This window comes from Elaeis guineensis, chromosome 10 (genome assembly GCF_000442705.2).
Source record: "Elaeis guineensis isolate ETL-2024a chromosome 10, EG11, whole genome shotgun sequence".
Taxonomy (NCBI): domain Eukaryota; kingdom Viridiplantae; phylum Streptophyta; class Magnoliopsida; order Arecales; family Arecaceae; genus Elaeis; species Elaeis guineensis.
In genome coordinates, this window is record NC_026002.2 from 29262738 (window position 1) to 29392355 (window position 129618).

Below are 129618 nucleotides of genomic sequence, written 5' to 3' on the forward strand. Positions count from 1 at the left end.
CATTGCAGCAAATGAAGAGGGAGATTTCTGCAGAAAAAGAAAGTTAGGGTTCCTTCATTGAAGGAAAGAAAAATTGTTTCTCTTCGGATGACCCAGGTTGCATCTAAAAATTTTTTTATTAATCTACATGAATAAAGATTAAATTCTTACCTGATTAGCAATAAAATCAGAGATCAAATCTCAAATATTTTGAACTAAACCTTCACAGAGGTCTGAAAGTGCAAATCCTCTACTTCGTATGCACGTCAGACGTCGTAAAAAAGTAGGATGAACTCCAATCTTCGCAATCCAATCAAACGAAGAAGGAGATATGTTGGTACGATACCTCACACCAGCAGGTGGGATGCCTAGGGAGGGCCCACGCCCAAGAGAGGAGGGGCGGCACCAAAGGGGAGAGGCTAAAGAGAAGGACTTCTCTCTTTACATGCCTCTCTCTCTCTCTCTTTCTTTCTTCTCTCAATCTAATTTGTTTGCTATTTTTGCTATGTATCCATAAGTAAAGATCCTCTCTATTTATACATGATTTCTATGACCCAATAAGTATAGAAGTACTAACTCAAATCTGATTTAAATCAATCCAATACTCATGAAAGAAGAATTCTTACATGAGATAGAATTGCCATCACATATGACAACCAAATTGCATCCAATCTCTTGCCCACATAGGATGCCCCAAACCAGCATCACTTCAGGTGTTGGTTGGTCTATATGAGAGGAGAATCTTAGTGTAAGAAGAATTTCTATATCTCATCCAAAACAGATCCGATTCGAATCCAATTCGAAGCTGGTTCGAAATAATTTCGAAAGACTGTCAATCCCAAACTCTTTAGGACTTTTGTACCAAGTCTAACTTAAAATTTTAGACTTAATTAAACTTAATTAATTTAGATATAATATAAAATTAATTAATATTTAAATTCAATCTTCCAAATGCTCTATGCATCATAGATCAGAAACTGTTCATCTCCGAGATCGAACCTGAATCTCATATGTAGTGCTAGCTAGATATAGTCAACTCTTCAATCCCGTTTGATCCATAATTTAATTTTCAATCAAGTTAGCTTATATGTTCAATCAAATCAAGTACTTTCAAATTGGACATACAAACATAGGCCAATTCCTTCCTATTTTGTCTGACTTGTGTGCATGACTCTATAGGTTCAAATATTAAGTCGGTAGCATAGGAATCAATTCTTGTACTAATCGAGATACCATCTAACAATAATTTTTGATGTTCAGATAGATCAAATTATTATAAAAAAATATTTTAAAATTTATACATATGGTTACCACATAATTCATCTTTTTGACTCTCAATACTTTAGAATGATCCCAGGTTAACTGTCAACTGAGATTGCTTCATCCACATTGTATTTCAACCTTTCAAATCATCTCATAGATTATCCTGATCAAGACTTTACTAAATTAAAATACAGCAATACATTAACTCCAATAATCTAGAGGGGTCAATCCCATCTTGATCCACACACAGACTTTATAAGTACTTGACTGTACCCAGTAGCCTTCTGTCACTGTATTAGAAATTCAGATAGTCTGACACCAAAGCATAGTGAGTTGCTTACAAGTCAATATGGTGATCTCAAGTCTGAAAGATACTTATATCCATATGTTTCGCGAGCAGCTCTTAACAGCAGAATGCTTAGCAGGTGAGTCACTTATTCAATGACGATGTACTCCTACTCTCACATATATGCCATACCAGTGTTACCACACTCTTTGATTAAGAGGACAACCAACCCATATGGCACACAATGACCTCCACTCGATAAACGTCATTGTCCTGTAATGACATATCATTTGATCGCGAACATGTTTAAGAACTATACGATAAATCTTTTCTTTATCGCACACTAATATAGTTCTAAGGACTTCATCACAGCACAAGAGTTTAAGAAATATGTAACTTTATGATGAAAAATGCTAGAATAACTATTATTCATTAATCAATAACTCATATACAAAGAAGAACTCAATCATCATACGATTGATTTTAGGACATAATTTTCAACAACTCTCACTTAGACTAAAGTCAATCGGGACAGTATCTTATACTCATCTTCTATTTAAAGTCATTAAACTCTTTGATCCCAAGAACTTTAATGAAGGGATCGACTAAGGTCTCCTTTCCGTCGATCTTCTGAAGCTCGACGTCATTTCGATTCACGATCTCTCACACTAGGTGATAGTGGCGCAGAATATGTTACAGCATCCGATGCAGCATTATATTTCGCTTCACATACAGAATCGGCCACAGTATGTTGCTTGAAATTCTTTCAGCAAATAGCTCCTCCATTCAAGGTAAATACTTAGCCCGACACGCTTCTGCTATCTTCACAATCTGACTGAAAATTAGAATCAGTATATCTCACAAGTTTCAAGTTAGTGTCTCCATAGATAAGCCATTAATCTTTAGTATTTTTCAAATACTTAAGAATTACTTTCGTAATCTTTCAATGCTTCTCATCCGAATCAGACTGGTACCTACTCACTATCCTTAGTGAATAGGCCACATCCGGTCTCGTACACATCATAGCATACATGATAAATTTCACTGCTAAGGCATATGGTATTCTAATCATACGCTCTCTCTCCTCAGGAGTTATCGGATAATCCTTCTTGAAAAGAGTAATTTCATGACTTATCGGAAGATAGTCTTTCTTGAAATTATCTATATTGAACCACTTCAACAAAGTATTGTTGTACGTGGATTGGGACAATCCAAGCAACCTTCTAGATCTATCCCTATAGATCTTTCTCCCTATGATGTAGGATATTTCTTCCAAATTCTTCATAGAGAATCGTGATGATAACCACAGCTTCACACTCTGCAAAGCTGAAACATCATTTTCTAGTAACAGTATGTCATCCACATACAGCACAAGGAAGATGACTACAAAATCAGAAGTCCACTTGTAAATGAAAGGCTCTTCTCTGTTCCTAACGAAGTTATACATTTTGATCATCTTATCAAAATACATATTCCAACTCCTAGACGCCTGCTTAAGTCCATAAATAGACCTTTTCAGCTTGCACACCATCGACTCATCTGTGGATGTGAACCCTTCAGATTGTATAATATACATCTCTTCTTCAAACTCCTCATTAAGAAAAGCGATTTTGACATCTATCTGTTAGATCTCATAATCTAAATGTGCAGCGATAGTAAGCATAATTTGGATGGACTTGAACATTGCCACAGGAGAGAACGTCTCGTCATACTCAATACCATAATACTAACGAAAATCTTTGGCAATTAGACGGGCTTTATAGATCTCTATATTTTCATCCACTCCTCTTTTTCTCTTGAAAATCTATTTACACCTTATGAATTTTATCCCTTCAGTCAAATCAACTAGTATTCATACACCATTGATCTTCATGGACTCTATCTCGGATTTCATGATCTCAAGCTATTTCTGAGAGTCGGACCTTTGCATGACCTCCATATAGGTGATAGGATCCTCATTGTTCTCATCAAGTTCGATGGCGTCACCATTTTGGATCAAGAAATTGTAGTATATGTCCAACTAATACAGTATTCTATCGGATCTCTTTAATGGCACCTCTACTGGCTCCAGATTCGATTCTCCAATCAAATTCAATTCTGTATGTGTCGGTACTTCCACCTCATAAACTTCATCAAGTTCAATTTTACAGGCATTAGCTCCTTCATCAAGAAATTCTTTTTTCAAAAAGACTGTCCAGCTGCTGACAAACACCTTTTGCTCTGCAGTGAGATAGAAGTAATATCCTTTAGTTTTTTTTGGATACCCTATAAACAAGTATCTATCAGACTTCGATCCAAGTTTATCTGTCTTTAAATGCTTGACATAAGCTGAACACCCCAGATCCTAAGGTGTGAGAGCATCGGCTTACGTCCAGTCTATATCTCATATAAAGTTTTATCGACGGATTTGCTGGACACCTTATTCAAAATGTAGTAAGTAGTTTCTAAAGCACGTCTTCAAAAAGAAATTGACAGACTCGCAAAGCCCATCATGGATTGGACCATATCTAACAAAGTTAGATTCTCCCTCTCCAACACCCCTTTATGTTGTGGTATTCCAGAAGGGGTCCACTATGAGAGAATCTCATTCTCTTCTAGATATGTCAGAAACTCACTAGTGAGGTATTCACCTCTTCGATTTGACCGAAAAATCTTAATACTCTTTTGAGTCTATTTCTCTACTTCAACATGGAATCGTTTGAACATTTCAAATAATTTTGACTAATGCTTCATAAGATAGGCATACCCATACCTCGATAGGTCGTCTGTAGATATAATAAAGTAGAAGTATCCTTCTCTGGCACTTATGTTCATAGGCCCGCATACATCAGTATGTATTAGACCTAGGACATCGCTGGCTCTTTCATCTTTTCTCTTAAAAGGTGACTTAGTCATCTTACCAAGTAGACAGGATTCACAGATTGGTAATGATTCACAATCATCTATCTCAAGGATATGTTCTTTGATCAATCTGTCAATCCTATTCTTGTTCACATGACCAAACCTACAATGCCAAAGGTAGGATTCACTGATATTATCTAATCTAGGACGTTTGCTGGCTGTGTACATTACACTAACAGACCGTGATATTATGTATATGCCTTGTTTTACTTATTCACGTATAATTGCAGTATCATTCATAATGATATCACAAAAATCATCTTTTATTATAAACTTGTAACCAAATTTGGCCAAAAAGCCTACTGAGATGACATTCATCAAAAAAGAGGGACAATAATGACAATCATCTAACATGACACTACTAGACTTGAAGACAAGCTGCAAACTTCTCAAGATCAGAATCGAAACAAGACTTCCATCTCTAATATTAAGGAACCGCTCGTCCTCTCAAAACTTTCTACTTACCTGTAGTTCCTACAATGAATTGCATATATTAATAGGACTCCCAGTATTCAATATCAGGTAGTAGTACCACAAACAAAAAAATTATAAAAAATTATCATATAAGTATATTGTGAAGCAATCATTTGCTTCTTTTTCTTATTTTTAAGCCTATTTGAGTCAAGAGTAGCTATATAAGCAGGACAATTTTTTTTTCAATGACTCAGCTTCTTGCAGAAGAAGTACTCTGTCTGGCTTTTGTCAACTTTTAACGATTTGCTTTGCTTAGGATCGGTGGCACTGGATTTCTGCACATTCTTCTTCTTTTCTCTCCTAGAAGATCGACATCCTGTAGATGTACCTCCTACTAAATTCACTGGCTCCTTTTGGAGCTGGTGATCCTTCTCAAAAGTCTGCAGTAACCCTAGCAAACTATGATAGTTCATCGCAGACTTCGTCATTCTATAATGACTGAAAAAGAGGAGGTAGGATTTCGGTAGCTAATTGAAGATAGCATCTTTGTCTAACTATCCATCCAACGAAAAGTCAAATTTGCTAAGGCATTCATCTGCTCAATCATGTACAGTATATGATCGATGATTGAAGCCTCTTCTCGCATATGGGTATTGAACATTACGCAGGAGATTTTATGTCTCTCCACATTCTCAGGGGTGCCGAAGGACTCATTCAATATTTGAATGATCTCCTCTGACTGTGCATCTTCGAACTTACAGCTAAGCTCGTCGTTTATAACTGCCCTCATCACACAATGCATAGTCGTGCAGTCATTGAGCCACTTCACGTAAGTGTCTCTCACGGCACGAGGAGCATTGACTGTAGGTTCTTCAAGTGCCTCACCATAAGGATATATAAAATTCTCTCGTGCTCTAAGACGATCTTTAACTTTCGATACCAGCTATCGAAGTTGGGTCTGATGAGCTTATCGCTATCCAATAGCGTATGGAAGGATAGTGTGTTGGTCATAACTAAAAGAAAAAATATTAGTCTATTAGTATATGAATTACTTTTAATCCTGAAAATATGAACTTTAGTCTAAAGGTCCTTTCACTATTTTTATGAATTGGTAGCCTCTACCTCTAATTTGAGAAATTACACTAATTCCTTAATGGGTACTAGAATCCACACGGACTATATTTGGATCTGAGTGTGGCTCGGCCAATCTTAATACATTCATGGATAGGTTCATAACCAATTGTTTCTCTAAATAATTTCTAGTAATTAGGTTTTGCCCCAGATATTCCTTCCGCAGACGTGTGGTGCCTCCACTGAAAATCCCGATTAGGTCCAACCATTAACATGACACACCAAGTGCATCCAACAAATGGATGTCCAGATCCGAGTGTGGCTCGATCAACCTGAGCATTGATCTGAAGATACATCATGATGGTCATATAATGAATGATAATTTCAATACGTAATAGACATCAGGCGTGTGACGCCTCCAATACCTATTTGGAATATTAGACTCATTATCATATACCTTAATGGGAGGCTATGACCAAGTTATCTCATAACTTTATCATTTATGGACCTAATAATTTAGAGAATTTGATTTCACTGATCTGAGAATAAGAGAAGAAGTCGACCTGCAAGCTGCCAATCCTCCCACTGACTTGATCAAGTCATATAGAGGATTAGACATGAGCTAGTCTAAAGATACCTAAATCAGTTACACTAATTCACCTTAATGGTATGGGTCTACTTGAATCGATTAGTGACCTAATCAAAATATAATCTACCATGTTGATCAGGTAAGTGAGATCAGTGAGAAGGATGTGCTCTTAATTCACTGTAGACGCATCTAGATGAATAGCTCTCAATTAAAAATCACTTGATCGAATCTGCCAAACTTTTCTTAGACACCAACTGATTAATTAGTTTTGATTTGGTCTATCAAAAGATTCAGGCTTAACCATGGAGCTATAATCATGGTCCATTTATTAAGATCAAACATATGAACTTGATCAAACTTCAACTATTGAGATTGATTGAGAAAAATCCTAACCTAATCCAATTCAATACTTGATTAGATTTAACCAATTTTTTTACTTAGTCCATATGTATTTCTAACCCTAGGTCTAACTCATTAGAAGGATCTGATTTAAGCTAATCCATTGCCCATCGATTTATGTGGTGTCTTAATAATTTTCAATTCTCAAATCTAGATTATTCAAAGCTTAATTCAAAATTAAGTGTGTGAAATGTGTGTTTCAGTCTGTAAAACTATTCTACAAAAGTTTCAGGTGAAGCATACCATATATTTTAATTCATAAAAATAAATTTTTATAATATATTTAATAATTAAACATACATAGGTATGATCTAAACTTCATACATACATCTCATGCATTATGACAACTTTTAGATCAATATTGATTACATCTTATGTAACATATAATTCAGATCTAAAATAATTTTATATCTAGATTTTATCCTATTGTAATAAATTATAAATTATTTTAGATTTAATCTAAATATATTTATGATTAAAATAATATATAAAAATTTATTCATTTTTCTTCTTTATGAAATCAAATCACAACGACACCCCTACACGTCATAAGAGAACCCATCGAATAGGCTAAAAAAAGATTAATCTCTTCAATCTTCTATAACCAGACGGTCTGATGATCTTATCAATCCAAGTACTAGGCTACTAAGATCTGAAATCTAATTTCATATATAATCACATCAACTTGCAATTATTGATAAAATAATTTTATGTTATGAACATATCCTTAATATTATCAATTATATTCTTCATCTAATCTAATTAGATTTGATGCATCATATACATCTTATCAGATTTGAAACACATCTTATACTGATCATAAAAAATCAATTTTAGATTTGATATCATATAAAAAATTAATTAGATACAAACATGAATGCATAAAGAATAAATTTTTGGTAAAATCTATTTTCGCACAGTGCTGAATTTCGATAAGATTCAGATCTAAATATCCATCAAAATGGATCCAATTCAGATCTGAAATAAATTTTACTTCATTATAAAAATAATAATATCAAAATTTTATTAAAATAAATTTAAAATAGATTTTAATTTATGTTGTTATTCTATCAAAAATTCAACAACGGTAGAATTCTGTTATAACAAACTTATAACAATTTTAATCAACAATTGATTAGGCTCATCTAATCCAATCAAAATTAGATAAAAAAATTTATATACATAAATTTAAATCAAATATAATATCTTATAAAAAATTTTAATTATATTTTATATAATTAATCTCAAAAAATTTAGTTATGCATGCATGTATTTCAAACCTACTCTGATACCAATTGAAGGGAAGGAAAACTGTTTCTCTTCGGATGACCCAGGTTGCATCTAAAATTTTTTTTATTAATCTACATGAATAAGAATAAAATTTTTATCTAATTAGCAGTAGAACTAGAGATCAAATCTCAAATAATCTGAATTAAACATTTGCAGAGGCCTGAAAGTGCAGACCCTCTACTTCGCATGCACACCAGACGCTGCATGAAAGCAAGATGAACTCCGATCTTCGCAATCCAATCAAATAAGAGAGGAGATGTGCTAGTATGACATCTCACACTAGTAAATGAGATGCTCAAGGAGGGCCCATGCCCAAGGGAGGAGGGGCGGCACCAAAGGGGAGAGGCTAAGGAGAATAAGGACTTCTCTCTTCACACACCTCTCTCTCTTTCTTTTTTTTTCTCAATCTGATTTATTTGCTATTTTTGCTATGCATCCATAGGTAGAGATCCTCTTTATTTATAGATGATTCTCATAACTTAATAAGTATAGGAGTCCTAACTCAAATCTGATTTGAATCAGTCCAATACTCATGAAAGAAGAATTTCTACATGAGATAGAATTGCCATCATATATGACAATCAAATTGCACCCAATCTCTCACCCACATGAGATGCCCCAAACTAGCACTATTCTAGGTTTTGGTCGGTCCATATAAGAGGAGAATCTTAGTGTAAGAAGAATTTCTCATATCTCATCCAAAACGGATCCGATTCGAATCCAATTCAAAGCTGGTTCGAAATAATTTTGAAAGACTATCAATCCCAAATTTTTTAGAACTTTTGTACCAAGTTTAACTTGAAATTTTAGATCCAATTAAGCCTAATTAATTCAGATCTAATCTAAAATTAATTAGTATTTAAATTCAAACTTTCATATGCTCCATGGATCATAGATCAGAAACTATTCATCTCTAGGATCGAACTTGAACCTCATGTATAGTGCTAGCTAGACATAGTCAACTCTTCAATCCTATTTGATCCATAACTTAATTCTCAATCAACTTAGCTTATATGTTCAATCAAGTTAAGTACTTTCAAATTGAACATATAAATATATGTCAATTCCTTCCTACTTTATCTGACTTATATACATGGCTCCATAAGTTTAAACACTAAGCTGGTAGCACAGAAATCAATTTCTACACTAATCGAGATACTATCTAGCAATAGTCTCCGATATCCAGATAGATCGAATTATCGTAAAAGAATATTTCAAAATTCATACACATGGTTACCGCATAATTCATCTTTTTGATCCTGAATGCTCTAGGATGGTCTCTGATTAACTGTCAACAGAGATTGCTTCATCCATATTGTATTTCAATCTTTCAAATCTATCTCATAGATTATTCTGATCAAGACTTTACTAAATTAAAATACAGTGATACATCAATTTCAATAATCCAGAGAGATCAATCCCATCTTGATCCATACACAGACTTCGTAAATACTTGACTGTACCCAGTAGCCTTCGATCACTGCATTAGAAATTCAGATAGTCCGACATCAAAGCATAGTGAGTTACTTGCAAATCTCTATAGTGATCTCAGGTCTGAAGGATACTTATATCTATGTTTTTGCGAGCAGCTCTTGACAGCAAAATACTCAACAGGTGAGTCACTTGTTCAGTGACGATATACTCCTATATCTCATCTGTATGCCATACCAGTGTCACCACACTCTTTGATTAAGAGGATAACCAACCCATATGGCATACAATAATTTTCACTCGATAAATATCATCATCCTGTAATGACGTATCATTTGGTCGCAAATATGTTTAAGAACTATACAATAAATCTTTTCTTTATCGTACACTAATATAGTTCTAAGGACTTCATCACAGTACAAGAGTTCAAAGAAGATATAACTTTATGATGAAAAATATCAGAATAACTATTATTTATTAATCAATAACTCATATACAAAGAGAAACTCAATTATCACACGATTGATTTTAGGACACAATTTTCAACACCTTCGCCCTTGGTTCCCTATTTATAGACACCAATGTCTGCATCAATCGCCAATCGATGGTCGAAAAAGGCATGGCTATCCATCAAGCAATTAAGTACTTTTCTACTATTAGAAATAAACCTTGATGACACTTCGCGAACCGGGGCATGGCCACGTGGCATGCCTTTACACCTCCCGTACTCTCTCCTAGGCATAATCTTATCAGAAAAGTCAGTGGCTATCATTCTCCATGATTGTCTGCATTAAAAGAGCAGAATGAAGTTATCGCTCGGCTAATCACCTCAGAGCGATATTATTAACTAAGTGCTCCAAAGCAGCATTAACAAATGATCACCACGGATCGGCATGCACAAGTAAAAAGGGGCAAGGCATGATTAAAATAAATTTTATTTATTTCTCTTAAGTTTTTACAATGGCCATGAAGGGTCCTACTACAAAAAAAAACAAGAAGGCTACAAAGCGGCTTCTGGAGCTGAGGCACCTGTCACGGAGACATCCGCTACGGTAGGATCCCAGATTTCATCTAAGAAGTTCAGATCCAATTTCGAATACTTAACGATGACTCTATCCTTGATTGACTACTTTCCAGCATCATGACATCAGCAGAATATTCAGCTTTTTCATCCTCATACTCCTCTGAGGTTCGAAAGTCTTTAACAGCCTTGAAAGCAGCCTCCACTGCCTTCTTCTCCGCTGTCTTCAGTTGGGCCTCGAGCTCCTTTATTCTCTCCAACAATCGAGAGTTCTCCTCGACAGCTCTCTTTAATGCAGCTTCAGCATCCTCGACTCTCCTATCAGCGATGTCAGCTCTCATGGAGGCCTCTCCAGCTTTCCTTTTAGCCTTCTTCTTTATACTTTTGAGTATCCTGATCTCGAGCTCGAACTTCTTTTTTTCCTTATGAGCTCATGGGAACTCTCTATGTACCCATTTAAATAATGGATGAGCTGGTAAAAAAAAATGACCTTTGTGAGTAAACACTAGACAAATATACAAAGTAAATGAAATTGCAGGAGCTCCAGTATATCCGGATGAGGCAGTTCACAGCTGCTTTTCTCATCTCCTTCCGAGGGATGTTTAGCAGCTCATTTGCATTAGCAGGAAGGAGCATCCCAAAGAGCAACTCACTCGCCAACCTGAGGTCCATCAAGGCTGAAGCCTGGAACCTCAGAGTGGCCGACGCAGCTCCAAATGCATCGACTGCCTCAGCTATCACCTCTCTTGAGAAGGGATCAACAATGGGGGATACTGGTTGAGCCGACAAACTTGAAGGAGTGGGCAAACTCAGAATTACCTCCTCCAAACCTTGGTCTGTCTGGCCCTCCCGATTGTTCGGGATAGCCGAGGCAATAGGCAAGCCATCGTTTACCCGCACGATTCCAGAGTCGCCAATGCGAGGAGGCCCGAATTCTTCTGACTCTAGAGTTGGCTGGTAGGACTCCCAACTCTAACACGGGTGCTCCGCTTACCTGTGGGCTTGACTATCCTTTTTCGTGGAATCTTCTTCTCCATTTTTTTTGGTGGACTTAGGCTCTTCCCAGCAACCACCTCTACAATCAAGATGATCAGATTATCAAGGGAGGAGTAACGAAAATTAAAAGAATTCAAGGCCTAAGCAAGTGACCCACATATATCTTAGGGAGCAGCCTGGCTGATGTCGATATTGAATAGTGTCTAGGCCGATAACAGCTCTTTCAGATCTGGAACTTGGAAGCCATGCAGAATTGCCAAATCCTGCTCCAAGTGCCCGTTCGTCGGGGCCTCCTTTAACGCATCCTCTTATAGTTCGCCCTAGGTGACAAAGCCCCAATCTTCGCCTGACGTCTGAGAGATGAAGATGAACTATGGTTTTTAATTGTGGATGGCAAAAAGCATGCCCAGAAATGATAAATGAAAGCCATCCTTCCTCTTCTGTGGCATCATGTACCACCATCTGCACGAGTCTGAGTGCCATCTAAGGCTGAAAAGGAAGTGAAAGAATGCAATGCTGGGATCGATCCCAGCCAAGACACATTGTAGTGAAGCCGTAAATATGCCGTCGTGTATTTGACACAATCGTGCACGGCAATATCTCGAAGAATCGGAGGAGTGTCACAAAGAAGGGGTGGAAAAGAAGTTGCAACCCTACCTAGAACACTCCTCATAAAGGCTTATCCGTCCCGGAGGTGGTTGGCAGACTTGGTCGTCCGAATCCGAAACTTCTAGCTAGAACATCGGAGGGATCTGGTACTATTCATGAAGCACTATTATGTTCCTCTCAAAAAGCTCGAATCAGAATCCTAGTGGCATAAAGTCAGAATCTCTAGAGGTCATTTCTCTCACCTAGGAAGAAAAATATAAAGGATATGGTGGAAGAAAGAAGAAGCGCCTACGCCAAAAGAGAAGGAGAAAAATGATCAGAAACTCTGCAGAGCCTATGTCTGATCTTGTCTGAGGCTTTAAATAGTTCTTGGATCAGCGAAATCTTTAAAGGCTGTCTTCCATTAGCGTATTAATTACAAGAGATGTGAATTGATGGAAGACGAACGCACGCACGACGTGTGACGACCACTGACGGATATAATTTCTACCATCGATTTGATAGTTAAAGCTAGTGGTAGGCAAATTATACTTTACGCCACTTTCGAGGGGACGTGCAGAGACGTGCGCCAATACCTTCCACATGGACACGATTCGAATTTTAATCTTTTCAAAATCTGTATGACAAGTATGAGATATCTAGCCCGGATTGAAATTTGAATTATAATTCATATTGCATTTTATGGTTCTAACCTTAGCTAAATTTAATTTAGCTCGATTTTCAACTCAGATTATGGCTCGGCCCATGCTTTGCTCGAAACATATCCCGGATTATACACTTGCTTAAATTATAACCCTAATCAAGTTTTATGATTTCAAGTTGTAGCCAGGTGCCTAGTATGTATTTATACTCGATTAGTATGCTTTAGAGCATGACTCGTATCCATCCATACATGGAACCAAAAATAAATGCATTTATATGTTCCTATGAAAATTCTGTTACAAGACTGGAAGGCTCAGATTACAAAAGATAAAAAAAAAGAGAGGAGATGCGAATCACTGGTTGAAAGCATCACCAGGACAGCTATCTCCGGAACAATCTTCCTCGGCACCAACATCTCCCTCGGTCTGGATGGCTGCATTGATTATACTCGTCTCTGCAAGAAAGTGGGATGCCCTCGCAAATCTCTCCGCACTATCTGCCGTCACAACCAACAAACTCTCATCCAGATAGTTAGTTTGCAGGGCTCGACATGGACTGAGGAGAAATACGCTCAGGTAATGGTTCTACACTTCTTGAAGCCTACGAAGAATGCCATCTTACAAGTTTGGATTATGATTTTGGCTTCATTCTTAAACAACCGACTTTTTCTATTTTCAATATTTTTTAGTAAAAGCCCCTGCTCTATGAATTTGCCCCAGAGGAGTTTGTGGTTTACCTTCTTTTCCTCCAACTTCTTCAAATGCTCCACCTCCGACAGGGTCTCTTGAATTTCAACAGGTATCTCTGGAGACGCCTTAACCCCTTTAGGAGCAGAACGCCCATCTCCCTGAGGCGTTCTTTCTCCGCGGCTCGTCCCTTCTGAAGTTCTGGCCCTCTTGGATGGGCCCTTGCTGGGACTCCTTCGAGAATGAGTTTGGAGGAGGGAAGGATCTCGGCTTCTTCTTCCCCCGAGTGTCCTCCTTAGCCACTCCAAATCATCACGGATCCAGTGATAGTCTCTCTCAACCTCTAACCTCTATCTATCGAGACCTTCAATCTGTCTCTCAAGACCTTCGACCTTCCTTTCGACTCTAGATCTCTGCTTCTTGAGAGCCTCAATCCACTTTTCAACCTACCTCAATTTCTGATCTCGACAACTAATTGTCTCCCGGGCTTCATGGAGGACCTCTTCAGAAGAGTCGAGCTCCTTTGCCAGCTCACCATTCTTGCTCTCCATTTGCTCCAATTGATATCTCAACAAGTCAATCTCCTCCCTCGCCGCTGTAAGTTCCAAGGATGGATCATCAGGGGTGGAGCCGATAAAATTAGCAAGGTAATGTCCTACCTGTGCAAAATTTTATAAATGAACATCAAACATGTTGCAGATGGTAAAAGATTGAAAGAAAAGTGTTTGGAGATCTTATACCTGAATGAGAGATGTAAGGGCATCCAACATTTACTGCTGCGCTCCTCGTCCATCCAAAGGGTGCCCCTTGAACGGAGGAAGAAAATCTCTTGGGAGTCTTGCCATGATATGGAGATCCTCTATCGCTGAGGGAGCAGAAGATGCCGGCTATGAGAGATCCGCGTAGAGGACAGCCATAGGGGTATATCGGGCAGCCATCACCAGCTCTTCGGACTCTCCGATCTCCATGCCTGCTTCTAGCATTCCTTCGAAAAGACCGACCGTGCCCTCCGCTCATATCTCCTCCATCGAAACTCCTGACGGATAGTTGCTCGCATCCTCTCCCTGTGCTTGCTCCACCAATATCTTCTCTGAGGGGGTTTCCTCGAGTGTGACTGCCGCGACCATTGGCAAATAAATCGCAAGCTCGATGATCGAAGCGAAATTCTCATTTCTTCTAACCACAGATTTCGATTCGACAGTCGAAACCTGAATATCACCCATCATCGGAGCCGATGGACCAGCGGGCAGAACCCTGATTTGCCTCTTATGAGCCGATATCAACTCAAGCCTCTTCATGCCCTGAGGATCCATCTCGCTTTCAGAAATCACAATAGACAATCAGAGCAGGAGAAGATTACTATCACCTTTCGACATCCTTGAAGTACAAATTTAAAGGAAGGGAAGGAAATGAAAAGCCACAGCTGGATATTTAAATTTGCAAAAGGACCGTCGTCTAAATGATTCCATCGGTCACAGCCGTCCGCATCAATTGCACTAAAATGACGTCACTCGTTTTAAATATTGAAGACAGGTATGAATACGGAGGCGCGTATGCCCCTGGACTCGAGGTACTTTTAGGATGCTCCTTTCACCTGACTCTCAAAATCAGAAATAGGGGGGTAATATTACGATGATTATCATGAGTACCTCAGATCGACCATCATCGTGAGTGGCTCAGATCGATATATACTTCATTCCGAGCTGTTGCCACGGCCACCAACTATTATGCAGAGCTGAGGTGTCCGTACGGTTCGTTTAGCAAACAAGCCACCCCTATTACCTCGATCGACTTATTTCCTCGACATGCGCAATAGCTATTCATCCCCAATGAATAGGTTCTGGTGTAACTGACTCCCCTGATCTGCAGAAACGATTAAAAGCTGGATTATCTCGCCCACAATGACATATCCAACGACCTTACAATCTCGAGATCGCACGATGTCACAGCTATGCAACCAGCTATTCGACAGCCTTCTATATAAACAATTGGAGCCCCGAGGACCGAAAGTAAGCCAATCAATCCTTTTCAGAGAATCCGTTGCTGCTTCTTTATTCTCTACCTTTCTGACTTAAGCATCGGAGGATTCTCGTCAGAGCCACAACCTCCAGTTTGGACTTATTTTGCAGATCACTCTAGTACCAGCAACCCTATGCGAGGCTCAGTCGTCCTCTCTCTGATCTCGATCGATTTCAGTAGCAACACATATTATTGCAATCCATCATTATTCCTAGAGGTCCCAACATAGTTGTTCTAATAGTATATTTGCAGTTAAATTACAAACTTGAGATCAGTGGACATGAACTTGCTCCTCTGCAGTGAACTAATAGTGGAATTTTGGCGTGGAAAAATACAAGATGTGCTTGGAGGTGCACAAAGATTGAGCTTTAATATGAAAAGTTATGTGAAACAGTTAGTAGATCATTCTTTCATTTGGTAATAATAATCAAAAATAATAATCCAGATGTTTGGCTAAGCCTGGAGAAGGAACTAAATGTAAGCATGTCGATTGAAGCACGCACAGGCTATCGCCTAGTCATCTTCAATTCTTCTTCCCTTTTTGCCAAACAATTGTTTATATATACAAATAATTTAAGGAATATGCTTACAACCATGGGTTGTCACCAAATTCGATTCAATTTTCTATCAGGGCTCAAGTATCCCAAGACTCCACAGATCCAGTTCAGGGTGGAATTTTATAATGCTGGAACTAAAAAACAAGCTAGAAGGTTGCTAGAATATGAGCATAGAAGCTCATGAAATAATGATAATGGTTTCCAAGCTCTCTTTTCCAAATGAAAAGGATGATGATTTCCTAATTCCGTGCATGAGTCATGGAGACTAATTCTCTCAATAGAATGCCAGATCCTTCACTCGGAAACTAGTGCTAATTTTTCTGGGAAAACAAATCGCATTAATAACCCTAAAATATGTTTTTTTAAAAAAAATAGAAGGAAGTAATCTTTGCTTTTTTTTTTTAATTCCATATTCATTCCATTCTTTAGATTGACTCCAACCAGAAATTGAACCTTCCCCCTGTTGCCCAATTGGCAGGAGAACATGTCCAGCTTGGAATGAGACAAATCAGCTCAGAATGGAAGTCGATCACCGACTCTACAGACACATATAAAGCACGACTGTACTTTGTAGCAGATCGAAATTGAAAGATCTCTTATATGAGTAGGATCAAATCTATGCTGTAGATTTTGTTGCTCCACTAAAACTAAAGGCAAGCCACATGGTGGAATCCATCTAAGATCTTCCAAAGCACATGACAACATGACTACTTTTACAATGAAATTATAACCAAAATGATGATGTGATGTGCTTTTCACATGGTCGCAGAATGGGTTGGGAACACTGAATCCGTACTTCGAACCATACCAAATCTCTTTCGCAGAAAAAACTTGAAACTGATGGGGACGCATGAGAATTCAGAATTAGAGACATCTCATAAAAATTTAAACAGTATTAGTCTGATTTTATGAGTTCATTGCCATTTTAATCCAAGTAAACATATTATGTTTCCAACCCCAACCTCTCCTTCATCAGCACATTTGCCTTCCATGGTGATGTTCATTAATTATATCCATCTCAAATGGATGGATCTAACTTTATGTTCCCATGACTAAGCTCCTACCAGACCCGACCAAACGATTCTAATTGGAACAAACAAGAACCTGGAATCTCCTAGGATTGATTCTTGGGGTAGTCTATTCAAGTGCCTTGAACCATTCAACCTCATTCCACCGACAACAATAATAGAATTCAAGAAAAAAAGCATTTCAAATAGCATGTGTTGTTATAATTCTAGCGTTCCTGTTCATATAAATGTTGATTCCAGATTTCTTTAAGATGTCAACAACAACCATATTCATCTACCAATACTTCAAATTCAACTCTACTAAGCTAATCAACTTATAATATTAATAGAGTTGTTATCATTCTCAAAGCCTGTTATATATAGACTTCTTATATATACACCCTGTTTTAGTATTGTATACAAACAATTGTTACATCAATCAGAATTACAGAGATATTCTCCTTCTCTTGTTTTAACAAGCTCAATTCAATAATAGTCAGAATACCCTCATTATCAACTGTAGAAATTCTCCAAATACATTGGAGATCGACCACCATGGACACAAACTATAATTGCATTCCAAAATGATCAAAGTCTCACACCAATGACACAAGAACATCAAATAAAAGCTGATCTCTTACATTCACATTAAACAGAAACATTTACACATACTACACTATAACACCCAGAACTAAGAACAATACTATTTAAGATTGGCAAGTAACAAAGGATCATGCAGCAAACACCTGAACTAACAGCTCATGGAACTACCACAGCTCTGACAAGATCAACTGAAGCTTCACCACTGGAACATCTCGGCCGAGGCCACGATCGGCTGGGCTGGGCAAGGGACCTGCCATGGCTTGAGGAAGGGGTCCGGTATCTCGGGTATATCCATCGACATCCCACTGAGCTCCTCGACAAGGTGGAGGAGCGAATTCAGCGACCGAAGCCGGTCGGTCAATTCCATCAGCTGGGTCCTCAGAACTGTGTTCTCAGACTCCAGCCTCACATATTGCTGCGTGAAAAGATTGATCTGCATTGAAATTTGGCTGTTCTCCTCCTTGAGCAGAGCCACTTGGCTCATCAAATCATCAAGGTGCTGCTGCTTCCTCATCCGGGACCTCCTCGCCGACTCCCGGTTTGAGAGCATCCTCTTCCTCTTCCTCTCATCCATCATGAGCTGCGCATCTTCCTCGGAACCCGAAGTCTGGGGAGCTGGCGCCGACGACATCTTAGCCTTCCAATCACAAGGTATCCAGGAATCGAATTGATTGAGAATTCACAGTCTATATCGATTCGAAGTAACCAAGGTGAGAGATTTAGCTCATGAGATCACATAGAAATGGTAGAGGAACACCACAGAGAAGGAGTGGAGGAAGCAGCTGCGGCGGATGTGAGTGGCGCAGTTCATAAAGGCTAAAGAGGCGCTTTTAATGGAATTCGGAACGAGAACATGGATATCATGAACAGGGATCTCCAGGGCAATCGGTGGGAGCAGAAAGGAGGGTTTTGATGGAAGACAACTGGAGCTGAACCGATTGATGCAACGCCGGATTCGAGCCAACGCGAGGTGAAATTTGATCAAAACAGCAAGAAAGTTGATATCTTGAAGGCAATATTGTCTGAGAGAATGCGGAATTCGTCCGGAGGACCCCAGAAGGAGAGATTTTGGAACAGGGTTTTGCGTCAACCGAAAGAACTAATGAAAGAAACCAAAACACAGAACAAACCCACCTTCAAAAAGATTGGATTTTGGAACAGGGCTTCGTTTCCCAAAAGAGATACCAACCCAACGATGCAATAATCCAGAAATCGGCACAAACAACAATAGCAAACAAAAAAAAAAAAAATCCAACCTCACACTCAGAAAGATCGGATTTTGGAACAGGGATCCATTTCCAGGACAAGATAACAACCGTAAGATGCCGTAGAAATCCCAGAACACCCAGAAATCAAAGAGAAATCAGGCGAATCAGGACGCAGAAAATCAATTTTTTTTAATGGATTTCTCTCCAGAACAAGACATCTACCGCAAAAAAATCAACCAAAATAACGAGAATCCCTCTAATCACCCAAAAAAGAGAAGGCAGAGAAAAAGAGAGCAAATACTCAGCTTTGAAGAGGAATGGAAACGGCCAAAAGGGAAAGAAGAACGCCAAGAGCGCAAGCAATGGAAAAGAGAGAAGGGATGGGAAACGAAGTAAACTTGACCATTTATAGATGAACATAGGGATATTTTAGGATGAAAACTGCTAAATTTAATTATTTTTATTATGGTCTCAATGGATTCACACTTTTTCTGGAAGTAGGAAGGAATCTTCCAGATGAGTTTGTGGGAAAGCACGTGGGATGGCCAGCCATCTCAGAGCCAGAAATCTTTCTTCTGTTTCGTTCCCATTGTGGAATCTTTCATGGATCTGTTTCTTAAAATAGCCTTATCACCGGATCACAAGGAATGATACACGGACTAATTTTAAGAACGTGTCAGGTAAACGCCCATGGAATTGTAACGGCACTTAGGTTATTGCTGGGGGCTGGTAACTCCGTTATGTTTAAAAGTAACGGCGCTTGTTTCTTATCCACCCTGGCTGCCTAACATCATCGATTTATGCTTTATTGATATATAATTATATCTGCAAATACTGCATAAAATAAATATAATATTGTTATAATACAAGAAGTGAAGATAAAAAAATTAGTTATTTTTAGTATTGTCTTTCTATCTATTTGATTTATTCATTTTTGAACCTTTAATTGATCACTTGCAGCTAATGAGTCCTAGGATGTATATACTTGATTCAAGCAAATAAATCGGCTAATTTTTTAGCTTAAATATTTTACTTGGCTTCAAATTAAAAGCAAGTCAAATAGAAATAAATTTTTTATTGAAATAAATATGGTACAAATTATTATTATTATTATTATTATTATTATTATTATTATTATTATTATTATTTAACTGAAAGTTTTGAAATAATCTTTGGTGGTTAATTTTTTTAAAAAATAATGAGATAATAATAAAAGAGAGCTTTTATCTGGGAATAAGGTTATTCTAACTTTTCATTAAAATAGCAAATACATTTTAACAAAATAATCGTGGCTTTGTTAATTTTATTTATGCAATCAATGTGATTAAAATAAAATTATTTTCAATGCCATTAAAGATAGAGTAAGGCAAGAACAAAAATATATATTTTAAAAAAATAAAATTTAAAATTAGAAGAATCCAAGCTATCCATCCTTCTTTTGAAATGCAAGATTAATATTAATTAGTATTTAGACCGGTTGACTAGGTGTCTATTATTTTATTTAAAAAAAAATTAAAATAATACAGATTCTCTATAATACTCTATAATACTCGTGATGTACTGTACAATGTATTATGCATACCGTCTATCATGCAGTACTATGCGCAATATGCATCTCATGATCCATATCGATACGTAGCTATCCATCATGCAGTGGATGGTACGCACAATGCACTGGATCTTACGGTGCATCATAAGAAATTCATATTTATTTTAAAAAATAATTATAATAGCACTATAATAATGTAAGAGAGAGAATTCTAAAAATATCCTTCAACATCCTATCCATCAATTCTAGCTCCGCGGCGGGACAGAAGATGGCTTGGGAACCCACAAAGAAGAGCCCAATTCTCACCCAAGGTCAGGAATTAACGGCATCAACCATAAGCTGAATTTTTCAAATTCCAAGCCAGTTCAGTGTCCATTTTTTATTTTTTCATCTATTTTTTTTCCTTTTCTAGAGGATTTTTCTTGGACAGCAATAGCCAATAGATGGTTGCCCAATGCCCAGGGTGGATAAAAATATTTTATATGTGGAAACACTAAATAGCTTTCTATGTACAAGACCTATAAATGCATTTGGAGCACATTGCTATCCCACATCTATGGGCAACTCATATTTTCCAGGTTTTTACCGAGTGGTCGTTGGGCAAGCAAATCAAGGAGCATCAATCAAAAGGCAGAAAGGATGGTGGGTCTATTCCTCAGAAGAAGATCCCTTTCCACATGTTACCGAGGGAAAGATGACTCAAACTACACTCTTACTTTGTCTCACCTGCCCCTAGAGTTGCATTAAGTTCCTCATGCCAAATGGCAAATAAATTTCACAAGATACCACAGTTGAGCCTGCAGCATTGCATCTTAGTTGATCTTTCTGTGCTTAACTAGGAAGTTTATTAGCCAATTTCTTTCCACGTATGTGTCTAATCTTTCATCTTATTGATAGGTTCCTTAAATCATCCATCTCATGGGGGCACTGGGTTGTATCTATAGTGTGAAGGATCGATTCACCTTCCTTCGCATTAATCCATCATTGGATCACATGATGACTGCTTCAAGATCTGTGTAGACAAATGCATAAAGAAGTTCGAAATGCTTTGAGATCTACACAAAGCTCGTCTCAAGATCGATGTCATAAAAAAAGATCAGTCATTCTTTCATGCAAAAGGTACAAACCGAACCCTGCGCGGAGAGCCCTTTTTTCGTTGGAGTCAAAAATTTGATCATCCAGTTCCTAGGATCTCTTTACTAGTAAAAATAATTTGTCTTCTGTGGCAGCTCAAATAGCCAACTCATTTCTTTTCTCAAATTTGATCATCCACAAGTTTATTAGCCAATTTGTTTGATGTGACATGAAAACTTGTGGAGCTAATTTAGATTAAACCTATTATTATTAAAAAAAAAAAAACCCTAGGGTCCTCAAGCTTATGTTAGGAAAATGGCTTTTTTATCTTGTGTTTTGCTTCGATGATTAGAAAAATAAGGCATTGCATTATTTTTTATCACTTAAAAGATGACCGCGAGAACCTACGGCGTCAATTTTTATTTTTTATGTGATGCTGATGTAACTTGACATATGTCCCTATCAAATATGTTTACATAGCTTTGATGTGCCCACCAACAACTTATGTGATAAGAACTCAATACCTAATCTGATTCACATTGCTTGATCAAAGCTACTTGGTCTATTAGCTACATGCTGGGGACTCTGCTAGACTAGGTTGCTTGAGGCTATTAGAATCCTATGGGTCCACCTAGTTGGTAGTAAATTTAATCCACCAGCATCTGGCAAGAAAAGATAATGATCACTCATCACTAAAGGAGGAGCTCTCAAAGCAAACCCTTCTGTTGTCTTCTTTTAATATTTTTAGTTGAAATAGTTCTCCTTATTCTTCTCAGTTGGTCAACTAAATTCAGCTAAAGCATGAAAGAACAAGATCATGCATGTATGCGCACAAACGCAAGGGAATCAAAGGCAACTAGTGGTGATGGCCAGATGGTATTTTAAAACTCGATCAATTCCGGGGTCATTTAAGAAAAGATGCTCATGAGAACATTTTTTTAAGGCAGACCTTTTGTGATATACTGCATGTGTTCAAAACTTAGCATGATAGCCATTAATATATATGCGGGAAAGCATAAGGACACGCGGTGGAGTTGTGAGTGGATCCCATAGAATACAAAATGAGCGAAGAAAGAACCTTAAATCAAGGATCAGTGGTGATGATAACTGGATCTGTATTTTATATCAAAGGCTTTCTAAGTTGATTTGAGAAGGAACACAACGTGGTCTAATTGCTTATCATATTATACTTGCTATATCTTTGCTTTTAATAGTATAAAGCTTTCTAACCTTTAAATCTATTCGTACCAACACTATGGCATTGTGCCATAGTAATACTAGTAATCAAGAAGGGAAGTTTGAGAAATAGAGGTGGAATATTTTTAATAATATATGAATTAATGATTTGAATATATGAAGAATTGTAGAAATAAGAATGTTAAGATGGATGCGTGATAAAATTACAAAAGGTAATATAAGAAATGAATACATTAAAGGAGCTGTAGAAGTTGCATAAAATAAGAATGAAGTATGAGAATCCTTGCAGGTATGTGTTTAGTCTTATCTCGATCATACATTAGATAGATTTTGCATACTTAGAGTCAAAGAGCGCAAAAAAATATCTTCTAGCTAGTTTTTTTTTTGAAGAGGTCCTCAATCACAACAAATGATTTTTTTTTTTGATGAAAAAATTATCACAAATAATGCTAGAGTACATCCAACCAATACTTCATATAAACTAAGAGACATTGCAACATGGGTCTGTTTAGATGAACCACAGGCTAATCATAGCATTTATAATTGAATTTGAATGGCCTGGAACACTATGGTATCTGTAATTCAATTGGAATGGATATAGACTTTTGGCTTGGTGAGGTCATCATAACTAAAAATGGGGGAATTATGAGGAGCATACATATGTATAGTTACGTATTAGCTTTATATTAAATAGACCTTAAATATTTATACAAAATCAAAGAATCATAAAATACCTTTTGGCTGGTCTTCTTAGATGATGTTCTGGGTTGTAATATAAAGTCATGGAAAAATAATTAAGATACCATAAATATATACAACAAAAATTTTAAAGAATCTGTACCGAGGGGAGATACTTTGTAGTTTGTATTAAAGGTGGTAAAAAAAGGAGGCAAAGATCTAAGATTACATGGATGGCGATTATCCCAAAGGATATGAAAAAACTTGAAATTACACCGGAGATGATCTTACATAATGATACTCAGTGAATGTGGATTCATAAAATTGATCCCAAATACTTGATAAAGTGCTATATGATTATAATAATGGTTAATTAGTTTGAATATATAATAATTTTTTTTAACTACAATAATCATATATAGCAATGCGTTACATAAAAACACAAAGCTACATTAAACATGCATCATCCATTTGTTGGCGACAAAAATATGAGCAAATAAAAACACATATCTACCATCGGAAATTTCTTTGCTGAGGCTTGTCTAATAGATAATATAACAGCTATAGCATCCAATATAACTTTTGGAAATCATCAAGGTCCTGAATACCGGTGTGCAAAATTATATGCTACATTGGTGCAATTATTCTCCTATTGTTTTCAAATGATCAGAGCTGCCGAACTTAGAAATCAAATCTATTACAGGAATCGTTAATTACTTGCTAACTAAGAGCTTGATGGGGCCTACGTGTTAGTCCATAACCATGTTCTTTAAGCTCTAACGAATAAATTAAATAATAATAATAATAATAATAATAAAGCCAGCCTTGGTATGACGATGGGGTTCACAAAGCATCACTTTTGCACATAAAAAGCCAAAATAAGTATGACTTCATCTTTTGTGGATATTATATGAAAACTAAACTCCACTATTATATGTCAAAAAGCCTACAAAATACGGTGGCCTTGGCCTTGCATCTCCTGTCAAAAAGGCACAAAACAAACGTGGGCAGTCTGGTGTCCTCTCGCATGTCTTTGATTCTTGTGTTAATTGTTATTTTAAACATTATTTAACTAAGAAAAACTTAACACAACCTACCACCTTGTTTTTGTCTATCTTCTCCATCTGCAACACGGAACATCGAAATCGTTGCTTAGGAACGTTTCTCTGATTATAGAAATATTTTTTTCAATTCAATTTGATGTTAGTTTAAAAGTAATTATTCATACCATGCCAATTGTTGCTTAATTAAGTAATATCGTTGTTTATATTTTTATAATGTCTGCCATTATTTTCCATTCAAGGAGATTGAATTCAACTTAAATATGGGCAAATAATTGTCATTATTTTTTTTAAAAGTGAAAAAAATGGCTTCAAGTAAAATTTATTATTAATATTAAAATAAATTACAATGACATCTTTTGAAGTTTAAGATAATTATAGATTTTCCATCTATAAATATACATTCTACTATGTAATTTTTACTATATATGACACATAATTCCTATTAATATTTTTTTATTAAATAAACTAATAATTTTCTTAACATCATCACTATCTAATCTATTTGAATCTTAAAATATTTTTTATTTTTTATTTTGATATTTTTTTTTATTTTTTAAATTTTAAATTTTTATATTTAATTAAAAATTATATATATATTTTTGAAATATTGGATGAGGTCATGTAATTATACCAAATCTTGAGAAGGGCCGGAGTAATACAATATCAATATTAATAGATGCCGGCGTGATTGGAAATTCTTGTGGGACATTTGTTGGACACGTGCTAAGCAGGGAATGATTGTTTTTGATGTTGCATGTGTTGGTCGGTACAGTAAATTCATATTGGCCATAGCCATCCACGTGTCACCTTCCCGTCAAAGCCGTGGCGTAGACCAAATGGAAGCACGTCGAGTCTGAAGTAGAATACCAGATAAGGTTGGAGACCAAATGGTTGTGCTTTTTCCACAAAAGAAAAGGCATGGCCGCAGACTTTACAAAAGATGGCCGCCATGGCTGCTTCCTGGATGATACTGGTGATGGTGACGGATGAGCTCAAGAACATTAACCAATTTGATATGAATGAATGCTCATCAATCATGGTGGAATTAAGAGCCTAACCCAAGTTTTCTTTGTCTTAAGAAGATTGGTGAAACTTAGATATCACACAAAAATTAATCTCTACTATTTAAGTAGGAAAGGTATGTTTTTGCCAGTCTTCCTATGAGATTGAGTTCTGTTAGATGGACTATCTATATGGTCTCATGTACCATGACATAGGAATTGCTGACCTCATCTCTACTTCAAAACATGTAAATGAATTACAGTTAAAATATAAAGAAATTTATATGAATTAAAGCAAGTGCTTTAACTTTTTTTTTTTTTTTTGCTACCAAAAGCTTTAAAGATTTTAGAGATAATTTCGAAAGGTTTCATCATGCATGTCCAGTCTAGTTCATTTTCCTCAGGTTTTTGAAAACAGAAACAGAAACAGAAAACAAAGGCATTGCCATATAATGCCCTTAGTTATGGTCGTTTATTTCAATGCTTGAGTAGAGGTAAAATAATCCAACAGGTTTAAGGCCAAAGATTGCTCAACTTATTGAATCTGTGAGAAAAGAGAAAGTAGTAGATTTATCAATAAATGGATCATTTAATGTAAAAATTCAGTAGTTCTAATATTGTAAAAAAGGTGCACCGAGTTTACTCAGTTTAAGAAATCAGTTCTATCTACTGTAGTAAAACTCTTCCTGAAAAGTTTACAAGAGAAACATTTAATTGATCAGATTCGGTTAGATATTTAATTCCTGAAGAATCCCTCACAAGGATTTGTTGATGATGAGGTAGCCATAGAATTCCTACTAATAGAGGTAAGATGACTCCTTTTTTTGTGCTGCAATGTTTGAATTCACCATCTTTCTTGCTCAAACCTGCTTCTATGGAAGCCACGAATTCAGGTTACTAGAAAATGGATTAACCTACATTTTCCTTGGTTTAGTCAAGTTACATGCATGACTTGTTCATCCTTTCAACCACAAAACATTTGATAAAAGTCTGACTTTTATGAGCTCATTGCTCGAGGCTTAACTTCGTCTTGGAAATTGCTTTCCTAAGTCAATTGGTCACAATATTGTTTCAAATAGTCAAGTCGTTAAAACTTTGACGAAGCACAAGCTAACTTACTATGTTTAATAGTTATGTTTTACTCCATGATGAATGATATGAGCTTACTACCTTTATGGCATTCTCAAAGATATGGTGACGATTTCTACTATGTTATTAATGCCATTTCTCGAATCGCTGCAACTTGCCTGGAATTCTCTGGCCTTGAGCTTCTACTGACATCTGCTTCACAACTTATTTGCATTAAGATTGGTGCTTTTCTTCTCACAAGAATCAACATGTTCTTCCATTGCTTCACTATACTAAGCAAATCTGAAAATATCCTGCACTGAGTTAAAGGCTTTGGTATTCTGCTGCAGGTGATCAATGCTTCTCATGAGAGGTGCCTTGACCTGATTCCCCTGGAGCCACCGAAATCAGACAAGCTCATAAATGCAAAGTTGGCCAGAAATATGGAGCAGAGCGCAAATTCCCATACATTGAACATGGAAAAATAGGTAGGAAAGTTGACCATTCTATTGAAGTTTGTTTTCAATTTATGCTCTTGACTTCATTCTACCTATTCTAGCTTAGATTGCAAACAGCTGGGAATTAACTGAATGTTACCCTGATTCTGGGCTTAAATTGACCTATCTACTGAAAACAGTAGGTTATCATCATAAGTTTGGTGTAATCTGATTAGTTCATATTAGAAAAACTGGCAAAATGGTAGCTCAATCCAATTGAATCTGAGCTGCAAATGCATACTAATTTTCCGTCTGACAGAGCCTTCCATCACCAGGTGATGCCGTGTCCATAAATATAAAGTAAACTAATTATGATTGTGAAATATGCTTGCAATTGACCCAAAAGAACCTTGCTGCTATACTGTTATCTGAAAATAAAAATACTTTGGCAGCCAGAGAATTTTTTTTACCTAATGACAACATGAGCACTGTAAACTGTTTTCTTGTAATACAAACAAAGTCTATATTTGAGTACTCTTTACATAACTTTTATGGATGACACAAGTTCTCACCAGTTAAATCATTAGTAGTGCCAATGGCTAGAAGATTATATTTTAATCAGTGGTACAACATATTAATTTTCATCAGCCGGTCGTTGGATGGTGACTGAACTGTAATTAAGCTTATATCAATATGCAGTATGCTTCTTTTCCTATTGATCTGGAGATAAATCAGGCAGAACTCTGTTGCATTCGTTTGATAACAGACTCAAACTTCAGGTGCAGATACTAATGGCTTCCTACTGATTTTCTCCACATAATGCTAGAATGTTATCAAGGCCAAAGGGATTTTGGTTTCAATGTAAAGCTTCCGCTGATGACGTTGGATATGCAATCATAGGAAACATGCTAACCTTATTGTTTCTTAGCATATATTGATTTTGTCACAATCTTTAGAACAGCCAACTGGCAAGCTTGTTGAAGAATTCTCAGGAGGATAACTTGAACTAGTGGAAGGCTGCTTTCTTCTTAAGTGGAAATGCAGTCATCGAATCAGCTATCCAAACTTGTAAACTGCATATAAACAGATAACTGGAAACTTTTTTCTAGTTTAATGCAGACATTGTAACATTTTCTTATTTCAGTTGAACTCAATTAGATGGACAACCTTTTTGGAAATAGTTTTGCTACATAAATCATTCTTTCTTGTCCTCCATTACAGAATTCTCTCTGGACGGCACATTATACTGTTCATGGCAACTGATGTAGCTTTTGATGAATATTATGGTAAAAACCGGCCATGGTTTATATTGTTTGAACGCAGGTCTATGCTATTTCACGAGGAAGTTGTATCAAGGAAGAAGGACTAGGGTGACATGGGATCCCTCAGCTTGCAACATTGGTGTGAGAAGAAATTTAGGGGCCTGAAACTTGTATAACTGAACCAAGGGATTAGATTGACTGCTTGAAAGATGGTAATGGAACAGCCCTTTTTTGGGTGTGGCAACAAACATCGGTTTTAAATATTGTAGGAACTGCAAATGTCTGATTAAAAGCCGTGCTTAAAAATCCTTCAGCTTTTGGGGCTTTCAAGTATTGAGTGTGTAGTTTTGGGAGGAACATGACTACCACACATATAATAGAGGATCTAGTGTATTAAGAAGGTGCCTCTTATTGGACATCAATCCACTGCCATTTCACAGTGGCTTGTATTGATTCAGCTAAGAAGTGTTGCCATAAATGATTGATCAAAGTGAATAATGATTCTTTTTTTGGGGATTTAACATTCATTAGTATCACAGGTAATGCTGTGAATTAATTAGACCATTTTGGGTAGGCTTGGATTAGATTCTGGTATATGATTTACTATGACTTATCAAATAAACAATCTTGGACTTCTCTGTCCCATTGCCACATAAACCTAACTAATTATATGAACATTTAACAGCAATATGCATATCTCTTTTTTCTATCAATTCAGAGCTTGTTTGAATTTTCCTATATGATGGGGCTGAAAATTCAGTAGGATTCATAGATTGGACCAACGCAACCAGCAAATTTATACTCTATGATTACTGGCCCAATCCACAAATCATATAGGATTTTCGGCCCAAACAGTTGCTCATGCTTTATTATTTATATTACTTGCAAATGGTAATGCTCAATTATCAAAATTTTGTATCATCTCAAACAATAAAAGTTTTATAGAAGCCTTCTGCCCATTTAGGGTATTAATATGGTTTTGTAAAAATGAAGAGAACATTATTCCTTTTTTTTTTCTTTTTTTTCTTTTTTTCAGTTGACCAAGGAAACTTACTTCAAGTACAATTACGTGCATATTTGTTTGTTCTTTGTTTTTAGCAAGATGTTAGCAGTATTCTTCTTTTTAGAGCTCCCGTAGCATTTTAGAGTTGGTGTCTAAAAATATACTAATTTCGTGTTGGTAGCAAATCATGTATCAGAATCTAATCCAACCAGGTAAAAATCCAAAATAATTGGTTCTAACATTTTTTTTTTGTACTTCCTATGCTCAAACCCAAACAAGCGCAGCTCCGTTCTTTTTGGTGACTTGGTCACACCTTAACCTCATCATGCACAACTGAGTGCACACCCTTAGATAGGGTTTGGTAATCCAAATGAGATCACCATAGTGATCTCATATCACTGGTGATCTGAATCTTATTGTGATATGATCATCAGTAATTTAAGATTACGATATTTGATAGATCATGGTCCAGTGATTAAAGATCCTCGAGTATCCACGAATAATCTATCTAGTATTTTATGAAAATCTAAAATTATTAATTATATAATACCAAAACTATCCATAATATATTCTATAAAATTATATTTATTAATCATATATAATATATTATAAATAAAATATTATTATATTTATTAATATTTTAATAATTAATATATTCCATAAAATATATTTATCAGTCCTATAAATTATTAATTCTATAAAAATATATTAATTATTATTATAGAATTAAATTTTTATTTATACTTATAATATATTATTTATTAATATGAATATTTATTTTAATTAGAAAAATAAAAATTGAAGTAATATATTAAATATTTTATTATATAAATATAAAATATAATAAGATATTTTTATTCTAATTTAAAATTATCATTAAATCATAATATAATAATAATACGATTAATTAAAAAATTATCATAATATATATATATATATCATATATATAATATATAATATCAAATATAATATAATATTATATATATAATATTGATATAATATACTAATGGTATATTAATATACTAATTTTTTTATTAATTTGAAAGATATTTTTATTTTTATATTTCAGTTTAAAATTACTATCCGAGGATGATCTTAGATTTCTGATCTTGAGGATAAATATTCCATCATTCAATTGAATGATAATTTAAAAAATAAAAATAATTTAATATTATTATAATTATATAAGGTCACTATAATATAATCAAATATTATAACACCATTGTTTTCACCCATGTCACCCTTCTTCACCTTTGGTGGATCGCGGCATTCCAAACGCCCCTTTACATGTTTAAATTGGCGTTTACACGCATAAAAAACAATCGCAGCGTCCGCTGACCCATCGTCTTCTTCCCGCCAAAGCCAGCTCGTACGCCCACCTCCCGCCCTCCATTTCCCGCCAAAAAACCGAGTCCCCTTTCTCTCCCTTTCTTCGTCTAATCCCATCCCCATCCTCCGCCCGCCTCTCTCTCTCTCTCTCTCTCTATCAACGGTTCTCAGCCATGAAGAATCTAGACTTCAATGCCGACAAAGGTACGCCCTTTTCCGATCTCCACCATGTCTCCTTTCCATGTCGATGTCGATCTTACTCCTCTTCTTCGCTTCCTTTCCGATTTCCAGCCCTCGCCAAGGATTTCCTCACCAACTTCGCCGACGCCTACGGCGAGCCCAAATACCTCAAGCTCCTCGTAAGCTCCCTACTTTCCCCATCTCTGCCACCTCCAACCCCTCCTTTTCTTCTAACCCAAATCCTAACGCGCATTTCTCCCCTTCTCAGCAAGATGTCTCCAATCGCAAGCTCCGTTCCATCCAGATCGAACTGGATGACCTCGTCAATGTAAGTCTCCAACTTTTTTCTTTTGTTTGTTGGATTTGTGTGGGAAACCCTACATTTAATTGTGGCGTTGGTTTTGGGTGGCAGTACAAGGATTTGGATGAGGAGTTCTTGCAGAGGGTCACGGAGAACACGCGGCGCTATATTAGCATCTTTGCGGAGGCTATTGACGAGCTCATGCCGGAGCCGACGGAGGTGTTTCCTGTGGATGAGGATCGTGACATATTGATGACGCAGAGGGTGGATGATGGGGCGGATGGTGCGGATAACTCTGATCCGCTCCAAAAGATGCCTTCAGAGATCAAACGGTTCTTGTAAGTGTAATGGAAAATATAAAAGACTCAATTTTTGTTTTTGATGCGTTGTTTTGATTGTTGTTTCCTAAATGCTTCTCATGATCCGTGTGAAGATCATCCATTATTTACACGAGGGAGGACATGGAAGCCATGCATTCAGAGAGGATGGCTTTGGTCCATTTCTTTGAAGTAAATTTAGACAAAATCTTAGTTTTCCTATCAGAACGTGTCTGGAACAAAATTAAACTGGCTTTATTCAAGTAGATGAACATTTTGTGCAAACTGCTTCTGCGTTGGGAAAAGAAACAAATCAAAATCATGGTGAAAATCAGAAAATCCTGGGTCAGAAATCTGGTAGATGTCGCACCTTAAAGCATTTATGATTCAAAATTCCGTTCTGTAGAATTATCAAGATTAGAAGAGAATTTGGAACAATCTTCTTAGGTGTGCGTTAAGATCATTCTAATCTAACAAAACGTTTTTCAGGTGTATGTCAAGAGATAGTTGAAGGGAGCCACTTAAACCTAATGTAACATTTCTACAATGAAACTGATCTTAGTGGAGATTTATTCTTTTAAAACCCCTTCAAGTAGGTTGTACAGTTCAGACACATGTGATAGATATCTTGGTTATAATTGTGGAATCTTCCTTAAATTTTTCCTTTATTGTTTGACAGCTATAATAATTGTTTATTTCTTGTCGGTTGCCATTATTATTGGTAATTACATAATTATGCCATTGATAATCAACTTTCTTTTGTGTTGAAAAAAAAATTGGTCTCCTTTTTTCCCGATCTGTTCCCTTTATTTCCTTTCTGTTTTGTTTCCTCCATTTTTAACAAGAGACTTTTTGGCTTTTAGTGAGGTCTACATCAAGGCTTTCTCCAAGGGGACCCCACTTACCATAAGACAAGTTAAAGCATCTAACATTGGCCAACTTGTAAAGATTTCTGGCATTATAACACGCTGTTCAGATGTTAAGCCCTTGATGCAAGTTGCTGTTTATACATGTGAAGACTGTGGTTTTGAAATTTATCAGGTATCATAAATTTGTTAAATATACTTTTATACCATGTTACTGCTTGATGTGAGGCTGACTACTTAATGAATAAGTCTGTGATTGTTTCTACTTTTCATTTTTCTCAAATACATGTTGTAGCGACTGATATGCATCTTAGGAATAGCACCTGTGGCACTATGGAGGCACTAAGATTAAAATTTACAGCAACCTAAACATTTTGTCCAATCATTAAGGAAATGCAACAGCAACAAATATTACTATCGAGTTTGTCAAGATGTAGTTTATTATGTTTGTTTGGATTTCCCTGTGGAACTTGATCCGTTTGGTGATCTCAATGTTCGCATTGATCTTGTTAGCATCCCTCTGGATAGTCTATAGCCAATTAATTTGAAATTTTATCTTTCTTCAAGTGTTGCTCAAATACAATCTAGTTTAAACTGTAAGAATGCTCTATGGACATAACAATGTATCAACTCCTTTTTCATTCTGCCCAATGTTTGCCATGCCTGAAACCCATATATTTTGGTCCTATATGCAAAGCCATTATTTGTGTCAATCACATCATTATGTACCAAATGGTTAGTTAAATAAAACCGAGGGCTCATGTTCTTTAATTTCAGTTAAGACTCTGCTGTGTATATTCTAGTCTGAACTTCTAGACTTTTATTGTTCGTTAAAACTGCATGCATTTGGTATAAGATTGGTCAGTGATCTTTATTTCTACTGCTGTAATTGTTTGGCATCAATGTGTAATGTGCCAATCAATATTATATATGCTTAAATTCTTGGTTCATTGCAACAAAATCAGGAAGTGACTGCTCGAGTTTTTATGCCCCTATTTGAGTGCCCTTCAAGCCGCTGCAAAATAAACAAGGCAAAGGGGAACCTCATCCTTCAGCTTAGAGCTTCAAAGTTTTTAAAATTTCAAGAGGTAACTTCAGCATCTTATTTTCATGTCTTTATATTGGAAAGAAAGTCTTTCTTGGATAGAGTAAATAATCTGTTATTGATTAGTAACTGATTTAAGGTATTTTGGGGGCCAGAGGTATGACCTCTATAATTCTATTCCTCTAAAAGCAAATTTGATGTGCAGTATCAGTACAAGGAACACATTTTTTTGGGAAAACACATAGTTACATCAATGATTGGTATTGAGATGCACTGTGTAGGTTCATTTTGGGGTCAGAGGTGGCTATATTGAGGTGCTAGTCTTGTATTCAGAAGAATCAACAATGGAGAGAAGGGTAGTCAATGTAGACTTTGAGAGAGTAGTGAAGATCATAGTGGGACTTAATCATCTTATTCAGACTTTCTCTAAGTATTCTTATTAACCAGAAAGGTTCTGTGATTTGCTTTTCATTTGTTTTCTTTGCATCTATACATACTCCTTGTTTCAGCTCACAGCTTTTATGACATCAAAACATCAAATTGGTAGCAGCACAATCTCATAATATGGGAAGAACTTAGTATATTAAAATGTTAAGCATAAAATTTGGTTGTGAAGAACTGTGGCTTTGAGTTGTCAATTGAATAGTTGAAAGATGATTGTTTTTTTGGAAAATTTGTGTTGGTCTGCCTCCTCTTTTCCCTCTATAATTCTCCCGACCTTTCTTGTCCAGAAGTTTCAATACATGTTTCTCTTCTCTACTTCCGGTTCTATAACTTCATTTTACATAAAATTGGTAGCAGTGCAAACTCATATTGTAGAGGAGCAGCTTGCCATATGAAAATGATGTATGAGTAAAATTTAGTTGTGAAGAGTATGGCCTTGAATTTTCAATAGAGTAGTTGCTTATTGGTTGAAACATGATTGTTTTTTAAACAACTTACATTGTTCTACCTCCTCTTATCTCTTTATCATTCTCCTCCTTATCTTTCTTCTTCAAACTCTTCAATTGCATGTTTCTCTTATCTCTTCCTGCTTTCTAAACCATCAACATTTCTTTCTCCATTTTCATCTCTTGACTCAGATATGAACCCAGAGGTGATAGGTTTGCATCTAATGAGATTCCACAATAGCCTTTATTTTCGTTTTGGAATGCAGATTCTGACACCTTACTGTTGTTTTCCTTATGGTGAGTTTTGATATACTTAAACACATAGTAATTCTGTTTTATCTGTAGGGTTTGGATGGTTTGGCACACATCAGTATTGTTATTGTTAATATGGTTCCTTTCATATGGTGGAAGAAGTAAAATTTCCACAGCTTCATGGCATCTTTTCTGATGTCCCTGGAGGATTTGACTTGGACAAGGATGTCTGTATTACACTAGGAATCACTGCTCCCTTCAAATTTGATTTTATGATGTGGTTGCTCTGGAAAAAAACTATGAGAGATTACAATTTCAAACAATGTTAAACATTTCTCTTGAATTCATTCTCTTTTTTATTCTTGTTCAATGCTTTGTCTTTTATTCTAAGCCATATATTGATTGTTTTTCTGTTAGTTGTGGTTTACATATAGGCGAGGATCCAAGAGTTAGCAGAACATGTTCCAAAGGGCCATATTCCACGGTCTTTAACTGTTCATCTCAGAGGAGAGCTTACTAGAAAGGTTAGTATGTTTTTTTTTTTTTCCTTTTTTTCTTCATTCTATTCTTGGATGGGCAACCAGACAAAGTTGATCCCTAATTGGATGTATAACAAATTGTTGAGAGAAAATCATCTAATATCTCCTCCGTTTGTAGTAATGTGACATCAAATGATGGGTAAATATGCTCTGCCTCCGCTAAAAGCCAGAAGCTGATCATCCCGTGTCCCTTTGCCTTATACCATATATTGATCTTCCTTTTTTGATGCTTCTATTTTTACAAGAGGGACATGCAACCATTCCTTCACTTGGTTGCATCAAGAGATAGGCTACTGGACTGCATTGTTTTCTGTCTTTTGAACATAATCTCATCTCCCTTTCTCTTGTGCAAAAGAGCAGATGTTGGATTGTGAATTGAATTTTTCTAGGGCAGTTAATTCTTAGAAGTCAATCAGAATCAGGTGCAAGAAATATGGATATCACATAATCTCTATCTGAATTAAAAATGGCCTTCAATTGGTGGAGGCACTTTCTGCTACATTGCAGCTTTTTAGCTTTATATATTTTTATCACTAATAAGGCTAGAAGATGTAATCTTTGGTTTATCAGGTTGCCCCAGGTGATGTGGTTGAGTTGTCAGGGATTTTCCTTCCAATTCCTTACACTGGATTCAGAGCAATGCGTGCAGGCTTGGTTGCAGATACATATTTGGAAGCCATGTCCATTATCCATTTCAAGAAAAAATATGAAGAGTAATTCATTTAGTCCACCAGATTTCTTTCTTGATCTCAGTGCTTTGGATTCATGTAATCATAACCATAACAGAACTATATTAAATCCGTTTTTCAATGTTGGTAATTAGACATATTTATATCGAGCTTTTGAAATAACTGATTGAATATATCTGTTCCTTAAAAGTGTTCCATCCAATCAGACAAATGGAAAATTGTTTGAGTTTTTTGTTTAAAAAAATAGAGCAAGCAATATATTGATAGTAGCATGATTTTTTAATAATAATTTTCTAAATCTTAGTTATTTAGATTGTATGAAGTAGCTGGAATTTTACATCAACTAAGATATCCTTGGTTAGAAACTTTATTTCTTCCATTTGTAGTCTTGATGCAGCAAATGAGGCTGCAATTTTGTTAGCCTGGGATATAATGTGAACAATTCTTCAGGTGTTTTATGTTTGTGATTCTCCTTCAATTACTTTTGGTCTATCAATTTGTGCGTCAACAGAAACAAGTGAATTCTTTCATTGTTTATGATATTCTTTGTAGTTTGTAGTTGAGGGAGTACGTGCCTGTCAAATATGGACTATAGCATTTTTTACACTCATTACAAACTTTCTTGCGGCCATGATAACAGATTGTGCATTCTTTTAGAAGGTTGGCCAACTACATTTCCCTGCAACACCTATAGTTGTCACAGCAGTATTCCTTAAAATGTAGTAAAACCCACTCAGAATTACTGGGGGCTTGGTTGTACAAATTTGATTTGCTTATCTAGATATTATGGCCTTTCATTAGGCGTTATCCTTCTTGATTTACTCCATCTAAATTTCATTTTGTACATATTGTACACGGTTCATCAATCATTATTTTCCTAATGTAGCTGTGCAAGTCGTTTACCTGTAATCCAGGACTGAGTACATTGTCCGTGATGATATGAAATTCATCATACTATGTATGGAACTGTAAACATTAAGGAATAAATAAGAAATATATATATCTATATATATATATCTATATCTATGTATGTCTGTGTGTGTGTTTAAGGAATAAATAAGAAATATATATATATATATATGTATGTATGCCTCTGTGTGTGTGTGTGTGTGTGTGTGAATTTTCAGATTCTAATTTGGATTGAGACATCCTTGACGCGTTCGGTGAAAAATCCAAATTTAGAGTTAAACCTGCTTGAAGGATGCAAATTTATTTTTAAATTATGATCCTTCTGCAAATTTATTTTTAAATTATGATCCTTCTCTATGAAAATTTGATGTCAAGTATCAAAGATCATGTGAAGACCTAAACATTCGTCCACCAGGAGTTAGTGAAGCTTCATTTGTGGATCATTAAGGAGTTAATCAATTCACCACTTGCATGTAAAGCTACTGTCTTTGATGCAGATATGAACTTAAAGATGATGAGCAGGAGAAAATTGAGCGTCTTGCTGAGGATGGTGATATATATAATAAGTTGGCGAGGTCAATAGCACCTGAAATATTTGGCCATGAAGATGTTAAAAAAGCTCTTCTACTTCTACTTGTGGGTGCTCCTCATCGAAAACTCTCAGATGGCATGAAGGTAAATTTTAAGTGACATTGCTAACCTATTAGTGTTATTATGATGAAATCATCCAGAATGACTATGGTTTTGGCTTGACACAATATTTTATTATATTATCTAATGCATAATTGCAGAATACCTGTATCTCGCCTTACTCCTTCAGTGTAAATCTTAAATATGTACAAGCATTTGCAATGAAAAATGGTAACATATATTTTCCTTCTTTTCCTTACAATGAAAGAAACATGCTTTCATCTTTTAAACTCATTTCCATAAAGAAGATTCTGAGACATGGTCTGCTGAGATAAAACCAATATAACTTGCCATGTTTTAGAAAATGTTCCTGATATTTGGGAATGAAAAGTTGATTCATTAAGCACTGTCAGTAGCTAACTGGCATTAACCAACCTTACATGAAATCCAATTTGGATGTGCAGATCAGAGGGGACCTGCACATTTGTTTAATGGGAGATCCTGGTGTTGCAAAAAGTCAGCTACTCAAACACATTATTAATGTAGCACCAAGGGGAGTGTATACTACAGGCCGAGGAAGCAGTGGAGTTGGTCTAACAGCAGCAGTTCAGAAAGATCCTGTCACAAATGAGATGGTCCTTGAAGGAGGAGCACTGGTGAGACTGATCTTCTTTCCTTTTTTTTTTTGTATTTATTTTTTACTTTTCCAAGTATATGTGGTACATAAATACATAGAAAATGTGAAAATTCATATGATAATGGAGTACCATCATCTGCTTGATCCTTCTATGGAGCCTTCTTGACATTTCGTTCACCATAACCAACCCCATTTCGGTGAAAAGATGCTTAGATGATGATGATGAGATACCCGCCCGTAAATTTAAACCTTTCTTTGTGCATCTGAGAACTTGATATCTGCAGGTGCTAATTGAGTCTAAACATAAATGGCAGTGCTTAAAGTTCATAGCTTCACAGTATTTTACAACATGCCCAGTCAAAACTCCTGCATTCTTTGGTATGAGCATGTGTGGTATGCTCTTGCAAGTATATCTTGGTAATTGACTTTCCTTGCTTGCATTCTGGGAAATACATGAAACAAAACGAAATCACCTAAAAGTGGGATTTTTTTTCTTTCGAGAATTCCTTAGATTTTCCATTATGTTCCATGTTCTGTGCATGTTATTTTGTAACTTTTACAAATGACTATGGAATATTAGTCACTTGATATTTTAAAATTGCAGGTACTGGCAGATATGGGAATATGTGCAATTGACGAGTTTGACAAGATGGAAGAATCAGATAGAACTGCAATCCATGAAGTGATGGAGCAGCAAACTGTTAGCATAGCAAAAGCTGGCATCACTACCTCCCTCAATGCAAGAACAGCTGTTCTTGCTGCTGCCAATCCTGCCTGGTACAAATTGAATCTGCATTTTCTTTATTTTGTACCGAAGGCCTAGTTATTTAAACAATCTAAGATCTCTTTTTCCTTTTTAGGGGAAGATATGATCTTCGGAGAACTCCAGCTGAAAATATTAATCTTCCTCCTGCCCTCTTATCACGTTTTGATCTCCTATGGCTTATTCTGGATCGTGCAGACATGGATAGTGACCTTGAAATGGCAAGACATGTGGTCCATGTGCATCAAAATCTTGAATCACCTTCATTTGGATTCACACCACTTGAACCATCTGTTCTCAGGTAATTCTTCATAAATTTGTTCTTATCTGCTAACAAACCTTGTCATGCATTTTATTCTTGGTTTAGAAAAATGCTTCGTTGATGAAAATATTTCTTCTCTTACACAGAGCATATATTTCAGCTGCACGAAGAGTAGTTCCTTCTGTCCCCAGGGAACTTGAGGAGTACATTGCCACTGCATATGCCAGCATCCGCCAAGATGAAGCTAAATCAAATGCACCACACTCTTATACAACTGTCAGAACACTTCTTAGCATCTTGCGGATATCTATTGTAAGCCCTATCTTTAATTCTGAGTGCTTTTTCTTTTTGCTGATTAAACAGTGATTCTTAGCTTTAGCTTATAGCTTGGGTTGGATGACTAGGGCTTGAATACCCAACACAGTTGTTCAATCTTTTACCATGACAAGAAAATCATCTGTAATTGCAGGCATTAGCAAGGCTTCGATTTTCAGAAATTGTTGCTCAGAGTGATGTGGATGAAGCATTGCGCTTGATGCAGATGTCAAAGTTTTCGTTATACGCAGATGATCGCCAGAGATCTGGTTTAGATGCCATCTCTGATATTTATTCAATCTTACGAGATGAAGCTGCCAGGACAAACAGCATGGATGTAAGCTATGCTCATGCTCTCAATTGGATCTCTAGAAAGGTTAGCTCATATTGCTTAAGCCTTCACAGATTTATTATCTTATATGTTTTAAAGAATTGATAAATTTTAAGAAACTCTTGGAACCAGTTAGAGCAGCACTTTATAGTAATCTTATCTTCAGTAGCCAACTGTTCTACCATCCTAGTTGAACGATGGTCTGCAATGTTGCTTGATGTATTGTCATGGTGATACTACATTCCTATGTGCTAAATCTGGATTCTATATTTTTTTTCCTCTTTCTGTGCTCTATTTGTGGATGTATGACACTTTTCTCCTATATAAATGCCAAGTTTCTGAAATATAGAAACTAAACCACGGCAAAATCCAGTAATCTGCTATCTACTTCAAGTCATAAAACAAAATTGGCTGTTGCATGATGAGCCATGTGTAGAGGAGACTCCTAAATCATGATTGACGGAAATGACTTTTTCACTGTTGGATTTTTCTAGTATTATTGGATAATGAAGACGAAAATCATTTTTTCCATGACTAAAAAAAAGTTCTTTTTTGTTAAACTGACTTAAAATAAATGCTTATGAGAAATTAACTCTAAAATACTTGATTCTAAAAATAGTTGCATGCTTGTCTTTATTTGTTGTCAACAAGAGGGAAATTATCTGAAAAAACACTACATGGCATACTAGTTAAAAAGGCTTAGTTTTCTAAGGTCTTGATTTCTGGTTTAGTTGAGATGGATGTTGGATCATGGTGATTTCTTTGATCTTGATATTCTTGTGAGCATGTCTTAGTGCCTGCAGACAGGTAATACCTCGGAATGCCAACGTTTTTATTACATGTCTGAACATATTTTCACCTCACAGTTCCCTTTCTCACCTCTGCTTCACCCTTTCATTCATGATATTACATTTTACCTCTATTACCACCGCATGGTACTGTTTTCTACAACACCCTTCATCCTTGATGTGTATATCATAATGCTTGAAGGTAGTTTTTTATGATGTTACATTCATGAACTAACCACCATGTTCTTTTCCATCGTCTACATTGTTTGTGGAAACAGTGATGTTCTCATTTTATTAGCAAGTACCACCCTTTTCAGATATTTGTCTTCTCATTTCTTCTTGTTAATGAGATCGGCCTTTTGAGATTATTTGAGCAGGGTTATAGTGAAGCTCAGTTAAAGGAATGCTTAGAAGAGTATGCTGCCTTGAACGTGTGGCAGATCCATCCCAACACCTTTGACATCCATTTTATTGATGTATGATTTTTGGTACACCTTGTACAACACGGCATCTGCCTCATATATCAAGAGTCACAGGACGGAAGTCCAGAAATTTTAATCCAGGGAACCTGTTTGGATTTCCAATCTTCTGGCCCTTCAGTCAGTTTGGAGATATCACGGAAGCCAAACATGTTTGAAACTAATTTCCTGGGAGCTGTACTGGGCCCATTTCAGCTGATGCTGGAATCATTCAATTATGTTGTTAACCTTTTGACTGATGCAGCATTAGATTTATTCATAAGTGACGGTGGTTTTTGATATTTATGATTTTTGACCTGGTGCTGATATGATGAGGATGGTAATTTGTCAAATTTGGTTATGGTTTTTTTGTAAGAGAATAACATTGGCAAGATAAATGCTTTTACCAGTAGAAATCATGTTTCTGTTTTTGAGCCAATGCGCATGTTTACAAACATTCCTTTCCATCTCCATCAAGATTTCATATCAGGATGGATTCATATCAAGATTTTAGGATCTGATCTCAGCTGTAACTGTAGTATATTGATAATTTATAGCCCCTAATTGAGATCACAAGGGAGAGGGTTCTCATATCATCTTGGCCTCTTAAACAAGAGTTTGAAGCTAAAACCGGTCAAGCTTAAGATAATAATTTAGCAAACAAAAGGATACTTGTTTCATTTTGGTGTTGTTGTTTGATCGTTAGATTAACAGAAAACGGTAATAGAACTTGTGTAAAAGTGGTAGCAAGTGCTGCTTATAGTTTGATCATACAAGTTACAAATGAAAGTGTAGTGGTTATTTGTACAGAGAAGTTTCAAACAGAATCATTTGTTCAGAGAAGTAAATATCAGTCAAAATAGCAACTACCATAAAATAAATTATCTTTATGATTTCCATTAAATTGAGCAAAACTCCTGTGAGAGGATGGTTGATAATTTTCCAAAGAGAGGTGAAATTGCTTCCAAACCCTCCAAAAACACTTGGGTGCATGCAAATGCAAAGGGGGAAAAGCACAAGCCTCTTCCTGATCTGGAATCAGATGACACACTTCAGCAACCTACCCTGCGACCTTGAGATACCTGCTTGCACCTACTTACAATCGCAATAGATTCGGAAACAAATTTTACATCACAGCTTTCTCAAGTCAGCATCCTGTGTTATAATTCCATTCAAAGGTCTAATGGTTTCAGCTAGTAGAGAAACACTGGGCTGAATTGCTATTTTATGGTGTCTTTGGGTTGGTCGACACTAATTTCTGCATTTACTTCTTCTCCTTGCATGCTCATCTGAGTGAAGTTCCTCTTAGAACTCTCTATCTCCATGGCCTTCTCCCCCTCCCCTTTGTCTTTAGTTTCTCTCCTTCTCTGCCTGGACATCACTGGCTGAAGGTGGTGGAGGAGGCGGTGGTGCTGGTGGCAGTTCACGGCCGCTCAGCCAGCCGTAAACTCTCTCAACAGTTTCACCGATCTCCTTCCTCAAACCACTGTAGCAGAAAAACAGCTCCCATACTGCTTTCAGGCCTCCTGAAGCACTGGAGTTTATACCAAGCAATGGCTGCTATGGCTATGGTCACGTCTTTTGAGTCTGAAGTGAAACAGAATCATAGTCCAAGAGAAGGGAATTAAAAGGAGTAGAAGTGATGACATTGAAGACCTATGAGATCTTGGTAAGAGCAGCGAACGCATCAGATTCGCCTGCACTTCCGGTGTCTTGGAATGCCAATAAAAGGTGACATGAAGTATGGTGGGGTTCATGAATGGAATGGGATATCATGAGATGCTCATGCACTTCATGTGGAAAGCCCATCTTTTCAACGCCCTGTGACTGGTCCATACCGTCCGGTTTCAGGCCCCTCTGCTTCTATGGGCAAGTGAGATAAGTGGAGCAATGTTACTAAGATTCATGCAGTGAGCTTCTAGCAGGTTTGAACAGATAATTAAAACATTGTTTTCCAGAAAGGACAACTATTCATATGTTCGTGTGTGTGTGCGTGTGTGTACATATACACTTCTGATTTTAGTAGTAAAGATTCATCGTGCAAAGGTTCGGTAACAGAGCTTCTATCGCGCAGAGAACAGAGCAACTGGGATTATTATTTCTTAATCTTTGATCCAGGGATAAAATAATCAAATTTTGCTTGGGTTTCAGCTGAAACTTAGAGATACTGTAACATTCTTTGCTTGCTCGTGAATTCTTTCTGCAGAGATGTAATATTTTAGACTGTTCTTGCCGCGGGAATGGTTTGTCGGTGCAACATCACCCCGATTACAGCAAATGTAATTGAACGCCAACTTAAACATGACTCATCTGGTACACTCTCACTGGTGCTAACATTCAGTTTCGAATTTCCTTCGTCTCAGCTTCTTTTATTTAGTGAAAGCAGCTGTCTTACAAAATTTACCCATAATTGAGCTGCATTTAAAAAAAAAAAAAAAAATCTACCCACCATCCAATGCCATAATACTCAAACGAGGGGAATTTAAGGATCACATGTTATTAGGATGGTATCTTCAACTTTGGCCAGCCCTCGAGGAGTAGAAACATTATTCCACATGTGGTCATGAAACCGTCATCAAAGTTTTATCTGATGCTGCTCTTGGAGAAGATCATATCCAAAAGAGGTTGTCTTATAGCTTTCACCCAATTTGTTCTATCATACTCTTATGGGTTGTAAAATATTTATCCACTAAAAATCATTAACGGTGCTACTGCAACTTGCATGGAATGATGAAATTTGCCAATGTATATGATTCAGATCATAGAAAATAAACTGAACCTGAATGTCCAGACCTGGGCATAGAACCATGAAGAATTGGTCATTAGCACATGCATTCTGATAATTAGTACTTTAAACTGCCATGACTTGAGAACTAACTTGTCTTCTAGGATTGACATGAAAATCTGTTCTAGTTTCACAAGAAGCTTGACTCTTGTCCAAACTAATCAATCAACTAAAGCAGCAGAGGATTCTGAATCCTGCTTGTGAGGCAAGCATCGTTAGTTCTTATTAATTGATCGCTCTTTCCTTTCATAACCAGACAATCCAACTAGTTGAAGAGGTAAGGTGAAGGGGAAACAAGGGTGACCTCAAATATTATCATGCATCTGCAACGTTAGAAATAATGTGTTTCAGCAGCAGTAAGAGAAAAGTGAAAATTTTATATGACACAATTAAATTGATTGTATGTGCAGATTCAAGTTAGGTAGTTTTAGAACACCACAATGTATCTTTATTTTCAGTTGGTTTAACTTGGTAGCAATAACTTGTAGTTTGTGTGAAGATTGTTTCATCAATCTCTCCATCTATGGCCACAACTTGGGTTGCAGCAGACAAAGAACAGTGTCATGCCTTCCTCCCCCCGCGTGGTAGCCTGTAAATTTTCCAAAACAGTAGACTAAAATCATCTAAAATGGAACAACATTTAGAATAAAGAAAATTCATCACAAATTACCAAACAATATGCCAGTAATCTGCCTTGACGCATTACTTGTTTACATGTTTTAGCATCAATATTACAAAAATAATGGACTACAAATTACAATAAGATATCCATAGAGATTTCGATTAAATGTCAAAGCTCCCATCATAAACCATCTAAAGTCTTAAATAGGATGGCCCTTAGTGGTGGGGTAGCTTGAAAAGTGCAGTTTATCATGACACTACTCAGAAGAGGCTCTATTAACTTGCAGTCCTATGGGTATTTATGAATCTAATGAGAGTTCATTCTGCTGTTTTTTAACATAGCTAATCATTTTGAAGAGGACTGGCAATTTCATTTTTTAAGCTAATTGGGAAAATTCTCCATAGAGACTTACCATCATCTTTAATATAGCAGCAGATCTGGCCTCCCCCAAGGGATGCAAAATCACTGACCACCCAAAGTGGCGAATAGTCTAGCAGATATCTTGCCCAGATTATTTTTGGAAATGTGTTGACAACATTTCTTTTTTTTCCTTTTCAGATATATCTTGGAAACCCTATTAACTCTTTCTAGAAACATATATCAGGATAGACATTAATCATTTTTCCGAATTTTTTTTCCTTAAATCCATCATCCGGGGAAGCCACAACTTGCTCATGTTCTAGCAAAAATCACTTTGGGTAATGGAATTGGCACAAACACACATCAACTAGATAAGAATTAAAATAAAATAGTAAGAAGAGAATCAAGAGATGACCTGGAAGAAAACCGCTTCTTGATGATTGCAGAGAGCACACCTAACTGACTTTGTACGGGCAAGAGATGGATCAGCTGTTACATCCTGTAGGACTTGTGCGAACTCACCAACAGAATGATGTATCACATTTCTATATACACGGTTGCTATCAGCAACCTCCTAAATTCAAGCAGGATTTCAATGTTGAGTAGAGATACAAAGATGTGGAAAAAGAAGAAAACAGCAATGCTTATATGTTGATAAGAGAAAATAAAGCTGCTTATCATCATCTGAATGAAGTTCAATGATTATTTCATAGTTCCACATAAATTAAATTTTCTTTAACATCAGGTCTGTCTCTCACAGAAGGTCAACTGGGAAAAAGTAACGCATGGTATATGAAAGAAAAACAGAACATTATCCAAAGAAAGTTACATTGACATCAAAGCATTTATCAATGTATTTATCCATGAAAAACAGTTATCCAATGAAATCTTGGTAAGGATCGGTCTAGCTACAACTCGAGGATCGACAAATCATACAGCAATGGTTCCTATAATACAATTCATTCAGACAAGGATATGAAATACAGCATAGATTGAAGAGAATCATGATTTCCTGAATCCTACCAAGGCTCACTTGTTTGAAAGTTCCAAGTCCAGCTCGTATTTACCCAGGGCCTTAAAAATGAGAGGAAGGGCCTTGGCGCAAGGGCAAGGTTTCTCTATTGTAACCTGGGTATCACAGTTTTGAAACATGAAAACAGCGTCCTCTATATGCAAGGGTAAAGCTCCATACATCAGACCCTCCCCAGACCCCACAATAGGAACATCATGCACTAGGCCCCTGAGCCTTGGAAAATATTCCTAATTAGCTGAGATGCAACCATGATCAAAACTCTGGATGCATCAAATAGATCTCCCATGTTCGTCTCCTTGGTGTAATAAATTTCATTAATAAAGTATAGAACTTCTTGACATCACTTGAGTCCAGGTTTTAGGTATCAGATAAAACATCTTGAGAATATGACATACCAAAGTTGGATGCTAAAATGATGATGCGTGCTCAACTTCTATGGCCTACTAAGAGTTGTGGGATAAAGAGTCATGAGAAGAAATCAAAAATCATCATTATTATAAATGATCAATTGGGAGGTGAAGTTTCCGGAATAATTTAAAGTCATATTTGGAGTGTAAAGTGATACAGATTACAGTAGGAGAAAAACTTTAGGGTCCAATAGAGAGATCGGAACAGTACACTAACAATATAGCTCTAAGTCCTGAAATTGATCTGAATTTTGGTTTCAAACTTTAACCTATGTAGATGGGATTTTTATAGAAGTTTGCGGTCAATGTCCAAAATGGAGAGGTGTTCAGGCTGTAGATGCAGCAAGGCATATGCCTCAAGGGATAGGTTAAAAGCCTTATTGGTTTCCTAACTTGCTTAGAAATGTCAGAAAAAATAATAGAAACATGGGTGAACTAAAAAAATTTCCAATCTTATGTTCGGGCTTGACTATGGAAGCGGGTGGCCAAATATATAGTTGTGTAGACCATGGTCTACCGTACCACCCCATACCACCTGATATGAGATATACCATACTGATACCAGTATTGCATTAGTACGGTATCTCGTACCATACTGACACTCGGTATACTGTCTCATACTGTACCGAACAGCATACCGACATTATAATAGAATGGTAACTATGCAGAGTTTGGTACCGAGACAACAAACCTTGCATATAAACATTAATCTATTGTAGATCATAGATTAATGCATCTTGTCATATGTGTCAAGAGGACCAGGATCCAATGGTGGGCATCCCTCTCCCACGGGCTTGCTCTTGGAGGTCCAAGGTTTTGAACCTGGTGGTGGCACACAATTACTGTATTTCTCAAAAAAAGAAACAAAAAAAAGTCATACATAGGATTGGAACTTGAGTCAACACACAACATCATGCAAAAGTACAAAAATCGATACATCTCTTCCCTTTATGGATGTAGAATTAATTAATGCCAAAATTGTATGCTACCTACGTATGGCTTAATTTGAAAGTACAATGGGTGATTGTCAAATGAGCCTTTGATATTATAAAGCCTTACCAATAAGCCTCAAAGCATTTCTGTACTTGCCATTTGAGAATCAGCCAAAGCCTCTCAAACCTAGTTGAAACTTTAAATATTACATTAACGTAGGATATCACAAAGGCCGCATAGTGGATTAATTTTAGCCTTAGGAACACAGGACCGAGGGAAAGAACCTTTTCTGAAGAAAATAAGGAAGTACACAAAAAGGAAATGGAAAGACTTCCAAAAAGGATCATCACCTCTTCACTTCAGATGCTCTCTAATGAAAAAAAGAAATTAAAAAAGAAGAAATAACTTAGAATATTCAGATTCTCATAAATAACTCAGAATATTCAAATTCTCATTAAGTTCTAGAAGGAGAGATGCCTAAATTGCTGTACAAGTCAATCAAACTTTTAGTATCTCCTTGGGCAGACAATATTCCCAATCAAAATAGAAACTGAAAACGTATCCTACGTAAGAACAACTAGAAGTTATGCAATGACTAAATCAACATGCAATTCTGGAGCCCAAACTCAACGAGAAAGTCTAGAGTCCATACTCAACTTGCAAGTCTAAAGGCCACTCTATCAAGGAATTAGAGAAGAAATTTCAGTCTACATATTCATAAGCATTTTATTAATTAAACTGGTCTGAGCAATTTAATGATCATTCCCTTATCTCCATCTGACACTTCCATATGCTACAACAAGCTCAAGGTTGCTTTCCTTGAGGGATACTTCAATCACCTCTCTCAAGCAAATAAAATCAGAGTCTTTTGGACTCCAAGAATTCCTTAACAAACCTTCCATCCTGTTGGAATCTAGATAGAATGAACAAGGCTTCATTCAAACATTAGTACTTTGTTCATGAAAAAAAGCATTACCACTCTACACCTCAAAATCAGTACTGAAGGATCTCTAAAAATCATTTGATCTAAAAAAAGAAACAACAACGAAAATCTTCCAATTGTATCAGATCTCACCAATTGGCAAATGATGTCTCTAACATAATGGAAATGTAACTGGACTATCATGCCTGAGTTATTCATGTGGAGGGTCATTCCACATTCAATCTTCTTTTTCTGATAGATGCGTATACTCTTTCAATTAAGCCTGTAGTATTTTATCCTGTATTATTAACATACAATCTAGGTCTTCGATGACTTAAAATTTGTCAATACAAGGATATGAATAATCACCTTTCAGTCATAATCTATAAAGAGCATGACCATTTATATTTGATATGTATTAATGCATTTGCAAAGCACAATGTAGTATAGCACAAGTAGTGAAACAATTTTCTTGGGTTGCTGAAGCCTCTACGAAAACAGTCAGCAAGGTAGAGAACAACCCCAGTGAAAAACATTATTGACAGGCCACCAGCAGGTCCTAGCAAGACTTGAGTGCTTACTGAACATTTTCAGCAATTGACAAAGAAAATCTCATAAACACTACTAAATTATGCAGAGTTCAAAGGATGAGAAAGGATGAACAACATCCAAGTTCAATATTAAGTCAACACCATATATTTTAACACACAAGATCTACCTCTATGGCTCTATCCATTATCTATAAAAGCAAGACCACTACATATAAACTAGGAGCAAGAAATGGCTAAAATGGGTAGGGGAAGAAGGGAGACCTGATGATCACAGTTGCGGCAGCAATAAAGAAGGATCTTCTGCTCCCTGTTTTCCTTTGGGTACAGCATGTTATTGCTGTCCAATCAGAGGGGGAATGAATCTGTGGAATTTATGAGAAAGGTTTTACACTGTCTGCATTTAGCATAAAGATGCTTACCACTCACGGCAAAACTTCATGGTACTCATGGCTGATGTTGTGGCCTTCTTCTCTAGCTGCCAACAGTACTGATAACCGATGAACAATGAAAATTTCTTCCACTGCTGGTCTTTAGTGAAGCATTTGGGATGTGGTCTGGCTCCCTTATACTACACAAAACTGAGATGCACCGGTGAAGAAGATAAACGAATAACACTCATTCTCGCCATTCTGGCACTTTGCGGTAAAATAGGGCAACCAATATCCATGGTTGGTAATAATATAATATGAAGAATCTTCGTGTAGGGTGATAATCTTGGAGGGTGTGGGGAATAATTTAGTGCTAGAAGTATGGAACTTTCTGGAGAATCTTGGTGCAGAATTTATGCCACTTGGGGGACAAGTTATTCCTAAAAATTGATCCCTTGAGTTGAGGTTCTACACTTATCTAGTTTGGACAAGCTTTTTTTTTTTTTTTTTCCAAAAAAAAAGTGACCAAAATTAAAATGTTCAACACCGTTCTGTTAAAAACCAAACGACCAAAAATGAGGATAGCTTATTATCTAAGGAAAGCTATTTCACATCTAATCCACCAGAATCCATGCAAAAGAGTGTTATTGCAAGAATAACAGTTCAGTCTACATCTAAAAAATGAGGATTGCTTATGTCTGCCAACAGTCTCCATACTGGTGGATGTTTTTTATGTTAAGATACTTGATGAGAAGAGATCTGCAGGTCTAATTAGTGCATCATCATCCCTCCAGCTTCTGTGGATTCGTTTGAGCCAAAGAATCTTTTTCACAGATATATCACCATTAACTAGAAAAATACTTGTTCCTATTAGGCCATGCTGAACTAGCATATTATGCCATCTTTTTTTTTTTTTTAAAAAAAAAAAGGGCCACAAGTGCTACAGGCTTTTCATTTGTGAACAATAAGTAGAAAGGAGCCTTTGAGGGGCATTGAGCAGACTTGGCTCTCATTTTTCATTCTACCAGTGGTAGAAAACAAGTATTTAGTGCTTTCCTCCATCCTTAGTCATCTTTTAATAAAATGCTCAAGAGCTACAAAAGTAGACCTTTGTAGAACACAAGTACTAAAAAGCAAAATAAATGACACCTAAGAGTGCACAGCATAAAAATTGCGGCAGCACTATCACAAATTTTAACTACTCGAGATTTTGACAAGCATATTTCACAGGACATAAAAAAATGACAAATATTATAGATGGACTATCTGATAAATAGATGCAGCGCCAAAATAATAAATTCAATCCAAAATAAAATCATATTTTACATAATGTAATTTCATATGCACTGTTCTAAATAGCACCAGTCTATCACCGCATAGATAACAAGCTTGAGACTCATATTTTTAAGGAGCAGCACCAACAATTACCAAACCAAACTGAAAAGTAGGTAGAGAAAGATTAACAACATTAAAAAAAACCTCACATTGCAAGCATCCATAATTGTCAGAACATACATGAATTTGGACCCAGAAACTAGCTCACCAAAAAACCTAAAGGTCCAAATTAGTCAGAACACAATGACACATACTAGTTTTGAAATATTATGGATAGGAATTAGCAAAAAGACACCGTTTCCCTCTGAAACAGCCTAATGCCTATGGCTGTGCTTTCTATTCTTCTGCCTGCTGTACTTGTCATCTGAATCACTATCAGAAGCTGACTCAGATTCAGAAGAACCAGAGGATGATGTGTATCTCTTATGCCTTCTCTTCTTCTGCTTCCTTCTCCTCCTCCTCTTCCGGCGCTCCTCTGAATCTGATGAACTGTAGCTTGAGCTACTCTCAGCAGAAGAGTAGTCGGACTCAGTCACTGAAGACTCACTATCTGTCTCAAAAACAGAAGCCTCACTGCTGTCGTTCTCCGTATCACTACCTGATCGGTGTTTCCTCTTGCTCTTTGTCCTGCTTCTTTCGCCCTTCGCTTTCTTCTGACTCCTTTCATCTTGTGGCTCCTTCCCCATATCAGGGTTGTCTAATTCATAGGAGACTGAGAGCTTCATCTTCAACTTTGGGTTCTTGAGCTGCTGTGTCCTTGAGGGGCGCGACATGTAGACCCGTTCATTCCTGCACTCATATGTCCAATGGTCAGCCTGGAAACACTTCTGACATTGAGCAGATGCACCACCAGCAGAGGAAACTGATGCCTTTAGATCCTTCCTCTCTCCCAATTTCACAGCTTTCTCTGTACTCATAAGATACATCTGCCGCTTTGCTTCTTTCCTTTCCTGCCATCGGCTTGGCCCTTCTTCCTTTTGTCCGTAAGCATTTACATTTCGTGCAGCTGCTGCAGCTGCCCGCTCAGCTTGAGCACGGCTAAGACCCTTTGCAGCTGATAGCGCCGCTGCCTTGATTCGCTCAGCTGCAGCTTGTGCTTTCTCTTCCTTCTTGCTAGACATACTTGCCTAGCTAGTCTTAACAGCCAGAAACCAAGACCAGAAGAGTCCTGGAAGACAAAAAATCATGAATTAGGGTCATTATTACCCTATGAGTTTTTAAAGCATCTAGCACCTGCAAAGACTTGAGATCAACCATAATTTTTAGCCCCTTCACATAAACACCTACGGGTGAATAACAAGGACAGAAAGAAGGTGAATATTCAATTCCATTGAAGACCTACATAAAAAATAAACATAAAAAATAAAAAATAAACTTCTTTAATTGAAATAAAACTTACAACATTTTAGTTCATGCCCTACAAATGAACATAATTCCAATAAATCCCATATCCTTGAATGCATTGCAAAAATTAATGCAAAAGGAAGTAAATTATAAGAAGAAAATCAAAAGACTAATCCAATAAACTCAGTGAAGATAACCCATAGTAAAGTTCAAACATTATACCATGGGACCTGGTGCAAGCAAAATCAAATCACAACCGGTATTTTTTTTTTTCATTCAGTACAGAAAAATTAATTCCAACTTCTTCTAAGGAACAAACAATTCTTTCTTAACTGTTTAGTGAAAAACTAAGGAGATTACCAGAATAAAGCTCGATAAAACACTCAAAACTCAAATCTTTCAGCTACAATTTGAGTTGTAACCTCCAAAAACTTTGCAAGTAAACGTTCATCCAAAGAAATCCACACTCTTCAACTTCAAAAAAAGAACTTCATTTCGAGAAATTAACCTAATAAGGCTCCGACCAAAGAACAACAAAAATAACAACAGCACTTTCTAAAGAAGATAAGTCCTTCCACCAACAAGAAGAGATATCCTAAATTCCTAAATCAATACCTTTCAACAAAAGATGAGACCTAAAAGGTGAACCGATTAATAATCAGAAAAAAGGACCCACAACAATGCCTAAAAAATCTCCTAAAACCTTAATTTTTAACCCCCAAACTTTTCCAAAAAGCAAGGATCCCGTAATCAAACGATTCCCCGATTACCCATACAATTCACAAACAACAAGAAGGGCACAATCTGGATTTCGAGGAAGCAACGATAACGTTTAATGAAGCTAATTCCAATCTTTCTTAAGAAAAATGTACCTTCTTTCAAACCTCAAACCCAAACCTCAAACCCTAAATCTGTCCTCTCTTCTCACCAAGATCCGAGATGGCGGATTAATCAAAGAAAAATTCAAGCAATACCACCAATAAAACAAGCACCACAGATCGACATGGGGATGATTACCTGCAAGATGGGAAGATCGCCACAAACCCTAAACTGTTTTCTTTTTTTTTTTTTTTTAATGATCGCAAGGGAGAGAGCACCAAATCGCGCTGGTCTTTTTCTATTATTATAAATTATAACGCGAAAGTAGTCCAGGCATTGACCAGGCCGGTCCGACCCATCAACAAATCCGGCCCTCGAACCGGCCCGACCCGACCCGACCCAAATGGCAAGACCACGTCACGTGATGCTAAAAGGTGGACGTGTACTCAATCAAAATAAATATTTGGGCGGGGATGGTTGTTATCGTTTCCGGTTTTATTATCCACCAACCTAACCATTAATAGGTCGGATTTGAGTTTATTTAATATTTATAAACCAATAGCTCATAATGGATTGGACTGTCCCATAAACATAGTCTTATCTCCATAAAATGGTGGCAAATTTGTAATGTTGCAATGGAATATAACATGTTAAGAATTGGTATAGACAATTAGAAATAATGGATGGTAGAGAAGAAGAAAAACTATACTAAGAGAGAGAGAGAGAGAGAGAGAGAGAGAGAGAGTGGAACATATATTTGGCTCTAATTTTTTCTTGTTTAATGTATATAAATGACAAAGAAGTCGTAATTAGATCAAAGATTGAGTATTGGTTCATAGAAAATAAATAGTTCAATTATGGATTCATTAATTTTGATTTGATTATAAACAAGTTGACATAGATTGAGGGGTTTTCAATCCAACTTGAACATAATTTAGAATGATCCATTGTGCTTTCATCTCTATCTAGGACTGGCAAAATATGATCCGACCCGCTAACTCAATCCGTATTCGATCCACCATAAACAGGTTTGGGTTTAAACTAAACGAGTTTGGGTTTAGACTAAACGAGTTTGGGTCATAAACGGATCAACTCGTTTAACCCGTTTAATAAATAGGTCGGATTTAGGTTTTAAATATCGGATCCATTTAACCCATTTAATATTCAGATTGGGTTGAGTCAGATAATCTATTTAACCTGTTTCTGATTTATTTAATCCGACCTGTTTAACCAATTTAAGACCTATTTAACCTGTTTAAAATCTGTTTAACCTATTTCTGACCCATTTAACCCAATCCGTTTAATTTGTTTAATCCATTTAACATGTTTAATTCGTTTAACCTAGTTTGACCTATTTAATAAATGGGTTAAACGGATCAGATTGGATTATCTGTTTAATAAACAGGTCGGGTTCAAATTTAAATTTTTGACCCGTTTAATAAACAGATCGGATTTGGATTGACGATTTTCTGATCCGACCCATTTATGACCCGATCCGATCCGATTGCTACCCCTACCTCTATCTTTTTTTCATCTTCACCCTAATTGAGGGTCTAGGTATCTCACAAGCATGTATATATATACATATTTTCTCTTTTAATATTTATTATCAAATATAAATGAGGTACACCAGATACCAGTAAGAAGCAATCATGAAATGTTTTAGGGCATTGAAACATGATGCAAGAATAATATATGGATAAACATGAAAACAATTTTTTAAGAATTAATACAGGTAGTTTAGCCAAATACCGAGTAAGGGTGGGATCAAATCCAAGTCCCTTGCATCAAGAGACTGGATGAAATGAGTTAGTTGAGAAAAAAATAAAAGATATGGCAAGTGCTGTGCAAGATTAGTGCCAACAAATGGATTGGTCAAATCTAAAGGTAGGATGACTCAAACTCGATCTGAATTGCCTGTCTCCGAGAGTCCATTTGCATCCTAACTTGCACCCAATCTACACACTTTTATTTCTTTTACAATGTAATGTCTGCATTAGATATCTTCTGCTCGCATGGAGTCATGGCGCCTACTTTTATCTAACATTCACTCAAATACCTTTCAATTCTCCTCGGCATGCTATCTTTGTTTAAAAATGTTAATCGAAGAACTCTCATAGATCCCATGTACATGGTACATATCCATCCTCATTGCTTTATGTTTATATGTAATCTCATGCTTCTAGTCTCCAAAAGATTGCAGCATTCTCTCAAAGCTCATTCGCATTGCGCTGTTGGCATAATTTATCAATTCAGAACTGCTCCTATTTAATGTCTTGCCACAATCATCCACTAAACTTATATCCCCTATCACATGAAGATCACAGTCATACACCAAAGTCCTTCATGAGAGCACCCATTCCAGAATTTGGTGCGCCACATGCATGCCCCAAAACACATGCATCCTAATAACATATCACAAGCATGCATCCACTAAACTTCTCTCTCCAATCATATGAAGATTATGACCACCCACCATTACCTCTTTGATGATGGACTTCACAAGTGGAGCCAACTTTGATCGATGGTGCCTCGTGCTTTATAAATGCCATCCGTAGCCACCTAAGATGAATATGTTTGGTGATGCTCCTCATTTTCTGAAGGATGGGGGATGCAGACAAAGAAAGGGAAATTTCATGCAAGCTAGTATTTTTTTTGGTTAAGTCAAATAAATCAAAAAATACTAATATAAATACATCCGTTGAATTAGAAAATAAAATATTCAAAAATTGAAGAGGAAGATATGTAGAGAAATCCTAGAGAGTAGTCCCGATACGAAAAGTCATATAAATTACTATCCAATCTACAGTATTATTAGCTTCCCTATAAATATACGAGACCTTAACAAAGAGCACGCCATCATCTGCCAATAGCCATGGAAGAGTGGTTGGAGCCTGGCATTATGAGAAAATAGATCTAAAAGTCATCTAAAAACCATCAAAAAATTTCTCTCTAAACGGATATGAAAAGCACTCAACCTTTGCTAGTATAGATCAGTTCTTTCCAAACAGCACATGACTCCACCACAGGAATAGAAGTATCGAATACCTTAACACCTCCTCCATTTGCACCCCTCATGTGAGCTAGTATCTAAGGTAAACTTCAAAGAAAAAGTAATGGGTGGCAGAAGACCATTGGACAATGAAAGGGAAAATATACTTGGATACGAAGTCCCCTGCTTTCATGCGAAAACCTTCTAGAATTGGTCAATTTCGTGCAAATGTTTCATTGTTTTGCTCGTCACTCCTTGCATCATGTCCACTTCCTCTATAATTTTTTCCCTCTTGTTTCTTAAATGAGAAGTTGGGACACCTAATGACTAATCTCCATTTCTTTGGGAACATGGAATGGTCCACCAAATTCTAATGCGAAGTATCTTAAAGGCCAAGGCATGAAGTTAGGAGGCTCTTTTTTTAATATGATATTTACAAACGGTGTATAAGAGACGAGGAGGTGGAAATAGAGAATCCACAGTTTCAATTCCTTCATAGCCGTTGGAGTGGTTTCTACCCCAACGACTGCTCCAAACTCCCACTCACAGCCTCCAACGAGTTCCAAGACCCCGCTCTTGGCGGTTCTCCGAGGCGTTCTTCTCCTTCTCTCTCCATTCTTGGCTTCTCTCTGGCCCTGGGCGCGATGGGGGCGATGGGAGATACCGTGGCCCAGGCCGTGATTCCCGCTGCCGCGGTGATTGGAGTCGTTTTTGCTCTGTTTCAGTGGTTCCTGGTGTCGAGGATCAGAGTCTCCGGCGGTTCGGATGAGAACAACCGGTGTGATGACAAGCTCATGGAGGAGGAGGCGGAGGAGGGCGTCGACGGCCCCGCCGTCGTCGCCAAATGCGCCGAGATACAGAATGCTATCTCCATTGGTGGGTTTCGCTCCTTCTCTGGCTCTTCTTTGGATAAAGTTGGCTCTTTTGGCTTGAATTTCTGATCCTTTCGTGAAAGTTGGTTGTTTTGAGTCGTGTTGGGAATTGGGTTTGGAATTTTTTGCTGGTCTCCATTGGTGGGTGTTGCTTCTATTCTTCTTCTCTTTTTCTTCTTCTTATCAAGCTTGGTCCTTTGACTTGAAGTTTTGGTTAATTTTTCATAAAATTTTGTTGTTTGGGTTTTCGTTCTGCCGATTTGATTGGAAGTCTTCATCGCTACTCATTTTTAAATTCCATTCTTTTTGAAGTGTCCCTATGGAACTTAACTAACGGTAATTTTTATTTTTTTTCCAAGGGTGCTAGATTTATATGGTTTTATAATTTGTACACATTTAAATATTTCTATTGCGACTTAGACTTTTTGAGTTTTGACGGTATTTTTTTTAGTAGTTTTGACCGTTTTAGTATATTACTATCTTAATGTTTTCACCTGTTCAGTTTTTGTTCTTCTTCTTTGTTTTATTTTTCCCTTCTTTTATATTTGGTGTAATATCTATATGTCTATCTACACAACACGCACGCACGCACGTGTGCGTATGTATATATTTGTGCATATATTCTTGGCTAATGTTGCTACCCGATCAAAAATTATCTTCATTTTACTGAGTTTATGGGGAGTCAATACAAGATGGTCAATAAATATTATCTTACCATCTTTCTCATGATACAGTAAAATGTACCACAAAATTATAATTTTTTATAAACTTTTAGTCTTTTATCTTGAGCTGTCTTGACAAGTACCAAGCTTTCCTGTTCAAAATCAGCTACGTTGGTTTTTCTTCCTTCGCAAATAGTGCCCGCCCTTGCTTCTAATTTTATCCTTTACTGTCCGTTTTGTCACCTTTGAGAGTCATATGTATCATAAGGATAAAAGGAATATTTCGTTCTAATGCAATGTTAAATTTTGGTTTTACATTCAGAACCCTCCTTTTTATATATAATCACAGATAAAGAAATTTTACACCATTCAAAAAGATTTCATTCATGTTCATTAGGATGCATACTTACGTGCTTGTTGGTGCAAGCCTTGATCACTTGACCATTTCTGGGTCGGAGCGTCTTGAGGCAAGCCTGCAAGCTTAATATGACGGTGGGAACCTCTTTTATTTAATATGTTGAAAGGTTTACTATTTAAAAATTGGTTTTCAGAACATTGTAAAAGTATCAAACTATCATTTTAATCTTGTGCTCTCTTATTGAATTATTGGTTACTTTATTTCTAAAAAAAAAAAAAGAAAATTTTTGTTTACTTTGAATTCATTGGTTCATTCGTGAAGTAATCGTGGTATGGCTTAATATCCTAAAACCTCTAACATAAAGATACAATGCATATCATTTTTCTTAGCACTTGAGACAGAATCTAACTTAAATGAATTTGGTGTTTATCAATACCTTTTCTACTATTTTTTAATAATTTATACTTCTTATAAGGTTCAAACATGTAATAAGATGTAATCATCAATGAATTTAAGCTCGGTCATGAGAAAACTTAAGCCCAGATACAACGTCAATAGTAGTCTACGTGATTACATCTACTGGGCCAATGCCTATGTCTGATTGTTCTTTTACCCCAGAAAGTATGGTTTGTTGTGGAAGTCCTAGGTGTTGATTTTTCTCATGAACAAAACCTGTATCGTAAGCTCATGCACATTTGCAAAATTATACATGAAAATTTTGTTTCCAGAATGTGATTGACAGCATGCATCTTGTGCATATCCTTGCAGTTCCTCGATGGTTATCTGTTGACAGTGACTGTTACTTCAGAACCATCATTGTACCTTCATCTAAAGATCATTATTTTCATCTATGAAGTTGGTATAAACTTTTAATCATCACATGATTTAGTGTTTCTCAAAATTGATTGAATAATGTTGTACTTCCAGGAGCAACCTCATTTCTGTTCACTCAGTACAAATATCTTGGCATTTTCATGGTTATTTTTGGTGCAATTATCTTTCTTTTCCTGGGATCTGTGAAGAGTTTCAGCACAGAGAGTGAGCCTTGCACTTATACCAAGGACAAATTTTGTAAGCCAGCACTGGCAAATGCTGTTTTTAGTACAGTAGCTTTTCTGCTGGGTGCACTCACCTCTATCCTTTCGGGTTTTCTTGGAATGAAGATTGCAACTTTTGCTAATGCCAGAACAACTCTGGAAGCAAGAAAAGGTGTTGGAAAGGCTTTTGTTACTGCATTCAGGTCTGGTGCTGTGATGGGTTTCCTTCTTGCTGCCAATGGTCTATTGGTTCTCTATATTTCCATCAATATATTCAGACGTTACTATGGAGATGATTGGGAGGGTCTTTATGAGTCAATTACTGGCTATGGTCTTGGTGGTTCTTCAGTGGCACTTTTTGGAAGAGTCGGAGGTGGTATATATACAAAAGCAGCAGATGTTGGCGCTGATCTTGTTGGGAAAGTTGAAAGAAATATTCCTGAAGATGACCCTCGAAATCCTGCAGTAATTTTTTCTGAACTGATATCCCTTTCTTTTCTCCTAGTTAGCAATATTGCCTTTTATATGGTTGCAATTCTTCAGTACTTTGATCATAGGATTTCTGCATTCATGCAGGTTATTGCTGATAATGTTGGTGATAACGTTGGAGATATTGCTGGAATGGGCTCTGATTTGTTCGGATCCTATGCTGAATCTTCTTGTGCAGCATTGTTTGTTGCTTCAATTTCTTCATTTGGAATCAATCATGACTTCTTGGCAATGTCATATCCTCTGATTATAAGCTCAATGGGGATTGTAGTTTGCTTAATCACTACGCTTTTTGCCACTAACTTTTTTGAGATTAAAAGTGTTAAAGAGATTGAACCTTCATTGAAGCGGCAAATTCTGATCTCCACGATCCTGATGACTGTGGGTATTGCCACTGTTAGCATTGTTGCCCTGCCAGCTAATTTCACTCTTTTTAATTTTGGAAGTGAGAAGTCTGTAAAAAACTGGTATACTTTCTTTCTTTCTTTCATCCCATCTCAGTTTCTTGATTCATCAAATGGACAAATGCAGGTTTTTTTACATTTGTTAATGCAATTACAGGCACCTTTTTTTCTGTGTTTCAATTGGGTTGTGGACCGGGCTTGTTATTGGATACACTACAGAGTACTATACAAGTAATGCATATAGGTGAGCTATCATTGTTCTCTAATCCATTATCACATCAATTTCTTCAAAAGCTGGATGTTAAGGATTTATTCATTGTGACACAAAATGATGCTCGAGTACTAATATGTTGAAATTGCAGCCCGGTGCAAGATGTTGCAGATTCTTGCAGGACAGGTGCAGCAACCAATGTCATTTTTGGACTGGCTTTGGGGTATAAATCTGTTATAATTCCTATATTTGCTATTGGTGTGGCCATTTATGTGAGCTTCAGCTTGGCTGCTATGTATGGAATCGCCATGGCTGCATTGGGAATGCTCAGCACAATTTCTACAGGGCTTGCAATTGATGCTTATGGACCCATAAGTGATAATGCTGGTGGAATTGCTGAGATGGCAGGAATGAGCTACAAAATCCGGGAAAGAACAGACGCTCTTGATGCTGCTGGTAATACCACTGCTGCCATTGGAAAGGTATGATCTCCTTCTACTTAGGACTATCAACTTGTTTGGATAAATGCTAAGAACGGACTTGTTTGCATAAATACTATGATGTAGAGAATATGAATAGCCTATTCAATATACTTCACTGGAATGTAGTCTTCAAACATATGATTAAAGAAGTGAGAAATTAGAGAAGGGAATCTGTGAAACTCTGATCTCACATCATCCTTTGCAGTTATATTTTAAGTTTTCACCAGCAGCAATGTTTTAGTTCCGTTGTCCCTTTTTCCCTCGCTATTGTAGTAGCTGCAACCTTTTCAAAGAGTATAGGAGATGACTTTGTTTATTGCACCTTTATATACATATATACATATATATATGTATATGTATGTATGTGTGTGTATATATATATATATGTGTGTGTGTGTGTGTGTGTGTATGTATATATATATATATATATATGTATATATGCACCCACGCGCGCGCGCACACACATACATACATATATCCTTTTAAGAGTTAAAAGTTAGTCTGTGTTTTTTCTTCTTTTTAAATTTTGGTTTATTTCTAATGCCTGGTCTTTTAATATTTTTAAAAATTAAGAATCCTGAATCATTCATTTTTTATTATTCTATTATTGACACGCTTATGTCTGCACTTCAGGGGTTTGCTATTGGTTCAGCAGCTCTTGTCTCTCTTGCATTATTTGGTGCCTTTGTGAGCAGGACTGGGATCAAAACTGTTGATGTATTGACTCCAAAGGTTTTCATTGGACTGATAGTGGGTGCCATGCTTCCATACTGGTTTTCTGCCATGACCATGAAGAGTGTTGGTAGCGCAGCTCTGAAAATGGTGGAAGAAGTTCGCAGGCAATTCAGCACAATTCCTGGCCTTATGGATGGAAGGACAAAGCCAGATTATGCAACCTGTGTCAAGATTTCCACAGATGCTTCACTAAAAGAGATGATTCCACCTGGTACTCTTGTTATGGTTACTCCCCTGATTGCTGGAACTTTCTTTGGGGTTGAAACTCTTGCTGGGGTTCTTGCTGGTTCACTAGTTTCTGGTGTGCAGGTACATAACAAATATCAGAATTGTATTAACCATTTTGTTCCCAAACAGCTTTCTATAGCTGCTCTTCTTCTGGCAGTTTATAATGATTACATAATCATCATATTGTTTTCCATTTTCTTCATGAAACCTTTTTCATTCCTTTATAGGTTGCTATCTCAGCTTCCAACACTGGTGGTGCTTGGGATAACGCAAAGAAATATATTGAGGTAAGTTGAGTATTTTGCTTGAAAATATTGTTAACATTGTGCATTGCTTTTCTTAACATGCGAAGAAATTGAAGTACTCATATGTAGTTGTGTTGCTTATCAGCAGAATTTCCTGCACACATTAGGTTGTCTTCATCAGGTTGTTATACACCTTATTCATTTATTTCTTTTTTTTTTTTAAAAAAAGGAATTTATGAGCAAGGCAGCATGTTACTGTGTATAGCTTACGACTGACAAAAACTGGAGTCAGTTTAGTTTGTTGATTTAGTGATTTTATGAGCATCTGTAAAGAAGCTTGCACAACTATCTTTTTGTTGGATCCTCTAATTATATAACCTGAGAATCAAATCAATTCAGGGCTATTTGATCTAGCAGTGTTCCATAGCTTTTTAAAAGAATCATTAATTAGCCTCCTTTGCAAATAATTTTGTTTTTCATACAATTTACAGATTTCTTATGATTTGGGAGGTAGGGAGCTTTTTGTCGAATGCAAGATCAGTTGAAATTGACTTCATTGGTTTGAAGTTAAATAAATCTCTGTTTGGCTTGCCAAACAGATACATTTAAGTACTAACATTTTCATGTTTTGTGCATTTGATGAGGCATCTCCTTTGTATTTCCTACACTTAATGCAAAGTGTCCAATCCCTTTTTGGATGTATTTTCCCTAATCTGGATTTTTGCCTGTAGACCTTTGAAGTTGCCTGATAACAACATGACTTTGTGGTTTCATTGAACTGATAATTCTAGAATTTTTGCTTGTTTGAATCTCTGACTCCAAGTGTCTTCCAAGCAGGCAGGTGCCTCTGAACATGCAAGGTCACTAGGTCCAAAGGGATCTGATCCTCACAAGGCTGCCGTGATCGGCGACACAATTGGCGACCCCCTTAAGGACACATCTGGTCCATCCATAAACATCCTGATTAAGCTTATGGCTGTCGAGTCGTTGGTGTTCGCTCCCTTTTTTGCAACCCATGGGGGATTGCTTTTCAAGTGGTTTTGATATACAAGGATTCTCTTTAATTCAAGAAGCAAACTTGTTGCATAGTTTCAGAGTTGTATGTTTGATTCTGCTGTCTTAAAAGAAACTGGTCTAGAGGCCATCAGGTATCATAATATAGATGATATAAATTTATGGCCTCCTACATTTCTTCTAAACTGCATCGAGCTTTCATGTTAGCATCTTTTTACAGAGCTTTCACTTTGCCCCCTCTATTGAAGTTTACGTGACTGCTGGAGCCTGTTTTAGGTGTCCATAACTGCATGTCTTATATCAGGCAGCTTCTCTTCTTCTTCCTCCTCTTTTTTTTTTCCCCTCTCGCTACGAAGCTTGTTGTTGCGCTGCCACTTGTTGTGGACAAGATCCATGTTGTGTTTATTTTGACCACTGGTGAGATTCGTTCTCGAGTCAATGGCCAAGGCTGAAAGATGCAAGGAGTCCTGTGCAACATGATTCGAGTGCATTGTGCTGCAAAACTGAAAACTCTTAAGGGCATGTCTGGATATCCTGTTGATCCGCCTAGCCCCCCCGTCTTCTAGAGGCCTAGGTCCCAAACTAAATTCCGACCTGGGAGCTTGTTAGCATGATTTAGGAAAAGGGGATCGAGAAAAGTATCTCCCACTGTTCACATAGGCTACTAAATTTATGGATCCAGCGAAAATTCCAGCCCAATCCTACTGGATAAACTCCAACGATACAATGAAGAGAGCAAAATTGCCCCTAGCAATGAAGCAAAGTCCTGCTGGGCGAATATGTAGCTATGAAGCTATTTGCTGTTAAGCCTTAGGATGCACCGGGAAATCATTTGGCCTTTCATCAGCGGATTCTTGATGCTTTCCATTACCCACCAAAATTAGCAGCTAAGTTATATCAGCGGTATATGAAGACTCTTATTTAAGAAACGCAATCCGACATTCCAGTTTGTCAAAAACACATGCTAAGAAGCTTGTGAAGCGATCAGATTATCTTCCTTGCCTTGGTGGAAGCTTCATCATATGGGACACATGCACATGTGACCTGATTAAGAGTCAAAATGCACTACAGTACCTAATTTTGCATCGTAGGAAAAGGAAACCGTCCAGCCCAAAAATTCATAATTTAACAAAAGGTAACCACAAAGAAATGGATAAGAGGAAATATTCAAGCTGTAGGTTTCAAGCACACAGCCACAGGTAACAATCCATCTCTTGATAACAGCTACATACATGGCCTTTTCATTGCCAAGAAAAATCATCAGACACAACATAATCTAAATTACAGAAGCATGAGTAACAGAGTTAAATATCACATTAGCACCGCAACAGCAGAGGATCTAAAAAGAATGAGAACCAATAAAAAGAAACAAAAAAAAAGGAATCCAGCTTCCTGAGATGTTCTTGACAATCTACTATTTCTCATAAGATGGTACCAATAGCTTGATTGAGCGAGGATTGCTAATTACAATAGTAAGAAAGAAGGTACGCTTAAGTTTCAATTTATTGACTTTCTTAACATGAAGTCAGCTGTGTTGAGAAAACATTCCCGCAGAAACTAAATCTAGTTTTTAAGTAGTCAATGAATGAATTACATTACCTTTATACCCACATCTGCTGTAAATGATTGCAACAAAACTAGCCACTACAATTTTACAATAATATCAACTTAAGCATCCCCGCAAAAATTTTTTGGAGAAAAATGAGCACATATTGGTGCTCCTGTCTTAGCTGACAAATAAAGATGTATAGACTTAATGAGCGTTTTACAAGTGAAACAGCAAAAGTCACATTGTGCAGCACAGCCAAGACCAGGTTGTCTGTCCATTCTCAATTCGAAGGCAAGGTGCTGCCAATAATATTACCTGGAATCAGGCTTGAAACTGATAGGCTCCTGTGCTATGTCACCTCCCCAATCATGGCTTTGAGCATTTTCATGATCATCTCATCCTCCTCTAAAAACCACTTCTCATCCACCGAATAAACTATGCTCAATAAATAAGTCAAACTAGCAAATCATCGCACCGAATATGGTTCAGAACCAGTAACATCCTTTCCAGTCACAACCCTCTCAGGCGATGAATTGCTGGCTGGTATTGATGGACTGTCATCTCCGCATCCCTGTCTGGTATCCGCAGCATCAGGCACACAATTATAACTTTGGGGACCAGCAGTTTCATTTTCAGCATCATGTTCATCCAAAACACCATTTGTGTCTGTAGCGTGAGAAGCAGCAGGAGGTGAGGGTTCCCTTCCACTGGCTGTATCAGTATGGCTGGCAGTGGAACAGGCAGTCGCACTACTAGCAACCTTAACATCATTCACACGTTGATCCAGCTTTTGTTTCTTTGAGAGCTCATGAACCTCCTCTTTGCTATCAGCAGCAGCAGTTGACTTTCGTTTAGTCTTGGAAAAAACGATGAGTTCATCATTTTCTGTTGAAGATTCAGACTTCCTAGGTGGTGGATTATAGTCCTCATCGTCGTCGTCATCTTCATAGTCAACAAGTCCACCTGAACCAGGCCTACAAAACAAAGAAAATGTCATGCATGTTGCATCCAACAGAATCTTTGATTCATCTACAAGAATGTTCTAGAGGAAACTGTCCAAATTCTCCATCAAATCAACCTACTTAAACTTTAAATTGTGTTGACAACCTGTTGGATTAGTTACATGTTAAATAGTGAATGATAAGTTAACTGTGGGATTATTTTCATCAACCATCATAAAATATCAAAAATATAATTTACATGTCGAAAAAGGTCGTGTCAGACACTCAACAAATAAGATTGTTTTATGGCAGAGGTGCTCAAAATGGAAAACAGTGTTGTTAAGTACCTAAAAGATGAGTAGCTGACTTTGGTCCCATTAGGCAGACTCATCCGTGCATTTTGGCTACGTGTGTTTGGTAAATGAGAAGCAGAGTCTTCTTCATCACTGAATATGGAGCATAAGAATATTTTAATTTTTAAACTTACTAAAGAATGATTAATCAAGCAGCTATAAAGTTATCTAACAAACCTGTCCTCATTGAAGTACTCTTCTTCTTCCTTTTCAAGAGCCCGTTCTTCAATCTTTTTTCTTGGGTCTACCATGGTAGCAGTGTTCTTGGTGTCACAATTCTCCATGGACTGTCAAGTAATTAATTGATAAAACCTCAACAATGCTATAATCCAAAACAATGTACGCTACATATCCCAAGTACAACGTCAGCTGTAGTTAAAAATTAATGCTGTTAAAATCAAGGACTATCTTTTGACTCACATGCAAGATATGGTGTCAGTTCAAATCCTCAACAGAAAATATGTATAAAATCATATAGAAATAAATATGTTACCTGCTCATATTTTATCTTAAAGGCCTGAATAGACCCTAAATGCTCAAACTTCTGTAGCTGGTTCCAGAAGGAATCAACTATATATATGATTAGACTTTTGAGATTCTCCTGCATAAATTTAGGACGGCTGAGAGATTAGATGTGAACAACATCCTTATACACTAGAAGAAAAATTGGAAACTGAGAGTACCTTACGGATGTACTCCAAAAGTTCTAGAACACCTGAATGCAGCATGTTGTAGCGATTACCATTCTCAATAAAAGCATCGATGATTGGTTTTACAAGATTGTTTTTCACAATATGGCGAAGCAGATGCTCATCCTGGAAAGAACCGGCTACAACGTTATTTCCTCCAGCAGCGAACAGAGGGGAACACTAGTAATAGATTAGTTTTACAAATAGATGGATTATTAGAATAACATAATAAGCACCATACTAAAAAATGGTACATGTACATTGCATTTAACAAATTACAAGAAATGAGTATAATTAACATACAAGCAGACATGATAAGCTAAGCAAAATTATGAAATCAGATAACGAATTGCAAGAGCTAGAATTTGAAATGATGGATGATAGTGATCCTGCAAGAGACTGATCATGTTATGCACCATGTGTAATAAAAGCAACAAAATGAAACCTGAAGTTGCTAAATGCTGATTTGCTGTTTATCCCTTAGAAGCCAGAATCTTCTACATAGGGCAATACACATGCTTCAGAATCCTACCGAAATCTTGAACCTGCACTCACTTCATAAGTGCTTCCTTATTAAAATTGATCTAAAATATCTGCTTCCACTCCCGTAATTCACATCCACTCCTGCTCCCACTCCCACATTCTATCTAGAGATTATATTGGTTACCTAGCGCCTACCAGACACATGATCTCCAACCATATCAACAAGACCCACCATCTGCATGGATCTGCTCAATAAACCCTTGTTGACCATTCACTATTATTATCACTACAAAAACTCAATCCTTCCTTTTTCAATTACACATCGTGCAGCCAATTACCTTTTTAATTCTACATAATATTTCTTCTGAATGAAGAGTTGATAAGAAAGCAAAGAAAGACTCATGAATATTCTTAACACTATATTGGTCTTTCAAGATCTACAAAGAGAGTCAAGTAAGAGAGTCAAGTATTATTGGTGAGACAGACGCCATATATCATCTTGATGAGGAACAAGTCATGGACTGACCAAATCTATCCACTGTTATCCAGTGTTTTGAAAAGCAGCTACAGTATGCAGGCAGTCAAGGGACCACAATAATATTAAATACTTAAAAATGAATAAAATAAATCAAAAATAACAATGGTGGCAATATATTTTTTGATTGATAATAATATTAAGAAACAAAGCAGATAATTGCTTATTGCTTGGTACCTAATATCTAATAGCAGTAACTATAACATAATCAACATTTTATATTATCAAAACCAAAATCAAGCAAACCTAAAACCTACATTAAACCTAACCATCAACTTGAACCTGCTTTACCTGCACGGGCCTACCTACATAAGAGTGGGCTGTATATGTGGCTCCAAAATGCCAACTGAGTTCACATATGCAACCATAAAATACCAAGCCATATATGTATCCAGATAATGCTAGATGGACTACCTTTCATTGCATATGCAGTATGACAGTGTACAGTAACCATATATAGCAGCATGGTGCAGTCCCCTGACTGCATACGCATATGCAGGTGCATATGTAGTAGCGTGCACCACATTTTAAACAATGTTGTTATCTGAAGTTCTGTCTGCATATCTTTCAAGAATAAAGCCTGCGCCTTTATGGTGGAGGTGAGATTAATGAATTATTTACCTCAACACCGGACCAGACCATGAACCACTGGTGCTATCTTGTAAATAAGACTCCACACATCAATTATTATGACATTGTAGTAGGACACCCCTACTCGAGGTCCAATGTTGTTAATTTCCATTTTGGCTTCAGTACCTGAACAAAATTGGAAATTCGGTCCACTTGATTATTGAGCATTATTTCATCTACATGAGATCAGCTTTATGGAACTAGGTATGATCCATCAAAATTTGAATTCTACATCCAGCTTTAGATCTTATGTCAACCCTCTAAATTGGAGTCAAATTTTTGGTCAATACAACTTTGGCAAGGGGCTTGCCACAAAATCTTAAAGACTAGTCAGCCAATTGTTGCTCATTTTACATTCATGCAACCAAATAGAAGCCCTTCAAAGTCCCATGGATTTGCAAAGTTTCTAGATGCTGCCAGAAGAAGGCATGGTTTTCTATAGAGAACTACATTTCTTTGAGGTGAAAACAAGCAGCCCCAAATAACTCAAAATATATGACAATGAGAAGCTAACCCAAGCAGTACATCATGTCAAAGCTTTTGCTTTACAACAATGGTTATAGTCAAATGTCTAGGACCAATATGTTATTCAAGCCTAGGCCTAGAAATTTATTTTGGTGTTGATGAATCATTCTCATCACAAAGCTTCTCTATGCTTAAGTTATCACATAAAGGAGAATCAAAATCAATTTGAAGAAAAATATTTCTGCTTTAGTTAGAAAATTCTAAGCAACATAATTCACGATGTTAGTTAGATAATGCTTAGCATTGAATGATACATTAAACCTTGCACCCTAACAGTCAATTTGGGGAAATAAAAATCATTTTATAGTTGAGATGTCAGAACTTTTAAAAAGCACATCTATTATATATAACCAAAACGGACTCCATTTGCCAATGTGGACACCCAATTAATGGTATCACTAACATGGTTCTTCATTCTGTACTATATATATCTAAGTAGGCTCAGAAGGTCCCTATTTGTCATGTTGGTGCCTATATTAATAATGTCATTAATACAGTTTTTATTTTGGATAATAAATAGGGTTCTTAGGGACAATACAAGAGGAAGACAGGCATATAATGATCATTTATTAACATACACCATTTATACGTGAGTATTATATTATCTATTCTTTTAATGATAAGTATAAGCGATAGATAATGAAGCATCTAACTGTTATCAATATTAAGTATCAATATTAACAACACAATGGAAGTTTTTGCTCGGCCATTATTGAAGTTAATTGCTTAATGTACAATAGAAATTTAGCTATTGAAGCCTTCTATTTATTATAGTTTATTACATTGCCATATTAAATTTTAAGAACAGTTGGAAAAAGAGAAAAAGTTGTATCCCATGCGTCGTGTGGGTTATATGCTAGTTTCAGATTTATATTGGATGTGATTGATTGTATGTCACTTGCTAACTAATAATGGATGTGACAGATTTCTGTTTTGGAATGCTGAAGTTCCACTAGAAAATTTATGGATGCATATATTTTTTTGCATGTTTGGGTCAGGCACAATTTAAGATCCATGGTTTGCGGGTGGTCTAGGGACCACATAGGCATATATGCATTATGTAAGGCATATGCAATTAATAATTTTTAAATATTAAAATAAACACATAAAATACAATGAGAACATTAATACAGCAGCAGAATTAGTAAGAAATAACACTAACAATTACAATCACTTAGCATTCAATACGTAATAGGAACAACAATGTAACAATGCTTGCATCAATATCGGTTGTAGCTCGCATCCACCCACCAACTAAACCTGTGCCACTATCTTAAGCTCGTAGGGTAGGTTGCATACGCAGAAGCATAATGCCAAGCATGTTGCATATATGACTACATAATGTCAAGTCCGCATATGTGACTCAAGAGGATCACCATACTCGATACAGACCACTTTAGCCCATTCCGAATAGGGCTAGGCAGGGTCTAGGAGCAAGATCCACCACATCAAGAAATTGAATCACATACTAAACTTCCGACGGCCCTAATTTGGCAATATAATACCTAATTAAGATGATTTTTTTTTCAAATTAGATAACTTTTCAAGCTCTATGACGTGGTGCCACCCTTTAAAGGATGTGGCACACCAAGCGATCAAGCCCAAATTCCATCCTCTAGGCTCCAAAAAGGACTGATAAAACTATAAATTTTCTTTTCAAGAAAGAATTTGATCGAATGAATCTTCTAATCCAGAAAGAATTAGGCAAAGTTGACGCAAAAGTTGAGATCATATTTTAGTTTTTTCATATTTATTCCACTAGTCACGTCTATTTTGGAAAAGCCGAGTCTTGTTCGAGCTAGAAGAAGAATCCAAACCCGAATGTGCAAGGAGGGACCTCATATTATAAGTGAGGCTATGTATCTCAATCTATTATTCCTCAAAAGAAAAGGGAACCTAACCAAATTTCAACTTTCCCTCAATCTTCCTGTGAGACTAGAGTTGAGCAGGTTCAAGGAATTCTTCCCTCCCCAATCAGATCAATATGTGACTGCATAATGCCAAGCAGGCAGCATATTTAGCTCACATGCAGCTCGACCACATGCAATAACGACATATAGGGAATGAGCTGCAGTCAAAGTCACCACATTAGCATATGCTGCCACATAGCACCTTTTAAAAATACTAAATTACTAATCAAGTTGTTCAATATATTTTAGACTAATGAACAACCTAGAAATGGCATGTATTAATCACCCTAGATTCAAAAGTCATGATATCTAAGTCCACATTACATACTTTTAAAGAATGTCCTCCTTTTAAGGATTAAGGCCCAGTTTGGATGCATAGGGGAGAAGAAAAAGGAAAGTACTTGAGGAACAATGGAAACGAAGAGAACAATGCAGTGTTTCTTTTCTTTCCAAATCTCTCCACCTTTGGAGAGACTAAAAAAGGGGGTTTGGAGAGATTGTTTCCATCTGTTTTTCTTCTCTTCTCTCCACTTACTATCCAAATGAGAGATTTTTTAAACTTCTCCTCTCCTTAAATTTCTTATAAGAAAAAATGGGTTTCGCTTCTCTTCTCTCCTTGCCAAATGGAGGATTTGTATTCTCTCCTATTTGTCTCTTCTCCACTCTCCAGTTCTCTCAATCCAAACAGGGCCTAAGTTATTAATGCAACTACTTACAACCTATTCTTTTTCTTTTTATGGTAATATGGGACTCATGGATGACTCCAATCCTATTGGGATTTAAAGAGGACTCATCCCACACTGCCTCAGCCGTCAAGTAGCTGGCATAAGTGGGTCCAACAGGCCATCTTCCTCAGCCTAGAGGAAGAGGTAATCGGCCTATCTTGGCCAAATTATTAATATTGCACAAGTGCTCCACCCTAATCTATATCAGGTCCTGCACTAGAAAATATTTATCTTTACATTTAATCAAGGTTTTAAATCCTATGGGACAAGTCTGTCCTGGTTCTCTCATAGAATAGAACATGCCGCCATCCCACCCCATCCCAACACTTGAGACGAGATGTCCTAAGACGTTCCAATCAGGATGCTGGACGATGGCAGGATGATACTGTCCTGAGTCCTGACATATGGGATGCTACCGTGTCCCGGTGTCCCGCGGGACGTCCTGCCAGATCCTGAATCCTTGCATGCAATCATCTTTAAATGCTGATGTATAAGATTTAGATGGACCATTTAACTCCATATGGTGCTTAAAGAACTCAAGCTTGGTGAGGTTAGGAGTGGCAATTTATGGCTTCATCCACCAATGCAACGTCCAACTGACTGGTTTTAAGCATGTCAAGATTGGCATAAATGGATCCACATCACAAATGAGTTGATTGGACCTGACTCATTTATCAAACAAGTTGAGTTCAGGTTTAGAGTCCTGATCTGTTTAACCTGTTAATAGTTGGGTCCATCATGACCTGTCATGTTTAAGATCCCTTTTACCCTTTTTAAGACATGTTTAATCCATTCAAGTCCCATTAACCTATTTAAAGCCCATTTAAACTGGTTCCTATTTATTGAACTGATTATGCAGGTTGGTCGGGTTCCCTGTTTAATAGAAATATCAGATTCAGATTTGCATTTTTGACCCATTTAATAAACAGGCTAGGGTTCGGATGACAGATATTTGACCTAGCTTGACCCAACCTAATTCCTATCCTTAATTGAGATGATAATAACAGATATTCTTTCAAAACATTGATAGCTGGGTTCCATTGACAACCTTAACCATTTGCTCAGCATAGATTAATTTGTCCAACCGCAACTTTCTTTATATCCCTTGGTCTACAAACCAGATAACAATCAGCCAAGTGCATGATAAAGATATCTTTTGGAGTCGAATCTGTTCTCCTAGGAGCTTTTAAGATAGTGATGCCAGGAAGCACAACTTTGGATAACAGTAACCGAACAACCCCAGAAGTGGAATTTGCTCCTCTAACAGACATGTCAGACTTATCAATAAACTACGAAACAATACTTACACAATGGAACACTTGGCAAGCAATTGACAATGCTTATATTTAACAACCAAGAACCACTCTTTGTTTTTCCATGACACAACCTCATCCAAACCCCAAATACACCGACTTTTATATACTGGTTGGGAACAGGAGAGTGCAACTAACATGGTGGACAACTTTAAGATTAATAAGTTGCTTAGGAACATAGGTTTACAACATAATAATTTGAAGATGGAGGCTCCAACTTCTGAGGGAACAACTGGCATAAAAAAAGAATGAATAAGTTCACCAATATTCTCTTGATGATATAATGCATTGAAAGAAAACACAAACTCAATCCAAGTAAGTCTCCTCATAACCCTCTTTCTATAGAGCGAGAGAGAGAGATGCAACATTTCTATTCACACAAATTGAAAATTTCCGTTGAGTAACAATTTTGAAGCCACAGATAGTACAATGTGGGTAAACCAATTTCTCAACATTTCCAACATAAAGCTCCAATATACTTCATCGTGAGTAATATGCAGGCATTCCTATTTTATCTCATGCCCCACCTATTTTCTCTTTCGATCTATCTTCCATTGACTCCAAGTTGTTGAGATCACTCTAAACTGCAAATAAATCTTCACTAACCTTTTTTGCTCTGTAATATCTTGTCCACATCTTTCCACCTTTTTCTCATGCTATACAATTACCATTCTTTTAGCATGACTCCAGTTCACTTAACTGGCTTTTTCGAATCTCAACATTCCACCACCAAAATTTCTTCAGTTCAACCTATATATTATCCAATGCTAACAAAAGTACCTCATATCAAGATTTTCAGTACATAACAAAAAATTTCTAATAACTTAAGAACCTGAGTTCAACACTCTGGATGATTCCATTTAACATTTGTGAACCAGTAGTGATTCACAGAAAATTAGGAAGGTTTGTTTTCTCATGCAGAGCACATAAAATATGCTAAGGGAAGCAAGATATTATCTATATTTATCATTTAAGCATTGCTGTTCCCTTATTGGTCGACAAATTAAACCACTCACATTACGGGAGATTATAGTTCGCATAAAGCGAACAGCTGCCACCACCAGAAACTTCTCTCTTCTGCAAGTCAGAAACAAGATCTTTTCTATGGCATTATTGGCAAGAAAGTAGCACCTGCAAAGGTAGAAAAAACAAGCATCTTTACATTATAAAAATCATTAACCAATATATCAATTAACAATCAGAGAATAAGAATTGCACTTACTTTATTCTGTAGAGGTGATGAATTACACAAAAACAAAGCAGCTCACAGATGTTTGATAAGATTTCAGGCTTGGTTGCAGCATGAGACTCTACTCTAGAACCAAAGCCAGATGATTTAATCACTGTCCAAGAATTGCTTTTTGGAGGACAAGATGATGCTATAACATCTATCAACTGATCCAGATGTTTTTCGTAGAAAATCTCTATGATTGTGTCTTTCTGCAAAAAGCAGAATAAGCATTTAATAACCAGTAAGGTAAATTTAAAATTAAAAAATACTTTAAAAGAACACAACATACTCAAAGAAGCAAAGATAGAAAAGTTCCTTACAAGCTAATTTCACTGCTAGATTTCCCAACAATTCAGACCAGAAAAAAATACCAAATACAAATGAACATTCAACGTGTTACCTGCATCAATAAACCTGAATAGGTTGCAGATACTAAATGGGAAACATGAAACCTCCACAGCATACACGAGCTATAATGTACACCATATAACAGGAAAAACGAAAAAGTAGAATGCATTGGATCATAGAATTTTCCTTCTTCCCTAAACAACTGTGTTTCATGACTTGATACCTACCGACAGGGTAAGGGCATTGCACAGGCAAATATGAGTGATGATTTCAATACCAAGCTAGTCCAAGTTCTAAAAGAGTAATCATCAACACAACACAAATTAATAAAAACATGGAAATTGAAAATGAAGATGAACAAGATTAAAAATATTCTAAAAAAAATGTCAAGTGTGTTAAAAGGGAGAAAAAAGGGGTCTGAATGTAATCATGTATGCAGGCATTGAAATGCCCAAGCCAATCAAGATTGTTGCCCACATTCGGTAAGATGGAGCATAGGCTTCTAAGATCCGTGTTAGAAGGTCAGCCAAAATTACTTCGTGGTACTATTTGGAACACATGGCACTTATGTGGTAGAAAACATTTTCTTTTAAGATCAAGAACATCTCAAACAGGTAAACTAGTTTGGCTAGTCAATTCATTTCCTTGTCAATTACTGACAAAAGGTGCCCGTTGGGGACAAAACGGATTGGGGAAAATATACATTAAGATGGAGAAACAAACAACCCACCAGCATACCCTCATAATGCAGGGAATTGCCATCATAAGTCTCCAACAACTAAACCAGTGCATGAAAAGGATATGACCTTGCTGAACTGGAGCTGGAAGTTTGTAAACCTGATATCAGGAAAGCAAATTTTTATTGTTGGAAGGATATGTTATGCAAGTGTTAGGATTTAGTATCTGATAATTCAGATGTTATATGGGCCAACAAGAGAGGACAGTGTTGATGCTCAAATTAAGTGAACTTAAAGCAGTTACCATTCCAGAGCTTAAGACCACATCAAGCTCTAGGATCCAAGAATCTAGGAATTAGGAAGGTTTCATAAGGGAATAATGGAAAGGAAATCACAAAGATTTGGGCTTGGTAAACAAGGACACTAACAACCATATGGTGTAAAGAAGTAGATGAAACCATTGTAACTTATTATGACAAGCATAAGAGCCTTCACTTGGGATTGAAGAAGTCTAAGCATTAAAAACACAAAATAGTCAAGATGATTAGTAGAAGAAAACTTTTGTAACTTCACCATATTACCTTATCATGTAGAATATCACAAATCTATAGGGTACAAATGCACCTTGCATATAACAATAGAGATAAACCACACACCCAAGTGTATATCTGGTTTAGTGAAAAAATGGAACAGTTATACATCTAAACAACTCTGAAACTCCAATCCAACTGACTCTAGAATTTTCTGAACTCTGATTGAAACCAAAATTAGATTTCTAGCCACACATTTTCTCCCTAAAATAGGGGTCCTGTTCTCACAAGAAACTAAAAGGATTCGCAGCATGAATTATAAAATCATGTGACTACTTAACATGCCCCAGTACTAACTGAAAGTCACACAATTTGCCCTTTCAAAACAGCCATCAAATATTGATCTGAAATTGTTATAAAACCCCTAACAAACTCAGGTACTGGAATTGATGGACAGCACCAAACCATCCTCCACAACCAGAGAGCCGGAAGATGACCTTTCCAGGATCAGATGGTCTGCACATCAATTAAGCATCTTCATTATCAATATATGGTAAACTCCATTAATTTTATACATTGTCAAGTGCCTATACTTAATACATTGTCAAGATCTTGAATTAATGAGCCTTCAAGCCAATCTTCTAAGCCTTGTCCGTTAAGTTACTGCACGCTAGTATAGGTCAGTATCCAAACAAATTGAATCTTGGCCCAAAACAAATTTCACTCTAGCAGAATAAGGAATTTGGGCATCAAGGGAAGAATAAATGGGCCTTACATAGAAAAAAAGAAACAAGAACTAGAAATTGGAGCAGAGATGATTAGATGGGGCCTCATATTTTTCCTTCACTCACCTGCAAAGAAAAGCTTAACAGTCTCTACGAAAAGGTGTGTCCCACAAATTGAGGTGCATTTGGCATATGATTTCATGAGGAAAGGAATAAATAGGGAGAGAAAGCAAGCTAGCATTGTTACTTCTGATCCTCAACTATCAATTCTGCCACTGCTGAACTTTCAAGCTAGATATTAAAACACAAAAAGAACATAACAATGAGCATCAATGCATTTGTTGTTTGATCTTAATGATCATATTTCAAGACTGTTGATGTATAAGCCTAACACATCACCATTTTTAACTGACAATAATCATAACCAATAAGCCCCACATAAATACTTGGACTACATCTTGAAAAGCCCATGCCACTGCTTAAGGTTTTAAATCCCATGGGATGGAGGCAACCCGGTTTTCGCCCAGAACAGGACACCTTGCATCCTGCCCCGTCTCGGTGGCTGTCCTGATCGGGCGTCCCGGTACACGCTTGGAATGCCCTTTATATATATATATATATATATATATATATATATATATATATAATTTTTTTGAATTTATCTTGGAGTTCTATTGATCTATTTATTGTTTAAATGTATTTGAAATTCCAAGATAATGCACGGATAAATATGATTTGTCCGATCTAAAGGAATATATAAGATAGAAATCCTGGCCTGAGCAGCATCTAACCATGCGTGAACAGATGTGTCAAGCAGAGTCACGAGCGTCGATCGGGAGAAATGCTCCGACCGAGAGAAATCACAGACTAGGAACGTTTTGAGAGCTGTCTTGTGGATGCGATCGAATGGATGCGATCGAGTGGATCGCGTCGCGCAACCCACGAGAAATGTGTATCATGATTGTATGCACCAGGTGCACTTGGACCGCGTCAAATCCCACGGTGGATAACACGCCATGCTACCCCTTGTATTTCACCAATTCCCACTTGCGCACTACCCACCATGCATATGCTCCAGGATTTGCCCTGGTTCACTTGGACCTGGTGCATGCACCAGGTGCAACTGGACTGCATCAAATCCCATGGTGGATAACACTCCACTCTACCCATTGTATTTCACCAATTCCCAATTGTGCATGGGGCTTGTGGGCGCAATGCTCCGACCAAGAGAAATCATGGACTAGGAATGTTTTGAGAGCTGTCTTGTGGATGCGATCGAACGGACAAGATCGAATGGATCGCGTCGTGCAACCCACAAGAGAAATTCGTATCATGATTGTATGCACCAGGTGCACTTGGACTGCGTCAAATCCCACGGTGGATAACACGCCATGCTACCCCTTGTATTTCACCAATTCCCAATTGCGCGCTACCCACCATGCATATACTCTAGGATTTGCCCTGGTTCACTTGGACCTGGTGCATGCACCGAGTGCAATTGGACCGCATCAAATCCTATGGTGGATAACACTCCACTCTACCCATTGTATTTCACCAATTCCCAATTGTGCACTATCCACCATGCATATGCTCCAAGATTTGCCCTATAGTTCACTTGGACTTGGTGCATGCACCAGGTGCAATTGGACCATGTCAAATCCCACGATGGATAACATGCCAAGCTACCCCTTGTATTTCACCAAATCCTGATTGCGCACTATCCACTGTGCATATGCTTCGAGATTTGCCCCGGTGGCCTAGTTCACTTGGACCTGGGTTTGATGATCGAATGGATGGCCTCACGAGAGCCCAAAGGCCCCGAGCCCTATTTCCTTCCCCTCCGCCACCTCTGATCCTCTCTCCTCCCTCTCCAACCTCTCAATTAGCTTGGTTCCTCGTCAGAAAATCTGACGGCCTCCCTCCTCTCTCCTTTCTCATCCCTTCTTCTTAAGTTGTCCTCCCTCCTGACATACTCTCCTCTCAAAAAATCGGAATCGAAAGGAGAAGACCATGCTCCCTCTGACGCTGCCACCGATGCACCGACAGAAAAAGGAAGAGGTTAGTACCTTTCTCCTTCATTCTTCTCCCCCCAATGATGAATGGCCCGTTTGAAGCATCATCGGCATTCAGCAACAAAAAAAAAAGGCACGATCAGGACGGCCATCCCGGCACTTGATTCGACCAGGATGAAGATGGGACAGCCAGAATCGAGGTTGGAAATGTGTTTCGGGGTCCCGTAGGAATCTCAAAGGAACGGGCCGGGACGGCCCCCATCCCACTGGGACTTAAATCATTGCCACTATTCATTCCTATTTCCTATTCAATGTAGGTCCTTCATCACAGACAGAATCTCAAAACACCCAACTTTGATGTGCATATCAGGAACAAATCGATTTCTTATCACCCTAAAATCCTTTAGTATGCATTATGACCAAATGCACTTAAGGTGCATCTATGCATCAACCATTGAAAATAATCTTAATAAACATGCCCTTGTGCATAATCTTATAGCAGTAATGCATCCAAGTTCACCAGATAAAACTAAGTGGCAATTCTTTCAAGTAAATATCACCACAATATGCTCCAATCCACATCATCTAGGGATCCAGTTAATGTATAAAGAAAGCCAAGAAATGGAACCAGAAAATTATATATTTACATATAAGCATATTGTCATTAAAAAAATGACAATCCTAATATTAAAAATCATTCTGAATAACCACTAAGTGCTGGACTTGACCAACTGAGATGCAGGTTTTCATATTTATAGACCTAAATCATAAACAAACATCCATACAAGCATGCGGCAAAACAACAAAGTAATTGATTGTGGGAATTATATAGACATAAACTGAAGAATTTTTGTTAACTTGAAGCACCTGTGACCCGGATGTAGAGTATGAGTCCACCAATATGCGAATGATCTCAAGGAACTGACAATGCATGTCCTCCCCAAAATCTGTTATCATACCCTTAACCTGAAAAAGTACAATCCATGAAAAAATTTTCTATCAGGAGAACATTCAAGATTGATTAATGGTTCCAGATATAGACACCAAAATTAACATAAACTGATTAATTTATTTTAGAGATAAGCATCCATATTACATGAGAGAGACAAATATAAAATAGTTGCACTCAATTAAAGTCTTAGGATAAATTGAATCCATAAGGCGTTTACTGCCCGTTCAATGTGTAATTAACTATCAACATCCATTTTGGACATTATGGTGGGCATGTTTGCTGTGAAGTCCTTGACTATATATGAATTAAATAATATCAGTTAAAAGTGCAAGAGAAATGTTAAAATGCAGAGCATCAATTTAGATCACAACACTCATGTACTCTCCGATTTACCTACAATAATCAATGAGCTATGTGGAGGCACCATGCACCAGAGCAAAAGTAAGCACAACTAACAAGGATCATGGAGAAATCATTACATATGAAGTCAATGACAAAGGCCATTTACTTGGTAAACTGACCAACAAGAAAGTTATAAGGAAACAAAAAAATTACAAATTTTATTGACTCCTCCATATGATTGAGCATTGGATGTATGCTCAAGTTAGCACCACCAAAGCAGTTACTTTGAGAGAACCAGATGATGCATAAGAAAGAATAAAGAATTGCGGAAACCCATGGTGGATATTTTGTTAAGCTTTTTAGTTGTAACTACTTTACGATAAGAGTCAACTATCACTTAGCTGTAATAGTATGATGGTAGAGGCATGATGCATTACATCGCACATACTGTGAGTCAGCTAAAGAAAATATTAAAGGATCATTTGCCATGCCATTGCCAGTCACAAACTGCAGCACGGCATGGTACTGGAAAGGCACCATTTTATAAGGCCAAGGCATGCATTCAGATCTTAAGTTCTAGCCAAAAAGCTAGAAAGCTACAACTAAGTCTGAAATTAATATAAAACATGTCTAAACCTAAGACCCATTTAACCACAAACTAAATAACAGTGCACTCAAAACTAAAAACTGCTACTGCTTTACTCTGACTCATTGTTAGCAATAGCCTTAGCCTTTTGTCTACCATTTCATGATCACTTATTCAATGAATGCATATAATGACTCAACAAAATCTGGAGAAACATTTGTCCTTTGTCCAAACTGAAAGAAGAAAAACCATTTGATTTAAGAAAATATTAATTTAAAAAAAAATTGAGTCTGGTTGCAAAGTCTGAATAGTAAATAATAGGTATGAATCATAGTTCAAATATTTTTTTCTTGATTTATTCTATATATTCCAAGCTCCAGATACTAGAATAAAAATCTGATGAGGTAGAATCATCTTGATAGAGATGGCAGGCCCATTTTCTGTATTATTAATAGAATCAATTATAACAAGTCACACATTCATATTCCGGAAATGCCAAAACAAATAAAACTAATTCTATTAGTACTTCAAATACATGAACAAAAATTTAAAAAAAAAATCCTGCTGAAATAAATTATGGCAAACCCTTGATTTTAATAGATCTTCCAACATTACTTCCATTATAACAAAATCCAGCCCAAGACTCCTAGTTCTTACATTTAGATGAAACCATATCTTCCACATCAGTAATAAAGATTCCAACCTTTATAGTGGAACAGAGATTTCAAATTCATAAAGAAACTTCCAGGAACATTAAAATTTTGTTCGTTGCAGCATTCTAAACCCAACTGACCCTTCAAGATCCTTTTCCCAATAACCTCCCAGATGCAGCACACATACCCAGATGTAATATCATTTAATGATGTGCACACGCTATGTTACCCATAAAAGCTAAAGATGCTACAGTCTAAATGCTCTCAGAAAGTCTGTCCATGTAACAGGAAGAAATCAGCAAATGAACCTTTGAATGACAGGAGTGGGAGACCAAAGCATGAGAGAGAGATCTGCGGATGCACAGACACCCCAACTCTTGAATAACAACAAAATGCCAATGTCTTAGGAGACACATTTGTGCAGTTAAATGACCAGGTGTTCTGGTACCAGCATATGAAAGACTCCGACTTTGCATATGATTTTCATGCCAAATAAAACAAGTTGGCTATACGTGGTGAAAATTAACATATACACATAAGGCAGCAAGTACACTGCGCACTATGGACAATATACTAATTAACAAAGAAGCATTATCGCTCATGCCAGATCAGACAAATTTAAACTTGCTTACCAAAAGCCCAAGAAGGGAATTTCCTTCTTGTTGAATGACATATGATCTGAGAAGGTTAGGATCTTGGTTTAGGAATAGAATGAGAATATCTGCTCTGCATTAGGAACAAATAGCTGCATTAGCCAGCAAGATGTGCGCAAAAACTAATAAATATAATTGATGAGAAATTTTGAAACACAAGACAACTTTTTGCATGTAATGAAAACAAAGAATACCAATTACCCGGCAGACACAAGCTTCCTATCCTGACTCTGCAACACGTCAGTTATGATGTCAAATATGCCTTCGCCAGCAAGGTCCCTGCAAGTAACAAATACTGTCAAACTGCAAAATGGTAATTCAACCTATGAAACTACCACAAACTATTCTGTACTTTATGATAGATCATCACTTAAATGCACTAGCAGACAAGTAAAAAGATCCAAGTGGACATTTATTAGACTCCATCCACCAAAAACATCTCCCACATATTGCTGCAACCTGATGCAACCCTAGGGTTACTTCTGCATGAAAAAGCAACCAAATTTACATAAGGATATTACAATCCTGTCTAGGAATTTCAGCATACAACACAACCTAATAGAAGTACCAGAATGATTAGATTGAGGTTTACTGGGTTACATAGCACAACAGATAGAAGAATTAGGATTTACTTACTGTTCTGAAGTTTCAAGACAAACCAAAAGCTAAAAAATGGCTTTAAAAAAAAAAAAATCAGAGATCTATCAAGCCTTGAAGCCAGGACGGTTTGTAGGCAGCAAATAACTTAAAGTATATGCATGGAGGATTCAACATCAAGTGCTTAATTAAGTTGAAACAGCAAGTATGTAGTTTGATTCCAGCATAAAAGTGAAATAAAATCAGAAAGCAAGATAATTGGAAAAATAAACTACAAAGAGAAGAAAAAAGATGATGGAAGAGAGAACATCCAGGCCTGCAGAATAAAAGCAAAGACCGGCACCTCCAGTATTTGAGTTCAGAAAGGAAGCAGCACAGTTCAGGATATCTCCCAAATAATTATAGTAGGAGTGGCTATAATAATTTATGTATTGTAATATATTTAGTTGGATCCTATATACCTTGGCCATATGATTCATGTCAAAGTTCCTAGCAATATGGTTAATTAAAATTTACTAAAGGGAACTCTAAAAACTTTTATAAAGAAAGCAATAATTCAACAAAGAGCTTTCCAAACTTTTATATGAGGTCTGTTAGAACCCAAACTTTGCTAGCTATCCTCATTTATCAAACATAACAGGTCTGACACCACCTGAGAACAATCCCAACCTTCATATGTCGCAGAAAGGGATGAAGAAAAATAAAGGCTTGTCCAACACATTTTCCAAGTATCAAGATCAGATAAAATGCTTCTAATAAACTGCTTTTGTTAAATACAGCCATAAATAATCTACTTCAAAAAATCTAAAGAGCGCCAGAAGCACCTCGAGTCAAATTTTGTAGGAAAAGTCAATTGTTTTTTCCAACTAGTTATGTTGTACCATGCTTTTTGGGATCTGACAACCTTCTTTTGAAATAGACAGGGGGATCACCTATCTTGCTTGTCAAATTCCATTACAGACTTTCCATGAGAAGTCAAGATGAGATGCATATTTTGTTATGAAAATAAAATCCTGTTCTTACAGTCAAGTTTTAACCCTGAATCCCCTAAAGCTCCCCAGTCATATTATACCTCAGGTTAGGTTATTATGGTCATAAGATCTGATTAGATGCTAACAGTAACAAATAAAAAAAAAAACAACATCAGATTTATGATCAAGATTTGATGGACATTGTTTAATTTCTATCCAAATTAGCACTTTTTTGGCTAATATTTGATAAGTTGATCACAATAAAATGAAAATAAAAAGCATCCCATTACCTAATCACCAACTAATAAGAATAGCATTATTCATATTTTGTCATGTCATAATATAGTAAACCAGCTAAACAGAGCATCATATGGAAGCCCACCGATAATGTCCTCTTGTACTCGCTAAATGACAGATTTCTCAGGATATAAGCAAGAAAATGGAATCACAATATAAGCAAACAAATCACATATGACCTACCGAAATAGCCGCAATTGCTGTACCATCTGTAAACTTTTACTCAAAGAACAAAATTCATGCAAGAATAATACCTGTTAAAGGATGAGGAATGTACATCAATTAGTCCCTAGGGAAAGGGGCACAAAGAATAAAAGAAGCTACAAAGGTCAAAATTAAGCAGTGCCACGATGTCATGAATAATGAATGCACAAAAACCTTTACATGCTAAAACATACATGATGATCAACTATTATACATACACTACATATTTGTACTTGTAAATTTGTTGCACACACAGTCCTGATTTTGGCATACAAAAAGAAGTGGATTTCAGTGTTTTGTCATTTCCTGAACTTAAGACAACAGTGAAACTTTTTACCATATACCATGCCATACTTGATTAAAAGGACTTACACACAGAACATTAGGGGTGTACAAGGAAACCAACCTGAACCGCTAATTTTGGTTCCGATTGGATCGGTTTTCTCAAATTCAATTTGGTTTCAGTTTAAAAATTTTAGAAACCAAAAAAATCGGCTCAATTTCAGTTTCAGTTTAGAAAAAACCAATTTGAACCAAACCAACCCATGGGTATGTGTACACACACACATATATATAATTAATATTATACATATATATATATAATGTATTATTATACATCAACCGCCATCTGTTCACTTATTTTTTGCCTTAGCTATATTATACATATATATATATAATGTAATATTATACATAAACCGCCATCCGTTCACTTAAATTTTGCCTTAGCTCCACCAGTTTATTGCTTTTACATATTTAGCCTATTTAGCCCATCTCATAAACTGCCCATTTAGCCCACATCCCATAAACTGCCCATTTAGCCCATCCCATAACATGCCTATTTGACATAAACCCCATAACCCACAATCCAATAAACCTAACCAAATCAAACCGAACCGAATCAATTTTTTCGGTTTGGTTTGAACCAGTTTTCCATATGGTCGGTTCAGTTTCAGCTTTAGAAAACCAATTCAAATCGGTTCGGTTTGAAAATTGACCCCAAATCGATCTGAACCAAACCGTGCATGCCCTTACAGAACATACTGCAAAGAGCCTGTTATGCATTTGCTTCACATATTTTCATGTTTATATTGATTGGGATGGTCATGCTTCTTTTCATACAATTTTGTGCATTACATGCTTTGATTTCTGGAAATTTCTAAATCATTTCAGAGAAATGAAATTATTCAATCAAAATAGATGGATGAAATCAATGGAAATACAAATTTGCTCTAAGGCGTTTCTTAGTGCAAAATAATTCAACCAGGAGCTGTTGAAATATTAAAATGAAGATTAAGATGATATAAACAAAATAAACTCAACTCCATTGAGTAAGGACAAAAGGTTTACATGTCCTCATCCCACAAAATAAACTTAATTACACTATTAAGTATAAACCTTGTACTGAGTCTATCCAAATAGCAGCAAAGTCATAATACATGGACAAGAAAACATAATAAAAACCCAAAATCAAAAGCCATAACAATTGTGATAGACATGCAAAGCAGTTACACAGAATATAATGTTACCAATTCCCTTTTTGATTCCGTAGATGTTGAGGTGGACCTCATCCTTGCGAATAGCTCTTGAATAAAAGAAGCATCATCTTTCAACAATGATATAACCTACAACAGAATCATATGTAATATGTTACACAATGGACATGACAGAATCACTAAAAATTAAATCAATGGAAAGGACGAAGTTGAGATTCTCACAGCAGCATTGTTTGCATGAATGATCGAATTAAGACTTGCTATTGTAGCCTCATCCAATATCCTTGGCAAAATAACATCCTAAAGTTGTTCCAATGACAATAAGAACCCATACAAGTGCAAATTCGAGTAAATAATGATAACTTAAGCAAATGTTCTACAGACCTTCACGTAACCAACTCTGTAGGTTTGATGTATCTTTGACAAAACTGAGGAATCTTTAATAGGGATAGCCTGCAAGAAGATAAAACATTTGAAATTTAATAAAATAGATGAAGTAGTCAGTTGCACCTCTCAACTAATCTACCTCTTTAAAAACCACATGCTCTTTCAGAAAAGCACGATGCCGCTGCACCTGAGGGACCTCAGGATCATCTGTTCAAAAGAGCAACATATTGTAAGTGGATAGTTTTTCTAATCATTTAGTTTAGTTAATCAAAAAGAAAAAAAAAACAAAAAGATGCTATAGTTAATGGCATCATAACATAATAATGCCATACAGGCAATATGATACTGGAAACACATTAATCCTGAGCTCAAAATGAAACTCAGATGGTGAGGAAAACACAATCTGGAACCCATTTATTGGGAGGTTAAATGATAAATTAAAGAGAGAACACAAGACAAGACATGTATTTGACTACTAAAATTGGAGACACTATTCAAGAAGATCTACAGCAAATGTTATAGCCCAATATAACTGATCAAATGAACTTTCTGGTTACAGTCACCACCAAGGATGAGGAACAATTAGATAGTTGTAAAATTCTACTTAAGTAATGCAATAATTCAGGTATAAATGGATCCAATAGAACGGCCCATGAAAGCAACCAATGTCTCCCACATCAGACCCAACACATGGACTAATAAATTATCACATCCAACTCGTTCAAATTTGCATATTTCAAATACCTAAGCATCATCTATGTAAAGTCAATCTAAACATGTAGGATATATTAGCGTGTCAAATTTAACGTTAGAGAACTAGAATGTATTATGATTATTATTTATTTATTTCTTATAAGAAGGCACCTAAAACATTAAAAAGAGTAAACAAAGAAGTAGAATATACACCAAGAGTATGCCAAACCATTTGGTGATAATTTTGTTTATTTTAAAAGTCATCCTCAAGAAGCAGTGCAATAAGAGTTCCTCAAAAAGAAATGCTTAACCATATTGGGCATTTTGCTATAATACAGTGCAAACTGCAAACTTATATGTCATCGAGTCCTTTTCCCTATACTTTCCATAGGTCAGTAGCACATATAATGGCATCACAAATGTCATAGATACTTCTAAAAAAATCGACCTCTCATGCAAATTTGCTTTGGCCAACCATTCCAAATTAATGCCACTGTAGACATGACTCAGATTCTCAAGGTAACCCCATTCATACACAAGGGCAAAAAAATCACTGACAGGGACAACCTAACCAGTGACCAAGGCATAGGTTCATAATCCTTGAGTAGATTTAGAAAGGTAGAAACGTGTGAACAAATTAAGGTGATCAAAATGGCAATAATAGGATGATTCAGCCCCAGCTCCACTTTAAAAAAATGGGGGGAAAAAGTTGACCAAGACATTCATAAATCCAAAATAGAAGACAAAATAAGCAAGAAAGCTGGAAATTAATGCCAAATCATGAACAAGATCAAGTGAGCTTAGAGTTGGTTAATTAGCAGCATGCAACGTAGGATCAGGTATTAAAAAAGCATTGCTGTTGCAGACCATCAATAAAATAGCGAAGCATCTGAAATTAACAAAAAGGAAGTAGCAGTAACAAGTAACATAAAATTAAATGAACTTACATTCAAGAGAACCAATAATGTCCAAGATAAATTCATCCCCAAAAATTCTATCAAAGATCTGGGGACTGTTTAATAGAACTGCAAAAGCCAAAAAAAAAAAAAAGTCATTGATGTTACCAAGGGATTAGATATGGAACATAAGCAAGGCACAAGATGACAAGCACTTACTGATCCCCTTGACCAATCTGAAAATCATGTGAAGACCATCCACGTTTTCCAAGTCTTCACACATTCTGAAAAGGTCCAATAGCCTAGGGAAAAATTCTTGCTGCACCAAAAAAAATGTTATTAATAATTGCAAACACAACAAACTAATGTTGTTATGTCATGGCTTTGTTTCTCTCTTTTTTTTACCCCTTTCTTTCTCCAATGCTGTGTTCCTTATGTTATGTGTGTCAAAGATGAGTGTATCTTATACTGGGGTTCCCGTGCAAACAGTACTCTACATGAGAATGTAATCATATCTCATATAACTCATTTGACTAGCTCAGAGAAGTTCCTGATTATAAGATTTTCCAGTAAAGATGTTACTATGATTATTTCTTGCATACAACCTCCCAACTTTTGACAGCTTTTTAGAAATAAAGAGTCGGTCACTTTCTTATATTTCTTCTCTCTCAGCCACAAAACCTGCCAAACCCATCCTACAACCCCTTCCTGAAGTTCCAAGTCCAACCATCTTTTAACTCCAATGTCCGAAGCCCCAGTTACCTGATGACACTTACAGGCCCTCTTTCTCATTTTGTTGTCTTCTTTTCTCCCTCTCCTATCATATATTACCTGCTTTTCACTTTATTCTGCTGCTTTTGACTGTTGAAGCAAACATTATCAATGGCCAGATCAGCTCAATTATGGTCACTTATATAGTCAATAATGGACCACCACAGATATAGTAAGTCTAAACAATGTGGCCATTAAATTTCTATTGTGACTTCAATATGTTTAACTATTGTTGCTTCTTGAGTTTGGGAAACAATATATAACCAAGATAAATGATTTACTTGACTTGCATAGGCCCAGCATCCCAGAGTACATAATCTGAATGACATATATGAAGTTCGCGTACACTATCATGCAAATGACTAGACCGTAAGTCATGAAGAAGGAATTCATGATAACATGGTACACCAGAGGCCACCGCACAAAAGATAAGAGGAGGCAATAAAAGGTATTATTTTCATTCAGCATCCTTATTGCAGCCTAACAACCACACGTGATAATTCATATGCAACGACAGAATGGGCAAGATAAAAAGCATTGAGGCCCAAAAAAATAAAATGTGTAAAGTACCTAATTGAAGAATGTGTTCAAGTGCTGACTAGATTAAACAAATTTCCTAAGACAATTATCAGGACGTGCATGCTTTCTTAAAATTAAAATGTAAAATCCTACTTTGCTTGGTCTATTGTGGTCTGTTGTATCTCCACTTCAAGTGACAATGAAAACCTCTCTAGGACATATCTTAACGAAAGAAACTAGCTATTTACATGCAGTGATTGGCATAAAACCATTTATAGCAGAAACAAATCAGATAAAAAAACAGATCCATGGAACACATTCTGAAAGATTGACGATTAATTTTCCAACTGACGATTGCAGAAATTCTAACTAGGCAACTAGATCAATAAAGGTCAGCGAGATGCTTACATCTTGTAATATTAATTCCGCTACACGCATCTGATCTGTAATGCCACATTCTAGTACCGTCTGCATGTCAGAATCAACCAACTTAGCACTATTAGGGTTCCAATGACAGACAAGAAGCACAAGGAAAGAAGATTTGGCACATTAAATAAAAAATAATTTTCGTTCCAAATCATAGCTAGAGAATTAAAAGTATTAACTCGAAGAGCTTGACAAAATATGACCACAAATTTTAGAATTTCCGCATATACATGAACATACAGAAAGATATAATAAATGAAACAACAATAAAGTAATGTCAACACATAGAACTGATAGGGATATAGAATTAACAATAGGAATATAGAATTAGCAAGCACCCATTTAGTCATTTCAGTTAGCCCCGGTAATTGAAGGACTGCAAAAATTACCATAACTCAATAACATGGCCCAATCACTTAGCTAATGAACAAGTTTGGATCTGGAAAATCAAGGCCCGATATTTTGCCTCAGGTTGAGTCCTGCATATCACAGAAAATTTTACCTTGATTCCTCTTTGAACTTCAGAAGAATCCAACCTGAAAATTCAAAAGACCAAACATATATGGGTAGGAAAGATGAAGGTAAACAGCAGGTCAAGGATTTTGGTCAAAAAGACTGAGGAGAAGAGGGAGAAACAAGTTAGATGAGATCAAGGAGATAAGAGCTCAACAAACTTTCCACTTTGAAGGACTTGAAGTGTGCTCAATTTTAAATCAACAGAGCTAGATAATAATTAAAAAAACTGATCTTTGAGCAGCATTATGCATAATTGCATATATTGTTGTAACAGCACTGACATAAAGTTGACCCAAGGAGAAGCACTTTTGAAACATTATTGGTTTAAATGACGGTTGATATCGCTTATGGAGAATGGAGATGAGACAAAAATAATAAAGATGACCTAGCATGTCATTCATGTATATATTCCCTTGTTCAACCTATCAATAAGGTGGAACCAAAAGTTCGTACATTAAGTTTGACATGGGTCTTGATATATTTTATGTACAAAGCTAACCCTCCAAACAACATACTCCTAAAATAGGCACATATAAATTTTGTATAGTTGACACACACAATAACATGGCCCAATTTGGCTGGCATATATTTGATAAATTGATGAGGTTTGATCCTTGTATCATTGTTTTCATAAATCTACAATGTGTAATAATACCCTAGTAGTTACCATGATTGACTGGTACATATTTCCATTTGATTATCTAGATGAAAGGCATTATCATGGTTATGTTACACCTTTAACAAGGTATCGTACGACCCATGTATTAAGGTAATAAGATTGTGGATCTCAAAAACACCATGGACTATGACTTCCCAAGAAAAAAACAGCATACACGTCTTGGACAAGTAGAAGGCATATTTACAGAAAAGCAACTCTGAAACCTAAGACTCAAATAAAACAGAACAGCAAAAATCAGAGTGTAATGTTTTTAGAAATGCAAAGTATACATGATATTATATTTGAATCAATTAAGGAGCAAAACTCAAGCAGAAATAGAAAATACACCAGATGACTGAAAATAATAGCAGGAATAGTGCACATGCTGAACTATAAATGAAACACGGCAGAGTATTATGAAGTAGCATAATCAAAAATGAAAATCATTAAAGCATTTTCTTGCATATCGTTCAAAACCTTTAAAATTAAAGGGAGACTCGATAATTCAATGGATGGGAGCTCTCTCAATTCGCTGTTAACAGCACGAAATGATTCATCTACAAAATAACAAAAACGATTCTGTTAATGCAACTGTAGTAGTCAATGTCCACTCTACAAATACAAGAGATGTAAAACAAAGGTAAGGTGGAAAAAAACACTCGTCACAAACTAAATTAAACAGTAATCAGGCACAAAGCAAACTATTTAATCAAATGCTGTAAGCTCTATGGTGCATGACATAAAGCATGGTGGATCATAATATACTAAGCCAGAGCACCTATTAAAACTTTAAGCATGTGGTACAAACTAGAAATTTCATTGACAGCATGAACTCAATTGATAAACCAATTTGGAACTTACATAACTTGATATTGCCAAAACATTACTACCAGAAAGCAGTAATGATACATCAAGCTTCCATACCTCACACCAAGAAAGAACAAAAAGATGTAAAGATCCAGCCATATCCAACTACATCAGGTTGAACAATTTCTTAAAACATGTTTTTCATGGATGTCAAACCTAACACAAGCAAAGCATTACCAAATAGGACTGATGCTAAAAATAATGAAGCTATAACTTGACTCATTAATCTTAAAAACAAGTTAGCATGCATTCCAGAATAACACAGAAAGCAACTTCAAATTATTATTTGTTATAGTTATAGACTAGGATGGATTAGTTCTTTCAAAACTTTACAAATGAAATTGTTAAAAAGACCTTTAATGACTCACTACAAAGATTAAAAAACATCACCATAATACCAATATTAGAACTCAAATCTTTTGAACAATAAGATTTATTAATTTTTCAAAGTTACTAGTCTAGAATTGCCTTGTTTTAACAGAATAGCTGTTCATTCATAGAGAAGCATGTATGATAAATTTTCTGAAATGGCTTCTCGAGAGTCTAGCAGATTTTTCACAGCAACTTGACCAGCAATTACACAGGGTTAAGCTCGAACCATCCTAACACTTAATATTATATATATTATCTATATAATGTAATATATTGTTATACATTATACTTTATATAATATGATATAACATAATATAATATAATTATCATATAATATGTTATTATTATAATACAACATATTATTATAGTAATATATTATATTTTAATATAATATTTTATTTTATTTTATTTTACTAAATATTTTATAACATATAATATCATAATATAATATATATATTATCATATAAAATATAATATCATAATATAATATAATATATATTATCTACATTATTTTTATATAATATAATATGTTATATTGTTATTATATATCATAATATTTATATAATAAAGGGCATTATGGGAAATATGGATAGATCTTAGTACCTTACCTAGAAAAGTAGTGATGTAAGAGAACATAGGAGTAGATTGCAAAGACATTTTCCCATGCATAAAAAAACATAGGTAAATCATTTTTTTGTCTAAATATTGCCCAGCAAATACTTATCCAGAAAAATACAGATTCCTGGATAAGTTTTTTACCCTCCAAAGAATGAGCCCAAAAGGACGGTCTAGTGCATGAGGCTCCTACCATATGCAGCCTTACCCCTATGTGAGGAGAAACTATTTTTGGTGTTTTGAGCTAGTGACACATGGGTCATAATGGAGCAACCTTAACATTATGCCTAGGCTCCCCTCTTAATCAAATGATTTGCATCCTTACCCAAAAAATAAATAAATAAATGCTTTACACATCTTGGAAAAACACACCACATAGTGTGCCTAATTCAAGTTCCAACTTGTTGTCCTCACCTCCAAGACAGTTTGCTTATGCTAGCTTCATCCATTAGTGCAATATAAAATTGAAAATATATGCACGACTTCTAAGTGACTTCCTTGTGCATCTATCATACTTAAATATTATCATTTCTTATGGTTCTTGGCAACAAATAATCTGTCTTTGCCAATGTCAACTCATGCACCTATTTTTCCTACTAGAAGTTAGCATAAATCTTCTAATGCTTGCTAGAATAGGGAACTAATGCAAAAGCAGCAGCAAGATTACGTTCAATGAAGCAAACAAGTTCCACCATATCAACAATCACCATTGGATTAGCAATCTACTTATCGCAGCTTTTAACAAACCTAAATGGGCAGCAACTAGCAGCTTGGATTAGAATGCAAGAGCAAAGAAGCTGACCTCCATTATAAGACCTAAATGATGGTGGATCTGATGGCACCCAGAATATTATACATAAAAAATGATATCAAACATGATAAGCAATGAAAATACACCTTGTAACTAGTGATTACTTGTTCTTAAGCAAGTTTGGGATCTGTCTTAAAAATAATGTCCATTTTAAATATTCATATAAAATTGAAAAAGGATAAGTGACATGGGTTGAAGGCCGGAATGATCCAGTTTAGAAACAAAAGAAAAAATGTAGCTGAAGGATTACTCAGAAGCATCAAGTTGTACCATGGAATACGTAAAAATATTCCAGCTTCAAAGCAGGAAAGATAAGCACTTATGTTCGCTTTCAGGTTTTGCTCATTGATCTGTCCCCATCATTTCTGCTCATGCCTTTTGTTCATGTCATGAACTGATAATCCAAGGTCATTTCAAAATTGGCTTCCCAAGTTACTAATGACAGTTTGACAGTTATATGCAGCACAAAACCAGGCACAACCAGAGGTTATTCTCAACTTGGGGCCATCTAGTAACCAGTGGCCTTAGTTTACTTTACCGACAGTATTATGCCTTCCATGACACTAGGACAGTCAACCGATTGGCAGATTAGTAACATAATTTGCAAGGAAAAACTTGCTAGTCCAAAATATTCCTATTTGATGATCAAGTTTATCATACTTATTTATATACTATATTTTTACTAGGATTTAGATTTTCTTAATGAATTTTCCCATCTGTGATACATACGTGATTCAAACAACAAGCAGATCACAGCACAAAAATACAAGCAATACTGAAAGACCAACTGCAGGGGTAAAAGTTACCATTTGACTGCAAAGCATTAGTAGCTTCTAGAGATTCCATTGCTGGATGAGGGCCGATCTCGAGATCTTTAAAAGAAATAAGTCATAAAAAGAGTGCATAACAGACAAAAGAACAAATGAAACAAATACTTACTTCCTAGACTACTAAAATGCAAGTTTCTTTGTACGCCACATATATGGTCCCTATAACAAACCATGACAATATGTATTAGTGAATTCACAGGAAATAAAGCAAATGTCAAACCAAGAACCTACTAATGAAGAAGACAATAGAGAGGGAATTGAAAACCATATATAGGAGCATCCCGTAGCCTCCTGAAAGCTCAATGCCAATTCCGTAGCTAGTTCAGGATCTCTCCATGAGATGATTGTGTCTTAAAAAAATGAAATATAACATATATGTAAGTCACCAATTACCACATTCTAAAAAACTTTAAAAAAAAAAAAAAGAGAGAGCTGGCCGGCTTGGAAAATGCAAAGCAAAAGGTGCCTGCACCTTCTTGTCTTCTGTAGATGTCATTCGAGGAGATGCGGTGCACAAGTAATGTATCACTATCCTCTTCATCAATCACAATCAAACCAAGATCCTCTGAACTCTGCAAATCACACAATCAACATACAATGAGTTATGGAATGGGTAAAAATAAAGTAACTTCCATTTACCAAAACCCTGCAAAAAAAATACCAAAAGTCATCATGAGTAAAAGAATATATATTGTTAGAGTTGATTCCCTGACAAAGACCTGATCTAGTACAGGAGATTCATTTGGTAAAAATACATGTTTGTTTCTTCTGTTCATACTTTCTTGTTTCTTCTGTCCACAAGAAATCATAGAAACCGCGGTTTATTGCTTTGGGCAATAATGAGAGAACTAAGGGTGCAACTTAATTTTCATAATTGTTATTAACATGAGACACAAAACGCTGGGATGCACTGCCCGACTACGGAGATCAGATCAGAAAGAATGCTCAGACAGTAAAATCCAGTGTTGGTGATTTAACAGAAGAAAATTGACAATATTATTCTAACAACTATCAATATAAAGTAAAATTAGATCTTGCAAAATGGTTTTTTTTTTTTTTTTTGGAGAGAGAATTCCCTGGTATCCAATCAATTCTAGGACTCAATGGAGACAAGACAAATGCAAATATTAAGCAATCGCATAGAGTGGTTAACCTTAAAATAATAACATTTTCATCTCAAATAGTTTAAGTATTATTTTCTTATATCACTTACAATTTAGTTCCATTAGTTTCATTAATTAAGAGTTACATAGCCTATATCATAGAACTAGGGGTGCAATCAGTCAAGCCACTCACGAGCTACTCTAGCTCAACTCGGGTCCAAGCTCAACTCGACTTGGCTGATATCAAGCTCGAGTGGCTTGATTAGTTTTTCGAGTCGAGCTCGAGTAACGGAATACTCGACTTGAAGGCTCGCAAGCCTCCTCGAATATTTATATATAACTTATATTTTAAATTTTCTATATATATATATGTATATATATATATATATATGTATGTATATATATATATATGTATGTATGTATATATATATATATGTATTTATATATATATATATATGTATGTATATATATATATATATATATATATATATATATAAAGCTATCTTACTTTCTACTTCTAACCAAGTGATTAACCACTTAACCAGTAAACACCCAAGTCCTGAGTCCCCCAAGTCCTCACTCCTCCCAACAAGTCCCGACTCCCAAGTTTTTAACAAGTTTACGGTTTCCTCTCTGTTTCTTATATCACCGCTCCTAGCCACCTCGCCATGCTCATACATCTACTGCTCAGCACCGTCAATGTCCCCTCCACTCACAGCCTCACCTTCAATCACCTCTATTTTCGACACCACTTGCCGCTGTATGAGGTGGATCATTACCTCTCCCGTTTCCCCTCCTTGAGGCTGCTGCTCAGCACCATCAACAACCATCCCCTCATCATCAGTCCGCATGGCAGCACTGCTCCTCCCCTCTTTTGAGGTCACCTTGCACTGCCATCAAGAGCCCCTTCCATCCCCTCCATGAGGTTACTGCTCACCGCCATGAACAGCCCCTCCCCTTCCCTATGTGACCATGGTTGCTCACCACCGTCAAAAGCCCTCCCCTCCACAGCACCACCCCTCTGTCTGAAGCCGCTGCTCACCAACGTCGAGAGCCCCTCCCCTCCCCTCCTGGAGGCTGGCTCTTCTTCTCTGCCTACAGGCCCTTGTTATGTCCTTTCATGTCCTTGTTATATCCTTTGGTGAGATAAAACTGACTGTCTTCACGTTATGCTAGATAGTAGGAAGTCCTTGTGCATGAAAAATTACTGTAAATGCTTTAAGGTTGTCTTTTTTATCAGTTTTATTCGTTGCATGATTTACTTTTATGCTTGAGTTGTTCAGTTAAATGTATGTCGATCTAGTGTTTTGGTTTATTATTCCCATCTCATAGGCTCATATTGGATGCTCCTCTGTATGCTGATGTGAAGAAGACCATAAGAATACTTTGGGCATGAAAGAAGGTAAAACATTTTCTCAAGTATTATATATTTTTGCTCGCTCAACTCTCAAATATCAGTTTCTCATCCTGTCTTGACTAAAATGGATAGGTGACTTATTACAGAAGATGTTGATCAATTACACAAACCCTTTTTCCTGCTTTTCTTGAAGATGACATCAAGCTGCTTGTGTATGCTGGGGATTTTAATCCCTTATTCACCTGGCTTGGTAAGGCTATAGAAACCAGATTCATAACTTTATAATCTCTTTTGATACTAAAAAGTGATGAGTGACAAAAGTCTACATAACTTTTGGCTTTGGACTGTGCTACATTTACAAGTATTGTGCTAAAAGTAGTAGGTGTTACTCTTAATTTTTCTGCTCAAGGCTCATTTTCCAGGAATATATATGGCTGAAACTTCTGGCTTTTACTTATGCTCTCATTTTCTGTAGGTTCATTCATGTTTTCTAGGGGTGTGGATGTTACAATCTCAGTGCTAAAAAAGATGTCATGGATATATTTGCAACTAAAACGACATGTTTATACCCAGCCACAGTAGAAACTAATGATCATCTTCTCCTTAAGTGCCGAGTTCACACACAAGGATATCATGACGAGATGGACTGGTCGATAGGATTTTTGAGATGGGTGGGTTTGATTGCTCTCAGTGGCTTTCAGATGATGAGGATAATTTCAATTGTCATAGAGAAGATAATGTGCAAGCAGTGTTTGATCTTAACATTTGAACCATACATTTGTATTAAAAGATGTAAGTGACCAGCACACAAGCAGGTAAGTCTGGATCCATTGAATTTGCATGTGATAATCTTTCCTGGGCTACAAATAACCACATTTGCTTCTTGAAGAGGGGTATATAGCTTATTTGTCTTTCTATCTTTTGATAATTAGACTGCAAATTACATATATGTTCATCAAAATTGCACTAGCTGATTTGCTGCTTTATGAAAATTCTTGCTTTTTCCAGTTTGTGTTGCATGGATACAGGTGTCTGGCACATACTATTTTCTCCATTTTTAAAATTTTAGAAGAACGACTCAAAATTTTGAATCCAATGTTATGTTTCATAGTTTTATAATATTCTAACTTTGGTTTTACTCCACAGACCATGTGGATGCACAAAAACTGAAAAAAAAAAAAAAAAAAAAAAAACTACTTGAAAAATAGGGAACAACCGAACACAAAAACATTTAATTATTTAAATCATTTACACATCATGAATAATAGTCAAGCTATCGTTCATTTTGTATAAAAGTTAAACTATTCTTCCTTAGAACACTATGCTCCCTGCCTTATTTTTATCATATTTTTTAATAATTAATGAGTAGGCCAAAGCTCGAGCTCAAGTATGACTCAGTTGACATTCCAGCTGCATCGAGTCGATCTCAAATATTACCTTTTTCTCATCGAGTCAATCTTGAGCTTGAGATATTAAGGCTCTACTGATCTCGAGCCGAGTTTCGAGCCCGAGTATTTTGAATCGAGTTGAACTCGAGCTTCCAAATACTTAACTCGACTCGACTCGCTTGCGTCCCTACATAGGACTTGCAATACCAGTCTACCTTCACAGTTTCATAAGCCTGTAGAGCAAACTAACTTATTCCAAATCTCTGTCACCATTTTGGCAGGATATGTTCAACCCAAAAGAAAGTCATATGTTCAGCTTCCAGCAACAAGACAGGCCTCACTAAGCCTTCAGCCCAGTAAGCAGCTAGCTCCAGCTTGGGTTAACAAGAAAGAAGGGGGCTGTTTATGCTTTTCGTAATGAATGGGGCTGTTTATGCTAATAGAATGTGCAACCCTAAGGTCCTTCCCCCAGGGTTTACCATTATAAGCAGAGTAGGGGGTCATTCCCTTGGATACTCTCCCAAAAAAAACCACCCTAAAGCTTGGGAGAAAACAAAGGCAAAGGTTCTCATGCAATCAGAAGTACAGGAGCTTAGGGATCAGGCATCAAGTATTAGGAGTACAATGATGGATCATCATCCTTGCAGCTCAAATCAACATGCAAGACAACAATTCCACCATGAAAATTATTTATTCACGCATGCATTACCCACAGAAACATATTTGCTGCATCCCAGCACACATGATGTTTTCAACATGGATTAAGCTCCCATGCTGTATAGCACATACATACGATATGTGCAAGCTAAGAAGAGGTTAGAAGGATATGCACCCCTTATCATGTCTATCAGTTCACACCAATCCATGCCCACGCATGCCAATTTGGCATTCCCCTGAACAAACCAACATGGACCAACACACTTACATCTTATCATGAGCATACGCATATGAATGGCATCATATTGAACCAGCCTCTTGTTGTTGGGTTCGGAACATAGTACTTCAATCCCCGGTATTCAAATACTACTCCAAAAAAGGTTTATATGATCATTGACCTTCATGTTTGCTAAAAAGCAAGGTTCACCGTCTCTGTACCAAACCACATATAGGTGCCATCCTATTACGGTGTCGGTTTTTTTAATACGCAGTATGGTACGAGACTACAAGACACATTGAATGTCAGTACAGTACAACAATGCATACCAATTTGGCACCGGTATGGTACGGAATGCACGGTACAATACAATACAATACCAACCGTTACAGTAAAATTGCTGAAAAATTTATAAACGATTTTATTAAAAAATAGTAACAATAGATAGCTAAACAAAGTACTACACATGCTTAACAGCAATAAGAAGCTCATAATACAATCAAATAATTTAAGTGACAAGAAGACCACAATTATATAATATGCATGGTATATGTACGATAAAGAAGCCTAATGCACCAATGATAGTGCCAAAGATGAAGAAGGAAAAGAAAAAGAGAAGCATAGCAAGTTTCAAATTTGAAGGATCGGCCAACTCTAAAAGACTCCTAACCCAAGTCTGCAACCTCATAAGAAACAGTGGCTTCAGTCGAAAAGATACATAAAATAGTTTAGCAGGCATGTCAAACCCATTCTTTTATTGTTTTCTTTAGTCATTCTAGCTTGTAAAAAAGCCTACATTCCCTCATGCATGTGGAAGATTTCTTAAAAGAAGTCTTTTTACGGTAACCATGGGGCAGCAGTTTTGAGATGATCATCCTAACGAGCAAACCATGAATAAATGTTTTCTTTTCAGGTATTGTTCAAATATAAAGTATGATCCCAACATGTTTGGGTCAAGTATATTAGGCATATAAAACAGTAGGAGCTCACCTGCTTATGTATGTTTTCCTCCCTTTTTTTCTCCTATTTTATGACAACTCCATGCTTAAAATAATGGTTCCTTTAACATTAAGTGACAACAACCATGTATTTGGTGGTGACAATTTGATCAGGTTAAATTCACTGGTTAAAGCTTTAAATTCATCACTTGTTTACCCTGAAACATAAAAAATTATGACTCTTTGCTATTTAACATCTCAAGCATATACTATAGTTATTCTTTCATTATCCCATTACCAATGGTTCAACTTTTAAATAACTCCAGGTCGGGGGGGGGGGGGGGGGGGGGGGGGGGTGTGAGTTCCAACAAAAATAGAGTCCTGCTCCTTAAATGGATATCACAAAGATTACTTCAAACCTAAGATCCATTATCTATAACAATACTCCAACAACTCTCATATAGAGTAACTACTAAAATCATTCCTAAATTCCAGTTCTCATACAATTTAATGTTGCTTCACAAACCCATGTCAACCCCCCCCAACCCTTTTTCCCAAAAAAAAAAACTGCTTTCTTTTTCTAACTACCTGACATGATAGTCAATTGCAATGTCACTGAAAGAGAATAAGTTAATTTTTCAGAAACTGCAAGAAAGAATTTAAAAAAAAAAAAAAAGAAAGAAGATAACCATAAATGAGAAAAATGGAAAGAGCAAAGTGTGGAAGGGCTAAACCTCCAAATAATCAACAGAAACATGCCCAGTTCCCTGGTCATCCCATTTGCCGTCGTCATTCAAACGATAAACCTTGACACGCTGAAATATTTTTGTGACTAGAAAGTTAATAATGCCTAATATCCCAGAAGTTGCAATGCAGATATATCAACCAGCAATAAAATAAACAAAAGGGCCAAAGGATCATTACATAACACAGAAAAAAAATTCATAAAACCATATGATTTAGTAATTAAAAAAACTGTCAACAATGGAGCAAAACAAAAAAAAAACAAAAAAAAAAGAGAAAGAAAGAAAGCTAGCAAAGAAATAGAACTAACAAAACTAAATACACATATTAAACTACAATAATAACAATTAAAAAAAAAAGGGACAAATATGTTAGTTAGCAAACTCATACAAGAGAGGTGGGTGATCAAATCAAATTATGAGTCACGAATCCACGTAACTGGAAAAGAATTGGAAGCTGGTTATCAAATGCATCTACTTTGATAACAGTTCCAAGGTTTCAGCAATAAATGCAGAAATGAGCTCCCTTTAGCACATAGGAACATGTGAAATTTCACAACAAAGATCCTTGCTCTAAACTTACTGAAAAATGGAGAACAGAACCTTCCTATTCACCCATATTCAGTTTAACCTTTTTTCTCATGGAAACAAGAAGAGCCGGAGCAATGCAAGAGCATTTTATTGTTACATAAGGTTCAAGAGTCTTTGTGGACATGGCTATGTAATTTTTCATCCATTACTTCAAAGTTCAAACAAATGAAACAAGAAAAGACTCATGCTTTTGTTCATCATGTCAACCCTGTTAGGCAAACTGATGTGTCTTGATTGGCTCGCACCTTCAAAATCAGCTTTACGTACATTACTTAATCTTTTCAAAGGCTTTATATAGCAAATTCATTCTTCGATCATCAAATTCCATGCTTTCTTACTGCTAGTACAACATGACTAAATGCTAGCAAAAACATTTTTCTTGCCTCAAAATCCACTAATTAAGATATTCATATCTCAAACTAAACCTCAGGAGATCCATGTTCATGATAAATAATATACTTGCACAAAATTGAAGAGAACATAACTCCCCATCATGGAATCCACCTTGCCCTAGGTTTGAATCTCATAGCTTATCTGACCACATGCACCGATGCAATCCCTTATAGCTTAAGCACCAAGCCTTCTATAAACTGATTGCAAATTCAAACCAAATCCTTGGTAACTTTGCACTGAAATTTTTTTTTCAATCGGTAACTTGTAACAATGTTCAACCCAAGGTTCTAAATATCGTGGGACGAGGCCGTCCCAATTTTTCTATGAAACGGGATGCGCCGCCATCCCATCCCGACACTTGGGACAGAGAATATCCAAGACGTCCCAATTGGGATGCTGGGATGCTAATAGGATAGCTCTGTCCTGACACATAGGATGGTATCCTGTCCCGATATCCCGCAGAACGTCCCGTTAGGACCTGAATCCTTAGTTCAGCCATGGATTCCCATATTGCCCCATACAGGGGATACCGTACTGTATTCAATGGGAACAGCATGAAACTCAAGTAAAAACGCATACAGCCCTGCACTGAGACACACCGAGGTGTGAACCAACCCATACTGAGGCACCCTAAGATAAAAAATGAGAAAAATGGTCAAAGGACTGCTTTGGTATAGGGTATGTATTGTACCATACTGAACTAATAAGGTACTGATATGATATTCCGTATCGGGATTGCAGATCTTAATTCAACCCATTGCCAATCAAGGTCAAAACTTCCCAACCACAGGGAAGGTTCTACATTCTATACCATCTAATCATATGAAACTTCATTGTGGGATTAAAAAAAAAAAAAAACTTTGATGATGTTGACAATATAGAATGACGGTCCTCATGGCAATCAAATGACTAAAATGTAAAGAGATGTCAGGCTTTGCCTTAATGGAACTTTTTTGGGGGAAGGAAGACAGGTGGAGGTCATTTACATATGAGAAAAATGTGGAATCTTTTATTATTTAAAGCATCTTATTGAGCTTCACCTAAAAACGAAGATATGTCTCAGAAAGTTAGTAGTTCATAGTTCCTATGCATGTCAAGCATTGAGAAAACCCGTCTTCTATGTCATGAACATGCCTTTTGATAGAAAGGCACCCTATAACCCTCGTCCGTTGTCAAACTTCCATAGAAGAGGTTTTGTCACCCTCTCCATCAGTTTGCTTTGCTGTCAATAGACATTAAAATCACTTTATTATTGTTCTCCATACTCATAACATTTTTTCATACAAAAAAAAGTGGGTCAAACTATAGTTAAGGGTGTCAATGAAAGCCAGCAACCCACGAATCCAATCTGAAACCACGGGTTTCGGTATGAAAATAAACCCAAGAATTTGATGAAAATGAGAAAGACTTGTTCGAGGGCGAAGGCCGAGTCGTCAGAGTCTTGTGGGTGGGATAGGCATTTTATCTTCTTCTTTGAAAGTAGAATGGTTCCGACACCAATTATTTATCTAGAGGATCGTCTCTCTCGCCTGTGAATCCGTGGCTATTCCCACCTTCATAGCATTGGAAAGATCTTTCGATCCGGATCTAATTTAACAGCTATGTGCGGATCGCCTTTTGCTGAGCCGGTTATGATAAGTCTTATTGGGCCAAGTTTGGGTTTAGATGGAGCCACGCATGAAAACCAGAAAGCTGACCGACTATATGCACACATACGGTACATACATACTGACATGTAAATACATAGATATCTATATACATACATTTGTAAATATGTAATCCATCATATTTTTATTTTTAATCATAAAAATATGAAAATCAAGTAGAGTATTGTGAAATTGTAACCTATCTTGCTCCAGCAAATTCCTATTAGTCTTTTTGCAATATGTTTGGTGTGATTTAATATTATTCTGAACTCGATTCGTGTAGGATCTTTTTCATAATTTCATTCTACACATCTTTTGCTGATATGAATGTTTAGGTGACAAAAATAATAGTTGAATAAAGTCCCTCTTTTTAGGTACGATCTTTATATTTGTATTATCACTAATTTTTTTCTTGTTTCATAGTTCATCAGCTAGCACTCTGGCATATTAAATAATATGAGAAAATAGTCCAAAAGTGTGGCAAAATAACATGTTAAGTGCCCAATCTCAACCTGAAACCTCACTAGATGCCGGACCTTTTACATCCAATATAGGGTACAAGTATAGAATTTTAATTGGGTTTGGATCTGCAAGAACCCTGATTATTTTAAATCTCCCCTGTGCGAATCTTAAAGCAAAAAAAAAGAAAAAGAAACCCAGCGCTTGAGGTGGAAGAGGATTCCCGATGGAGTCCGTCTTCCCTCTTTGAGTCCGACTGAAATCGGGACTTTAGAGCTCATCGGAGCTCTAGAATCCCACCTATAAATACCCCCTCTCTCTCCCCCTCTACGCATCACTCAAATCCACAGCCAATCGCCTGCGAGGCTGTGCAGTTTCTACCGATTTCCATCAGGTGTTCCTTGACGAATCACCCTCGATTTCTCACGGAGATGAGGTAAGGATCCCTTCTCCTTTCTTTTTCGAACACCATGAAACTTTTGATGGCCAGACGCCGATCGCTGGATTTCATAGGGGACTCGACCTCCCCTATTTTGTTTTCCCTCCTTTCTTTCCGCCCAACCAACTGTCGTCGCCGGATTGTGGCCTTGGTTTGGTCGCCAAGGGCTGGAGCTACCCATGCAGCAGCCGCTTGAGGCACGGCCGGTGAAGGCCACGGCCGTGGGGGTGGGTCGACCTTAATTTCCTTCCCTGTTTCAAAGAAGAAAGAAGAAAACAAAAGAAAGAGAAGGAAAAGAAAAAGAAAGGAAAAAGAAAAGAAGAAAAAAAAAGAGAGAGTTTTCTCTCTCTTCTTTCTCCTCTCTCAACCTTCTCTCTCCACTTTTTTCTCTCTCTAGATTGTTCTTCTCTTTATGTAATTCTCTTGCTATGATTGATCCAACCAAAGATTTCTTCAAATGATTCAGATCTGGTCCAAACCATGACTTGGACCAATATTCTCTCTCTATTTGCCCCAATTCTTTTTCAATTGAAGGCTAAAAATATTTTACTTAACTAATCAAAGCCTTCAATGGTAGAGGAGCATCAAATCTAGATATCGAGTCACAAGATGAAGGTCATAATTTTTAGATCTGATTGACAGTAAATTTCCTCTTATCTCTAGGTTTATTTTTATACATATTTACGTGCTTAAAAATTAGATTTTATATATATAATATTTAAAAATTATTGAAGTTCGAAATTATGTATTTATTTATGAAAAGTAGTTTAGAAAAGTTGGATCAAGCATGATGTCACTTTTGCATGATACAAATTTTTGGAAAGAGACGATTTTCTTGTATTAATATTACATGATCTCTGAAAAGAAAATTATATATGTTCATCGATGCATGAAATCTCAAATAAAAATTATTTTATTGCTCTTTTGGATGATATAAAAATTAAATTGATACTGTTATACAAATAAGTATCATTATTTATGAAAATTTGGTTATGGTAAAATCATGAGAAAAACTCTCTAGTTAGACTATAATCTAAATCTAGTCAACGAGACTGATCGTTGGCCACACGTCAGAAACGCGTTTCTTTTGAGTCTAGCCAGTCGGGGCTAATCGCTGGCAGAGTTAATCCTCCTGGGCCTAGCTAGTCAGGGCTGATCGCTGGCACACATTGATGCGTTCGCATGTTTATTTTCAGAACTAATCTCTTTGCCTTGTTATGGGGCTAATCATAACCGTGTGAATCAGAGCAAGTTCCATTCTGGGCCTAGCCAATGAAGCTGATCATTGATACACGCCGATGGATTAAATGTTTTGTATTTAGGAGCTAGTCTCTTTTGGGCCTTGTCACGGGGCTGATCGTGGCCGTAGTCACCGAAGACTGAGAGAGAATTTTTGATTTTTACTAATGTGCATAACATAGTTGAAAAAAATTTTGTTACATATTATTGATAAATTGTTATATTTTGAAAAATAATTGTACTTGATCCCTCAGAGATATTAATAACTTACTGAGCCTGTAAAGCTCACTCTCTTTTTTTTATTTTTTTTCAAATCCAGAAGATTCTATGGGGCTTGGGACAGTGAGGAACATAGGATTGTATATTGATAAAAAGACAGACCTTGCATATTCTTTAGGGTCTTGCCCTAAAAAATGTGCGGCCATCACGTGTCCGATCTAGATGCTGGATTTCGAATATGACAGAGTGGTATCTGAGCTTAGGTTTAAAGATCATAAGAATTTAGACTAGTGAAAGTGTAGTAGAATTAGGAACTTGATTGATTATTTTAAAATAATTATAGATGTTTAAGGTCGATTAAATTGTTACACGATGTCTAAGTTCTCCTTATGGATATAAATTATGGTCCCTTGAATTGAAGCATAGAAGACTGACACAGATTAAATTTTGAGGAAGTCATCAAGGTTAACTAACTAATATAGGAGGACATATATATTGAGTAATATAGATTGATTATACTATGGATTTATTTTGAAAAATTAATGTGATGGGATAGCAATCTTAAATCTATTGAAAGTCATCTTGAGTTAGAGGACTATAGTTGTTTTGATTATAAAAAAAAGGCAATTGAATGATTACTCAAAGATATTACGAGTAAGAAAGACTTCTATGACTATGATAAAAAAATTTGGCTAAGAAGAATATTTTATTTACCTAACGTTATGGGAGGATCTTCTAAATTGATTAGTTTCTCTAATTATGATGTTCTAGCAATTTACAGGATCATAATGAATAAGTTAGAAGTGATTTTCTCAACAGAGAGAGATTGATTTAAATTGTTTAATTAAATTGTCAATATGATCCAAGTTGGCTTGACTCAAATCAAATTTGAAGTTAATATTTTCATCATACAATAGTGCAAACATAGTAATTATCTCGCATGATAATTATGATCTGATGTACTTAGACAACAAAATCTTCACTTGGATCTTATAGAATTTTAATCTAGGATCATTAAGAAATGTGGAGAATGTTAATCAGAGCTGCGCAGTGGAAGTATGGTGGTTGAGTCATTTAAAATTGATTGAAAATATTGATTGTAGTTTGAAATGTATTATGATGGAAGCTATGATTTTCTAATATAAGAGGCTTCTAATAAAAAAAAAATGATGAGTATTATAAATTCTTAAGCTAGTCATGATGAGACTATATTGATTGTGCTAAGGAAAGTTTTGACCACCTTACATCTAAGGTTAGTTGATTGCTGATTAAATTTGGTCTATTAAGTATCTGAATAGATCCTGCTTGATTCATTCTCTCCTTATGATCTCGGCTTCGACATAGGAATCATGACGTCAATACTTATTCTTCTCAGATTCAATTTTTATGATTCAATTCTGACACCAATTCCATAATTATGATGGATCATTTTTGCCTAAAGTTATTACTATATTATCATGATCACCTTTACAGTCATCTGATTATTTGATTTTAATCAAGATGGGCCATTATTTTATATGGAATCAAAACTTTATCATAATGTTTGTGCCGAATTCATTAAGCTATATTCCAAACATAATTGATTTTGATAATCGATCTCGCTGTAAGATTTCCACACCCAATTGATCCCAACTCAATCTTAAATGAACAAGCATTCATATCAAGATGATGATCTCAATTTTAGAGCCTTGGTCGCTTAATTAGTACTAATGTCATTAGTCTATACCTTAATTCTAAGTCTGATTGAAAATTTTTGATTTGGTAATCATACTGATTTCAATCGAAGGGATACGAGCTCTTTATTTGTATATCAAAGGGGCAAAATTCCAAAATTGACATAGAGATACCGAATTGTGAAGCATTCTTGAGAAAAATCTATACCTCGATATAGAAATGTATACGAGCATCGAGATTGGCCCAAGGGCTCAAATTACTTGCGAACATTTTAGTAATATGATCATGCATTTGGTTTAACGGAAATACCAAAGTTGAACAAATTAGTATATGTATACTTTTGGGGTTAAGCACCTTCCACTTCGAAAGACCTAGATTTCTTAAATTTCGACAACGAAATTATTTTGAGGGAAGAATGTAAGAACCCTGATTTTTTTTTAAATCTCTCCTATGCGAATCTTAAAGCAAAAAAAAATGAAACCCAATGCTTGTGGAAGAGGACTCTCGACAGAGTCTGTCTTCCTTCTTTGAGTCCGACTGAAATCGGGACTTTAGGGCTCATCGGAGCTCTAGAATCCTACCTATAAATACCCCCCCTCTCTCTCCCCCCCCTCTACACCACTCAAATCCGCAGCCAATCGCCAGTGAGGCTGTGCGATTTCTACCGATTTCCATCAGGTGTTCTTTGACGATCACCATCGATTTCTCACGAAGATGAGATAAGGATCCCTTCTTCTCTTTCTGCCTTTCTTTTCCGAACACCATGATACTTTTGATGGCCAGAGTCGGACGCTGATCGTCGAATTTCATACGGGACTCGACCTCCCCTGTTTTGTTTTCCCTCTTTTTTTTCCACCGGACCGACTGTCGTCGTCGGGTTGCAACCTTGGTTTGGTCGCCAGGAGCTCGAGCCACCCCTGCCACAGCTGCTTGAGGCACTACCGGTGAAGGCCACGACCGTGGGGGTGGGTCAGCCTTAATTCCCTCCCTTGTTTCAAAGAAGAAAGAAGAAAACAAAAGAAAGGAAAGAAGAAAAAGAAAAAGAAAGAAAAAAAAGGAAAAAAGAAAGAAGAAAAAAAGAGAGTTCTCTCTCTTCTTTCTCCTCTCTCTACCTTCTCCCTCCATTTTTCTCTCTATTTTCTCTCTCTAAAATTTTCTCTATCTAGATTGTTCTCCTCTTTATATAATTCTCTCGCTATGATAGATCCAGTAAAAGATTTCTTCCAATGATTCGAATCTAATCCAAACCATGACTTGGACCGAGATTCTCTCTCTATTTGCCCTAATTTTTTTTCGATTGAAGGCTAAAAATATTTTACTTAACTGATCAGAGCCTTCAATGTTAGAGAAGCATCGGATCTAGAGATCGAGTCACAAGATGAAGGTCGTGATTTTTAGATCTAATTGAAAGTAAGTTTCCTCTTATCTCTAGATTTATTTTTATACATATTTACGTATTTAAAAATTATATTTTGGATATAAAATATTTAAAAATTATTGAAATTCAAAATTATATATTTATTTATGAAAAATAATTTTAAAAAGTTGGATCAAGCATGATGTCACTTTTGCATGATACAAATTTTTGGAAAGAGACGATTTTTTTGTATTAATATTGCATGATCTCTAGAAAGAAAATTATATATGTTCATTGATGCATGAAATCTCAAATAAAAATTATTTTATTGCTCTTTTGGATGATATGAAAATTGAGTAGATACTGTTACAAAAATAAATATCATTATTTATGAAAATTTGGTTGCGGTAAAATCATAAGAAAAACTCTCTAATTAGTCTATGATTTGGGTCTAACCAACGAAACTGATCATTGACCATATGTCAGAAACGTATTTCTTCTGGGCCTAGCCTGTCAGGGCTGATCGCTGACAGAGTTAGTCCTTCTGGGCCTAGCCAGTCGGGGCTGATCACTGGCACACATTGATGCATTTGCGTATTTATTTTCAGAACTAATCTATTTGCCTTGTCATGGGACTAATCATGGCCGTGTGAATCAGAACTAGTTCCTTTCTGGATCTAGCCAGTGGAGTTGATCATTGGTACACGCCGATAGATCGAGTGTTCTGTATCCAAGAGCTATCTCTTCTGAGCCTTGTCACGAGACTAATTGTGGCCGTAGCCATCGAAGACAGAATTTTTGGCTTTTACTAATGTGCATAACATATTTTGAAAAGAAATTATGTTGTTACATATTATTGATAAATTGTTATATTTTGAAAAATAATGGTGCTTGATCCCTCAGAGATATTAATAACTTACGAAGCCCACAAAACTCACTCTCTTTTTTTTATTATTTTTCCAGATCCGAAAGATTCTATGGGGCTTGGGATCAAACAGTAAAAAGCATAGGATTGTATATTGATAAAAAGGCAGATCTTGCATATTCTTTAGAGCCTTGCCCTAAGGAGTGTGTGGCCATCACATGTCCGATCCAGGTACTGAATTCCGGACATGACAAGATCTAACAAATATATTTTGAGTTTGGGTAAATATGGCTAAACCCAACCCAAACTTTCAAAAGTTGTCATTGATCAGCCACAACCTTAAAACATTAGCACATTACTATCCTTGGGTTCAAGATAAAAAATAAAAAGGTCATTCTCTCATATTTTTAAAACCATAGAATGTTTAACCATCCCGAACTGGATGGTTCAGGACATTCCAAGCCGTCCCAACGGCAAATCAAGATAGTTCGGCCCAAAGTTGTTAAAAGCGCACCTGAGGCGCAAGAGGCTCGAGACGAGGGTCCCCGCGACTTTAACCCCCTCAAACAAGGTGAGGTAGCTGAGGCGCCGCCTAGATGCTTGAGGCGCACGCCTGACCTAAGCTCCAAAGGTGCACCTGAGGAGTGTTTCAACCGCTTTAGTTAGGAGAGAAAAAAAAAGACGACAGAGGCTTTTTGGGAAGTCAAACAGACGTAAAGCAGAAAAAAAGAGTGAGACGACGAAAAAAAGGGTAGTCATCGTTGCCAATCAAAGACCCACAGCCATCGAAGCATCGCCCCAACCATCGGAGAAGAGAGCCCACTCATCGATTGACGCAACCGAGGACCCACAATCGCCGATCGAAGACCAACAGCCATCAGAGCACCGCCTCAGCCGCCGGAGAAGAGAACCCACAATCGATTGACGCAACCGAGGACCCATGGTTGCCGATTGAAAACCCATAGCCATTGGAGCACCACCTCAACCATCGAAGAAGAGAACCCACTCGTCGATTGATGCAACCGAGGATCCACGGTCGCCGATCTAAGACCCACAGCTATCGACCGACGACCCCACCCACCAGAGCCCCCACCAAACAGTACGACTTCACTTTTTTTCTTTATTTTCTTTCTTTCTCTTCTTTCCTCTTCTCACCGTTCCTCTTTTTTTGGGCATCGTTCTTTTTTTTTAATCATCTACTGTAATCTTTTTTGCACTGCTTATCATTCCCTTTTTTCTTTTTTGTTAGCGCTGCTTATCATTCCCTTTTTTTTTTGTTGGCGACGTTCCTTCTTTTTTGTCATCTACAGTAACTTTTTTGGGCTTTTCTTTTCGATTTTGTAACACAACGACACTTTTTTTTTGGGGGGGGGGTTACATTCTCCCTTTTCTTTTCTTTTTTTTTGGGCTTTTTTTTGGGTCACATAACCAACCCACAGTATATGTAATAGAATTTTTTTTTTGGGAGCGGGGGCTGATTTCGTTATCATTATTTTGCACCTATTTTAGGAGGTTAAAATGGATTTCGAAAGCCATAGATCATCAAAAAAATATCTAGCATGAAAGTATGCACATTTGGCTGACCCAGTGGACAAAAACAAAAATGATGTTATTTGTATTTTTTGTGGAAAAATGACTAAAGAAGGAATTTGTCGGGCAAAACAGCATATAGTTGGAGGATTTCAAAATGCCAGAGATTGCCAAAAATGTCCACCACATATTCGTGAAAAGATTCAAGATTATACGTTAAGGAAAATAGAAGAAAAGAAACAAGATAATTTGTTGCCTGATTTTAATGATACGGAAGACTACGGTGTTGATGAAGAAGATGAAATTTAGGTGGTTGGTCCTCATAGTAAAAGAAGTGGTGGTACAAACAGAAGTTCTATGGCTAGTAGCAAGGCACCTAGCTCAAAGAAACCCAAAGAAAAAGGTCCTATAGATTTGTATTTTACTTTTGATGCAGAAATGGTTGTTCATAGTAGAAAAGAAGGCAAAGGGAAGCAAACTACTACCACCAATGAAATTTGCAAAAAAGAATTAGAAGACAAAAGGTGGATGTATGATGCCGACATTCCATTTAATGCTCTGAATTATCCAAGCTTTGCTATTGCAATTGAAGCAATTGGACAATTTGGTTCTGACATGAAACCTCCAAATTATCACGAGGTTAGGGTCCCTTTGTTAAGAAAAGAAGTTAAGCATGCTAGAGATTTGATGAAGGGCCACCAAGAAGAGTAGGCAAGGTATAGATACTCGATTATGTCAAACGATTGGAAGTATGAGATTGCAAAGAAGGACATAATCAACTTTTTAGTGAACTCTGATCGGTATTCATCAAATCTATTGATGCTTCCCATAATATGAAGAGTGGAAATCTCTTATTCAAATAGCTTGATGACATGGTGGAGCATATTGGAAAAGCAAATGTCATTCAAGTGCTAACCGACAATGCCTCTAATTATGTAGTGCAAGTAGAATTCAATTTGAATAAACTTTTCCATCTTTAAGTTTTAAGAAATTGTTTAGTACAATTGTAATTTAATATTCAAATTTCTGAATTTTGAACAGGAAAATTGTTGGAAGCAAAAAGGCCAAATTTATATTGGCCACTGTGTGCTGCCCATTGTATTGACTTGATGTTGGAGGATATTGCTGAAATTTCAAGAATTAAAAAAACATTGAAGAGGGCAATTTTTTTGAATGAGCACATCTATAACAACATGGGTATTGTGAACTTGATGAGGAGTTTCACAGGATAAAGAGAGCTGCTTAGGCTAGCTAAAACTAGATTTGCAACTGCTTTCATCACCCTTCAATCAATACATAATCAAACGAACAACTTAAGGAAGATGTTCAATTCTGAAAAGTGGAACTCCAAACCTTGGGCAAAAGCATTAGCCGCCAAGAAAGGAGTTGGTACTATTTTAATGCCTATATTTTGGACTAACATTGTTTATATCCTTAAGTTGTCTGGCCCTCTTGTTTGTGTCCTTCGATTGATAGATGGGGAAAAAAAACCTCCTATGGGAAATATCTGCGAGGCTATGGATAGGGCAAAAGAAACTATTATCAAGTCTTTCAGTGGTAGAGAAGAGGGGTACAAGGAGGTCTTTAAAATTATTGATGCTCGATGGAAATGTCAACTACATCATCCTTTGCATACAGCTGGCCATTATTTGAACCCCGAGTTTTTTTATGAAAACTCCAATATTGAGCAAGATGAAGAGATGATGGATGGCCTATACAGCTGTATACAAAAGCTAATTCCAAGTATTAAAGTGCAAGATAAGATTACAGATGAGCTGAACAAGTATAAAAATGCTCAAGGCCTTTTTGGAATACCTATGGCTGTTAGACAAAGGAAGACAAAATCACCGGATAAATAAATTAATTTATTTGCTTTATAAATTTAGTTGTACGCTTATTTATATTTATAATCTAAAAGCACTTTGACACTTATTTAATCAACAGTTGAGTGATGGATTGCATATGGATCTTCAACTCCAAACTTGCAAAAGTTTGCAGTGAGAGTTCTTAGCCTCACTTGTAGTCATGGTTCGCCGTATTGGGCTGAACCGCCCGATACGGGGCGTATCGAGCCGGACCGATCCCTTACCGATCCGGTTCGGGTCTATTTTTCGGAAAACGACCCCGTACCGCACCGAACCGTCCGGTTCGGTGCGGTTCGGGCCCATACCGTCCGGAATCGGACGGTACTGCTCGGTTCGATACCGGTTCGGGGTGAACCGAACCGTACCGCCCAGAGGAAGGGGGGAGGGAGGAAGGTGGGGGCCTTTTCACGTGGTTGGGGGGAGGGAGGGGGAGAGAAATGGACGTGACCCACTTCATATGGGGGGAGGGCCTAGTGCTTTAATAAGCATCAGGCCTTCGGTGTTCTTTGAGAGTTCTCAGAGAACACCCATGGCTGTGGGCAACTTAATCGTTGAGACCTCCAAAAAATTAGAAAAAAAGATAAAATTTCGTGAAATTGGAGGAGTGATTTGAGAAGAGGCTGATCTTTGGCCGGAGGTAAGATAATCTTTTATTTTGTTAGTAAATATTTTTTTTATTTTTGTTGTTAGAAATAGGATAAAAATGAGGTAAAATAAAAATAAGAGAAAATCATGCCAAAGATAAGATTTTGGCATGATTTAATTATCTGTGATAGATCTTTGGAAGATCTACATGATGACACCAAAAATATTAATTTTCGTTAATTATATATTTTTTAAATATTTTTAAATATTTATTTATTTAAAAATAAAAAAATATAAATTTTAGGGAAAAAAATTAGAGTTTGGGAATCATGTTTAGAATGATTCAAGCTACTTATATCTAATTTCAAATTTTTTTTCAAATATTTAAAATTAAAAAATTATTTTTTTAATTATTTAAATTAAAAAATTTAATTATAAAATAAAAAATATATAAAAATAGTGTTATATTTTAGTTAATTTAAAAATATTATTTGAAGCATATAACATATTTATTTTGAATTTATAAATTTTAAAATAATTATTAAAATTATTTTAAAATTATATATAATTATTTTAATTATCATTAAACTATCGTATTTTGTTATACTTGCATATATTTTAATTATATATATACTGCGGACGATCTTGCACATGGAGTAGGGTCCATGGATGTATCTGGATCATCCTCGCATTATGAATCCTATTATCCACAGCCACCTTATGATCCATATGCATATGGTGCATCCGAGGCATCTTCTAGTGGTTACTACCCTATGCAGCCTAGAGCATCTTACGGATCAGATTTTGCTACTGGCATATATTTGAATGGACTCCTCCACAACCGTACCATCATCTCGAGGATACTTCTCAGAGTCAGAATTTTAGCGAGAGGTCTGAGATGTCTTACAATCCAGAGAGGATGCCTTATAGGATGATGAATATTCAAGAGTACGGTGCAGCTTGGCTAGAGGATTGCGCTAATATCCCTTCAGACTATGTTGATGAACAAGATATCTACGAGCGTCACAGACACTCGACAAAAAATTAAATGCAGAGTACATCTTAAGGTTCATATATCAGTTATTGCGCTTTGTACTTAAATATTTAGATACATTTTAATACATATTTTATATATTTTTTCTTTTATTTTAAGATAACATAGTTGAAATATAATGTAAATAAATATATGTTTGAAATTTTGGATCAAGAGTCTTTGTACCGCAACCTAACTCCAAATTGAATCCAAATATGTCAATAATATGCAATATAATGCCATATTGAAGTTGTATTTATCAATTATTAACTTCAAAAATTCAAAAAAAAAATTGAAAATCAAAAAAAATATTGTGTACCGGTACCGGACCGATACGCCTAGGCATAACATGTGTCGGTACGATACCGATATCGATACCGGTACCGTACCGATCCGGCACCGGCACCGGCACGCCGTCCGGTACCGATACAGCGAACCTTGCTTGTAGTACTAGCGATTGTGAAAGAAATTGGAGTGTGTTTTCATATGTAAATACTAACTCTATTATTATTATGTGTGATAGCTTTAAAACGTCCTAGATTGGATGTAGTTATATTATCAAATAATTTTATTTTTTATTTTATTTTTTATTTTTGCAGTTTCATAGCAAAAAGAGGAATAGGCTTGCTCAACAACGCTTGAATGATTTGATATTTGTGAAATACAATAGAGCCTTAGGGCGTCGATATAATAGGCATGATACCGTTGACCCAATTTCTTTGAAGGACATTGATGATAGTAATGAGTGGGTTGGTGGGAAGAATGGATGGGGGTTCTGAAGATGATGTTGAGCTGGTGTATGATGATGATGATGATTTGACTTAGGATGCTGTTGCTAAGGTTGCTGGAGTTGATGAGCCTACGTATCGCACAAGAATTAGTGCAAATGCTTCTTCATCAAGAGGGAATGCTTTATTCTCAAGGCCTAAAGCAACAAGATTAGAACTTGCAAATGAGAAGTTAGAGGACTCAGAAGAAGAGCAAGACATTGGAGATCACAAATCTGATGATGAAGAAGAAGATGATCTTATTATTGATGATGATGAGGACTACTAGGAGATTACATCTACTACTTGTTTATCGCAAGATTAGCTAGAACTTTTAAATAGGATTTTAGACTACTTAATTATATACTTGTGTTAGTGTGATTTTTATTTTGTTATTGTGTGCTTATTGTGAATAATATTTTCCTTGAATATTCGTATGCTATGTGTTTTGTGTTAAAACTTTAATGAGTTTGCATTTTAATATTAATGATATTTTGATTGTAGTTTGAAAATATATAATTTTACATATTATGCATATTTCATCTGATTTTCAATAAATGTGAGCCTCACCTTGCTCAAGTGGACACTTGCATCTTGCGCCTAGGCTCCTGACACCCATTGCGCCTCAATGTGCCTTGCACCTTTAATAACTTTGATTCGGTCAAGGAAAACGGCACACCGGAGGAGAGAGAAGGAAAGAGAGGGAAATAGAAAGGAGGGGAGGGAGAGACGACACGATGCCGTCGAAGGCCTACTGTGGCGTGCTGAGGCCTCTGCAGCTCGACGTCGTCTGGTAGGATATTTAATCGAGCGAGAAAGAGAGAGAGAAGGGGAGCAACTGTATCGGAGGGAGTAGCTAGCGAAAGGGCTGTCGAAGGGTACCAGATAGCCGCTGTGGCTACCAGATAGTGAAAAATGCACAGAACAGGGGCGACCACCCTTGTTCACTCATCCGATTTTTTGAAAAAAGAGATGAATAATGAAACCGGCAAACCCATTACCAGCTTCACTTAAGTGAAGCCGGCAAATCTATTGACGGCTTCATTGTAATCATGGTTCTTATAAAAAAATCTCACGAAACAGGGGCAATCGCCCCTGTTTCACGCTTGCAGCGTCGAAGGCCATGATCGCATCGTCCGACGGTCACGACGGTCAATCAAAGGCCCTCCGACGGCCTCTCCGATAGCTTTTCCTCCCTCATTTTCTTTCCCTCTCCCCTCTCTCTCTCTCGATCGAGGATCGGTAGATGAAGCAAAGCCTTGGCAGCCCTACGAGCACACCGGCAACCAGCCTATGGCCACTGTCGGAGTCTCTTCCAGTCGCACTCTCCCTCCCTCCCCCTCTCCTCTCTCTATTTTCATCCTCCTGGTTCGCTTCTTAATCTCTATGTTGGTTCGTGCCGGTCCAATCTGGTACGAACCCGTACAGATCCGTACTGCCAGCCGACCGATCGACACGGGTTCCGATACCGAGTCTGTGAACCTTATCTAAAACACGAATTAGAATAAAAATTCAACCACTAATGGATGTGGATATTCCTTTCTTTCCACCCTTAATGCAAAAAAAGGATTAACTTTACCAAGATCAGATTTGATTATGGATATCCACCTTGGAAAACAATAAAACCTTTCACCAATACAAACTAGACACGGGCACTGGCCCGTTTAAGCCCGTTATGGGCCGTGCCAGGCATGGCCCGTTTAGCACTGTTACGAGCCATGCCAGGTATGGCCCGTTTAATGTCATTACGAGCCCGGCCAGGCCCGGCCCATAACGGCTAAATCCCCTTTTTTTTGTTTTTTTTTGGGTTGATAACAACTATTTTGGGAAAATGACCATTTTAACCCACTCAACAACCATAAAACGGCTAATTTGACAGGTATTTTAAGAAAATAACAATATTGAATTCCCATAAATACCCCTCTTCTCTTCCATTTTCACCACCAAATCAACTCTGCTCTCATTCTCTACTACTACTCTTCTAGCAATATTAGCAAGTGGTCAATTAGCAATTAGTAATCAGCAAGTGTTCAAATACTATACAAGAGAAGGATTAGTCCATCTATTGAAGCCTTGAAGGTCTTTATTGAGGTCCTGAGGAGGAGTGAAGAGCACAAGAGAAAGCTCACAAGCCTCTGCCTATGGCCTACCTCTACTCAATTTTTTTGTTTGCTAAATTTTTTTTATTTGCATAAAATCATATTTAGATATGGCATCTTTTGATGAGAGTCATTTTGATATTTCCTTGATTTCAGAAAGAGAATAAACTACTATTGTTGCTCCCTCTAAAACCAATACTGAAGGTCAAGACTCTACCTCTTCTTCCCGTAAGAAGACTAGTACCATGTGGAATGACTTTGAAAAAATTATGGTAGATGAAATTTTAAAAGCAAAAAATAAAAAATGTGTCATTGTATAGTTGTGCTAGTAATGAGAGAATTGGCCCCTTGAAGAGACATCAAGTGAGCCATATTATGAGTGACGCTCGTCTTCAAAGCACCCTTAATATACAAGAGCGAGTCTTGTAAGTAGTTTTGCATATAATCATGAAAATCAAAAGAAAGCATTAGTCAAATGGATAGTTAAGGGTGAATTATCTTTTAACTTATGTGTGTCTTTTAATTTTGAAGAGTATGTTCAGTTAGCCCTACAATCCGCTTACAGAAAACTAGTAAACAAACATTTAGAAGAGTAGCTATGACTAATTTTTTAGCAATAAAACAAAATTTAATTGAAACTCTCTGTCCTAAATTCAGAAGTATCATTAACTTCTGATATTTGGGTAGCACCTGTTGATAGTTATTGTTTTATTACTGTTACTACTCATTATATTGATAATGATTAATTATTAAATAAATATATTCTTGCTTTTCGTGCTTTTGATTTTTCACATTCTGGACAATAAATTTTTAATGCTATCTATCAAACTGCATATATATATGGTATTAATGATAAAATTATATCTATTACTTTTGATAATGCATCTAATAATAATTCTACTGTTAGATTATTGAAAGACTCGTTGCATCCCATTCTAAATAAAAATTTATTGCATATTAGATGTGCATGTCATATTTTAAATTTCTCTGTTCAATCGGGCATGGATATGGTTCAAAATATTATTCTAAAAATTAGAAATGCAGTTTCTTTTATTCAAACTTCAAGAGCAAGACTTCAAAAATTTAAGCAAATGTGTATAAATCATGATAAACGTTTTAAAAAATTTAAAATTGATGTGATTGCTCGTTGGAACTTGACATATACAATGATACATGATGCATATCCATATAAAATTTATTAAGTGCATATATTAATGATCGTGGATTAGATTTTATATTGATTGAAACTGATTGGAATAAACATAAAATTTTAGAAGAATTTTTAATTATTTTTATAATGCCATTGAAATTTTTTCTGATGTTTATTATCCATCCTCTTATTCATTTTTACAACAAGCATATCTTATTAGCCAAAAATTTACACAACATAGATATGATGATATTTTAGAGCCTATTATTTATAAAATAAAATCTAAAGGAATGAATATTGGGACAGAATATGTCCTATGCATAACTTAGCTGCTGTATTTGATCCATGTGTTAAATTAAATGGTGTTTTGATTTTACTTGATGCATATTATGAAAACATGAATTAAGATCCTGAACCTGCTAAAGCTGAAATAAACCAACTTCTTCATGATATTATGCTTTATATGATGATAAAATTCATGGATCTAGTGCTTCTCGTTCACAAACCTCTACTTCTTCTTCTGGTACTTCTCATTCATTATTTAATTTTTCATTCATTGTACATAAGAGACATACACATGCTTTTTCAAATTCATCTTCATCTTTAAGTAGTGAACTTGAATTTTATTTACGAAATGACCTTCAATCTACATATGATGAAAATTAAATAAAAAATCTTGATGTATTAGCATGGTAGAAAAGTGTTAAAAATCAATATCCTGTAGTGTCTGCCATTGCATGTGATATCTTGCTATGCCGATGTGCACAGTAGCATCGAAATCTGCTTTTAATACAAATCGACGAGTTTTGAACAAAAAAAAATAAGATAACCAACGAAACAATTGAGATGCTACTCTGCTTCAAAGATTGATTGGATGCCGAGACGAGACTTCAAGATAAAGATGGACATAATACAACATCCGATGACGACAACAACACAAACACTACCGACGATGCATGACGATCAGTAAAATTTTTAATTATTAATTTCTCATATTTGTAACATTTTAGTTTCACTTTTTAATTATTGAAGTGAGTCACCTCAATTTTTTCTCTCTTCCTCGTATTCGGAGGTCCGACTTAGCCCCCCTCCCTCCTTTGTACCATTTTGATTGGTATTAATAAACCAGTAGAGGTCCACGCCAAACCCCCCACCATTACAAGGTGATTTTTTTTATTTTTACAAAAAAATCCCACATCTATTTTTACCAAAAAAATCTTAAGAAAAAACCCCCACATGGGCCATATCGGGCTTGGACCGAGCCGGACAGTGCCTGGCCTGGGCCACAGGCCGCAAACCCGCAGCCTGACCCGGCCCCTTCTAATGGCCCGTGCCTGGCACGGCCCATAACTGTAGCCAAGGGCCATGCCAGGCACGACCCGTTTCGTGCCGGACCAGGCCGTGTAATGAGCGGCCCAGCCCGTTGCCCATGTCTAACAGAATCTGACCCAGACTTTCAGAAGTTGTCATTGATCAGCCACAGGCTTAAAACATTAGTGCATTAATATCCTTGAACTCAAGATAAAAATTAAAGGGTTGTTCTCTCAAGCTTCTAACATACCAATTAGAAAGAAAGTTCAACCACTCAAGAATGTGGATGTTCCTTTTTTTTCTACAATTGATGCAAAAAATAAGGGGATTAACTTTGTCACAATCAAATTTGATTGTGGATATCTGCCTCGAAAAAACAATAAAATCTTTCAATTGCTCAGCTACACCATTCACCTACTCCAATTTCTCAGTCTCCTTTCATACCAAAATAATATGCAATCTAGTTGCTTGTACATGGCCCCATATAGGGCAGCTTGCTCAAGTGCCGCCTGGCCTCGTCCACACTTTCTTGAAGAAATGGGACTAGACACCTACATCTAATTTGCTCTAGGCTAACTCATGCCCCTCCTAATAATAGAGACCCCACACTTAAACTTCAACTCCTCTTTTAACAAAAAGAGTCTTCCCCAAACAACTTCAAATGAGGACCATCTAGAATAATTTGTCATTGAAAAATTAACTCAGCTTCTCATGATCCGCAAAATGACAACATCTGACTTACCCAGATTATTAACATTTACCAATTGCAAATAACATTTTAAATAACAAAAAAAAATAGTCTTTTGTTCTAACAGACAAAAGCATCCCCCTACTTAATGCTCTTGTGCTCTTTTTAGCCGCAATGACACAAATTTCATCCCAAATTACCACTCACTGGATTGAATATTTGTCCTGATGAAATAATGAATGCACTATAAATCTAGCTTCTCATGGACCAAACACCATTTACATTGATTTTTCCTGTGGTTCTCCTTTGTGTACTTGCTTTTAATTTCTTCTCCACTACGAAGTTTCACGTTTCAAATTAAAAGTCAAGTGTTATAATCTGAACTAGCAGCATAATCATGTATAAGCCCAAACACTTGACACCAAAAACATCATATGAAACTGTGTGAAATAAAAGAGAAAAAAAAAAAAGCAACATCCAATATCTCGAATTCTTCATGAGAAAGGTTCCTTCTGGTGTTACTTCTCACTACAAGCATAAAAAGTGAAACAGCAGTCATATGCATCATAGGCCAGCCAGTCATTTGATAGTTTCAGCAAAGCAAAAAATATGCCAAGCTACTCAACCTTTGTGAATATAAAGGAAAAAACATGGAAAAGACTCAAAAATCTTCTCCATGTACCCAAAAGAAATGTCCATAACGTGTTTGTGTCTTTGGAAGGACAATGATATTGCAAGAAATTAATAAAAAATGAATTTTTTAGGCAGGTAGTTCATGATCAGCTCCGTTTAGGTTCATCTCTGTAAGACCACCTGGAACTTTTACACTCCTTCAGAATTGCTTCCTACCATCCCTTTCTAGATGGCTATGTGACGGAAGACCTCCCATTGTTAAGGATTTTCGGCGCACTAATGTTAAATGCAAATACAGAAATTTTATTTAATGTGAACTCTATTTATTTTATTTTGTAGATTTTTAATTTCCTGATTAGTCAGGGTTTATCTTATTAGGGTTTTGGGATGCCTATATAAACCCCTTGCTGTGTTATTGAGAGAGTTCCCTTCTTTCCTGTCTCCCTCTTATTCTTCTTCTTCTCTCTATCTCCTACTTCCATTCTATGCTACTATGTGTAGGATTCTCATAATACAGCTGTTCTCATGCCCATGCTTATTTTCGGGTAGAAAAAATAAATAAACAAAAGCACCACAGAATCCCTAGAATTTACCATACAAATAACTTTCAACTCTAAAAAGAAAGGAAAAATCAATGAGATAAGACATCAGAAAGCATTGTGTTATGGATTTTTTTCCCCATTTTATAGTTTTTTTTTTTTTTAAGTGTGATTGGATGAAAATGAGTGAGGTTGCAACATCTAACTATAAACATTCGGTTGATATATGATTACTGTATTGACCTTGAAAAATTTTGAAGCAATGCATTAACTTGTTTTAGATCAGCATTATCATATAAACTAGTCTATATGAGATTTAAAGTGTGAAAAAATCAATCACTATCTATAACACCTATTTTCAGCATTCAAATAATTCATGACTATGCAAGAAAAATGCATATTTATCCTTTTTCCATAGGTTGATTATATGTATGTGTCTCCCAAAAAGTTACTAATAAGCAATAAATTCTCTTTCCATATGACTCTCTGATGACACATACATCTTACTCAGAGTTAACCTATTAATCCTCGCCCATGAAACTTATAAAATGTATTTTATAAATTTCTCAACTCTAGGAACGGGGCATGAGGAATCTCATCAAACAACTATTCTTCTCAAGGGTCATATAAAAGTATCTTATAAATGCCTCAACTTTAGGCATGAGGCATGAGGAATCTCATCAAAAACTTATTCTCAAGGGTCTTTATGCTGGTTGAAAAACATTCAACTTCCATGTTCTGAAGTAGTTGTGTTTAACTTGTACCTTTAACATGAGTAATAATTAACTCATTCTTATGTAATTGACTTCAGTTTCTATTTCTTTTGCAAATATTAGAGAAAAAAGGAAGAGGAGAGAGGTGAACAGTGTTAACCTAGTTCCCTTGAAGTTAATGTATGGATATTGTTCATCACAACTTGTTCCCAAAATAAACTTTTATTTTGCAAATTAATTCAAGGAAACCTGGACCTCATAATTGTTGCAATTATCTTTTTAATTCTTCATGGGCAACATCACGACTTTACTTCGTAACGCCTTTATTGTTGACCTCTTTTCCATCTCCCTTTCCAAGTCCCAATTAAATTCTTACACTGCTTCAACCAAAAAAAAAAACCGAGGACAGAAACACCGGCACTCATAACATACTTTCAGAAGAAAAGAACCCTAACTGAATAAAAACGAAATCAACCCAATGTCGCAACAAACCCCCACTTTCAACGACAGAACCCAAGCAATTTGTGTGTTCTACTAAGGACGTAAGCTCACTAACTTAACCCGCAAACGCAACTTCTACCGCTAATGCATGAAAACCCATGGACTCGCAGTCCAAGTGATCCTCCCACAAAAAATAAAATAAAATAAAAAGAAAAACCAGCTAAAAGTTCTGCTAGTTAAAGCCAAAGCTCGCAGCTCGTGAAGATCGTTAAAACAAAATAGCACAACACGCAAAGAAAGACAGAAACAAAAAAAGGAAGAAAGAAAGAAAAACAGAGAAAAGAAACCCTTTCAGAGGGATTAACTCACCCGCCAGATACAAATCTAGGGCATCAAAAGAAACCGAAATTTCCAGTAAAAGGAAACAAAGTGAGAAGAACCCTAGAAGCCACTGACCTGCATGGAATTCGACGAGTTGGACCCCTTCCCCTGCCCGCCCATCGCCGGACTCCGGCCGCCGGAGATTCTCGGAAGGCAATTCGAGGACGGAATCCACAAATTAGTGGCCACGAGGCAAGGTTTTACAGGATTCAGAGAGCAGAAGCCGGAGAAAAAGGGTGGGTTTAGCTCGATAAAAAGAAAACCCTAACCGCCATTAACGTCGCAGCGAAGCCCTCCCTCCCCCCCCTTCTCGCGCTCCCTGCCTCCCTCCCCCTCTTTATTTCACGACTCCGGTGTAGAAATACGACGGAATCTTGCGGAAGAAGAGGGGTTTGAAGTGCCCTTGGCTTTGGGTAATATCACGGAAGTGCCCTTGACAGTGGGTGCAGTCAATAGCGAGTGGTCCACTCCAGGTACATGACACGTATGATTGATTTCATCCATATTTGGCACGACAGAAAAGCAAGTGGAAAATTATGGGGACCAAACATGATTTTTTTTTTAAAAAAAAAATTGGCTTATTGGCTTGCATGCTTATGATTTTTTTTTTTTTTGTTTTACAAAGTTCTCATATTCGGAAAATCAAATTCATTTTCCAAACATATTTTTCATTAAAATTTTTAAATTTTTACATGCAATAATACATTTAAATTTTAAGTGTAAATTTATTTTTTCTTTCAATTGCCTGGCTTGCACTAGATCTTGTAATAAGGGAAGACTTGGCATGCACAAATATCAATTCATGTGTTTACTAATTTTTGTTTAAAAAAAATCTCTGAATAGATAGGGTTATCAAAAAAAATCATAGAAAGAGCACGAGTTGTTTTATGATTTATATAATTTTATTATGCATATATTTATTTTAATAATTTTTTGAAATATAATAGAGCATTTTGATCCTTCAATATGATAATTTTATTGTCATTTGTCTATGCCCACCAACAATTACATATCTCTAGATCATTTATGAAAATATATGGAATATTTGCTATGCAACCAATGCATATATATTTCATCCTTTTTATTAGCAGGCGTTGGTGCATGCTTCTTACATTTGTTTAAAACTAGATTGGCATTCGTTGGTTCTAGATATATCGCTTTTGTTGGTAAACCATATTTTAATGCACGAAAAGTGGCGTTATCATAATCACCAAATATATGACAAATGCATAGGGCCCATGGAAATGTAAAATCAAACATAATATATGCATTGGATTGTATTATACATGGTATCACGGTGGCGCGTTGAATTCCTCACATCTCTTCCCATGTCAATGACATTTAGAAATCACTACGTGGCTATCTCCTTAAGTAATGTGTGACATTACATTGCTAACGATCTCAAAGTCAAAGATATTTTCTGAGAATTAATTTATAAAAAAAAAAGTGCTACATGTGATGAGAGGGATAAAAATTAAGGATCAAAGGCCGCTGGGTATGGCTAGTAAAATGTAATCTGGCACGTGTTCTCTACGAATGTCCGACCTATAATCAGAACCGTTCATAATTCAGTTTCAGATTAAAAATTTATCCGAACCAAATAAAAAAATTAAATTAAAATCGAATCGAATATAATTCGATTCGATTTTTAATTTTTCTTTTCAAAAATTTTGATTTTCGATTCGATTCAGTTGAAAATTAAAAAATTTAAAAATCGAATCAAAAATTAAAATTATAGTTTAAATTTATATTGTTTACTGTGTTGAGAATTTATTGATTACGTAGATGGATGATTGGATATTTAGATTTGGTCTATTATTATAATTACTACAATGCTTAATTGCTTGTTTGTATCATATATGATGTGGTTTTTGGTATTTTATATTTTATGTGTTATCGATTTATCATTTATCAATTATCAATATATCATTATTTATTAATTATTAATTTTTAATATAAAAAATTATCAATCAACAAATTCAACAGATCTTGAATTTAATTAAATGTAATGTAACAAACTAATAATAAATTTATAATAATTATTTGAATATATTATATCAAAAATAAATAATTAAAAATAAAAAAATATTAAAAAAACCGAATAATCGAATCGAATCAAAATTTTCTGTTCGGTTTCGGTTCAATTCCTCTCTTATTTGGGTCGATTTTTAATTTTTATTTTTTTATTATTTGATTTTCAAATCAGATTGGTTCGGATTAGATCGGGCCAGTTAAAATCGAAGGAACAACCCTATCTATAATAAGCAGGTGTCAAATTTAGATTAAACAAGTTTAGATCGTAAATAAGTCAATCCATAAAAATGTGTAATTATTGATCCAGATTTATATTTTAATTATTTGATTCATTTAATTTATTTAATAATTGAATTAATTAAGTTAAATTATTTATTTATTAAATATAATAGATTCGAGTTCTAAATTTTAATTTTTTTAATAAATAGGTCATATTCAAATTTATAATTTTCTAATCTAACCTAGCTGATCTGATTTGATTGTTATTATCACCGCTTAATTCATCATATTTTTTTAAAAAAAAATTTAATAGGGAAGGTACGGTTAAATTATTTATAAGAGAATTGGATTGATGGATGCGAAGACAAAAAATTTGGCAAAAAGGTGTTGTCATCTTTCTCAAACATGGCAGCATAGTTGTTGGTTTTTCCCGCCTCCATGGCAGAGGATGAGTGGCGTGCACAAAAGAAAGATTCAGACGGCGTGCTTCCAAAAGCAATATGGTTAGAGCAATAATTTTTTTTTGGATGCATGACTACAAAACTTGGCTTCTCATTTTTAATGTCTTCCCCTTGATGGTGCAAACAATTCCCATGCTTATGTTATGGAGTGCATGGAAAGACTTGAGCTATATAATCCTTTCTTTTTCCTGCAAGCAAATTCTATACAATCAAAGGAAAATCCTCTCCACCAAAATTAAAAGAGTGATATTCTCCGACCATGATATTGTACAAAATACAAGTTAGCTACTCCTCGTTCATATAAAATAAGCTTGTTGTCATACCTTCGATTTGAGATTGTGAATCGAGGGTCATAGCAACCGCTGCATACTCATAGAAAATTCTTCCCATAAGCATGCAAGGCATCTTATCATGTTATCTTAAAACAACAGCGGAATAATTAGTCAATAATTTGAATCCAAAACATAACGATCTAAATTTTTTCTTTAATGTCTCAATAAATTCAACAATGATTCATAGGCTTTACATTAAATTCATTAAGCCTTTCAACCTAAAATAAAAGTATGAAGATTCTGCTTCTGATCACTCTTCCATTCATATCTTGTATCATCTTAATTCCTCAACATCTGTAAAAACAGTAAAATAGGAGGTAATGAGCTAGACAGCCCAGTAAGCAATGATCACTTTTCAACAGATTTCATCAGATATTTAAGTAAATAATTATTTATAGAAAATAAGCATATAGAGTTCATCAATTCGAAATCAATTTCAATTATGCAACATAATTCATGCCAAATTCGTTTCTTTTTCGAAAATTCAAGTTTCTTTCCGGATTTCAATTTCTTTTCGTTCTTCAATTCTTTGCGTCAACCATGAGCTATGACCATATTTTCCCTGTGGCAGGGTCATAACACCGCGTATCTTCTTGCGATGAGCTGCGAATCATCTGACAGCAAAGTCCTTCGGAACCGCTGGTCTCTCTGGCGGTTTGTCGCTGGTCTCTCTGGCGACGTAAACCCTCAGGACAAATCAATTGCCAACGTATATGCCCCCATTGGCAGAGTCCTTTACATAGTCAGGTTGTCAATTCATAATGTTTCTTATATCATAATTCTTCATAAATCATATTTCATATTCTAATTTCGATAATAAAACATATAATCATGTAGTATCGAAATAAATCAATATAATGCATCATGAAATCAATATGTTCAATCATGCTTCATCATAATATTTCAAATAAGATATTTTTATAATAAAATATCATTCATCCAATTCATGCATCGTTTCACAAATCATGTCAGAAAAATATATTATAATTTATCGATAATTCTAGAAAAAGTGAAACATTACTTACCTCGAATGCATTCCAATAAATCCACATAATTCTATAAATTTTCTTCCAAAAATTCTGTTCGTAGATCATATCGCGATATCCCATGATCAAACATCCAAAATCCTATACAGAATCAATTTCAATAATTAGAAAGAATACGAATACCATATTTCAACGGTTTAGATTGGGTCCGATCATCTAATTTCATCTAATCAAAATCTTATAAGGACCTAAACGATCCAAAGTTTGACTATCAGATCAAATCGGATAAGAAGTGATAGGACCGAGGTTTCTTCATCGATTTCATAAAATCAAGTAGAGAGAGAAAATCAGAGGAGAGAAAATTCATGAGGTACAATTCGAATTGATCAGGTGACACAATCCAACATTACGATTGGTCCAATATCTCGATTGGTGAAATCAACATGATCAAATCAAGTCATAGCTAGATCGAAATCATGGATGATCAAATCTAAAGATTCATGATCTGATCAAGGTGGGTGCCAGTACGTTGTCTGACAATCATGGATCAGGATTCTTTATTAGAATCAGATCAGGACTATTAAATTTTTTTTTTTCATTCACTAACCTTTTTAGAGAGAGAATCAATCAAGAGAGAGAATATTTTAGAGAGAAAAAATTCTAGAGAGAGAAAATTCATCTTGAATTCTTCAGACAATATGATTCAACAAATTCTGATCGATCGGATCAAATCATGCTGAAATTATCATGTGGACAATTCAATAAAATCATGAAAAATAAAATCTAAAAATATCTGATCTGATCAAAGTGGATGTCAGTGTATCGTCCGACGATCACGGATCAAAAATCCATCACGAGGATCATTTAAATTCATCATCATTCTTTTCAAAATTTTAAAAATCTTAGGAGATAGAAATAATCTAGAGAGAGAATTTTAGAGAGAGAAAGTAGAGAGAGAAAGTCCAATTTTAGAGAGAGAAAATACTAGTTCAAGCTGAAGGGAGAGAGGAAAGAGAGAGAAACTCTCTTTCTCATATTTTATTATTTATATCATTATTTATTAATTAATTAATTTTATTTTTTCTTTCTTCTTTTCTTTCTTTCTCCTTTTTTTTTCTTTTTCCTTCACGGAAGAGAGAGGAGAGAAAATCCTATTAATTACTATTATATTATTATTATTTTATTTTTCTTCTTCTTTTTTTTTTCTTTTTTTTTTCTTTCTTTTTCTTTTCTTTTTCTTTTCTTTTCTTTTTCTTCTTTTTCTTCTTTTTCTTTTCTTTTTCTTCTTTTCTTTTTCTTCTTTCTTCTTCTTTTCCTTCTTTTTCTTTTCTTTTTCTTCTTCTTCTTTTCTTTTTCTTCTTTCTTCTTCTTCCCGTGGGTTCCTTTGGGCCGAAATAGGGGACCGTGAGGTCCCCTCATTGGAGTTCCGACCGGCGGCGCAGCCGGCGTGGGGCGGCTGTCGGCAGGAGGGGGGCGACTCGACGATCAGAGGGCCAAACCGGTGGTCGGTGGTGACCACCGGTGCCGGTAATCAAAGAAAAATGGTAAAAATATAGAGGTTCTTCCGCAACAAAATCCGACGACTCTGGTCGTCGGCGAGCATGCACACAGGCATGGGAAGGAAAGGGAAGAAGAGAGGAAGGGGCGGAGGCTTACCTTCGACACCGGCGAAGCTTTTCCGGCGAGCAATAGGATGGGCACAGGGACGGATCTTCCGCGGTGGTTTTTCGGCGATTGCCGCCGATTGAGCTTATGATCTTTGGTGGAAGGGAGAGATGAGGGATCTCCTCCTTAAATAGAGCCGGAGGGAGCTCGTTTCCGACTCCGATTGGGAGCCAGCGAGAGGAGGAAGAAGACTCCCAAAGGGAGTCTTCTCCCCTATTTTTCCTTCTTTTTTTTTCGTTTTGGGCTTTGGTGGACTGGGATTTTTATTTGGACCAGGCCATCACATTCTTCCCTTCTAAAAAAAAATTCATCCTCGAAATTTTTTTTGCTTGAGTCTTCATAGTTTCTTACTTGAATCTCATCCACAAATATTTTAATATTCTAATTCTTAATGTAAATTCATTCTTAAATTATTTCATAAGAAAAAAGTCGGTACATCAAATATCTATCTGAAATGGAACCATTCATTTTCTTATTTATCAAGATCAACATCTCAAAAATTTTCAATATTTCAAGATTTCGAAATTATGATCTCATTTTCTATAAAAATTAATGTTCAATATCTCATGACTCAAATTAAAATTTAATCTACCTCTTGTGAATAGAAGAAGGTCAATGTCTCTATTCTTGTATAAGAACTTAATTCATCATCATCATTTATTTTTTTTTTCAGAATATTAACCACTCTTAATTTCAACCCATCATAAGATAGAAAAACATACTTCTATGAATCATATGATCACATCCTAATTAATCAAAATTTAAAAAATATTTTTTCTTATTCGTACTTTTAAAGGTTGAAAATTTATCATTTCAATCTCATTCTCGAATTTTTGATATTTAATTCTCGATGCAACTTCATCATTAAGTCATTTCATAAATATCAATATCACCATTGTTGATTGAATCAATATCACTATTTCTAGTCATCGAAATTTTCTTACTCAAACCCTCAAACTCTTAAATATTCTAATTCTTGAAGCAAATTTTATCATTAAGTCATTTCATAATAAAAATCAATAACTCAAAAATTGATCTAAATCAAAACTATATTTTTCTTATAACCAAAATCAATGTCTCTATTCTAAGTAAGTATATCAATTTTCTTTATCTAAACATTAACAACTCTTAATTAATCGATTTATTATCAAATTAAATTATAATTAACTCCAATCCATCTTTTATAGAATAATCGTCAATATCAATAGATAACCTCAATCTTTTCTATTCAGTCAGAGAAATAATAATGATCAAAAAAGTTCAAACTTCAAATTTTATTATACTTTGAAGATAAATATTTGAGTATAATAATCTAAGATCGAAATCATTATTCGATAAATAATCTCAAATTCTTCCTAATAAATAGAGAATTATAAAATTTAATTATAGGATAGAAAAAATTTATCTCTAAATATTCTAAATCTAAAATTAAAAATCAAGGGTCCACTCATCCTAGAATTAAGATGCTAAATATTTTTTTTTAGCATAGTAGACGGAAGTGTTACTTTTGAAAATCACATTAGAGATATTCAAAAATTATTTTTTCCAATATCAATAAATTTATTATATCAAATAATATCATCTATCATAATTTTTTAACTCAAAGAGTCAACATTCCTGACTTACTCAAAGTAATCCAGATTACCATGCTTCCACTGCGCACTCTGATCTAACAATCAAAATTTCTTAGGTTCACCAAAAAAAGTTTGATCAAATTATTTCTTTATCTTATCAATAGAAAAGATCTAAAATTTTAAATTTCAATTGAAGTCAAAGATTAACTTCTGATTCTCATTCATACTTCTACTGGTATACAATAATCTTGATTAATCCTTGAGTCCAATATCATATTTAAACCATCATATAGATTTACTATAATCAATATGAATCAAATCTTAATTCTCATATCAATTCAATTCGATAATTTCCAAATCAAAATTCTTATAAATCAAATCAATGAAAAAAAATCTTTCGATGCTCCACCAAATTTGGACATAATCAGAAAAAAATTTCTATCATCAGGATCTTCAATATCTATCAAATATCCTTTCATAACAATCATACAAGCTTAAAAAAAAATCAAATCTCCATTTAATAGTAGATTCAATTAGGGACCTCGTTAACAAAAGCAAAGGAACTCCATATAAATTCTTAAATCCAAAATTTCTAAATTGTAAATTCACATGGATCCCTTAGTCTGAAATAAATATAAATCAGATCTTTTGTCTTAATCTAAAGATATCAATTTTTCATTAACAACCTCAACAATAATATCAGAAAATCTCTTGATCAACTTAGATATGAAATCTTTAAATTGAAATTTCATATACATCATGTAGTCTCCAAGAGACATAATAAGTTCTATTATCTAGATCTAAGGATGATGATTAAAAATTTTAGTATGATGAATATTCTACAACCTCATAATCGATTTTATCAATAAGAAATAGATTTCTTTGCAATATCCTCAAATATGCATTCATCCTAATATGCCACTTTATATATGATCCACATACCAAGTTCACTTTCGATAAATATTCCAATAAAAAAAAAACTTTCTTAGCCCATTCTGGAACATATTTTATTATCAAATCTTTATCTGC

General features: G+C 36.1%; 6 protein-coding genes and 1 long non-coding RNA gene across 12 annotated transcripts; 2 read left to right on the forward strand and 5 right to left on the reverse strand.

Moving 5' to 3' along the window:
- Positions 1-17718: 17718 nt before the first annotated feature.
- On the reverse strand, positions 17719-19360 carry LOC105052591 (bZIP transcription factor 53). Its single transcript, XM_010933447.4, has one exon. It carries the CDS (start codon positions 18392-18394, stop codon positions 17960-17962), a length of 435 nt encoding a protein of 144 aa, XP_010931749.1. The 5' UTR covers positions 18395-19360; the 3' UTR covers positions 17719-17959.
- An 11266-nt stretch (positions 19361-30626) lies between these two features.
- On the forward strand, positions 30627-41134 carry LOC105052592 (DNA replication licensing factor MCM7). Its single transcript, XM_029266897.2, has 15 exons — positions 30627-30837; positions 30925-30992; positions 31082-31141; positions 31226-31452; positions 32295-32472; positions 33263-33385; positions 34919-35008; positions 35594-35736; positions 37119-37296; positions 37716-37907; positions 38493-38665; positions 38749-38952; positions 39060-39225; positions 39383-39604; positions 40725-41134. The coding sequence occupies exons 1-15, from the start codon at positions 30807-30809 to the stop codon at positions 40827-40829; spliced, it is 2160 nt and encodes a 719-aa protein (XP_029122730.1). The 5' UTR covers positions 30627-30806; the 3' UTR covers positions 40830-41134.
- Positions 41135-43049: 1915 nt separating this feature from the next.
- Positions 43050-49071, reverse strand: LOC105052594 (DNA-directed RNA polymerases II, IV and V subunit 9A). The gene is made up of 4 exons (XM_010933449.3): positions 48838-49071; positions 48680-48755; positions 44988-45146; positions 43050-44179 (listed from the first exon to the last, which is right to left on the reverse strand). The coding sequence occupies exons 1-4, from the start codon at positions 48864-48866 to the stop codon at positions 44099-44101; spliced, it is 345 nt and encodes a 114-aa protein (XP_010931751.1). The 5' UTR covers positions 48867-49071; the 3' UTR covers positions 43050-44098.
- A 1174-nt stretch (positions 49072-50245) lies between these two features.
- Positions 50246-52585, reverse strand: LOC105052595 (uncharacterized). Of its 2 annotated transcripts, none has more exons than XM_010933450.4 (2): positions 52483-52585; positions 50246-51289 (listed from the first exon to the last, which is right to left on the reverse strand). In XM_010933450.4, the coding sequence occupies exon 2, from the start codon at positions 51240-51242 to the stop codon at positions 50436-50438; it is 807 nt and encodes a 268-aa protein (XP_010931752.1). In that variant the 5' UTR covers positions 51243-51289; positions 52483-52585; the 3' UTR covers positions 50246-50435. The 2 variants fall into 2 exon arrangements, with proteins under 2 accessions (XP_010931752.1, XP_073101044.1); XM_073244943.1 differs by lacking the exon at positions 52483-52585 and adding an exon at positions 51376-51395.
- Positions 52586-55610: 3025 nt separating this feature from the next.
- Positions 55611-62225, forward strand: LOC105052596 (pyrophosphate-energized vacuolar membrane proton pump 1). Its single transcript, XM_010933452.4, has 8 exons — positions 55611-56152; positions 58096-58670; positions 58782-59161; positions 59256-59342; positions 59461-59791; positions 60425-60835; positions 60982-61041; positions 61837-62225. Exons 1-8 carry the CDS (start codon positions 55921-55923, stop codon positions 62041-62043), a joined length of 2283 nt encoding a protein of 760 aa, XP_010931754.1. The 5' UTR covers positions 55611-55920; the 3' UTR covers positions 62044-62225.
- A 1258-nt stretch (positions 62226-63483) lies between these two features.
- On the reverse strand, positions 63484-121651 carry LOC105052597 (uncharacterized). Of its 5 annotated transcripts, none has more exons than XM_010933453.3 (25): positions 121394-121651; positions 98693-98773; positions 92771-92870; positions 92564-92648; positions 92408-92457; positions 92275-92340; positions 89281-89360; positions 87612-87671; positions 86133-86232; positions 85965-86042; positions 84464-84531; positions 84322-84390; positions 84160-84237; positions 83971-84066; positions 82424-82494; positions 80577-80654; positions 80355-80448; positions 78057-78155; positions 72889-73106; positions 72683-72797; positions 65540-65671; positions 65350-65457; positions 65034-65143; positions 64851-64949; positions 63484-64536 (listed from the first exon to the last, which is right to left on the reverse strand). In XM_010933453.3, the coding sequence occupies exons 1-25, from the start codon at positions 121436-121438 to the stop codon at positions 64029-64031; spliced, it is 2688 nt and encodes an 895-aa protein (XP_010931755.1). In that variant the 5' UTR covers positions 121439-121651; the 3' UTR covers positions 63484-64028. The 5 variants fall into 5 exon arrangements, with proteins under 5 accessions (XP_010931755.1, XP_073100603.1, XP_019708903.1 ...); XM_073244502.1 differs by having other exon boundaries at positions 65540-65725; XM_019853344.2 differs by lacking the exon at positions 92275-92340.
- On the reverse strand, positions 73307-78050 carry LOC140851981 (uncharacterized). The gene is made up of 3 exons (XR_012134842.1): positions 75304-78050; positions 75053-75115; positions 73307-74968 (listed from the first exon to the last, which is right to left on the reverse strand). It is a non-coding gene; the product is annotated as an uncharacterized lncRNA (long non-coding RNA).
- Positions 121652-129618: the final 7967 nt, after the last annotated feature.

Bases quoted from the DNA above. Each gene is read 5' to 3' on its own strand.
- LOC105052591 (XM_010933447.4), bottom strand. From the start codon at position 18,394: ATGTCGTCGGCGCCAGCTCCCCAGACTTCGGGTTCCGAGGAAGATGCG.
- LOC105052592 (XM_029266897.2), top strand. From the start codon at position 30,807: ATGAAGAATCTAGACTTCAATGCCGACAAAG. The intron at 32,473-33,262 runs GTATCATAAATT...CAACAAAATCAG, and splicing joins GTGGTTTTGAAATTTATCAG to GAAGTGACTGCTCGAGTTTT. The intron at 35,009-35,593 runs GTTAGTATGTTT...TTGGTTTATCAG, and splicing joins GAGGAGAGCTTACTAGAAAG to GTTGCCCCAGGTGATGTGGT.
- LOC105052594 (XM_010933449.3), bottom strand. From the start codon at position 48,866: ATGAGTACCATGAAGTTTTGCCGTGAGTG. The intron at 48,756-48,837 runs GTAAGCATCTTT...CTGATTGGACAG, and splicing joins ATGAAGTTTTGCCGTGAGTG to CAATAACATGCTGTACCCAA. The intron at 44,180-44,987 runs GTCATCTCTTGA...GAAAATTTACAG, and splicing joins AAGAAGCGGTTTTCTTCCAG to GCTACCACGCGGGGGGAGGA.
- LOC105052595 (XM_010933450.4), bottom strand. From the start codon at position 51,242: ATGTCTAGCAAGAAGGAAGAGAAAGCACAAGCTGCAGCTGAGCGAATC.
- LOC105052596 (XM_010933452.4), top strand. From the start codon at position 55,921: ATGGGGGCGATGGGAGATACCGTGGCCCAGGCCGTGATTCCCGCTGCC. The intron at 59,343-59,460 runs GTGAGCTATCAT...TTGAAATTGCAG, and splicing joins TATACAAGTAATGCATATAG to CCCGGTGCAAGATGTTGCAG. The intron at 60,836-60,981 runs GTACATAACAAA...ATTCCTTTATAG, and splicing joins CACTAGTTTCTGGTGTGCAG to GTTGCTATCTCAGCTTCCAA.
- LOC105052597 (XM_073244502.1), bottom strand. From the start codon at position 121,438: ATGGGCGGGCAGGGGAAGGGGTCCAACTCGTCGAATTCCATGCAG. The intron at 64,950-65,033 runs GTTTGTTAGATA...CTCCATATTCAG, and splicing joins GAGTACTTCAATGAGGACAG to TGATGAAGAAGACTCTGCTT. The intron at 64,537-64,850 runs GTACTTAACAAC...TTTGTTTTGTAG, and splicing joins GTCAGCTACTCATCTTTTAG to GCCTGGTTCAGGTGGACTTG.